This window comes from Macrosteles quadrilineatus, unplaced genomic scaffold, assembly GCF_028750875.1.
Source record: "Macrosteles quadrilineatus isolate MER2022 unplaced genomic scaffold, UCM_ALF_1.0 Scaffold_8__2_contigs__length_117827958, whole genome shotgun sequence".
Lineage (NCBI taxonomy): Eukaryota > Metazoa > Arthropoda > Insecta > Hemiptera > Cicadellidae > Macrosteles > Macrosteles quadrilineatus.
The window spans coordinates 16870459-16972097 of NW_026542601.1; the positions used below are offsets into that span (position 1 = coordinate 16870459).

General features: G+C 35.7%; 4 protein-coding genes across 6 annotated transcripts; 1 reads left to right on the forward strand and 3 right to left on the reverse strand.

The window, feature by feature from the left end:
• The first annotated feature begins 4738 nt into the window (after nucleotides 1-4738).
• Nucleotides 4739-6368, forward strand: LOC128999715 (uncharacterized). The gene is made up of 3 exons (XM_054426359.1): nucleotides 4739-5229; nucleotides 5444-5604; nucleotides 6074-6368. Exons 1-3 carry the CDS (start codon nucleotides 4746-4748, stop codon nucleotides 6275-6277), a joined length of 849 nt encoding a protein of 282 aa, XP_054282334.1. The 5' UTR covers nucleotides 4739-4745; the 3' UTR covers nucleotides 6278-6368.
• A 1952-nt stretch (nucleotides 6369-8320) lies between these two features.
• On the reverse strand, nucleotides 8321-43649 carry LOC128999714 (neither inactivation nor afterpotential protein C). Of its 3 annotated transcripts, none has more exons than XM_054426357.1 (30): nucleotides 43583-43649; nucleotides 33776-33927; nucleotides 33175-33347; nucleotides 32278-32382; nucleotides 31922-32031; nucleotides 30659-30798; nucleotides 29771-29918; nucleotides 29060-29150; nucleotides 28237-28332; nucleotides 27454-27639; nucleotides 26645-26833; nucleotides 25228-25424; nucleotides 24197-24546; nucleotides 23282-23492; nucleotides 23009-23150; nucleotides 21953-22103; nucleotides 21476-21780; nucleotides 20602-20765; nucleotides 19726-19866; nucleotides 19109-19258; nucleotides 18540-18697; nucleotides 14948-15055; nucleotides 14557-14607; nucleotides 14189-14319; nucleotides 12571-12770; nucleotides 11927-12009; nucleotides 11306-11427; nucleotides 10640-10869; nucleotides 9903-10023; nucleotides 8321-8679 (listed from the first exon to the last, which is right to left on the reverse strand). In XM_054426357.1, exons 2-30 carry the CDS (start codon nucleotides 33909-33911, stop codon nucleotides 8329-8331), a joined length of 4740 nt encoding a protein of 1579 aa, XP_054282332.1. In that variant the 5' UTR covers nucleotides 33912-33927; nucleotides 43583-43649; the 3' UTR covers nucleotides 8321-8328. The 3 variants fall into 3 exon arrangements, with proteins under 3 accessions (XP_054282332.1, XP_054282331.1, XP_054282333.1); XM_054426356.1 differs by lacking the exon at nucleotides 43583-43649 and adding an exon at nucleotides 34690-34783; XM_054426358.1 differs by lacking the exons at nucleotides 14948-15055; nucleotides 43583-43649 and adding an exon at nucleotides 34690-34783.
• Nucleotides 43650-46240: 2591 nt separating this feature from the next.
• Nucleotides 46241-67083, reverse strand: LOC128999769 (protein Wnt-10a). Its single transcript, XM_054426436.1, has 5 exons — nucleotides 66851-67083; nucleotides 59398-59675; nucleotides 48998-49215; nucleotides 46839-47006; nucleotides 46241-46427 (listed from the first exon to the last, which is right to left on the reverse strand). The coding sequence occupies exons 1-5, from the start codon at nucleotides 67050-67052 to the stop codon at nucleotides 46313-46315; spliced, it is 981 nt and encodes a 326-aa protein (XP_054282411.1). The 5' UTR covers nucleotides 67053-67083; the 3' UTR covers nucleotides 46241-46312.
• Nucleotides 67084-71246: 4163 nt separating this feature from the next.
• LOC129000225 (uncharacterized) lies at nucleotides 71247-74903 on the reverse strand. Its single transcript, XM_054427179.1, has one exon. It carries the CDS (start codon nucleotides 74901-74903, stop codon nucleotides 71247-71249), a length of 3657 nt encoding a protein of 1218 aa, XP_054283154.1.
• Between the last annotated feature and the right edge of the window lie 26736 nt (nucleotides 74904-101639).

The following is a 101639-nucleotide window of genomic DNA, read 5'->3' on the forward strand; positions in this document are numbered from 1 at the left end:
AAGTAAAATATTTTCCACTATTAGACAATGGACTAAAATTAAAAAGGTTTATTGGACAGATAAACATAAAAATGAATTCAAAAGTGTAATACCCTGCCGCAGCAAACCTGCAGACTAAGAGAATTTACATTTTTCTGGTTGGATTTACATCAAAATGTTTCCTAAAATATGTCAGATTTTGGTCTTTTTAGTGGTTATTTTGTAGAATATTAATCGCTTAGTATGAAATAAATAAATTTGATCAAATGATAAAATATTAAATTTAAAGTTTTTAAATTTGTTCTGTAAGTATTAAGCGTACATCGAGGCCCTTATTACAGTGAATCTGCAATATTTTTATAAGCTGTACAAAACGGCTTAAAAATAAATTGGAAACATATGTTTAGAAAGTCAAAAAAGGAAAAACTCCCGTTTTATTCCCATTTTTATTGTCCAATAATTCTGTTTGGGGAACTAGTTCGAATAAACGTTTGTGCATATTTCATGAAAATCGAATGATTTCTGCTTGAGTTACCATGCTAATGGACACACATCAATGAATACATGTATTCATTGCACATACACGCCAATAATCATTCACAATCATTCAATCACTTGATAAATTACAATTAACATTTGGAGCCGCATGAAGCAAGTTGACCAGCAGCACCCAAACCTTGGAAAGGCCTTTAAAAATAAATCAAAGAACGGGGTGAAGCCCTGAAGGAAATTAACTTTTTAATTACCGTTACCCGTGCGCTAGATTATAACGCCTTAATCGTGAAAAGGGTCGTTACAGAGAAAATCTTTATTGTAGTAAGTGTACAGATTTGAGGTAAGTCTTAAAACCCCTCTCATTTTAACCTTCAACAAATGATTTCAAAAAGGGGAAATGAAAAGGAAACTGGCATCATTTATTTGTTGTTCTGCCATCTTGTACCTCCTTTGCAAAAACTCTATCAAATAAATAATTTTAACTATTCTTCATTTTTTTTTTTTAAGACAGAAACAACAAGAAACTGATGTTAAAATTTAACTTACCTTAAGGTAACTATGAATTAAAATGTATATTTAAGTAGTTGAACTTTTCTGACAACCTGACAACTCTCGAGCGACAGTTGAGAGATTAAAAAACTTTCTTCTTATAGCCAAAGTTTGCGGACAAGACAAAAACTTGGCCTTGTTTATTTTGGTCTTTCTTTTTTAACAAAACATTTTAAACTATTCAGCTTCCTTTCGTTTTCACAAACACTTTCTATTAAAATACGTATGAATTTAAAGTATTTAATAGATAAACATTGGTTTAAAGTATATGTTTTTTGTTTTACCATATTCGCGTGAATTTTAAATATCCTAAACAATACGTTATCGTGAAAGACAATTCAAGGATGAATTTCCATCTGCAAAAATCTTTTTAAAATTCCCTACTAATGGTATACCAAAGTATAGTTAGTCTGATCATGCAAATTTATGTAGGTATTCCTATTAACTGAATGAATTCGCCAACAAAAGAAAAACAATGATTTAATTTTCCAGTGAAATCATACAGGTTCTACTAGTGCAGTGTTCTGTAATTAGTTTACAGGGCCGTGAATTAAATTCAACTACATTTTGTCAGAAGGTGGATTCAAAATTGTATTTGTCCAGTCAAGTCATTCTTCTGATGTAAAACTGTTTGTTTGATTAAATTTTAAAATCCTGGGAATCTTTGATTATTTACAATTTGAGTTTAAGTTTAATCGGTAATTTTTTCAGTAAAATTATAAACAAATAGGTACTTATCTCTGCATCGTTTCTTTATAAAATAATATGTAGCCTAATGCATAAATAATGTTTTCTTACCAAACCCTGTAATTTTAATACTATATTGTAAACTTTCCACACTCAGGTTTTTGAAGCCAAAACATATAGTATAAACAAGCTTATAATTTCAAATAATTTTATCTCCTTCCGTCAAATCTTTTATTTTAAAGTAAATTCCGTAAGGCTCAGTTCATTTACCAAACTAGATACAATAAAGTGATTCCTAAATAAAAAATTCGATTACCTGTACTGCAATATTACAATAAATAATTATACAATAAAACCGATAATTTCAAGCACTATGCAATATTATAGACAAAATGAGGCTCTATTTAATTTAATAATAATGGTTTAATTTAATTTAAATTAAACCATTATTATTGTTGCTGTATGGTCCAGAGGCTACCCATCATAAAAATGTAATTTAAGTATTAATATCCTGTGGCAGAAATGTGTTTAAACTCCATCACATGGCAGATGGAGCCATCCTTTGATAAGGTTTTCATTTTATCACAAGCTAATCTAAATTAAATTTCCTTCTGTTAAGAAACACTCGGAATTTGCTTATGATCCCGCTACCGTATTGATTGTTTTTAACAGTTTTCACAGTTTTAAGTTTTTGTAAAAAATTTTGAATTCACTCAAAATCTGTAAAAATACTGTATAAGGTAATCGTGTAAAACTATTTAACCTTGGAAAAAGTACCAATCCTTTTTCTATTTATCCACATATGGTGATAATCCATTCATGTTGTTTTCCTGGACTTCCATGGGATTTCCTTGTTACTCCACTGGTATATTATGCAGTGTTTACATTGTGTGACTACATTATTACAACTAACAATCCTTTACATCGAAATTTTAGCACTCAAGTTGAAAATTTTGCATTCTTTAAACCGTACTTTCGCAAACTGCTTTCTTCGAGAGTATCGAAATTAACTTTTACAGGTTATACGCGGGGGACCAAAATAGCTATTTGGTGTGCAGGTAATAGGGCCTAAAACTTGATTCCCAGGCAAAATTAATCCAGTGCAATATCCATTTACCCTTCAAAATTGTGTTTGTTTAGAACAGTAATTAGGTGAATAGTTCTACTAACTCGTTTACTATAGTGGTTTAAATTACCTGGTTACTGTCCAAAATGATCCTTTGTACTTTGTAACTACTTACTTTGTTACTACTTACTACTTACTTGTTTGTACTTTGTACTGTGTATTAGGCTATCTCACTAATTTACTATAAATTTATTAATTTCACATCTAAACTATATGCTAACTATTGATTTACCTACCCCAATCAGGCAACAGTTGACAAAAAAGGTAGCCTATCAAAAATACATTTGAATAGGGGGGCAAAGCCCTAAAGGAATAACACTTTTAATTGCCATTCGCAGCCCCACTATATCATAATACAGTCTAACCTTGATATAACGAACCTCGATACAACGAATTCCTTGATATAACGAATTTTTTTAAATCCCCTAGAACTCTTCATAAGACACAATGCATATTTTACCTCTACATAACGAACAAACCATAACAACGACCTTGATTTAACGAATTTTCGTGATTTCGGCTAAAATAACACACCTCAATATAGCGAATTTATCATTGTCAGAACCTCTACATTGCGAATTTAACCTCTGCATAACGAATTGTCTACGTCCTTCCCTCGATATAACAAATCCCCCACCCCTTTATTGTTTTTGAAAAATCTGTTTCTTTATCAAATGGAATGGAAAGGTGACGTCATCGCTTGCGCTAACATTTGTCTGCTCCGTTTTATGTGGTTTTACACATCTCTGTCTGCTTTCGCTGCGCGCGCTATGTTGCAACTGAGAACTGATTTCATTCACTGAGGACTGATGACGACGTAATGTTTAGTAAGCTGTGATTGGGCGATAAGTAACTATGGTGAATTGTACAGTTTTTGGATGAAGAGAAACCTAAGAAAGAATATAAAAACAAAACCAAAGAGAAAGAATAGCAACATCGTTATTTTAACATTCCTTTTTCGAGTGTTTTTATTATCTTTAAGTTGGCTATGATTATACACTTTTATAATGTCTTATCTAATAATTTACTGTATTGTTTTCAATACGATTTGTTTCAACTAGCAACACCAATGCTATAGTTAATGATTATTATTGACATTCCTCTGTTGTGATAAATCAGTACTGTACTGTAAGTAGCCTACCGGCCTATCACGAGCAGTACCTAGCTTACAAAACTTTCTACTACTGTTTTGTTTTGTTCTTTACATGCTTTATGACTACGCAATACAGTGTTTGGCTAGGTTTTAGGAGGGTTAGAACAAGCTGTGATTTTAAACTTAAGAGTTTTTTAACCTGTACCAAGGTCAATGCCATTGTCATGATTGCGCAATATTCAAGATCCCTCCCCTTTATTATGCCGGATAATTTAGGTTCTACTGTACAATGTACTGTACTGTAAAGTATTGTAGCCTATGCTACTTTAATTGTGTTTTAATGACGTCTAATCCCGACCTATATTGACCGACGCTGGTTCTGAACCTCGACTTAGCGAAATTCCTGCAAACCTAACCTCTATATAACGAACCTCATTTTAACGAAACCCTTGATATAACGAATATTCAGTTCGGTCCCTTCAGATTCGTTATACTGAGGTTGGACTGTATTTCAAATGACACTTAATCGGTAAAATAGGTTTAGTAGGACGGTTGGAAAAGGGATGTAACAGAGAAATCCATTTACTAAATTAAGTATATATATTTGTAAAGTTCTGTAAAACTCATATTTGTATTTACCAAATTTGTTTCTTTATATTTACACGAGTATTGTAAACAAATACATTTATGAATTTACTATGCCAATTCGTCTCACATGCTACGCTTTATGACAACCATGACTTTAAGATTGTTACGCTCTTTCTGTTCAAATATCTTTATAAACAAGCTTATCACATGTCACACTCATTTCAAGTCATGGCTTTCACCGTTCTTGTTTCATGTCTCGTCCTCACCACGGTCGCAGGCGCGGCTGTAGAAACACCCAGTTATGGCACAATCGCTGCACAAGACTTCGCCAAGAATCTGGCTTTGGTCCATCAAAACATGTACACCGGTGCTACAGGGTTGGGTAGCCCTTTGATCAAGCTCGGGGTAGACACTGCTCCAAATCTGGCTCACTTGTACGCTATATTCAACGGAGTGAATGTAAATCCTGCTCTAGCAGCTGCGTTGAAGACTCTCTACGGACAGGCGGCCGTGGGTGGTGGGAAGCTGGCTGGGTCCGCTGCAGTCTCTGGGTCATCGGTGCTTGGGTCCCTAATGAATCTGGCAGGTCATGGTGTTCAGGCGGGTGGTCAGGTGGTAGAAGCATCAGCGAACTCTGGAATCCACCTTGCTGGTAAACTGGGGGATTATGCTGCATCAGGAATTTCTGTAGGAGCAGACATCGGTGCTTCAGGTTAGAACAGTCACTTATTACAAACTTTCGTAATTTACTCAAATTTCTGTGCTCAATTTATGTAGCACCGATAAATTAATCTTGTAATTAAAAATTATTAAATTTGCCTCACCTCCTAGTAACGGTTAATATCTGTTAGTAACGAAGTTAAAGCAAAACTTGTTTGGTACAAATTCTCTATAGAAAAAGTATTGCAAAAACACTTTGATTCCAGGGCTAAAGACAGCAGGTGATACTATGCTGGCTGGATCCGTTGGGGTTAATGTAATCTCTCAAGGTATCGCTGGAGTGTTGGATGCTATTACAGGAAGACTAGTGGCTGCCATCACATCAGCTGAACAAACCGCTTCAAAACTCCTAGACTCTGGTGTCAAGGTAAGTAGACTTTAAGAGGCAGTTATCAGGTTGGGACTGTAGGAGTAGGAGCCAAAGTTGTTCATTCAAAAGTCAGCTTTTAAATTTCATTTTAGATCTTGGTATTCATATGCATGTTAACGAATTTGATATACAAATTTAAATTTAGTGTCACATTAACCACTTCACTTGTGAAAAGTCCTTGATTTCAATGAATGATGTCAATTTATCGAATAAAGTATTAGTTTTTTATGCTTTAAACGATCGTTGGGCAATTTAAGAATTTAATTAACATGATAAGCTACTTGTGGCTGTGCAAGACTAAGATTTATGAGGATCCATCCTAAAGATGACACGTTTTACTCTTGAATGATTAAAATTGTTATTTGCAAAGCAAAAATCTTGTAAAATTTCTAAATCATAAGCTATCTTACACAATTTGTTTATAATTATAATATACAATACATTTACTCCTGATTGTATGTTGCAGGTGTTAGAGAATGGTGCTTTACAATTCGCTGACAAAACCAATGAGAACGTGTACAAGGGCCTGGTTGCATACGTCCAGATCTTGAACCATATTCAGAACCTCTTTAATCAGCTGGCAACAGCCATTTCAAGCATCGCTAACCTCAGCGTGTCTTCATCCTCTACATCCTCAGCAAGTTCTGCCTCTACCACTACTTCAAGCTGACCCACCATTTACCACACTTTTGTTCTGTAAAAAGTGTCACTATAATAAATACAATTACCAAAACGATTTTTATAGGCCTGAAAATTTTTGTTTGTAAATGATTTGGTTGTATACGTTATTTTTAAGTAAAATATTTTTTACTTGTAATTAATATAAGATTGAGACATTAATGTATGTTAAGTAATAACATTTATAGATGGATATTTTTAATAAATTAAATGTAAAAGTAAAGTCTACATAACAGTTTGATATGGTACAGTTATTTCCCTATGTAAATTGTTATAGTTTATTTTTTTCTCTGTCAAGTATCATTACTGAATGTTTTATTTTAAAAGTAAATTCAGCCAGTTTTTTTTTTTTTTCAATAATAAACCATAGATATTTTTATATCTTTTTACAAAATTATTTCGGTTCTAAGAATAGGTGGTGAAAAATTAATAGTTATTGCTTAAAGAAGGTTTCCATTTTGATATAACAAAGTAATTAAGTTTTCATTGAATGAATTATTTACTCCAAATAAATTTCCTTTAATTCTTGAAGAGAAAACATTTTTAGTTTGGAATAAAATTCACTTAGCAACGGCTACAACCTTATCAGATTGAAGGGAGTAAAATATTCAATTGAAATGCAAAATTTCAATCATTTCGTAAATCTCCCAAAAACCAACTGATAGGATAGTCAAAGCATTCTGTGGATTTACAATTCAAATTTATGTATACAGCAGTCAGTGGCATTAGCATAGTTATTGTTGGGAATAACTGGTGTACCCAGAGAGTAATTGTTCATATCAGGTCAGGTGAACAGATACAAAAGGCAAAGTTATTGTCATCCATTAGCATTCATCACATACATGGTGAAGTAATTTGTCATGAAACCGAATGTTTGCATTTGATACAGAAATTGCATTTAGAGTTTCATAAAATAAAAATGTATAACAGTTAAAGGTGTGCCTGAATCAGGATTGTTCAAGTTGGTTAGTTAAATTTTCCTAGTTAAAGATAGAATAAAGGTTTTGACGATTTTACTGGGAATTCCTTCTAACTTTTACTTAATAGTTTTTTTTTACAAAAACCAATTAAATTCTTATTATATTAGGATTTATGGATTGATGACAGGAAAATCTATGTTTGATTTATTTGCCTATGAAATTTTATCATTTTATAATATGTAAAATATGATTATTTAGAATGAAATTTTTCTGTACAAGATGAAACCATCTTGCCAAGTGCAAAAACAAAAGACTCATCATGCAGAATTTGTTATTAATGGAAACCCTGATAAAGAATCTCTATGAGAACATTTTTTATTTAAGAGAAATTCTCAATCTGGTTACAGAGAAACAAGTATCACAACTTCTGGAGATTGTATCCACTAGACTTTGCTTATTGGACTTCTTGCTTATAACTTGTGTGTGTTTCTTTTTTGTTAAATTTGTAACAAGATTATTGAAACTATTGAAATATGAAGAAATGGCTAAGTAGGTTATATTGTGGGAAATATTCTTTACAATATTACTGTAAAATATTTTTTGTAGTTTGTGCACTCTCCACTAGCTCATATATTTAGTGGTCCTAATTTTTGGTTAGGAGAAAACTGACGTATTCAAAAAGGGTATAGTCAACAAATGAAGTTCGCAATAAAGTGATTGTAGATGAAAGGAATAAACTAAAATCATCAGTTAAAAATCAAGCTTGCTAAAAAGAACCATCCAAGCATTTTATTTTTATTAGCACTGATCTATGACACAGTAAAAATTACTCCTGGGGAATTCAATATCTCTGATATGGCTATTAAAATCTGGATTGTTGCACTATGTCAAAAAGCAGTAACGATTTGGCAATTGGAGGGGTACAACTACACAAACTGAATTAAATGGTAAAACAAGGATAATAAAAACACAAAACATAGGTTTTGTAATTATTTATTTATATACTTCAACCATCAATAGATATTTCAACCTTTAAAAATCATTACATCAGTGCCTTTCTTGCCAATCTTTCACTCAAAGTTATAAATAAAACTATTTATTTGTTAAATACTTTAAAATGGAATTACAGTTCAGCAACTTGTCCTTGAATGATTATCCCAGGGGCTATTTCGGTAGTAACTTCATCACACCTTGCTTTCTTCACTGACTCCTTGTAGTGATGCGACATGTTTTTGCGACAGTCCCCAGAATCTTGGCGGAGGAATGGTTTCGGTGCTGCGTTCTTATTTCTCATCGCAGAGCTATTATATACCACGTTGTTGTTGTTGTTCATATAACCATTGCTGTTGGACTGACTGACAGACCGCTGCTCTGGAATGACAGGGAATGATCCGTAACCATGGCTGTTAGCCATTTCCATCTCCGGCGAGCGTCGCAGAGACGCCCTGTTGTGGTTGGTCTTCCGCAGCATTGCCTGTGATGGGATAAAGATAATTTTATGCCTGTATACAACATCTTAGGTAGAATTTAAAAAAATCAAAAGATACTTTTATGTTACAATTGTTAAGAAAAAAATTTTAGAACCAAAAATATTGTGTCTCACTATATATGAGGAACTAGGAAGTGTAGTTAAATTGTCTCCAGTTTTTTTCTCAGCTCCTTGTCAAACAATAGTGCATTGTAATGGTGTCAATATGGCAATAAGGCTTTAAACTGAGAAGTTACAGCTGAATAGTAATTTTAAATTTTAATGTCTCAGGAAGAAAATATTTCCAAAAGTCAAAATAAATATACCGTACCTAAGCAAAAAGAGTAAAAAGGGTATAACTGCAACGTACTGCCATGCAATTGCTTTCTAAACATCATCTCTACCTTCTATTTAGGCAGTCAACCCTACATCAATCCAATGCTTCCTAATAAGTAAGTTATTGCTTGATGATTATTTTACAAAAAAAACTCTCCTTCCTCATCTATCAACCAAAAAGTCAGATGCATTTACTTGACACGTCAATGGCATTATGTGAATACAAATTTTCACATTAAGTATCATTATTTTCATACAGTAAAATTTATATTGTGACTGACATATATGTTAATGCATTAAATACTAATACCAGAGCACTAAGAGAAGTTGTTCAGTTGAGTTAGTCATAAGCAAAACATTGCTGACATCCACACAAAATCAATTAGTCATGGTTTAGTCTGAATCTCTTGTAAACAAAGGAATTCAATACTTGTGCACAGTATAAACAACAAATATACAGTATTGGTACAATTTGATGTTAAACATAGTTTTAATTAATTTAGTGAGACATTACACCATTATTCATTTAGAAATTATAAACATGAGTGGTGAGACATTATTTATTTAGTGAGTTATAGTTATGAGTTAGTGACAGTATATAAGTTTTGTTATCTAGTTAGTAATATTTTGCTGTTTCATATTTAAGAAAAGAAAAAAATACAATGTACTTGTCTGTAAATAATTAATGGGAAATAAAATATTATTTCATTTCATTTCATTATTTCATTTCATTTCATTTCATTTCATTTCAGTTATTGATACAGCTTATTTTTAATAAAGTAACTTTTTTTTATTTAGTTTATGGTGTGTTATGGTTTTAACTTAATTTAACCCATTTTGTAATATCTGTTAGATGCAAACTATATATTTGTAAATAAGAAATCTGAAAATACCTGGAAATTAAATGTCGGAGCTTCATCCTCGTTGTCAGACTTGTTGTTGTTTATTTGCTGAAACTTCATCTCCAGTTCCCGGATTGGATTCTGATTTCCGCCAACAGGTTTCAACTTGTCCCTAAAAAGATTTTTCTTCAGTAAATCTAGTTGTGAACTTTTCATTGTAGTTCAAATTAAAATGTTACCCTAATAATTTTTTTGTGGGAGCGGGAGTTTTTTTGACTTTGGTTCATCAAACCACAAGTGGCTATCAGATTAATTCTCCCAGATAACCTCTGTTGTATTTCAAGACCTGCACAAAGGTGTCTCTGGAAAAGAGAACATTATTGGAAATGTCTCTTTACTCAGAGCCAATGAATACAGACCCTCAGAGCATGCCTCCTCTAATACAAGGCCTTGGCGAGACAAAAGTGGAATACCACAGTTCCGGCCCTCTGAAACAGCTGTTGCACTAATAAGATAAATGATAATGGTGCGTCTGCGCAATGTTAATATGTGCTTTCTACTGTCATAACCATAGCAGGCAGGCCGGCCCGACATTGCCACACACCAACCCCTCGGCCTTGTATTAATTAGAGAATATGCTAAGAGCCAAAGAATAATTAAAATGACTATTTGGAAAATTATGGAGAATAATTTTCATTCTTCTTTATTTCAAGTATTTTCCCCCTAAATATTCCACACTAGGGGTATTTTCCATTTTACTCTTGCACTCTATCAAAATTGTAACCTACCTATAGTTGTTGTTGCCACTGTCATTGTTGTACTGTTGATTCACAAAGTTCTTAGATGGACTGGGTGGTTGGTAGCTAGGAGCGGCAGGTCTGTTGAACCCCTTGCTAAAGTCGCTAGATCCCCCAGGCTGGGCGTAGTTGTAGGTTAACTGAGGCGCTGGAGGGGCCACCCGGTCCTTTCTAGAGGCCCTCCTCTGCTTTGGAGTTTTGGTCGTGAAAAAGTGATCACCCTGGAATAAAACACTACTGTTTTGTATGATCAAAATTTCCATAAGACATGTATAACTTCAGGAACTGAGTCTTTATGAAGCTAAACCCATCAAACATTAACTTTATGAAATTATATGAATGAGATCAGCTTATATGGTTAGCAGTATTTTAATGCATTTTAAAATGGGACCGAGAGAAGATCAGAATATTCTTCCCCACTAATATTTTAAAGCAGAAATTCGTTGTTAGAATCATGTACTGTAAATACAAATATAAACTGTGATCTTGTTTAGCAATGCAATGATAGATATAAAAATATTACTTTCAACAAGAAACTGGCACAATATCATGAGGAAGGTCAATATAACTTGATAAGGCTTCCCTTTATTGTACACAATTTACGTTTCCATGAAACACACAAAAGTTCTGTCAGAGATATAAGAGTTTTAGAATTACCTTCCTGTACGGCTGGCCGGAGTACACCACTTCCACGTAGTTAGGGTCCCGAGTGTACGGAGTTTGGATGAAGCCAAACACATCTCCTCCCTCCTCCACCGGTAATCCTCGGTTTTCCAACTCTAAACATGTAAATTTTAAAATACGAGTATGATACTAGTATGATTGGTCCTTATGTTACTTTTCAATTTATCAAGTTATAATATCACTACATTTTGGTCTAGTTAAAAGTTTTTTGTTTATATCACAGAGGAAGTAAGGTACAGAGGAAACACGCTTATGGGACGACCGTTCATTTTCAGCTCTAGTATGTTCATGATGTGTCGGAAGTATACTTGTGACGAGCAGTGAAGAACCAGAATAGCGAAAAAATTCCTATCGCACTGGACACAGGGTCTTCCTCCACCATGAGAGCTTTAGTATATGAGGACAAGGAGAGCGGTGTTGGACCTTTCCCTAGACACCAGCACTAGTGCTGGATACCGCTTAAGTGTACCATTGCTTCCTCTGGAACCTTACTTCTCTGTGTTTAGATATTATATAAATATTTTCATAAGATTCTTAAAGATTTGACAGCCAAGAATGGTAATTTTAAAATTAGATTTTCATTTCTAATATTACCTGAAGTTCTTCCACCGGGAGACAAGAGCCTTGACCTTCTCTTGTATGGGTCGTCCCACGGAGCATCATCTTTGGTTAGAGTTCTATAAACATGGCAGGAATAAAATGTGAATAACAATACCAATATTATAATCATGCAGCAACAAAAGTTTTAATCGGAGCATTACTAATAAAATATATTGGCGTCCCCATCTTAAATAATTGATAATTGATAATTGTTACTGTACAAGAAGTTAACTATGTGTTTGTCCAAGTAAAATCCTTAATTATTACTTCGGTAACCACTAACCAGGTAATTAACCTCTGGTATAGTATAATTATTAGGTAATCCACAAAAGGACTATGAAGTAAAATTAAGATTTCCAGTTTTTACAATGAAAATTATGTTGAATCGTGTGACTATAAAAATGTATTGTTTGTAATGCAAATTTTACAAATGTGTTTTTACTTAGTACAGACAAGAAATTAAAATAATCACAAGACAATAGTTATATTTTTATACTTTTTTCAAGAAAACCCCTCAACTAGACCTTACCGGACCTACTCGTCTATTATTTCATCAAGACAGTGAAGGACCATTAAAATGAAGGTTAAATGTGCAACCCAGTTGTGACTGCAGTAGAAATAATGATCAAAAGTATTACCTTTTTCCCATTGTGTTGCACAAGTATGAAGAATCGACAAATGGCATGTCGTTGAGGCGGAATGGAAGTTTCCACATTCTTGGGGTGAACTTGCCCAGGAACTGAGAAGCTGTTGTGTCAGTCCGAATGTTGTGAAGAGAAACTCTCTCTTTATTGCAGATCTGGAGGGCGCTAACAGCATTCTGGTTGTACAAGTGAACCTGAGACACATTGTTTGTATTTGAGGCTGCTCAAAAGGATAGTACAGATATTTCTTTGACTTACCTACAGAGAAGTATTGAACAGAGGATGCACTCCATGGTACATTTGGTGTCTAGTACAAGTGGTGTCTAGCGCAATGTCCAAGACTGCCCCCCTCGCCCTCATGTACTAGTCTACAATGCTCACAGTGGAGCGGGATGTGTGAAAGGGATTTGTACCCTGAGTGTGACAAGGGATTTGTACCGTGAGTGTGACAAGCTATTTTTACCCTGGGTGTGACAAGGGTTTTTACCCTGAGTGTGACAAGGGATTTGTACCCTGAGTGTGAAAGGGATTTGTACCTTGAGTGTGACAAGCGATGTGTACCCTGAGTGTGACAAGGGATTTGTACCCTAAGTGTGACAAGGCCGGGATTTGTACCCTAAGTGTGACAAGGTATGTGTAGGCCTACCCTGAATGTGACAAGGGATTTGTACCCTGAGTGTGACAAGGGATTTTTACCTTGAGTGGGACAAGCTATTTGAACCCTGAGCCCTGTGAGATAGGAATTTCCTCACAGTGTCCCCATTTTCAGCTGTTCCTCGCTTGTTACAAGTATATTTCCCGCACAACACCAGAGTTGAAAGCGTACAGTTGTTCCATAAGCTTGTTTCCTCTGTCCTAACTGTTCTATTACTTACCAAAGCGGGCAACCCAAATCATGAATGTTTTTGCCATCCATTTAGTTTTGCATTTACTCCTGAATTAAGCTAAAAATTCACTGCATCTCTTTCATCTCTTGGTCATCATATTGCAGCCTGGGATGTGTGGTCTTCTACCTTTGGAACCATTTTATACCGAACTATTTGATTATAAGTGTGGAGTCCAACTCCTTTCTGATTACATGGTCAGTCCAAAGTACTCATTTATTTTAGATTTGGAAAGTTGATAAAGGACCTCTTTATTTTCCAAAAGTTTGTGCTCTGAAAATTCCTTGGTCAAAATTGGGTCAAAAACATCAAACAGTAATTTATTTTGGAATACCTTAGTTAATTTTATAATTTGTATAAATCAAAATGTTCACACAATCGGGTGAAGACATAGTGTCAAACAATATCACAGAATAGTTCAATACACATGTGTATTATAGAATATTTTATCATAGAGAATCTAAAAAATGTTTTGAAGTATGGCAATAAGCAAGCTTCCTACTGCCTCAATACTTATAACTGGACTCTTCAGAAAGTGAATAAAGCGCGGAGCAACTGATAGGCAACAAAATGTGATTGCTAAAGCGCACTAAGGGTTTGTAGTCAGTGTATAAACATTTCCTTCTTGTTCAACTTTAAATTTACTTTTACTGTTATTAATAGCCATACATGTATTGTATAGCAAATAATTGAATACAAAACAGAAAAGTAAAAAAAAACTTGCAAACCTGTTGGGACATGTAGACGATTTCTTGATGCTTTGCTGCCCTGTACATCAGCAAAACTTGAAATATGGACTTGGCTTTCCATTTGCGACAAAACTGTTTGATGAAAGTGGCATCCTCATTGTTCATCTTTTCTACAAACCATGAATAAATATTAACATTCCTCTGGATAAAAAAAAATTTGAATTGTTAAGAATTTTATTTATGTTTATGTTCAATAAATGATAATGTGTTGACGTGCGACATGAAAAAGAAATGATTAATCAAATGATCAAATGATTAAATGATTAATCATCCTCGAGACAAAAGAGTCATAGCATTTGTAAAGAAATTGATTATTTTTACAATGAAAATTCTTTGGTTTTACTTACCTCCAGAAAGAAGAGGTTTAATCTCCTTTCTTGCTTGGTAGCCTCTGAACTCTGAAAAATTAACCAATAAATAGTTATAAAAATTAAGACTGGCTAGTGAACGTTGATATTTACAAAGGAAAATAACATTTAAGAAATCTACAAATTATGTAAACTTAAAGTTGATCTGAAAAATTGTTTTTCACTAACTGAAACGGTGTATCTTCAGGGAAATTATAAACTATTTTAAATGAACATGATGCAGTTCACATGAAAACTTTTTTATTCTTTAAACTTTATAAACTTTGGCTTTCTAAGAAAACTCAAAAGTGTTTACAGTTATAGGGACAGCACAACTATCAAATTTGTATCTTTAATCAAGGAAAAATCTCAGGACGAGGTGAACTCTTACGTTTTTGAATTACGAGTGCAGCCTCATCCTGGCTCATTTCAGAGGCTTTTTTAGGTGGACGCGACGGTTGAGGTTTAGGTTGAGATTTAGGACGAGCTTTCTTTTTAGCTGAAATAAAAACACAAAAATAATAACTTTAATTTAGAGTTTCAAAATTAAGATGAATATTTAAAAAAATTCATAGTAAAAATTGTATGTGTCAGGGAAATGCAAGGTGTTTGTGAATGTGTAATTATCATTTATATTTCCTAATGATTCCTGTTCAATAATTTTATAAGTACTAATTTAACTTTTAAAAAGTTACATTCTAGCGAATTTTTCATAATAGGAAATATGCTATTACCATTTTAGGGTCTCATGGTAGATCTGGGCTCAGACGGATTTACTTTTAGCGAATTTCTCATATGGAAGCCATTGTATCTCATTGTAAATTTAACTTTAACCTGGGACCAATTTAATTTTTTGTTTTGAGGTTGCCAGAGGTCAAAAACACTATTCGTTTAAATTCATATGTTGCAAAAACTGACGCCACCAGGTATGCTGTTATTTCATCACTACAGTCTAGTCTGGCTCTCTAATACTGTTGGGAGAGGCGTACCATGTAGTCAACCTCATTGAGCGCCCAATACCAGATTTTTCTCATTTTTGTCACACTGTAATATCTGCACCTAAATGGATGGCCACAGGTATGGGAGTAAGCTCTATTAGTAGAGTAGTTATGTCTCCAAGGTTCCGGGTTCAAATCCTACTAGTCACCAATTACTTTTAGCAGTGTGATGCCACAAACCTCTAGACCTATAGCTTGGAGTAATGTGTTTAACTGTTCTAGGACTAGTGTCATGGTATTTATTTGAAAGCAAAACATAAAAAGATACAGGTATTCCACCATGCCAATTAACCAACCATATTTGTAGCGAAGTTAAGTCTTGAATAAGTTATATCACAGTGTCTTGTTGTGTTACTGACTCAAAACTGTCAATTAAAAGACCAATGGTTAAAAATAATAGGATTCAGTTTCAAACCGGTCAAATATTACAAAGTGAGCTTTTTATATGCCCAGCTACATTTGTCAGTGTTCTGGCGATTGTTGAAGGTAATCCTGCCATGAATCTAAGCTGATATGTCTTACAAAACACAATCATGAGTCTTACACTCATGTTGAAAGTAGCAAACTACGATCACAAAATCAGGTTATCATTTCCTTTAAATCCTGTAGTGTGTTGGACAATAATTATGTTTAAATACGTGTTAACTGTTTTGTTTCAGTTATTCACTGCACTGTGACTCAAGTGGATAAGGATTTCTCTGTTGAATCAATGACATACAATTGCACTACCATGTTTCAATACTAACTGATACCTTATTTATGTTTGACTTAAACTAAGTTCTGAATATTGATTCAGTGCAGTCAGTGGTATAAATTAGACCACTCCATTGAACATAATCTAAAACCTTTGACTCTTGATACAACAACTCATTCCATCTCTGTGTTAAGGTTGTCACCAGTTTTTAATCAAAACTTTCATAGTTGATGTCAGCCACCATAACAGATTTTCCTGTTGTAAATTACTGATTTTAGTTGGATACAGAAACCTTTTGACCAAGTAAACTGGTGGAATGACTTATTGTGAGCTATAGCAACGTTTATGACCCAACATGTCAGCAACAAAAAATTAGGTAGGAATACACTTTTAGACACTAGCGAATTCTGTGACTGACTCACTCACAGACGACGATTCTCGTCTCAGTATATTAATTTTTATTAAAAATGTTGGGACAGCTAGTTCATATAGATGTCTACTTTAGTATCAAGCTATTAGTCAATGGTAAAACCCATTGTATTGCATGAAAATGATCTCAAGTATATTAAACTGCATGTTACCTCTAAAATAATCATCAGCGAATCTTTAGGTGTTGTCATCACATTAAAAGAATGACTTTAAGGTACTTGTGATATGCAATAGGATTATTCAACAATATTTTTGGTGAAGTGGTGCAGAATTCCATACAGTTTATGGCCATGAAATGTTGTTTGTATATTATATTTCTTATCCAGTGTGTGGATTCATAGGTTAAACCACAGAATAACGAATGTTTCACTCATTCTGGAGTAAAACTAAACTGATTTATCATTGCTATTTTAACCAAAAACATGATCTGAACCACACCTGAATTTAAGTCAAAATATACATTATTGTACCTAACTAGATCTAAACCTAATAGAAAGGGATTAGCACTAAGCAAGTATTGTTTATCATACTGAAAACAAGAATGTTGTGAACAAAAATGTTTATTAAGTACATGCTCCAAAACCGGGAGTGTTCATATTCGTATGTGAATAAATCGATTCTCAATATGATAAAAAATGCTTACTTATGCAATAAAACAGTCAAGCCATTCCAAACAACACATTTATTTTCAACAGAGCAAGAATTTTGACATTTCTACAACAACGAATATCAACATCAACAGATCTTGGATGCATCGATCGTCAAAGGTCCAATATAGGTGAATGAAGTCAAAACTTTCATGTTAAGGTAGTTCATATGCTGACTACAGCACAATCTTTAGGTATGTTCACGCATTGAACAATGTTTTGCCTTCATTCACCTTTATGGTCTTCTGACTTTAACAGACAACAATAATTTCCTACAGGGAAACTCCTTACGAATTAACTGTAGTAATACTTACATTCATATTCAAACCAAACTTTTCAACTAATTAAAAGAGTTTTGACAGAATTACAGATTAACATATCGGAGGAAAATTGAGTGATCCATTTTAATTTAATTTCTTGAACAGTGTACAGTGGGGGAAATAACCTAGTTAGTAATTATCAGTAACATATGGAGATTCATCAAAATATCCATGGTATTATAAAATAGTGCCTTTTATTTATAGAATTCCTGTTTTAAAAAATAAGTTAAACAATACTTTGTTTATCTTGAGGTTTTCCAAGTGAAAAAGATTACCAACTATCAAATCAAGCTTTCAGCCTAAGATATTTTCTTTCTCTAACCATTTACCATTACGGTTGTTCTTGTCAAATTAAATTTTCAACGCTTTACTTTTGAATAGTAAATTTTTGCTCATATTAATTGTATTCAATTTTATACCCGTATTTACAAAAATAACAGGTGCAGAACAAGTAAAAAAATTGTACAGCGTACGAATAAATCGAGCGAAAAAATTGTGCTTGGAAATTTTCTTTGCTCATTTGGACTAGTTTGAAACGTAATTTGCAAAATATTTCAGAAACAATACCAAAAATCAAAATTAGTGCAAATAAAAGCAATTCTCAATACACCCTGAGCTATATCCTCAAGGCGAGGAATAAAAATTTTCCTACAGGAAAAAATGGACTTTTAAGATGTCCCATGTCAAACAAGCTGTTATGTTATGTTTGTACAAGCTGTTATGTTTCTGCTGCCAAACTATTCCTCCGCTTCTTCTCCGGTCTCATCATTATCTCCTACTATTGCTGTTTCGTTATCATTCCCTTCCCCGCCCTCTGCACCCTCCACTCCCCCCTCCACTTCCCCCTCTTCTTCTATCTCGTTGGGATTGTAACATTCGTCGTCGTCGTCATTACCTGCCGGCTCTGCCCGAGGCGCACCTTCCTCATCCTGACTTTGCTGCCTGATAGAGTCTTGTCTTGCTTTCACTTTGCCCTTGAAGTTCCTCTTGGCCAGGAATGCCCTCATCATACACTGCACCTTTATGATCTTCTTCACCTGGGTTTCATACAGTCTGAAATCAAAATAGATCTTTTAATCTTTATTTTTTCTCTCTAGGTTCTAACCCTGAATTTTTCTATATTAATCCAAGCTAAATCTAGGAGGGGGTTGTGACATTATCACTTATATAAAATCTATTTGAATCCAGGACCACTGGGATTAAAATCCCACACTCTACCACTAGACTAACTTGCTCCCCTGCGATTAGTGGAATCATGGTAATCAATTTTCAGTATTTTTACTACATTCACTATGATGGCTTTCACATTTATCACCAGTTTTTAAAGAATCGCTCCATGATCATAGGATAAAGTTACCATTGCATTTTTTTTCCAGCCTGTGTTTTATCTTAATCAATAACACTATCTAGTTGACAAGACATAAAATCCCATGAGTAACACAGATATTTACAGCCGATAAATACCTTGACAGATATTCTTCATTGTAGTATTTGAGGAAAACTTTGGACTTGCCGATGACCCATCCTTCCATCTTCAATCTCACCAGGAGCAGACGGCAGTTGTCCTTTGTGACCTCCACATTCTCGTCAAAGTCAAAGGCCAAGAACTTGTATCTGGAAATATGTATTTACTTATTTTTTTTAAGGTAAACAGTTACAATTCTGAGAACTTGGTGAAAAACAAAGGGTAAAAAACTAAATCTGATTGAAATTTTAGTAAGGTTAGTAACTATTGACTTACTCAAAATCTTAGCTTGGGTAGCTATAATCATTGACTATTGGATACTGAAGCTGTATTAAGAGTAAAGCTATAATCCAGTATAGTATCAGATAATTTAGACTGGGTAGATAGGTAAGCTAAGTGTGTAGGTAGAGGTAGGCTTATTTATTTAAGTTCTGAAATATAGGCTATCTATGCCCTGAATAAATATATGTTCAAAAGCAGACCCCACTATTGGGTATAGCTTTACTCATGTTTTTATGGGTAAAAATAATTTAAATGACAAGGAGAAAATTCTGAAGAAATAGTCTGTACTTCTTACAATTACTTTAATACTAAGGTGTGTATGTCTATATATTACCGTCGAATAAACTCAGCAAATCCAACCCGGTGAGAGTATCCCTTAGCTCGAGCTCGCGCAGTGTCGATGACGGCTAGGGCTCGTAGCTGCTGACGAACAACATCTGGTTGGAACCCGTACGGACTACCCGTCAGGTCGGCCCTACAAAAATTAAAAAGTTTTGAAGGAGAAACAAACTTCACAGTCAGTTGTGGTTTAACTGAGTGAGATGATTTCTGTAACCATCGATGTAATCATAAAATATCCAGTATGAGATCTAGGAAGGCTTTGTGGGTTGACTTTCTGGATAGTAATTTTTATAGTCAAATTAAATGTTCTTATTGTGTGGTTTTTGTAATACTACACCACTGAATGACATCCCAAGAAGAAACTACCATTGGACAGGCATGGGTATGTTGGCAGCCTCTTTTAATCTTGTATTTACATATCCATATATAGGCCTCCGGCCTACGCATGGTACGTATCCAGTGAAGCAAGGGAAAAAGTACTGACAAAAAGTAGTGGCCGATAGGATCCGAACCATAACCTCACTACCTTGGGCCCAAAGTCTGTGGTAATACCAACTCACTACAATATATGGTAGATCAGTTTATTTCAATAAATTAATTATTTCAGAATATTTTCAATGAAATAATTTTTCCTCTATACTTTTGTATGGATTTATAGATAAATCTCTAAAAACAAAAAAGGTCAGGAAAACTGAGGAACAAACAAATCAAGATAGGCAATAAGTACTGGTCTTTGCAGGTGAAATAGGAACAATGGAATAAACCAAGGCGACTTGAACGTGACGACAACCTTATTTAAGAAAACACAGATAAAATCAATAAAGATGAGAAACTTTAAGTCTAGGTCGTGAGATGAAAAGTCACTTACCTGATGCAACGCACAAAGTGTGTTCCTCCCAGAGCAACACAGCCGTCCTGTCCCATGGCTAGGTTACGCAGCAACTCCAGACTCGCAGCTCGGAACGTAGCGGAGCCCGTGCGCATGCGACGCGTCTGCGAGTACTCACCGCGGGACTGGGTGTTGTACGACCTCTGCAATGAGAACACATTATAAGCTTTAGTTGGATGAATTGGAGGCTCAGAGTTAATATGGAACTGAATAAAAGAGTTTATGTGAACATGAATGCATCACCAAATATCAAAACTAGATTGAGTTTGTTTACATTTGATTGTATGTCTGAAATAGTTTGCTATTGTCCATTGACATTGCCAAAAAATTTTGTTTATTCTACTTTTGGATAGAAAATAGTTTTGTAGTTTGAAGTTGTTTGATGATTTTGTGCAGTTTTAGATACCAATACTAATGGAAGAAAACTAATATCAATATCTTGGAATAACATTATTTCTACCCCTAATGAATTCCAGCCAAATTCCATTATCAGAAAAGTTTTACGGGGTTTTAAACAGTTTTATCCCTCACACTATGCAAATTATCTCTCCCACAAATCAAATTATTGTGTTCATTAAATCCCTTTTGGTGATTATCTACATAATTTTGAAGTAGTTTTTTTTAGCATCAAACATTTAAGATGCATTCTCTTTTGATAAATTTACTAATGTAGGTACATAAACCGCTTTCATGGTGAAATATTGAAATTTTATTTCCGTGATAGTGTTTTTTTTTACACAGTAGATATTCCGTATAAAAGATTACGACACCTTACTCTGACTTGTGATCTTATGTAACACATGTTTTAATTGTAGATTTTTATGCTTTAATTCTTTTTCTACTGTAATCTCACCTTCTGCCTCTCAGCCACCAACGCAGCTCCCCAGCGTTTCTTCTTCCCTGTGGTCACCTGCTGCGATTGATCCACATGGACTGTCAGGTTACCACTCTTGGACAGCTGGTTGGTGAACAGCTGTTTGATCACTTCATCGTTGGATAGTCGCATCGTCTCTATCATCTCCGGAGGCAGGAAGTCGCGGTTTTTAATGGGCATGTCCTGTACATCATACGCGATCTTTCCAGTGTAGTGGGCAACTGTGAACTCTTTTGACGTAGACATTTTAACTCTCGGACCCTTAGGAGTGCTTTGAAGTTTTTCTGGAATGGTTATACAATTGGTTAGCAATACTAAAACTTGGACTTTCACCAGGTTAATGCTAACACTTTATAGAGTTATTTTATTTCATTCTGTACAGCTTAGTGTTAAATTGTTTGATGTGTTCAAATTTGAAACTATTCTTTTTTTATTTTTATTCGTGGAACATCCTACCTATGATAAAATCAGCACCCTGGTTGTTCTTGTTGGATTCATCGACGATATACAGAAGGCCGTCAGGTTTGCTCATCAGTTCATCTATGGTTGGTTTATTGTCATAATACTGCAACGGCTGCAGGGGAATGTTCTCCTCGATTTGTTCTTGCTATATAACACAAATTGCAAAAATAGTTATAAACTAATAAATTTTATTGTAAAATGAAATTTATTCCAGCCACCTTTCTATGAATTACCTTATAGATTCCTTTTCCATACAGTAGGTTTCAAATACCAGACAATATAGAATTGTAGATCAGTGCATAGCATTTTACATTACTATACTTTGGCTTTAGATTTGTTTCCAGTCAGTATGAGTACCTAGGGTAATTCAGTGGTGAAGTAACAGAGGTTCATGAACAAGTGGTGACAATATTTCCCCCACTACTGTGTCATTTTAGTGATAAGCTTTCTCTGAGAACGTCGTATCTTGTAGTTAAAAGACAGGACCTTAGACGGAGGCTTGCATTCAATTTTGTTTTCATCAGTGTCATTCAGCTGTGCCATGCTAATGCTAATGACATGTCCCAGTTGTTTGTAGCCCACTTTAAACTGTACATTCACCTATATAGAGAAAAAGGTATGGGTTCCTATACAGGAGAAGAACTTTTAATTTTTTGTATCTATGCTAGGGACATGGCAAATTTTTTGTAAGGAACAGTTCAAAAGCCTGATTGTGTGACCATTTTAACATGGACATTTTGTTAGAAAGAATCACTAATGGATATCCCAAAGACAAATGGCTACAGGATACAGGATACAGATTAGAATTGTTCAGTGTATTCACTTGGGATTAAACCATCAACTATCAGATTTGAAGGGATTCGAAGGCAAGCACAAAAAACTTTCAGCCAATCAGACTTAACTGTTTTATCTGTATTGGAGAACTACTGTTTTGAAACCCATATACATATTAATAAAAAAATGTATATCCCTAAAAGTCAAAACCCAAAAGCTCTCTTTCACACAGGATAATATTATACAACCACAATAGAGTAATTCTGATTCTCTTACCATTTCCCAGACAAATATCCTTTGGTTATAATGGTACTGAAGTTGTTCGTTCACAGTGTTCACAAACAATTGTTCCAGACTGTTCTTTGGATAACATTCAAACCCAAATAGGTCCAACAGGTTGATGTAAAATCTGTCCCCACTGAAACATAAAATGATATCGTTAATAAGCAGTTTATTTAAAGCAATTTCTTTGGAATTCAAAAAACAAAGGATGTTAACCGTTCTGTTCTACGCATGGTCAAAGATAATACTCTAAGAGTTATCACTTACAACATAGCTCTTGTGAATGAAAGCTTGAGATTGATGGTGTTGACTATCCAGTCGACAAGACGGAAGTAAAGTCCTCGTGCCAACACTTCCCTCGCCTCACGCGCCTCTTCTACCGAGTGTTTGCGCCGCTGCGCCGTCCCCTTCACTACCAGACAGTAGTTACACAAGGCCCAGCAGAATTTCTTCTCATCTACGTCTAGCAGGTTGGCCACTGCAACAACAAAATGTTCAAGTTTTACTAAAAGTAAAACAAGTGAATTTTTCTAGATTTTATATTAAACTGTATCTAGTTCTGAATGTTATTATTTGGTCATAGGTAGCTTTAGATTAGAACTTAAAAAAGAATAAAAAGTTCTAAAGAAGCAGTGGAAATAATTTGACTATTACCTATTGCATTCACCATTCAGGTAATTTTTCTTATTTAATTTTGTAGAATGAACACTTATTTTGTTTTGTTTGCTTTAGTGTAGCATGTTTTACTATTGTACTTATGACTGACTTGTGCATTTCAAGCGTCCATGTCAAGATCGATTGCATGTAATTTTGCCTAAAGATCAATAAATGTCTTATGTTTTATTAGGTAGGACCTACACCTAATATGTTTTAATTTAGTTTCAAAAACACCAGCTCAAAATCAGGGCCGCGTTAAGGGTCAGTGGAGCCCTGGGCAAACCCAAAAGCAGTGCCCCCTTTTTTCCTTGTGCAGGCAGGCGGTGATTGAGGGGCACCCGGTGGGCGCCCCCAAACCTCCGGCGCCCCTGGGCATATGCCCAGTCTTCCCGTTTATAAAAGTGGGTCTGCTCAAAATGCATACAAAAAACCTGGCTTAGAGGAATTAAAGAAGACAGTACATAAAAAACCGCTACTTCTTAATTATTTATAAGTCAAATCCCACAGGTTCAAGTTTACATTTACCTTTATTCGCAACCTCTGTGTTGGCGAGACCAGCTTTTCCATCCTCCGCCTTCTCAAACTTGACCTCTCCCAGCAACAAGATGGCTGCCACTGTCTTGTAAATGCGCTCTCTCTGGTATTGATCAAACTCGAGGTCAATCAAGCACTTTTCAAAATCCTTGAACTTTTTAGGATTCCTATGAGGTTCCTCCCGTGGCCCGAAAGGAACTTTAGAATCATTTTCAGAGCCTGCTGTGCCCAGATAGCGGTAGTTTCTACCTCCGTCCAAACTGAACTGGTCCAGTGTACCCTCAGACTCCAAGTAGTCATAGAGGTAGTAGAAGATGTGGAAATTTGCATGGGCTCTCACCCTGAAATAAGGGAATGAGGAATTTAACAATATTCACCGCTTAATGAGGGATTTAGTTCAGATATCTCTCCGTATCAATGGTGTGGCATTAAGATGAAAGAGGTCAGGAAAACTGAGGTACAAATCACGATAGGCACCATCAATATTGGTCTTTGCAGGTGAAATAGGAATAATTGAAAAAAACAAATACGATTTTAAGAACATAACAAAATATTTGTTTAAGGAAATACAGACAAAAAGGACATAAAAACCAATAAAGATGAGAAACTTTAAGAGTCTAGGTCATGAGCTGAAAAGCCACGTACCTGATACAGCGCATTTTTAAATTTTAATCACCTGGGCCTTCTTATTCACTTATTACTAACTCTTTCTTTACATGATACAGTCTATATTGTATCTTACCTACAAGAACTCAGACAACAACAAAGGTATATGCAAGCATTTCAAATTCTTGAATCTGAGATAGAACAAAAATACCACAAACAATATCTTCTAATCATGTTTATCAATATTGAGGCATTTTGAAATCTTAAAACAATATTGTTTGTATAGTTTAAAATATAGTTTCAGAATATTGTGTTGCTACTATCCCCAAATTGGCTGAATGTGGTAACACCCACTGATTCTATAAGCTATTTTCTTGTTTTTACTGTAGGCTACTGTAACCAACAGTGATACTCACGGACAGCCAGTGACTCTCCACTTCTCCAGCTGGTACACCCAGAAGATTCCTCCAGAGGTTTTGCCGGTGCTGGAGAAGGTCACTTGTAACATCATGATGTGCCTAGTAGAGTCTGCATTGACAGGAGTGGCAGCGTTGCCGATGGTATGGATTATACTCAGTGCCTTGATCAGCTTATCACCCACCTTGTTTGGGCTCTGAAAAAGTGTTAACACATAAATAAAATAATAAAAGATTACTAGGCTTTTAATAAATTTGAGTAAAGAATGCACTGATTTCAATGTGGATGTTAGCCTCCAGATGGCCAAATATAATATTAAGGTTTAAATACCTGCTATCAAGCAATACACATAATTGCAGTCGTAACTAGCTTCGACTCCTATGTGGGGCCATCTTCGGATGGTACAAGGATTTCTTCTTATTTCACAAGAAGAGCGTCATATTTAACACATAAAAATAAATAAACATTTACACACGACACATATATACGGACACGAAACATTTATGGCAACTGATCAGTTATGACAGCATAGGCGACGCTAGGGAAAATAACCAGTCCAGTAACTCTGGACTGAACTAAACTGGAGTTTAGACTGGACTTAAACTCCGCCGGGGTTAGCGTCGCCTGTTGTCATATCTGATCAGTTAGGTACCATAAATGTTTCGTGTCTATATGTGTTGTGTGTAAATGTTTATTTATTTTGTGTTAAATATAACGCTCTTCTTGTGAAGAAAGGATATACCACCCGAAGATGGCTCCACATAGGAGTCTAAACCAGTTGCGGGTGAAATTAAATGGATTGCTTAATAGCAGGCTTTTAAACCTCAATGAGTGGACTGATCTTAGTCAGTAATAGACTACAATTTTGATAATTTAACATGCCTCCTTCACTCTTCTTTCCTTTTCATGGTTTGAGATTCACTTTTGGATACTGAGGTAGACAGCCCATCTATATAAATCAGTTATTGTTAATTTTTTGTATTTAAAAAGAACATATTTGAATGGGCCACACTCACGGTGTGATGCTACAAAATAGTATTTTATGTTTTCCTAAAGTTTTGTTACTGTGATGGTTGATATGGCAGTAAAAATGCTTAGTTTACAATGCAAGTCCTTTTAGTTTGGCTTGGTAAACGATTCGGCAAAGTAATTTCACAGAAATCAGTAATTTACATCAGCATCCTCTGTGAGCTGGTTCAATTTAACCAAGTTTGTCTTTCTAAAACTGGCTTCAACTGACATGGAAATAGAATGTGTAGTTCTATTGTCATCCCTAGTCAAAACTCAATCATCCAAATACCGTGTGACCGTCATACAAATCTAACTCTAGAAGTAAAAGGCTTCCAAACCTCCCTAGTAATGCCCATGCCTCCCTCCCCCCTCTTGAATTAACTATCTAATAAAGTCTGTGTTTACCAGCCCGAGGTAGTTGAGGTGATTGAGAAGATGTTTGAGGTTGGTGGTTTTCCCAGAGAGAGTTTCCCCGGACAGTATGATGTGTTGAGGCTCCTCGTGATGAAAGGCGTCCTGGAACGCACTGTCAGCCACGCTGTAGATGTGAGGAGCGTTGTCTGATCGGCTCTTGCAGAAGTACTTGGTCTGATTCTGCAGTCAATTCAGAAAACAATAAATGCTTAGTTTATAGATTAGGGTATATAAATTAGAGTGGCAAGCAGGGTAGAAAGAATCTGTCAGCAACACCATTCATTATTTTTTAGAGTGAAATATTGTCTACTAATAAACATTTGATTAGTCCACTAGGGTCCAGTGATGTGGCTGTCATGCAGTGTTGATGGGAGAATTAATTCCCTCACCTTCCCCTACACCCCACACTAATTGATAGGGTTCTGTATAACCCTAGTAATTTGTTTCAAGATTCTAATTCATTTTATTCAACCACTCTAAAACCATCACATGAAATTTAGTGGGTTGTGTTGGTTGTTTAAATGGAAGTGCAATGGACTGTGAAACTAAAAGAAGTGATGTCTTGGGTAAGAGCCCAGTATCAGTGTAGATCATTCTCATACATTCACAGGTAATTTAAACCCATGTTGCTAAAGCAAGATTTAAAATAACCCCATCCTTATAGTTAAAGTTGGAAAAATATAATTGTCAGATAGTAAACCTCCTTTTCCCTCTATACAAGACTCAAGATAAAAATACTGAAAACACCAAAATTTTGTCACAATATTTCACCAACTCCTTCACATATCCATTGTAGTTACCTCAAAACTGTAGATGTCCTGCTCCGAGTTAGGGTTGAGAAACAGCAGGACATCGCCGATGAAGGAGTAACAGTGTCCTTCCTTAGTCCTCTCTTGTAGCTCACTCAGCACTGTGTCCTCTGTAATGTCCTCCAAAGCTGCCAGGTCCTCTACATGCATCACCTCAGGGGTCTGGTGTGACTTGGTCTGCAATACAAATTGTTTTGGTGAAACATCAGAAAATAACTTGAGTTGTTTACAAGTGTGGGAATGTTATTCAAACTCAATATTGTTTGGATCCCTTTGGTTATGACTTTGGAAAGTTTGGAGTTATGGAAGTTTTTGCATAAGCTCATGAATTCTCAAACTCATAACTTATCGGTTTAAAGCTCACGACACTCCACTTTAAAGCTCTCATTTCTTCATAAGCGTAGCCAGATCCTTATACCATACTTATACCTATATCTATAACTATATGGTATCATCCTATACCATAAAGAGGATGGAGTTAAAGTCAGAGGTTTAAAGTGTGAGCTGATGGCTGTGAATTTTTAAAATTAAAAATAACACATACAACCATTTTGGATATATGAAAGTGTAAATCATAAAGTTGTAGACTGAATCTATTTTTCTAAAATGTATTACCGCTGCCCCAAAAAAAACTTTAGTTTGTAGGCTAAAAATTATTATGTTTTGGAGTTTTGAACTTTCATTTTGAATTTTAATGGGGTATTTCTGGCACTTTGTACTCCAAAAATATATACTATATAAACTGATAAATGTCTTCAAATCTAATGTACATACCTTCATGAATTTCTTGTTGACAACAACCTCTTCTCTTCTAGTAGAGATTATATCATGGTTCACCATATCAAGAAGACTCTTGAGTTCATGAGTCAACTGGAATGTTAATTAAAAATTAATAAATTAATTAAAATTCAAACTGTTTAATAGCTCTTTGACCGAAAAAGGATATCTAGTTGTTACTGAAGTACAATGTGAAACCCAAAATCCCACAGAATCTATTAACACGTACGCTGTGAGAATCCCTTTGGCGGGATTGTCGGAAATGTGATGCAGCCTCGGTGCACCTGTGAATCAGCGAACGCAATAGGCATTAAAATATTTCAGTCTTGACAGTGGTAAAACAGCAGCGGTGATGGTGCTGTGTTTTACCCTGGGAGTGGACTGAAAAACTCACAGATAGCAGCACTACCTGGATCCTTAGCCAGTGTCTTTGTACTGTGCCTCGAATAGAGAAAATCCCTGAAAACAGGTCAAAAAGCGTTGCCAGACAGGATTTTACAGGAAATTTTACCACCACCCTAAACCCAAACTACACCAAATTAAAGTATAGGACCAGCACAACTAGTTGACATAGTTTAGTTGATCCCCGATAAATGCGGAGGTCACAGTAGAAAAACTTGTATAACTTAACACTATACCATGACTCCGACCGGAGTCGTACGCACGCTGTGCCTGTATGGCATGACTCCGATCTGAGTCCTCAGCAGCGAACGTGTTAAAAATCTCAAGAACTGATGAGGCAAAATTATAACTCGACATTTTTTCATTTATGAACTATGTTATTTTGTTAATCGTTAGGACAAAAACTATGACATCTTACATGGAAGTCGTTTTCTGGTAGCTGAGTCAGGAAAGGATGCTCCATTATTTCCACCATGAAGGGTCTGTTCTCAGGATTTTTCTCCAAACACCTGCACAAAACATGATGCTAAAATTGCATACACTATGAATTTCCCAAAAAAATATTCCCACATTAACTTACTTTTTGTGCCATTGTTAAATTACCTAGATTATGCGGAGATGACAGGGCAGTTTATGGAATATATGAGTGAATACATAGCAAACATTTTTCCAACGATTCTGTAACAACTCTTTCAAAATGATAAAGATTATGATGGTGAAAAATACTATGAATTTATTTCAAAGTTCTATTTGTATGGACCTTTTTGGTATCAAAAGCCCTGTCCTAAATAAATCCTTTAAAAGTTCAATATAAAAATTCCATCTCATCTCTTTATTATTTAGTCCTGGAAGAAGTCTAGTCTTTTAATCCCTATGGAATAAGACGGTAATGTTAAATTCCTAAAATTTGAAAGAACAATTTAGTAACAGAACAGATAAAAGCCCTTAACGTAATTCCTTTAACTACCGGTACCATATAATAATTTGAGTTTATTGCAATGTTTGACTAATATGCCAAAACTTAAAACTAATCACGAGGAATCTAAGACCATTCATACTACCAACTGGCAAATCTAATATTGGGAAGGGTTAATGTCTTGTAAAACTTGCAGGTAACCAATATACTTACTCATTAATGAAGTCATTAAAGTTCTGAGTCCAGCTAGCAGGTCTGTAGAGAGTGGGGGGAGGGTTCCTCACTATTTGGAACAGAGCTCGAGTCGGGTGAATTCCTTCAAAAGGTGCTTTGCCGTCTCCAAGTTCAATGGCTGTAATACCTGTAACAAAATTTTACCACACAATTACTGCTACTTCTTTTGCTATATTTGAAATATGTTTTCATTGTGTAACCAAAAGTTACAGTGATTTTGTAATTCTTAATAGTCACCATTACTACTGCCTCATCAGAAGATAGTAAAGTAACATTACAGTATAAGTTTTTAAAGTCAGTAACTGCTGTGATAAGATGTGAAGGAAAGGAAAGATCTAAGGAAGTCTGTCTCCAACCAACTAACTACAGTAAAAGTAAAACCCCAACCGATCAAAATTAAGGAGGCGAGGCCATTTCAGATCAAACATCGTTTTTGTTAGTTGATAGTTGCAATTTGCAAAGGCTATTTTGATTCAAGTAGATCTACAAGAGTATTTTTGTATATTTTAATCACTATGTTAACATGTACGACTGAATACACAAATCCTTAATAAATCCTTAATTGACTAAGTGTTTGCTGGATTTCATCTTTATGACTGTACTTTCCGTTGGTTAAGTCAAGCAAAATAAACTTTCCACAGCGGACAGTTCTTGTTGTCTCGCTAATTTTCCATTTAATTTGTTATTTAGGTTTCAGTTAACCTGGGGTTTGGTATAATGGGGTGCAGACTGGTTTAACTGAATAAGACAAAATACTTTATGAATACATCATTGTTGATGAGTAGAATTGACAAGATCAAAAACTATATGAAACAATGACTTTAAAGTTATGTTTGAATGCTTGTATACCCAAATGCAGATGCTTACCCAGAGCCCAGACGTCCGCTCGATTGTCGTAAGCGTTGGTTTCCGTTCCTTCAAGTCTCTCACTGGTAACCACCTCCGGGGCCATCCAAGAAGGTGAACCTATCACTGTGTTACGCTTGTCCATCGTGCTCTTCAACTCCCTGAAAAGAACATTGTATAGGTACATACCTGTTTTTAAATTATAAACCCTGAACCTGTTAGTATGCATGCACACAATATTTTCTACCACAGCTCTTTCACTTTTCTTGACTCATGGCTCAAGTTTTGGCTTCTATGAAGGAAAAATCATATCTGTATTCAGGGTCCTAATGAATCCAGGGGGTTAATAATCCGTATTAAACATTTTGTCAAGATATTTAGGACAATTATAAAAAAAAATATGTAAAAGAGGTGTAGCTAAGTGGATTTAACCTTTTTTAGGGAGAGGTGAGTATTTCATTTATGCACACAGGTGGCTAGCCTGTAGTGTGGGACTCGAACGGGTTTAAGGCCCAGAGACTACCCACTAAAAACTCCTCTACTCTTCGGACACTAGCCTGGGAACACTTGTCACACTTCATCAACGAGGAGAGTTTGCCTACGCCTGAAGGGCTTACTCCGTGTCTAGCCGTTAATGTCTTACACGATCTAGACTGTCATCCGATTCATCGTTCTTTTTCCGAACAAAGTGGACCAGCAGTCCCAGTTGTCCTCACCCGGTCAGCAAGGTCTCACAAATCGATTTAGCCGTCAGCACTCTAAGATGTTGACCTCCCGGCGGAGTATATCCCATTGTGGACAGCGGAAAATTCCGCGTCGTCGGGAATGCGTGGGCAGTAAATAGAGTCAGGTGAATTTGTTTTGGCCATCAAGTGTAGGTACGACTGAAAATGGCCATGACCTGACAAGAACTGTGTGAGATAGGATTTAACCATTGTTGGTAATGCCTTTGGTAATGTTTCTGGTTCATTTATGAAAGTAAAACATTCCACAAGGCAAATACTAGTACTGTTAAGTTTGAAGATAAACATAAATTAATAGATTTTTTAGGATCTAGTTTTCACCTGATTTTGAATTATGAAGAAACATTTTGGTATTTTTCCCAATGGCTCACAAATTGTGGGAGTGAATGTGTGGGTATTCCACACTTATTAAGTTTATACGTTCGACAATGCTAAGTTATTTCATAACATTATAAGATTCCTTAAGTCCATAACTTTCTTCTGACAAAAAAAGGTGAAAAGTGTTCTCGACCCACAAAATAAGATTCTGTTGATAAATTACCTGGACAGTCCAAAGTCCACTAGTTTCACTTCACCCAGCTTGGTCAGCAGAATGTTACTGCCTCTCACATCTCGATGCATCACGTGGTTCTCGTGAAGATGAACAAGAGCCTGGGAACAATAGGGGATGTACTTCAAACATTGTATAGTAATTGGTTTGACCGTCCATTGGACCAGTTGATCTTGTTTAATGTGTTCGCAATGATGTGATTGGTGTTGTGAGGCTCTTTGATGGTTCAAAACTGATGGGAGTAGAGAGTAGGCACATCACATTACTATGCTACTTTATCATGCCAAATTTTAAGCAACAGATTGAGAGGTAAATATTAAATTTAAAAACGTCAAACAAATTTTTACCTTGACAGTTTCATGCAGAATGAAAGCAATGTGTTCTTCAGACATCTTCTTTCCATGTTTCAATAAACCTCTCACAACATCTACAACTGGTCCACCTTCGCAAAGCTGGAAAATAAATAATTACTTTCAAGTATTGCTTGTTATGTGTTATTTTTCTAGTTTGACCCCAAAAGCCGGTATATTGGCCAAAAAGGGGTACAACTTGGGCAGGGGGCTCAAGGGGTATACCTAAAAGTTGGTTGGGGCATGCCTGGGAGTGGAGCTTAGAACGGCTACTCTTGAAATTTGACTTAATCTGTATTTATTTATTTTTTGTGTAACAGATCATTTTGTTCTGACCAATGGCCAAGCGATAAGGCGTTCTCACAAGCCAGAAGACAACGCCTTATTTCAAGGGTTTGATTTGTTCTTGGTCAGGTGTCATTCACCTGTCAAATCCTGATGTAAAATTCATGACGAATTTGAAATCACCCATTTGTGAAAATGTTTTTTATTTGGTTGGAGAGGAATATCTAAAACAAAGTAAATTTTAAATGGTTGATCATATAAAGGTTAATGAGATGGGTGGATTATTTGTTAGTGTGAGCTCAAATTAGACATTTTACTAGTTTTACTACAGTATGTGGAAGTGTGCATCTCCAAAAATTTGTTTTTGTATGAATTTGGATTTTTTCATAATATGAAGGAAAACTAGTATTGTTACTGTACTTCTATACTCCTAATTTCAATTATTGTAACAGTGATGTTCAAGGACCATAAAATATTAAATTTTCATTCTTACATTATTCTAATGTAAAAATGCTACTGAATCAATAAAGCAATGCATTGCACAAGTTTAACAGTAGGTATGAAGTTTCAGTTTGCTAATCAATGCTAAACAGATATTTTTAGACTCACCTGCATAACAAACCAAAGTTGATCTCCGTCCCTTGTTTTCTCCAAATAAACTCCATAGAAGTCCGGGAGGTTGGGATGACTGGACAGATCCCTCAGGACTCTATACTCCTCCTGGATGTCATCCATGCGATCCGGAGTGATTTTTTGAATCTTAACAGCAACTTTCATCCCACCTGAAAGGTTTGTTTATCAATTAGGCAAAAGAACTCGCTGATAGTTGTATTTTCTGTCTAATAAATAAATAGTCCCAAATTTAATTTCTTTTAAATTTAAATATATTAAAAGCTGAAAAAAATTTAAATTATAAAAATATTTAGGTTTACGCAACTTGTCACTTGTTATCTCAATTTTTTAAAACTAGCACATCCTCTGGTTTTATAACCAAACAGTTAAGCAAAAAACTTTACCATAAAATAGGACAAAAACTATTTCTTCAATACTAGCCTTGGACATCACACATAAATCACATGAATTACACATAAAAACAAGTGTCATAGATTTTGCAATGAAATGAAAGTCTACTTGTATTGGTTGGTCCAATACCAAAGCTGGGCAGTACTTATAATGCTAGGTAATGGTTACCAGGGCTGGATCTACTAACTGTTCTCATTGTCAGTGGCGGAATAGACGTTTCCATGGATACCCGTCCCAAGCAGTTCTCCGAGGGTGTAGCGCTCGCTCGGGTCGCTGAGCTTGTTTAGGTTGAGCTTGGTGGGACTCAGCCCTCCCTTCCCCATCTTGGCTTGGTTGAAACTGAACACATAATGACAAGTTAGTTGACAAAATACAGTTCTAAAAATCTATTGCTACATTAATACACAAAGAATGATTATTTGACATTAATAGTTTATGAACAAAGAAGGGCTTTTGTTTATATGTTCTATGAATAGCTTTTGAATGAAATGGATTTTGGAAATGTCTAGATGAGAAGCACTTATTGTTTCAAAATAACAAGACACATTCTTTATTTTTTTATCATTGTTATTTCTACTATAATGCAGACGTTATTCCTTGAATGTTAAAACCTCAAATGCTGGATAAAGAGTCATTTCTCAGACTGCAGCTAAGAAATTGCTACTGGGATCTCCGACAATGATTTTAATTTCTAGTGAGCTTATTGAGAGAATGAATGCATAACAAGTAAATTTAAGTGAACACTTCCATGAACTTTTAAAGCTAATGGTGATTGCTGAATATTCACTGAAGCTAACGGCGGTTTTTCCTGTGAAAACCAATTATTTGTAACTGATTCTGAAACAAAAATGTAAAAGACCGCTTGCTGAAGTAGAAGCAGCAAGGGGAGAACTGGGCAGTCAAAAATATGTACGATAAACATAAGCTTGAATAACTTCTCCATCACTTTCTCCATCTATACTTGAAAACATGCTTTCTACTTGATTTAAAACATACTCACAGAAGAGCTTTAAACACTCACAGACCAACACTTAACGCACACTTCACTACTTTTCCAAAAGTTGATTTTCTAATTATAAATTGAAAGAGAACCATACTAACATTGGGGTTGGATTTAGTGTGAACACAGGTTGATGTAAATGTAAATGTTGATGTTTTAAGGCCTTATCAACACCCACCACTATCACGGCCATGCCATTTGATCAACGTAGGATTGTAAGAAGCCTTAGTGCCAATCTTGTTAGTGCTGCTGACTACTGCCTAACCTGATTTGCGCGAAGACCCTCACTCATGGTCTCTGATAGCAACAAATTTTGTAAATCTGAAACTGTTGATCATGTACCTGATTGTGTGTCAAAAAGTTTATAACTAATAGGTTTTTAGTTGCCTTGTTTTAAAATTGTTTCCTTGGGTTACACGATTGACATTTTAAGAACAAAGATAACACACGAAAAGGTTTGTATATTAAAATGGAGAATAAATTTTCATTGTTTCAGATGATGTGTGCAAGAGTGTGAGTTATTAAGATTTTATATACATCAAGAATTAAACTGTTTTCCCTAACAAAAAATGCTTAAACAAAATGTTAAAGAAATACAAATGCCCTGAAGATTTCTACTGTGTACCTTCACAGTATTAATTTTTAGTTTTCAGTTTTTTTCTGAGGTTGGCAAGTGGCAACTGAGATTATCAATTTATTTATTTTGTGACATTTTGGTTTATGTAATTGATATAAAAATGTTTCAATTTTCTATGTGACATTATATCACATTTGTAATGCAAGATTAGGAAGGATCTATAACACCTGAAACCGATGGAACTGTTTTGTAAATGTTGAAAGAAATTTGTAACTTGTGTTTAATTTACTTTTTAATCAACCTAACTTGCCATAAACTAACAAGCTATGCTTTTTTATGAGAGACAACATACTTGTTAAGCATTTTGAATATTCTAGTAACGGTAGGTAATTAGGTATAAAACTAAATAGAATGGTCGATCATCGACTTAAGTTTTTGAAAATATTAAAAATTCCTTTTACCATATTGTTGAACAGGCTGATTCATAATCTGATAAGAAGATGTTAAGAGGTTTTTGTAAATTCGCTAAAATACAGCTTTGCCAGATTCTAGTATCAGGTCACCTTTTTACAGAATATTGAATTATTTTTTCCTGGCTTTTTAGCATAGAGAAAACCCCCAGATTCCTGTGAGATAACTGTGGTAATCATTGCTTCCCTGGCATGAAAAACATTTAAAAACTATACTCCTCCACCGCACCACACAGCTGATCTCTGAACCTGATCAAGTTTGAAATATTGACAGCTTTGTTCTTAATTTGAGATCTAGTACCAACATCTTCAGCATCTTCAGTCTGTGATATTTGAGATACTGATAAGTAACTCAACCCTGTTTTGGAGGAAATTTCTGCAAAGGAGTCGAATGCCTTAGGTTCAACATGAGCAAGATCAAGCAAAAACATCTTCAACTATAATTTATTTAGGATTATGCTATTTACCCGAATATATTTTTGAGAGTAAAAGTTTTTCAATATACAGGGTGTCCCGTAACTCTCTGGACACTTGTATATAGCGTTATTCCTTAGGTCAAGACAAACACATTTCACCATAGGAACATGGGTCTGTGGTGTCTAGTTTACCGACTGTCGGTATTTATGTGTTTTTTACAAAAAAACTAATAACTCCTAAACGGTTTGAGATACAGCTTTGATATTTTGCATAAATGTTAATCTTATTAAGACCTATTATCGTTAGAAATTATACTAAAAAATCATTAACCGTTTCAAAATGGCGGCCATTTAAAATATTTGATGCCAAATTTCACGAAAACCGTTAACTTTACAAAAAAATTGCAAGAGACAAAAAAGTTTGTAAATTTTATGTAGTTTTCAATGATACCTGATTTGTTAAGATTGGATAAATAATAACAGAGAAATGTCTTCTTTTCTAAATGTATGACCACTTTTCTCCATTTAAACAATGCTAATACTCCTTTTACGTTGTTTAGCATTGTTTAAATGGAGAAAAGTGGTCATGCGTTTAGAAAAGAAGACATTTCTCTGTTATTATTTATCCAATCTTAACAAATCAGGTATAATTGAAAACTACATAAAATTTACAAACTTTTTTGTCTCTTGCAATTTTTTTGTAAAGTTAACGGTTTTCGTGAAATTTGGCATCAAATATTTTAAATGGCCGCCATTTTGAAACTGTTAATGATTTTTTAGTATAATTTCTAAAGATAATAGGTCTTAATAAGATTAACATTTTTGCAAAATATCAAAGCTGTATCTCAAACCGTTTAGGAGTTATTAGTTTTTTTGTAAAAAACACATAAATACCGACAGTCGGTAAACTAGACACCACAGACCCATGTTCCTATGGTGAAATGTGTTTGTCTTGACCTAAGGAATAACGCTATATACAAGTGTCCAGAGAGTTACGGGACACCCTGTATATTATAAGAGTACATTTTCATTTTCATTTCATTATTTGTCATGAGAGCCGAAGCCCCCTGACTACATACCCGGTACCTGTCGTGAGACTTACCCGGGCCCCATGATGTAGGCCGAAGCTTACGCATCAACCTTTTGCACATCATGGGCGGATGACTTAAGGTCATCAGGCTCACCGGCTGCCGAAGCAGACCCTTCGGAAAGAGGGTTGCCCCTCAATCCTAACCAGGGTTTCCGGCTACTTGTTTAAGCGTCACTCCACCTGGGTTCCACTAGGTCGGGACCTAGAGGACCATGATAGAGCGCCCCGACGCATTTAGTGCAAGTAACACTCGGGACCTATCTAATCCCTGACAGGCAAACCCGCCATCAATAGCCAGAAGGAAGGGGACCGTCAGCGCAACCTCCCATTTACACCACTACCCGATCGAGGCCTTACCCAGTTGCTGGGAAACCAGAGATAACCAGAGCGATAGATCCCCAGATACCCCTGGCGGGCTCGGACCCAGCACCCGATCTACTTCGTTTGCCCGTCAGACCCAACATCACTGCCAGGCCATCAGGGTTTCCCAAAAGGAGGCAGATATAGAAGTGGGACCCACCCGGATGAACCTATCCACCAGAGGTGGCGACACCCTTGACTCAATTGAGGTTCGGGGAAGAACCCCCCACACTCAAGATAACCATACCGTCCGTGCTCAGAGACAGGGATTGGTTTGCATAAGTGCCTACAAACCGTTGCCCTCACACTGCGGAAAGTTACGTTGCTCTTGAGTGTCCCCGTGAGCTACGGGTACTTGCCCGTTTTCACCTCCAGGAAAGGTTACTTCCAAAGTCGAGGATTTGCCACACTGAATGCTGGTCGCACACAACAAGCAGGCCGAAGCTCAAAGAACCACAGACACAGGTAGGTTAGAGAATATGATGCACTTCCATCTCTCCTAGAGCTAAACACCCCTCCATCCTGGATAAAGGAATGTCACTGGGACCCAATGCCCAGTCGTCCATGTCTGTGGCCTACTTGAAAATGCCGATACCAACACCGAGCATTTACCTCCCCTTTGGGGGCTAGGTATTTCACCTCCCAGGACGAGGCTACTTCCAAAGTCGAGGATATGCCTCACAAAATGTCAGTCGAACACAACAGGTAGGACGAGCCCGAAGAACTCAGTCACAACCACAAGCTACAGGCAGGTGAAAGATCTATGAACTTAATCAACACTAGCAGAGCTGAACACCCCACCACCCTGAATGGAGGGAATGTCACTGGGTACTCTCACTTTGGGTACAACCCAAAGAGGCTGGCTTGTCCAGTCGTCCATAGCTTGTGGCCTACCTGAAGTGCCGGTTCCAACACCGGGCAATTACCTCCCCTCTGGGAGAGCTAGGGTCCGCGTGGTCGCCCAGGCCACGTACCCACGCAAGCGTGGGCCCCCTGCGGGTATTATAAGAGTACAACTTCAACAAATGAGTAGAGATCACTGAGTTTTTTGGAGGAAGGGGACTCGTTTCTTTCTGTTCCTATATCTGTGATCATAGTTTTGCCACAAAGCCCTGCTTGTTTAAATGTAGCATTTAAATCATGCCATAGCGGAGAGTATATCCCTCTAACCTCTAAGACACTAGACCTAGCTTAAGTAGTGGTGAAGCTTTGAGGTCAAAATGAATTTGTGCTGTAGCCATATCATAGAATAAAATGCTAAAAGAAAAGAGTTCATATGTGAGAAAATATAATTCAGAAAAATACAAGGTAGGTCTGAAAAGTAAATTCCGTTTCCCCTACTCTCCGTAGTAGTGCTGTAGTAGTAGTAGTAGCTCTAGTAGTTAAGCACACACACACACTAGTTACTCTGTGTCAACCGGAAGAAAGTAACCCCAATTTGAACTCGGTATCATTGTCATACACTTCCTAGCACTTGTTTGTAATGGCTGCATTAATTGAGAATCCCGTTGATTGTGAAATTTGATAGGTGATTTTGTTTTCTTAATGTGAAGACCGTTAAAGCATTGACACTCGCTGACAAATATGTGAGGTTTATGGAGACAATGTAGCGAGTGATTGAATGGTGAGAAGATGGGCTTGACAGTTCAAAGAAGAAAATCCTACAGAATCATACAGTGCATAAAGATTAACGAAGTGGACATTCCGTGGTAAGCGATGAACTGATTAATGCAGTCAATTAGAAGACCAAGTAAAACCGTACGTTTAAGTAGGTACTGTTGCACGTGGATTTCCACAAGTTTCTTGAACATTAATTTACGAGATCGTTTACTGAAAAATAGTTTTTTTGTAAATCTTTACACACATTGGGTTCCTAAAATCCTTTCTGAACGGGAAAAATCCACTGATTGTTATATACCGGTTGTTACCGAATTTATATGGCAGATAGTCAAGGGAGACAAAACTTAACACGTTAGCTGCCAAGGCTATTTTCAGGGGAGATTTTTGTATTGCCTACTATATGCTCACGTAATATTTTAGTTATATGATGTTATTTATACTTATCTAGGTTAGTTATAATGTTATCTGTCCAAATACCTATAAGAAAATGGCGGAAAAAGTGATTTTTTCAGTCAAATTTTTCTGAAAAAATCGCTGTCACCCCGATTGGGGTGTCAATGAAATTCGACCATTTGGGATATATTTCATTTTGTTCGGTTGGCAGTAGCGGCATTTTGGCGTGTGAAGACAACACCACCTGCTTATTACTCGACTGTGTTATGTTTACTTCTTCTTGTGTTGTACTTTTTAGCTATTTATAGCCTAGTTTTCGTGTTGGTTTTCATTGTGTGTTGTGGCTTTTGTCCAATATGAGTGACAATGTTGGTGATGAAGATATCGTACGTTTTTTGGGTTTACCAATGTCAAGTGGACTAGATTTTGGAGATCTGAGTGATGGTTTTTTGGGAGGTAGTGCTAAAGACAGTGATGAGTCAGACAGGGACGACGAAATGGACATCGACCCAGACTTTCAACCTACCCTCCTGTCAATGTCAGAGAGCGTGCACAGCAACAATGGTCGTGTTTTTATTCATTATTATACATATATTTAGTTTTTTAGCAATGTAATATTGCTTACAGTTTGACATAAAAGATTTAAAAAATATGTTTGTTTTCTTTCTTATCTGTTTTTCATCATTATAACCCAAATACTTACTTTTATGTTTAGGTTAGGGAAATAATTTCAGTCATAAGATACAAAAAAACTCGTATAAAATATAAACACCAACTGAATAAGATAAACATTACGTCATTTTATGGTACATATTTCAATAAAGAGTAGATAAAATTGTTGAAAAAAATAGCGTCACCCCGATCGGGGTGACAACATTTCAGTACTTTGTGACGTAAGTTTGGACATGTTATAAACATCAGAATGCAATATAACATTGATATCTAGTTAGCTTGGAGTATGTATTTATTAGCCACAATGTTTGACTGCCGTTGAACATCAAAGACTGTCAAATAGCGGCAAAGAAAAAACCCTTACAAATTACAACTGTCGCCCCGATCGGGGTGACAGTGCTCACATACGAGCCAACTGGTGGTACCCCGATCGGGGTGACGTGGCAGCTAACATGTTAAGTTGCATGGCTGCTTATGATACCCCTGAAACCATTCGCCAATCAATGGAATGGTTCTACGTCCCCGGCAAAAGTCAAACCAAAGCAAAAATTGACAACTCAAAAGTTCATGTGCACAGTTTTCTGGAAGAGAAAGGGTATTTTTCACGTTAATTTTTTGTCACGAGGTCAAACAATCCATACCAAAGATGTTTATTGCGAGACAATCAGGAAACTGCGCTGTTAATGCATAATATATAGGCACCAAGGAATGCTCATGAAACAAGTGGTTTTTATTCACGACAATGCTCGACCACACACCGCAAATGTGACGAAGACACTTCTTCACCGCTTTGGCTGGGACATTTTTGACCAGCCTCCGTACAGCCCTGACCTTTAATTTGATTTGTTTCACAATCCGAAGTCTTTTCTCGGGGGTCAGCATTTAAACTCTGATGAAGAGCTGAAAGAACATGTTATCTCATGGTTAACTACACACAGGGGGCAACATTCTACAAGGAGGGTATACGTTGGGTATACTCAAACTTCTACCACGCTATGAAAAATTGCTGAAATATCACTGGAGTTTTGTCAAAAAATAGTGTAAGAGATGTAGATTATTTTGAAATAAATTATTTATTTCCTGTATCTGTACTCTTTATTCTTTTATTTGAAAATGGAACTTACTTTCCGAACCTACCTCGTAATAACTAGACAAAATTGAGGAAAAGTAAAACAGGAAAAGTATTAAAACCGTATTAGATCATGAAACAGTTTATCAGGAACAATCATTTTAATATATCCTCCTGAAGCAAATTGATCCATGGAGATGTTGATTAACAACTCACTCCAACACCAGATGAGGAGCATGGAAAATCACAAGAAATTTGTCTTGATGACACTGGTACAGAATAAATTGAAATCATACACACATTCTTTATACATATACAGTCTTTTATAATTCAACTACTCTACATACATCATCCAGTGATTCTGGACAGTGATTCTAGTGCTTCTGGAGTTGCAAGGGTAATGAAATGAGTCTTATACAGCAATGATGACGAGGAAAAACGGATCGGGTATGCGTCCAGAACTCTAACAGCTCCAGAGCGAAACGACAGTAAATTCAACCAAAAAGCAATTGTTTTGGTGTCAGTATATAGTTAGTAGGTGTTTAATTATTTTTACTACCATAGCTCTGGTTACAGACAACGCACCACTAACAAAAATATTCAATGTAGACAAATCTCTGTCTCCTATGACATCCAGTCGTCAAGATTCAATTTCAATTATTGAATAAAGTGCAACAAAGGAGATGTGCAAAACCGTTTGTCATGTGTCTCTGTGAATCAAAATTGTTAAACTACGAAGGGGTTTCTGAATAATGTTTCACCTCACAGTCCGAGACAATATTCAAAATATCCCACTGTTGCCCAACGAATTATCCAAAACGTTAAGCAGTGATAAAGGCACTTTAGAATGGCCCTATTCCATACCAAGGTTCAGGAAATTCTCTTATAATATTGTGTCCCTTTCCTTTCCAATGGACAAACCCATGCAGAACAATATTTCAACTATAAGATTCAAACTAAGTTGGATGATCTTATTGTCCTGAAAAAAATCCTTTTTCAAGATTTTGAGTACGAATATTTAATGAGGGAGAGAGAATACCTGTATAAGGAAATTAATTAATAATAAAATAAAATTAAATTTTAATAATAAGAACGTTATAGTCGTTTTTTGGATACCAAAGAAACTTGGAGTACTGCACGTTGTAGTCAAGTTGGATTTTGGCAAGACCTAGTCTTGGATCAAAATTGGAAAACCAAAGAAGAAAAGAAGTACGATTTGATTGGGATGACAAATTGGCCCAAAGTTAAAAAACCCTCACCCAGTACAATAAAGGAACAACCTAAAAAAAGAATCTAGACAACGTTTTGAAAATACAGCAGCAATCTGTCACCTATGAGTCTTGTGTTAAAATCAAATAAGATTACTTAGAAAAAGAAAAAGCTGACAAAAAGTTTGCTCAAAAATTCAAAACCTTAAAAAGTTAAACCAATTACCATTACAGTACAACAACTACATTACTCTGTATTAGGGAATCATAATCTAGAGTTGTTAAAATAGAACTGTGTTTATGCAAGACATGAAGTAAAAATGAAAATTACATACAGTAGAGTCCCGCAAACTCGGCACTCGATAGCCCGGCAGTCTGGATAACTCGGCCATCACCTAGCTCAGAAAATTAGTGATTTTTTAAATCTGAGTTCAACATGGACTCAAGCCAGCTCAAGTCAAATCATCCGCAACTTGTTCCAAGGATTTGTTCTACTATATCTGATGACTTAATACTGACTTGTCATATAGGCTAAATATAAATAAAAAAGACAGGTAAAGGCTTAAAAATTTTATTGTTTTTATTTTTAGCCCTAGTTCCCGATAACCCGGCATTTCACAAACTCGGCACCATTTCAGTCCACATTACGCTGAGTTTGCGGGACTCTACTGTATTTTCATTTTATAATTTCTTAACTGCCATTGGTCAAATAAAAATACGGTGAAAATAGTATTGGGAAGCTACCATGAAAATTGTCTAGTATCAAAATCAATGAACTAATGTTTTGTTAGTGGCTATCTTGTACTAGGTTCCTTCTAAAATTAAAATGAGAGAAATTCAAAGATTCAAAGGATGACCTTATACTTTTTAAAACATTAGAAACTACTCCAATCTTACATTTAATTCATACAACCTTGCTCATAAATCTATTCATGCTGATAAATGAAAATTCATGCCAAGAAACTGTTTATCAGACTTAAATCAGAGCTAGGAAATAATTTTGAAATGCACCATACAGGGAGCAGTTTTTTTAATATTTTAACTCTTTTACCTCTACAAAAGTCTCCACTATTTACTACAGAGTATTTTCTAGTTAAGATAAGTAAATGTAAAACTCACCCTGTTCCTCCCTGTAAGACAGTAGTCAAGTATGGCCTGCAACCCTTACAACACGGTCTCTTGTTGGCTTCCTAATCTCATTTGTCAGCCTATTTAAACTCTTTAAACCTATTACACCATATTCACAAGTAAAGAACTAACTGTCAAAGCCCTTGGTTTTGTCACTTGATTTAATTTTGATCATCTTAAAGTTTCAGTGATGGTATTGGTCCAATTCGGATTGATAGTGCAAAAGTATTGATCAACTGGATTAAAATGGTGTTTACCTAACTCCATGGTGTAAGGAAATATACATTTCAAAAAATAATTATTCGCTTTCACAAATCACACATAAGATTTTTTTGTATAAGTGGATTTGCTGTCTGTCCAAGGTGTTGTTTAGAAACAATTGGTTGAAAACGAGGAATAATCAAATGATTTAACATAGTTTCAGACATTGATGTTTAAAGCAAACAGATCATTTTCAGAGAGTTGAATACTGGATTTGTATCAATGTAGGAGTCCCATTTGTGGTTTCAAGTTAGTGTTCAAATATAACCAAAAATTGTTAATTGTGTTAAAAAAATGACAGGTACTGTACAAATATCTACGATAAAATGTTACAAAGGCAATCAAAAATATTATTATTTTAGGAAGTCACCAATTTATGTTTTATAATATAAATTTATGTTTAACGTAAATTTCTCAGTTCACAACAAAGCTATTTCATGGAAAAGCCAAGTATGGTATATACAACTTTAAGGAACAATAACAAGAATATTTAAAAAGTGAACATTTATTTAAATATAGTACAATTGTTACACTTACAATCTAAAATCAATAAATTACTTAAAACCTAATTGCTTAAACAATAATACTTTTATGGTAAAGCATGTAGGAATCAAAATAAGACAATAGTGTTGTAGAAACAGTAGTGGGAAAGTTCAGGTACTGGATATTAAAGAAATGATTGATGAAAAGTAAAAATAGAATATTACACTTTGTACAAATAAACTAAGAGCCAACATGAGGAATGGCTTCTTGAACAGTTTCAGTTCAATCCAGCAATTCGGTGCATTTAGACTGGTCCTGCAAATACTGCTCAGGGTTGATACAGTAATGAACAACGTAGAGCTAAAGACAGTAAAATCCACAATTAAAATGTGAAGGCATATATTGGTGGACAATCATACTAAAAAAATCAAGACCCAACACTAAATAGTGATGATATTTTATGGAAACTTTAAAGGGTCTAAAAAGACAAGAACATTTGCAAAGTGCTGCTGGGGTGTAAGTTAAGTCAACAAATTTAAATGAATCTGACAATAATAAATATTTGACTAAAAATGTCGTTCAAAGATGTTTTGGCATTTATAAAATATATAAAATTACATTGTTTTGTGCTCAAGATGCTTTGATGCTGATGCATTTTGATTGATTCAAATCAATTTTTATCTAAATTTTCAGACTTTTTAGTTTATTAGATATATAACTAAAAAATAACTTAAAATGAAAATTTTTTCTATTGATTAAACTCTCTATACCCCTTGCATAAACTTGCTGACAGAATTATTGTGTTACATGCTTCTTAAAAATCCTAAACTTTGGCTATGTTATGAACAGTCTTTTGTATATTAGAATTATTTTATTTTACCTATCATGAAGATTAGATGGATTTCTTTTTATAGATTTTTATTAAATTGAACAAATTTACAGTGAAGGTAGCATTAGGAAGCCAGGATGTAAACATTTCTAAAATCAAGGAACTAAAGTTACCTAATTAGTTTTCTTTAGGGATAGTTATAATAATGAGCTTTCTATATGATACAATTTAAAAAAAATTACTTTGACAAATTAGTGATCATATTGTACAAGTAGTGGCGGATCCAGAGTATCCCCTCGGGCATACATATATGTATTTTTTTACTGAATAGTAAATACCGTAGTAAATACACATTGCGTAAAATAATTTGTCACACTAACTTTGGACGAAGAAATTGTATAAAACTGCCATTTTGGAGACTTAGTTTACACTAATTTTTCGGGGGGCCCCCCACCCTTGTGACTGTTCTAGATCCGCCACTGTACAAGTAGTATTTGTCGATAACTGTACTATTAGTTTTGGTATGGTACATTTCCAATTACAGTATTTGTATGGAAAAGATAATATTACATACCGTTAGAGTAGGTAGTTATTAATACAGAGTGTTATAATATGAACTAAACAATTCAAGTTTGACTGTTGTAGCTTTATTTCAATTATTTTTTTCCAAAAAGATCTAACAAAATATTATAACTGTCACATATTATTACTGTAATATCCTAAAATTGCTTCAACAACAAAATGTGACAATCAACATCTATGTCTATTATTTATTCATCAAGAATTTCAAGAAAAACAAATCAGTTTTAGTAATACTGTACTTCTCGATGGTGTAAGTTTGATCAAATACCCATATCAATTCAACTGTAAGAGAAATTTTTTTGACAGTGTCTAAGTAAATAATCACATATTTAACAGACTGTAATAAAGCCTCCGAGTGGCATTTATTCAAGAAAGTAATAAAACAAAAGTTTACAGAAAAACTGTCATCAATGAACGCTTCTCAGTTCTTAAAGGAGCTTGTAGACACCGGTTCTCTAAATTATCGGCTCCACAGTACTCGACCGTTCTGTAAGGAACCGTTTAACAATCGAGGTTATCAACATGATTCTCATTGCTTCTCACACTCACACCTGTCAGTTTACAGTTTATTTACAAACAGTGATCCACTCTTCCACAGTGCAGTTCTGACATTCGACGTAGCAGCACCAATGGAATCGGCAGTTACAGCGATCTGTTCTACGCTGCTTGATCACGTTGTACCTGTAAATGACATTATTGTAGTGACGAAATACCATTCAGAGCCATGCCAACAGATAGCAAGAGGTTTTAGGTTTTTTGGGGGCGCAGGAAGAGAAAAATTCCGCCACAAGGTGTATGAAGAGGGGCGCAACGCTGTACCTCTCGGACCCATAGCGCATCAAATGCAAACCACGGGCCTGATAAAATTGAGTTTTGAAACTGTGAACATTCCATTCTTAAACCAGAGGTGAGACTGATTTCCAAGTGAGAATATGTATATATATATATATATTTGACTTCAGATGATCCTCTTTACTGCAAGGATTAAAAATAACTACTTTAGCCCCAACAAGGCAAGTATTGGAAGCAGTGGATAACTCTTTTTCATTTTTCACTAGTCATCCATGGAAGAAATAATCCAAGACTACTGACCCTCTTCCGCAGCAGAGAGATGCGCAGCCGTCCACTCCTCTACTAGTTCTGTTGCATCTTCGTCCCAACGTGCCTTCCACGCCTAGTGAGTGATCAGGCTCACAGAAGTTGGGGGATCTCTCATAGAACAACAGCTCCGAGGATAGATCACGTCTTCTTTTTTTCTGTCTGGAATTCCATGGAAAGGTTTTAGATGAAATACATTTAAAAAAATACAAGTACAAAGTAATAAGTTGGTACATATTATAACATAAAGTGATCCTCTCAACGACTTGTTCTTCTACAAGCGGAAGAGTCTTCATTGTCATTCACTTAATTGATTGAAAAAACTAATACACTTGTAGGTAGGAGATAAATTGCAGCCTAAACATACGTATATACATTATACTACTGCACACTATGTAAGTGAAAAGACATATCTGAAGGCTGCAGTAATGAAACAAAACCAACTACACAATTTCTGACAAAGAAAAAGTAATCAAAAGCCCATAAACTATTATCACCCAAAGGAGAAAAACATCTAAAGTATAGTGTATGTTTATTGATTCAACTCATTACCTACACTAATTTGATTATACAGGCCAACTCAAAATGAATACCAGATATAAACCCAACTGAAAACGTACTTTTCTGATCTATGAGAATTATAAATCTCTAAGGGAAGTACAATAATAATGTTTAATCTATAACCATAACCAATCAAAAGACAATTTGTGACTTGTTATACAAGTACAAGAGTTTCTTGTTATACAAGAAATGTGGTATGAGCAAGATAGGGCTTCAATGGCTTACCACCTTAAACTTAGCCTTGTGGAAGGGGTATTAGTTTATTATTAATGCACATAATAACAACATTTGATGTATTAATATTATGTAATCATTCCTTAGGAAAGTCTACTGTTGCTACTGTTGGTATTTTGATTTATCAGGCAGCTAATAAAACTAAGAAAATACCTTTTCATTAACACATAGAAGAAAGTGTGTACCCTTAGGAAAATTGTCTAATACCGTGGTACTACACTACTAAGATCTCCAACACTTTAAATTTGTCTGTTATGGTCCATATAATTCTAAACAAAATAGTGCAACCCCCCCGTAAAAATTACAGTTTAAAAGCTAATGAACCGTTTGTGATTTTACCTATTAAATATCATAATTAGTTACCCTCATCGCTTACCCATGCATGATAAAGGCTGTTGACAAACTAATGGGAGAAAGTATGTATCAGATTGCTGATACCGTTTATTTTTCTTCTCACCCCTGAGATTTGTACTAATTTGTGTTTTATTCCAGGATGTTTTGTTTATTATTTTGAAGACCATGCAATTCTCTGTCCATGTATTTATTTTAGACTAGCTGTACCCGCGGGCTTTGCCCCGTTTAACTTCTTAATTTTCAAGATGAGCTCGTTCGCATGGCTCAATTACGTCCTGGTTGAAGTTCGTTCGCTACGCTCACCCACCTTTAGGTTGGAGCTAGTTCGCTGCGCTCACTTGCCTTCAGGTTAGCTCGTTCGCTACGCTAACTCACCTCCAGGTTGAAGTTCGTTCGCTACGCTCACTCACCTTTTGGTTGCAAATTAGCTGTTGTCATAAATAAAATTATAAAAAAATAGTGCTGCACCCTGTTGGTAATCCTTGTAACTTTAATGCTATTGAACATCAGAACAGAACCAACTTGTTTAATTGAAACAGCTGATAAGATTCATTAATTCCTTTTAAATATGAAAAATCATAAGGTTAACATGGGAAACTCCAGAGCCACTGGGGCGGAGCCCGAGGGTCCGATCGAACTAAAAACAACTTTGTTTTCCTATTTAATACCTAAAGAATCGGTGTGCCAAATTTCAGCCTCGTAGGTAAATGGGAAGTGGGAGAATTAGTGATGAGTGAGTGAGTGAGTGAGTGTGTCAGTGAGGGCTTTGCCTTTTATAAGTATAGATTTTCCAGATGTGAATGATTGATAAGTTTGTTTGTACTAATATGATCAGATAATATGATCAAATTATCAGTCGTTCTTTACTAATCGTGATGGAAAATGTGTGCAATGAATCCTCAAATTACTTAAACTTACCATTAAAATACAAATTTAAAAAAGGAGCATTATTTTACATTAAGAAAAATTAATCAAATAAATTTGTAAGCCGTGCAATATTTTACCTCTTCCTTTTTCTGTAGCGTATCCTCCTGCGGTGGATGAGGAGGGGGGAGCCGTTCCCCATGTTGGACTGATCCACCATGACAGCTGTCCGGAAACGATCCTTCAGGAGCCCTCCGACCATCCGGAAGTCCGGAGCTGCCTTCCAGCAGGTCTTGAGTTCACAACTGCCTGACATCCCGTGACACTTGCATTTTGTCTGCATCTTGTTAGCCACTGCCTGCAACATCACCACTTTCATAATTATTGTGGTTATGGCATTGCAATTGTTCGCATTTGTTGTGAAGGAATGGTCTAAGCCATTGCCTTGATAGGTACTACACCCCTATCTAGTTTGACCTTTTTGTATGCTAGCATAAATTAAACGATAGTCCAGTAACCAAAGGCATCTGGATCTAGAATCAAGCTCACTTCTAATCGAACCAGCAACCTTTAGGCTTAAAGGCAAGCAGCTCTTGACTACCACCTGAAATGTGTCTTCATCGGGGCTCAATTTGAGGAGAAACGCTGTGAAATTCTGTGACCTCTCTCTCTCTCTCTCTGGAGAAAAGTGTTTGTATTCTAAAATATTTTTAAGAAAATAAATCCTGTTCCTGTATTTTGTTTCGGAAAATGTTCAACTTCAGGGGAGGACATTAATGGGATCATGGAGAATGACGGGAGAGTTGAGAAGTTTGGTACTTTAACATCATAAAATCAATCTTCATTGTTACAATGCAATCATTTGGGGCCTAAAATTTATTTAAAACCATCTATAGATTGTTTGTAAAAATGTGTTTGTGTACTGAGTGTTGTATGTTTTTTCTTAGCTTTATCAGGACGTATTACAATTAAGGTAAATTTGATAAATATCTTTGAATTAATTAAGTGTGTCATTCTTATTATCTTAGGCGTTTAAGTCTAGAATAAGTCTCAAAATTTATTCGATTTTTATACATTTTACTAAGGTATCATTTTAGATTATAAAATGCAATTTCTCGTCTTTAACTATATTAAATACGGCATATTAAAATCTTTAAATTTTAATTCAATGTTTAATTGATTCTACATTTTCAGAGTGGAAACACATTTCATTCCATGTTACATTTTATTTTTACTTTACAATCTTGATATTTCACTAAACAGAAACTTTTAGTCTTTGTAGAATGTAATTCTTTTTCACCTAACATAGATATTTTAAGTAATGACAAAATATGTTATGAAAAAAATATAAATATGTACAATACCTACATCCTGCCTACCTGCCTACCTGTTATCTTAGTTTTAAAAAGAAAAGAGCGGAATGGCGCGCTGTACGCTTCTAGAGCTACCTGTGAGCGATCGGCTGAACTACGTGTCGCTGTACAGCAGTGCGGCCTGGCGGCCAATACTAGTACTACTACTACTCTGTATTAGTTCTGTTACTCACTCACAGAGCGCTCAGGCTGGCTCACGCGGCAATAATAGCACAACGCGGCCTGTTTGATATCATCTGCATTGTCGTCATTCAGTACAAAATAAATGTTAATGATGAATTCATGAATTCTGACCTTTACAATTACATTACTCTTAGACAAAAGAAGTTAGCGAAACAGGCGAACATTATTAGAATAAAATTAATTTGCACAGTATATTTTCGTAGTACTGTGTATGGGAATTAACGCAACTCGTTAGTAATCATGCGTCAGTATAGCTAAACACAAAATTTATCATACACTTTAAATGTATATGCAATTAAAAATGTTGTTGTAATTAATGTATTGTCAATAAAAGCCCGCAGGTTAAATAAAGCACCAATAATATAGGCTAATTTCGTTTGAGTCAACTAAACATGAGTCTTTTGATGTTTTAAAAATAATTAATTTATTTAATTTAAAATAACATAACGAAATACTCAAAAAGTTATATCAAAGATATAATTATGATTTTCACCGATGCAAAATTATGAGTATGCTCATAGATCTAAATTGATTCTGACATTATTCGTTATAAATGACAGAAATATATAGAGGTAAAAAGGTAAATATTACATTTTATGTATATATTACATTTTATGTATATATTACATTTTATGTATATTTACAATACATTTATGTATATATTTACATTTTAAACTTGGAATCATTAAAAATCATAGCCGTGGGTCTTTTGTAGAAGATACCCTTTGTTTTCAATTTATATAAGCTTAGAAACATTGCTGTGTATTTATTGGGTTTTACCGAAAGTGGCACGGTAAGACCTAGACACGGGACCGAATTACTTTTTCATTTTGATTTCCCCAGAGTGAAAAACTCTATAACAGAACCTGATCTGTTTGGTACTTACGTATTATACGGAGGCCACTTATTTTACAGCGCGCTGCGGCGGTTGGGTTAAGTTGGGTTATCATAAATATGTTTGTAGAACTTTCCTAGTTTCGTTATGAATCGAACTATACGAGATGAGTCTTAAAAACTTATGATAACCCAACCTAACCTAACCGCCGCAGCGCGCTGTAAAATAAGTGGCCTCCGTATAATACGTAAGTACCTAGAGGTTTTATCAGGTTTTTTAACTTTATAAAATAAAAAAAGCACCCCTTAACATCCATATGCAGGTTTTTATTCATTCATTTACTTATATAGATATTTTATTCTTCTGTGGGCAAGACAAATAACTTTCGCGATAAAATCTTGAAAAGTTTTAATTTAAAATTTTGACAGATAAAAATAAAACTCTTGTAGTTTGCTTGTTAATGGTTACATGTTGATCAGATTTGGCAAATATATTTTTTCACCCAATATACTATTAACGTTTGTCAAAAACACGTTCATGTACCTTATTCTTGGCAGCAGACCTGGATACTCGTTAAATCTTATTTTATTTAAGTGGGAAATAAATAGTACTTTTTATGAAAATATTTTAGTACAAAATCCAATCAGACTAATTGAAATTCACTGAAATACAGGCAAGATCAAAATTATACCTCTAACCTGATATTTTTTTAGTTTACCAATAATATTTTCGTTAATTATTAGCATTCTTATATTTAAACATCGGTGACTATAGCTGTATTCAAAATTTCATCCATCCACAATATGTACCATCTTACAAAGATATAATAGAAATCACATGCAATTGCGAAAGTACCCAAGTCGCAGTAAACCTACAAACTAAGCGAATTAACCAAATGCCTGGTTGGGGTTTTTACATAAATGTTTCCTTAAATATGTCAAATGCATTCCGTATTTAAATATAACATTAGGCTAAACGAGTACTTAAAATAGGTTTGCTGCCACAGGGAAGGTGGATTCTGATGAAATAAGTAAATTTGTCAAATTTTATTAGATATATATTTGATTAGAACATCCATAAACAAGCAAACCAGGGTACTTTTTCTCTATGAGAATAACATAGAAATAGTAAATTCACAGTTTTATGGATTTTTTCCGTAACCAACAGGCTTACAACCACGCTTCAAATCACTAAATTATTTGTTTTTTAACCTCTTAAAACTGGTTTTTGCAAGAAGTTTTATTTTTTTTCTTTTGAGGTTAAAATGGAAAAGCTCATATTTTCTACCCCACAAAAGCCTGTTCTGATTCGCGAACCCGTTTAATTGTATGTTTACACGTTAACCAAATTTTATCAAAATCTGTTGTTATCTTGTGTGATAAAATGTGTCGGATGACGTTTGGGACATCAAAACTAAAAAGTAAATCGGTCCCGGGTCCATGTCTTACGAGACCTATGGTAATAGCTGATTCCCTATATGGAAAATCCGCTAAAAACACATAGGCTCGAAGATATCACTGATTAGCAGTAGAAATAATCGCTCATATATATTTCCAACCTTCTCTTAACTTCCCTTTACAACCCTATGCTATTTAATCCACCTTTCACTCAACTGCTGTCCACAGAGCACAGAGCACAGAGCAAGCAGGTTGTCCCACATAATTCTATACTCTACTGTGAGACACAAACAGTGTCCTGGGCTCACACGGTCTATGTTTATGTTGTGTCGAGTGGTGTAGTGTTGGGTATATTGTTGCCAGCCTGTACAGCTTCTACTCTGTAGTCTTTGCCTACCGAGATGTCGAAGAAAAGGGGATTTAACATGTTTCTCAACAGTTTTAGGTATTCTCGAGTTTCGATAGTTTTACTATACTTCTGATACCATTGAGAAAATGGTCGATCTGATTCTCTTCCTTGGACTGAGCTGCCTAAAAGACCGAAATCGATATCTGAAAAAATCAAAGAGATCAAACCCGTATACCCAACCGCTACCAATTAAGGATAGAAAGTTTAGAGATCTCCAAGAACTGAAGGCCTGCTTAGAAGAATATTACCACCCATTTTATGAAAATTTACGCCACACTTAAAAATTACCAATTTACTGGAAAGTTAACAATGGCATTGAAAGACAATATAATGTATTTTTTTATAATGTAAAAGTTGTTTTGTCCATTAAATATGTCTCACTAATAGGCGTTAGTTGTTTCCTTCAAATTAAAAAGTTAATATCTTATGTCGAAACTAAAAATGTCGTATGTAAAAGTGTCTTAAGATTTAGTGGCAAAATATCTTATGTATTTGAAAACTACTCAATTATTAAGTCATTGCTTATATCTTCTACAAATTATTTATATATTTAAAAAGGAATAAAAAAATAATATTGTACATTTGTGGTATAATTTTTGAGGAAAATAATAAGTTTTTTGCTCTCCTGTAAAGTACACCATTTGGACATACAACCTATTGCACTTACAGTGACGATATGAATTTGAACGGAGTTTGTTTTTGGCCTCTGGGGACCTCAAAACGAAAAAATAAATCGGTCCCGGGTCTAGGTCTTACTATGAGACCTATGGTAATAGCTTATTCCCTATAAGGGAAATTCGCTAAAAGGAATAAAAAAGCTACACATTTACATCTTTGGAAAATAACTTTGGTTTTATCTGACTCAATACAAATCATTTTAAAGTTAAACCCCCAAAAAGAAAGTAAAATCTGGCCCGACACTCCTATTTGAAAACCCCCATAACAGCAAAAACACTTTACATTTCATAGTTAGTAAATTAAAACTGAAATCCCAAGCCTTTAAAAGACAATAACCATAAATAAGGAAAACCAGATATAACCACATACATTTTCAAGTGTTAAAACTGTAAATTGTACAACAGACGAACCTATTGTCCAGACGAAATTAACTCCATTAGGATAATGCGCCATAAGAATGTAAACAGATGTGGTTTTGGAACCTCTTTTTTAATAGCGACAAAACCACAGGGTGGCACCTGCTCGGGCGACAAAACCATGAACCGCAGAAAAACCACAACAAACCACAAGGAACCGCGTTCACCACAAGCCTAGGCGTTGAGATAGTGATAGGTGTTGAAGGCAAATAAAATTAGTGACGCACCAATAGTTAGTGATGTCACGACCATAGTTGGTTTTAGTAAACAGTGCATCACTAAACTTTTGGATAATCCACAATTGTAAGTTAATACCACTCGCTATACAGGGTGTCCCTGGACTCTAATCGACCAAAGTATCATTGTACCTGCACCGAAAAAAACTAAAATATAGCGTTAAAAATTTCGGAAACTCAATAATTACAGCTTTAGTTTAGTTTCCACAAAACTACTTTTATGTACAGAACTAAAATTTTGTACATACTGTAGTCCAATAACGCAAACCCCTATAACATAATCACTACATAAATGAGAAGTACAATATTTCTTTCCTGGATTATTATACTCAGATTCTACATGACACTAAAATTAATTATAACAAAAAAAAATTAGCTTTATCCCACTCTAATAACCAGGAAAAAGAATTTATTTCCTTTCGATCAATATTCTTTCTGGTTCCCTACCTACCATTGTATTATCCACAGTATCACGCAGTATGATTGGTGGGGCCGCTGACAGCTAGCGTATATAGTGTGGCGTGTCGCGGCGACATACTATCAATCAAAGCCCATGACAGATGATTGTCGCTGCGACATATGTCATAATATTGGCTCATGTCGCTCCTCTATAAGTAATTACCTTCTTGACACTCAGCTATCAGCTGTTCTCTACGTGGTTTATAGAGTCGTCTTTGTCCAGCTGTCCAAGTGACGACGTGCGTGGCTAAACAGCTGTTCGTTCTATTGCTGTTTGATTTCGATTGTTGTTCGATTTCGATTGCTGTTCGATATCAATTATTACGTTGTTTTTTTTTTAAATTAGCGTTTTAAATGTATCATTAGTAGACATGGATATGAAGACAAGGATTCTGATGGTTATTTTGTACAATAAAGCTTAAATTTCATGATTTCAATGTAGGTAGATTCTTTCATGATTTATTTTGATTGGTACTTTAATCAAATAACACTTGAAATGCGATTGAAATGGAGTTAGGTGTTGTCAATACGTCTATTTCGATTGTTAATTTGTGCAAATATAATATTAGAAAGGGATTGTAATGTATTTAGGTGTTTTCAAGACATGTAGCCATAATATGGAATGAAAAATTATTATAGTAAAGAAGTAATAAACTTATCTTCTAAATAAATAAAAGTAGTTTTGTAAGGATATTTCCGTCATTTACATGATCTTGCCAACTTCGCTCTCCCCGAAAGGGATAATTCTACCCTTGAATGTCTTTGGATCAGTTGGAAATTTCTAAAGTTTCATCAGAATCTGTAAGAAAATGCTCAAAATGTGATATTTCATCTTACGTCGGCCTTATGGCAGTTTAAATACACTTACATGACTATACATGTATATTAAATTGAATTAGTTTCGAAGAAAACAGAAGATCTTTGTTATTTTTGTATACAAATCAGTTAATTTCCCGACGAAATATAGTCAATTCAATTGTTCCCAAGTTGAAGCCAGAATTATTTTAAAATGAAATAAAAGTGAAAATGTGAGGATTGTACATAACAGTTGATTCCCCTACACCTTTGATTAATTTTTACACAAAACTCAACAACATTTAAATTTTTACGTCACAGTGATTAAAACCAAATTTTCCTATGACATGCTGAACTTTTGTCTCGACGGATACATTTGGTACAATCTGGTCATTTTGCCTTTTTTAAAGCAACAGTGAGTATTAACAGATTCAAATGCATATTCCAACATAATATTGAGCTAGATTCAAACAAAAAACACAGGAACCTCCTCACAAGACATTGAACTATTTTAGAACAAGATACCCTCATACCATCTATTTCATCTTGTATCTGTTACATTCCAGTTCAATCATAATGACGAATTCGTGTAATTGGTTCCATTTAACATTTACGCCTAAACTAATATATTTGATCTTTTCCCCTATTCTACGTTATTTGTGTCTCGATACATTCGACACCTGCAGGAATCTCTCAAGATGGCGATCCTGGCGTGTTTTGTCCTGCCCGCGGCTCTTTTCCTGCAGGAACAGGCCCTCCTCTTCATTACGGCAATTCAATTATGCCCGTTCCCTCGCGCGGGTGGTCGAGTCCATAGGGCGGAGCGACCATATCTCTCCTATTGTCATCTCTCTCACTCTCTCACTCTCTCACCTCCGACGCCCTCTTCTCTTGTCTGTTTCTTCCATTTTGATCAGGTGATTTTTTTTTCTTTCCCGAAGTCCGTTTCGAATTGAGGTTAATATTTAGTTGAGTTTCGCGGTGTTCCTTTTCACGTGTGAAGCAATTTTCTTTAATTAGGGTCATTTACAAATTTATTTGTTTCTTAGTTTGGAATTGTGTTTTTTTTTTAAACAAAGACGAAGTAAATTATAACCTAGAATGCAAGTGAGATGGATATCAAATACTAAATACCATAAAATGTTCAACGAATACTATACAGTATGTGGGAAATAGTTATACTGTTTTCCAAATAAGGCATTTCTAATCTTCGATATGTTTAGACTTTATATAAGCGTCCTTGTATGTGCTTCGTTAAATTTGGGGGTTGGTAAAGAAATTGACTTGAAGTTTGTTTACGAGAGTGCTACTTTACCTACTTATATTACTAATTGTTTTACAGAAGGTAGATTATAGGGATCAGAGTGGGTTTTGGGTTATACCCAAAGAGTAGTATTTTTTGTAAAATGCGAACCGTACCATCGGAAAAGAAGTAGAATAAAAACTCTCAAAGTCAGTAGGGAGTAGAGGGTTCTGTTGGATACTAGTTGAAGTGGTTTGTTTGAAACACAGGGCAGAATTAACTTAATTTACACATATAGTACTGTATACTGCATATGTAGGTTACGATAAGGATAATGTGCATAAGTAAGTATAAGAGAGTAGATTTAGATGTAGATACAAGTTCGATGATGAAGTGAGCGTAGTTATAGGCATATGAGGATACACAATGATGTAGATGAGAATGGGGGGCAGAAAAGAGGAACAGCTTATAAGACCACTGGTTTACAACACAATCACGTCATAGGTGGATGTATATGTAGATGAGGAATACAGATGAAGAATGTTAATCTAAATGCAGGGGAGGGAATATATGTAGATAAACATAATGGTGTAGATTAGAAGACAGATTTAGATGTTGATGGAGACGAAGATGGAGATGGAGTGGATGATACACACGGAGGGGTACCCTTCCTTACAATGTATATAGAGGTACAAATGTGGGTTGTAGATTAAGATGCAGATTTATAAGTAAATTCAGATGGGGATACAGATGTAGATGTATATTCAGTTGAGTATACAGAAGGAGATGTAGATATACGTGTAGATATGTTTATGTATACACAGAGGAGGATACAGAAGAAGATGTAGATAAAGGTGTAGATATGTTGATGTAGACACAGATGAGGATATGGAAGATGATGTAGGTAGATATATGTGTAGATGGATGTGTAGATGTAGACACAGATGTAATGTAGATGTAGACACAGATGTAATGTAGATGTAGACGCAGATGTAATGTAGATGTAGATGAGGATGTAAGCAGTAAGCAGCAGGAGGGGGAGACCACCGGTCCATAACATATCGCATTATCCGTGTAAATTCCACGGGGCGTGTCGTGTCTCCTCCCACCACATAAATCTGGCATTTCTGTAATCTTTTTGGACCTCAATAAACTACTTCTTGGTGGGGCTTCTTTTGTGGTCAAACATGACTAATATATTTAACACCCCCCTCCTCACATTTGTTACCTACCTGGCGGTGTGAGGATGATTCTGTAATCTGTCTTTTTATTAGTCCTTCTCGCCCGAGTTGTAAATGTGCCAGTAACGCCACAACACTTTATCACTCAGATTGTGGCTAGTTTTAGGCAATGAGTGTGTCTTTTGGATGGGATTTAGCTATTCTAATGTTGTTTCTAACTTAGAGCAATAAGTGACGTTTTTGTATATAATAATAGGCAAGCATGTTTAACCTTTTTTCTCAGCACGTGTGCATCGCAGAGAATTTTTCTTACTGTTCCGTTGGATTTACCATTTGTTTTTATAAATATATTATATATTGATTACTGAATAATAATAATATTTCATCATAATGATTATAATTTTGACAAAACACCTTTCTCAAAATTAAATGTATACAGTTTTAAAATATGGTAGATGTGTAAACACGTCTGTTTTATTAACCTTGCGTGTTTTCAACAAAATTGTTAACTTGATGTTAAATATTGAAGAATTTATGATTCTCAATACGTCATTGCTTTGGCTTGGGACTCCAGAACCTTCTCGATTGTGGTATCCCAAGATCACGGTTACGTGCTTATATCCTGATATCGCGGCGATTGACCTTGGCGCAATTGTGAATTTGTGATCACGTAAACCTAGTAGATGTCTACTCTGAACGGGATAGCCCCATACTTGGAATACATATATGATACATACAAATTTCCATAGCTTCTCAATCACTGTCGATTAACATTTATTTGTTTACTGATTAGACAGTGGCTCTATCGGTAGTTCTAATGCAGCGATGTCCTAAAGTTAATGTTTGTACAGTAATGGTTTAGCTCTTACATTGTTTTATATGTAACACACAAAGTCCTTTGATGTGGGCCCATGGGTCGTGCATTAATTGCGCCAAAGAGTTCCTTAATTGCGCCCAGCCCTCAAAGAGTCCCAAAACATTTGCCTTAGTTGCGCCAAGCCCAAGACAGGGAGAGACGTGTTGCCGGCATAAGGATTGTCCTTGTTTACGTGTCATCCTATTCATCCTAACCTAACCCAACCTAACCTAACTTAACCTAACCTAAGCTACGTTCTCAATTTTACTGTAAAAGGGGCACCACTTGGCGCAGTTGATGAACCTATCGGATGGCTCCCTGGAGTAGTTGGCGCAATTCAGAAACACCCGACTACCTGGCTCATGTAATTTGGCGCAATTAATGCCCGCCCGAGCCATGGACGGGAGGATACAGGTTTAAAGGTCCGCAAATCTCTTTTTATCCAAATTACAAAATCTATATACACTTTTAAAACTGACCAGTCTACCGGCGTGGTTGTTGTGAAGGTTTATCCTCGATTGGATGTCTACACCTTTCTCTCTAGAGTCTAGGAACATTGTGGAGAACTTGATGCCGAACTCTAGGTTGTGCGAACATCCTCCCCACTTCCACCGGTTGCTGGGCGAGCCTCTGGTGCGGGCGAAGGCCTTGGGTTCGCAGCCACAGGCGAGTAGACTCCCCTGGCCACAAGCCCTCGCCACACTGTGAGCAACCCCTGCTGCTGAGATGGCGTATGAGAACGCAGACTCCCGGTATCCTGAAGGAAGAACGGGGTGGTTAAACTTTTGTGTATATTTTACAGGCAGAAAGGCAGTTAACTATGCTTAACTGCAGCTATGAGACAAGAGGTTGGCTGTACACCAAGTACAACATCCATGATATCTATACACAAAGTAAACATTTTACTTAGACTATTCCAAAGTTAATCTTCCATACATTTTGTCATTGTATTGTCTTTTTGTTGATTTTGATTTCATTTGTTCAAAATGTATTATTGATTATTAATTGTTACATGTGGTTTACTTTAGTTTCAAAGGGTAAAGGAGTGTTCTATGTGCAATTTTGATAAATAAAAAAATAAAAATGATTAGTATTTGTATTTAACAAAAGATGATACTTGCTGCAGAATACTAAAAAGCGTCAATAACTCCAGAATCAAACATAAACTATTTAACAAACACCTGTAATCATGGCAGTTTTCACAACAGTAAAAAGTTTTAGTGAATTTTACAATTTCAATTTGCAATACATCCTGGGTGTTAAAACCCGTACGGTAACCATACAAATATGTAGGCCTATCCAGGGAAAAAATAATTCATGAAAAACAGCCAGCCCTCTGTGCACTACTACTTACAAGGAAGCAAATAAAATAACAAATATTCTCACAACCTCGCTTATCCGACCATGCCCTGTCCAGTCCGGGTTGTCTGTGCTTGACGTTTGACAGGGGAATTTATGGGGTCTATGGGTTATTGCATAGTATAATTAGACCGATTGGTATGCCGGGTACCATAACGTGCCGTCGAATGGTTGACGGCGAAGACGGACGAGGCCATTGTCACCGGCGACATATCGGTATATTTAATACACTCTTTGTCCGCCAATAAGGTTAATCAGCACGATGGTAATCAGCTGTGTCGTGGGAAAGGTGAGTACGTACTACGTAGTGCAATACATACGAGTGTAAAGTACTTTTACATACGACCGTTTTTTAAAGTAGCCGTTTCAGTTCAGTTCTTAGAATTGAAAAAGTTTCACTTAACAGCATTGTTTACTTTTATAACAGCATAGTTTTACTGATAACAACACGGGTAACGGACCAATAAGGTTCAAGGATTGAGAGAGAAGAAGTAAGATTTTAATTATTCGAACTTCAACTAATCAGCTGTTCAGGCCAATTTATTTGTTGAGTGGTGCAATGAGTGTTTGGTACGATGTTTCGTTGTATCACTGTAAGTGGCAATGAGAGGTTATAAACAAAAAATAACCTTTCCTAGTAGTTATGAGCAGTGATTTTTAGTAATTAAAACACTGTCGTAGGTAAAGTAGTATCTACACGTAATCGTTGCATAAACTACTATAATGCGCCCATAGTGGTCTGACCTGTTTTGGTCATTTCGGCAGTATTCAAGTACGCAAAAACAATGTAATTCAAAGCTTGCGTTGTGGAAGACTATTCTTTTGAACAGGTGATACCTTTTTGAGATCTGATCTGATGAGATGTTGACGAGTGCACCAACGAAATATATTGTTTCATATAATCATCGCTGTGTAAAATTTCAAAAGTTTCATTATATTAAACGTTTATACACAGACATCTTTTTAGTACTGACTTTACTTTTTTTCATAACAAAACTGTTTAAATAATGCAAAAGCAAATATTTAGTTTTACCTATGAATACTGTTATATAGTTTTTCGACTAAATGACACTTTGGACGACTCGGTTGGAATGAGTTTTGTGTGTGGTTCTTAAGTTAGTGTTATATACGCATGATTTTATGATAATTGCACCGCCTACTAAGTAATACACTAAAATTATGAGTCAAACTTATATATTTGATATAAGTTTGAACTTGTACATATTTGTACAAGAAATTGTAATTTAATCTCGTTTTAACACGTGTTACTGATAAAGTAATGTCAGCAAATACAGTAAGACGTTTCTAACCCCAAAAGGTAGTTTTTATTATTTTTTTATTTCTATGATGCTAGTCACGAGCCCGGGATTGTTTTTCACATCAGGCTAGACCTAGGGGTTGCGCCATTATCACTTAGATAAAGTCCATTGGTGATTTGGTGGGATTTAGCCCGGGATTCAGGGACCGAAGTTCCGCTCTGTAACCACTAGACCAGCTTGCTCCCCCAAACCCAGTGAGGTACGGTAGTAGAGTTCATCAATATGATAGTACTAATAAAATAAACCATTGTCTCTATAGTCTAGATCCCGGATTGGTCTGGCATTTTTCTTGAGGTAGGTTTCTTTCTACTTTGTGTTCGGAAAACAGCGAGCATGTAACGGAGGCTTGTAGAGGTATGTAACAGAGGCAACGGTGGCATGTTGGATTCTCACCTATGCAGCCTCGCTGTTCTACACGGGTTCGCTTTGTTTATAATTGATTATAGCCACATTTCCTTCGTAACAAATCAACGCTTTTGCTCTCCACATTGTCTCAACACGCCCGCTGGAGAACGCGATTTGTTCCGAGTGATTTGGCTTCTGTGTGAAAATGTCAGCAGGCTGTGCAGTATGTCAAACCCTCGGGAGTTTCGCTACAGGTTCACAGGTTGGTATGTATGAAACCCATTCACCTCTGGCAAGTGTTTGTTCTTTCGTGTGTGTAAATGTATTGGAAGTTTTGATTACAGATCTTTTATGATTTGAGAATCAAAAAATCTTGTACTTGTAACAAACTAATAATGACGTGTTGGTGTTATACAAAATCTGTGTATGTCTCGAAAAATATAACTAACAGTTCTTTTAGAAAACGCCTTCTCTAGAGAAACCACCACCGCTTTCTCATGAAGACCACTTCTCAGTCTTATTATCATGACAAATAAAATAAATTTTGAGAAGTGGTCTTCATGAGAAAGCGGTGGTGGTTCTTGAGAAGTGGAATCATGTATAATATTTAACGAAAGCTTGAGTACTTAGCATCTGTAAATAGGAGAGACAACACGATTAATGTGGCCGTTATTGTGATGCAGTAATAAGTTTCCTTTTCCTCTAGAGAAATAGAATCGCAGAGTTAAAGAGTATCGGTAAAGTAGAGTGGTAGAGTAGCAAACAGTTGCAGTCAGAACGTCAGACTGTATGCTGATGAACGACAGGTTTATGTCGAATGATGAATAACAATGAGAAGGAACACCTCATGGTTGCAGTTGCGGCTGCAACGGTTGCAGGTTTGTCACCGGTGATACATGTCTTTCAACCACCTGCTTTTACAATATTTATAACCGAACGTCCCCGGTGCGGTACAACTTGGACAGACAGGAGGGAGACGAGCGATTATGCAAGCGACGAGACTTATGAGCGGTTTGTGCGGCGGAATCGCTTGGAATAATGTTTTAGCGGTGGGAAAAACTATTCACAGCGATATGTTTACTAACTGAGCTAGCTTTGAGTTGTGTGATCGGTCGTCGATTATTGAATTAGCGTGTTGCTTGGTCATTCAGAGGCTAAATATTAAGCGGCTAGGTGGGAAAATCGATTTTGTATTCGATAAAAACCAGATGATCCTGAATATAGAATCTGGATTTTGAAATGTGTACTTTTTTACTGCCGGTCTTCAGCAGATGACGTCCTCAATCACCATCTTGTATAATGTGAGCATGTTACCAATTGGGTGCACAAAAAGTTGCTTGTTGATTTTTTATGATTGCCATAAGCAGACATTTGCACAATTTTAAATCAGATTAAAGATCAAGTTCTCAGTGCTATTTTTGTTTACCCAGTAATGTAAGAAATAACCATTTCCTAGAGAGCGAGCTGGTCTAGAGGTTGGAGCGCGAGGTTTCGGGGTAAAAAGTCACGGGATCAAATACCGCCACACCAAATGCGTGGGGGGGGGGTATATTCCGCCAGTCACCAATGGATTTCATCTATGTGGTAATGCCGCAACCATCTAGGACTAGCCTGGATTAATGTGTCTATAGCGTCCAAATAAAAAATAATGCCAGGATTTCTACCATTTCTCTAGGAGAAATTGCTTGGACAACAAAATGTCGATTATGGCCCATAACAAAATTAAACATAATTATATATAAAAATAAAGATACATTTTTCTTGAATGATGTGGAAATCGAGCAATAATACCCAAAATGAGATATCCTCGAAAAATCTTTCTAAAACATTCTATTACGTGACATGAATGAAAACTAACAAATTTCAAACGACACAATCTACTATAGTTTCTCTTTCCACACAGTCTCGCTGTCCCGAAACCGTGCGAAAACAAGAGTAAACGCACGGAGATCAACCTCTGTTTATATCAGGGATCAAACGGCATGTAGAGTAGGAGCGCATTAAAGTGAAGTGACCCGGCGTTGGCTACACGTAGACATGAAAGAGCACTATCAAGATACAGATAAGGATGTGGCACGGTCCTTCTGGAATGTGATTCCTGACTGTTCCACTCCATAAAGATGTGGGCGCCGAGTAGCGTGGGAATTGGACAACGTGACTCACCGGGAAAATTTGGTAACAGGTTACTTGGAGGTGAAAAGTGAAGGTTAAGTAACAGGTCACACGTTCCGCTCTCTAACTGGAGACCGATATCGCTCCTTATGAGTGATTATTGGTGAACATTTGGTAACAGGTTACTTGCTTGGGGGTGAAAAGTGAAGGTTAAGTAACAGGTCATAGGTTCCGCGCTCTAAGTAATAGACCGATTTCGCTCCTTAGGAGTGATTATTGGTGAAAATTTGGTAACAGGTTACTTGCTTGTTGAGGTGAAAAGTGAAGGTTAAGTAACAGCACTTTAAGTAATAGACCGATATCGCTCCTTATGAATTGATCCTTATGATTATTGGTGATGAAATATCTATATCGAGAGTACTATGTACAGAGTAGCAGTGTTGTACAATCAATGGTTTATTTATATTTGAGTATACTAACGTCATTGACATTGTTCAACGTTTTGTGTAAAAGAACAGTTTAAACCTTTGCCTTAAACCCAGACATACTGTATTTTTATCAGATAGCATACTTAATTGTATAGTTAAATAACTGAGTGGACATAAAGCTCGCCTAATAATCATAAGAACATCGGTTCGATCCTGTCCTGAGAGAAGTGTCTAGCTTTTTGTTGTTTTGAAACTGGACCTATCTGCCTTTGATCGTTTAGATTTTTAATAAATTAATGGCCCTGGTTTGGCTAGTAAAACAACTAATCTTAGTCAGTAACACATCCACTCTCTCTTCACTCATCTTTGGATTAATATACACGGCTAGGTTAACGTTTCCTTCTTAAATAGTAGTAATACGTAATCAATGATGGCTAATCGATGGCATACGTGTCCAAAATCGATATCGCTCGGACTCGAACCAGTGACCTTCAGGTTTGAAGGTGAGCACTAAAACTACTCGGCTACCCAGACAATGGTTTACATGGGAATCATGGAAGTTTATCTAAATTAATCAAAACATGTCCATAATAAACAAAATGTTTTAAACTGACAAAAACTATGCTGGCAAATCTCTTCTGAACCAATTTAGATTCATTGCAGCCATAAAATACCCTAAAGGTGAAGAGTTCGTCAGTGACATCAGTGTCACAATCAGCTAATGAAATCGCGTGTCCCTTCATGTGCTACGATTCATTGGATCTTGTTGAACTTGACGATGTCTCTTTGATAAAACGTTTGATACCATGATACAACTACAGTATCATTAACCTAACGTAGAGGGGAAATCCGATTGTGTAGGTTGTTTGTAATTTTGTGTATTGGTAACAATGGTATGTTATTTTCGGGATTGATTCGTTTGTTAAATCGATTCTTAGGTTTTTTATTAGTTGTATTACTATGACAGTGGATTTAAAGGTATGTAAAAAATGTATTATTAGAGATTATTGTTTACATTTTTGGTTTTCCTACATTAGGAATCCATTTATAAGGGGGGAATCTATTTATCTCACTCGTTGGTCTGCTTGAGTGCCAAGTGTAATACAAAAACTCAAGTAAAATCTGGATTTTCAATTGTAAAACTTAAAATTTCATTGACTGCGCTACAGGTGACTAAAAAACAATGCAAAATGAGTGTATCTTTTGGGTAGGTTTGTAACTGACAAAGATCAGCATGTGTTGTGTATGTCTAGTGGTGTGTTGTTGGACTTTGATGTGCAATTTTTGCACCCAAAGAATAAAGGGATCGACGTATCCTATCTTGATGATGAACCTTTAATATGCTTTAAAATGTACTTATTTTGTAAATACTAAGGTTAAACTATAGGAACGGATAAGCCTAGTCCTCTAGATTATTCCAAAATGACACTGCATGAGATATCCATAGTAAATAAAACAAACAATTTTTTTTTTAATGGACCAGCCCACTTAACAAGGACAGAACCCACGTTTGAATCATCCAAAAGATCATCATGGACATCTATGATTCGTACATACAAGATTGAAACATCCAGCACTGCAAATCTGCCCGGGTTCTCGGGTGTCACTTAAGTCTACCGGACAGACAAACCGTTCTTAATCTGACACGATCTGCGAGAAGCACCGTGTCTAGACACTAGACTAGTGGAGGATTGGTTAGACACAAGCCGTATAATAGATTGTCTTTATCGAGTAATTGGCTGTTCAACGTAAATCTCGGCTGCATTCAGTTGTCTGCTGCTTGGCTGAGTGATGTGGACATGCAAATAGAGACCCTCTACGAGAGGCGATCCCTGGGACTCCCACTTTCTACCTGGGCCTCTGGAACTGTGTCCGGGAAAAATGCGTTCTCGGAAGGTTTCCTTCGCGGGAAGATTGGATAAGAGGGTTCTTAGGGTAAGCCAAAAAGAACGACTAAGCACTGTAATCGAATTCTTCTTCTGTTTCAACTCACATATTACTTAAAATAATGGTATTTAAATCACATTGAATCGTGTCATCTCCAATCATCATATTCAATTTATCCCTATAATCTATACAAATTAATTTTCCTTTCACTCTTTAAAGTTTCTAAGTTTACTGTTAGGAAATATTCGAAATTCCAATTTTAAGTTCATCCCATTTTTCACCTTGCTGTGTACTGGTACTGAAACATTTTTTCGTACAGCTAAGTTATTTGGTCACACCTTTCCGTAAAAGCACTTCTTTCCTGAAGCTCTCCCAATTCCTTCCGAGCTACTGCTAGGCGTCTAGTTCAAATTAATGGTAACTACGAAACTTGAAATTTACTTGTACTAAATTATTACTACAAAATAGCTAACCATTAGCACCTTTTTGTAGAATCACGCTACTGTGCGGGTTCCTGTTCTTCGTATTGAGTGAGGAACAGTTCCACCGATGCCACCTGAACTGGAACTGACACTCTTCAACAGCCATCTGTAGTCCGTGGAACGCCGCCGCCGTCACGTCAGGGTACTTGTGACACAGTTCCAACTGTGACTTGGTCAACCCCGGGAACGTCTTGCAGACCATAGACGTCAATGGGAGCTCGTCACGCAACCCGGACACTCTGGAACAGGTTCAAACTGTCACCGTTGTAACGTACACAATGTAACAGGTTACATATTGATACTTGTGACGCAGTTCCAACTGTGACTTGGTCAACCCCCGGAACATCTTGCAGACCATACACGTCAATGGGAAATCGTCACGCAACCCGGACACTTTGGAACAGGTCCAAGCTGTCACCGTTGCAACGCACACAATATAACATGTTACATTGATACTTGTGACACAGTTCCAACTGTGACTTGGTCAACCCCGGGAACGTTTTGCAGACCATAGACGTCTGGAACAGGCTAAATGTTGGTTACTTGTGACAAAGCTCCAACTGTGACTTGGTCAACCCTGGAAGCATCTTGCACCATATCAATAGGAGCTCGTCACACAGTCTAGTTACTCTGGAACAGGTTAAAACTGTCACAGTTGAAACGTAGACAATGAAACGTGTTTCAGTCTTCTGTTATAAATAATCTTTTGAACCTTGACATTAATAGTTGAGATGTACGAATATGTTTCGTTGGAAATTATTTGGCTTAAACTTGTCAATACAAAATGCGTACAAACGGTCTATGTTGTCTATCAGTTGAATGGCCACTGATTGCTTATCAAAGGGCAAGTTGTTGTTGTAGCTTAAATAGTTAAGGTTAGGTTAGGTTTATATAGGCTAGTCGCTAGAAGATCCTCCTTAAAAATCTAAAAAGATTTCACTGTGACCAATAATCTTTTTTAAATTAAATAACAGTACGGCTAGGGTTGGCTGTAAATTTAAATGTTATCAAACCACATTTGGGAAACATTTACTGATTTCTATTGATTTTGAATTACCAACCAACTGTATGGTTATTAATTACCACTTTATTTTTTTAACTTACCTCTTTTAAGGTTGGGGTGTTTATTTTCACTAAAACTTCGTTTCACATCAATTTTCATGTATCCAAGACTATAGAAAATGTTCACGAAATGTGTAATAGTATCAGTGACAATATTGATTTCAATGATCATGTTACTTTTGTAGCTTACCTCTAAGGTTAAGTTAGGTTAAGTTAGGTTTACCTAGGTTTGGTTAGATTATGTTAAGTGTTTAACACCGTTATAAGTTATCAAATATCTTTACCCAAAAGTTTCTTTACCTCTAAGTAAATAGAGAATATTCAAAGGTCACGTGTTGAAGATCCTTAAAAAGGTTGTGATTGGACCACTATAACAAATTAACCTCTTAGTTATTTACACCCTACACAATCTAACACACTTCATCCACATTCATTGACCTCGTGTGATCAACTCGGCCAGTCTCGAATGTTGACGTAGTTAGGAGATGTAATGGTATTATTTTGTCAGTTCACATTCCCAGCCGTGGGAACTCTGGATCCCGTGTACCTTTAATAGCAGCCATATCTCTTGCGCGGGCGACACGCTTTTAGCGAGGAACCTGCGCACCTGTCCAGGCCCATTCACCACTTTAAGATCACCTTTCCCCAACTTTACAATCGTCATTAGCAAAGATAACTCTGCGCGGAATATATTTCTTGTGGGATTGGTTTTGGAGCACAGTATGTCCCATCCGCTTTAGGAATTTAGTGGTTTGGGAGCTATATATACAGTCCAAAACACGTTGGACTGTTTGTGTGTAATTAGAGTGATATGAAGTTTAAGGTCTCTTGGAAAACTAAGCTCATTAATTTCCTCTAACTTAACAAAATGTCAGTTGTGTTGTTGGCACAGAGTTGAACCCGATTGGAAACCGGTTACACCTCATTTACGCAGATGGTACAAAATTGTATTTTAATGCTACAAAACAGTACAGTACAAAATTACTTTATACCATGGTTTATTTTATCAAATACTAGCTGGCCCGACAGACGTCGTCCTGTCCTAATGTGGTTTTATGTCAAATGCTTTTCAAGATGAGCTCGTTCGCACGGATCAATCACGTCCTGATTGAAGTTCGTTCGCTACACTCACTCACCTAGTTGTTGTCATAAATTACAAAAAAAATAATATTGTAACTCCATTTAAATATGAGTACTCATAAGGTTTAACATGGGAAATCCCAGAGCCACTGGGGCAGAGCCCTTTTGACGGATCTGCACCAAACTTCACACAAATCATCCTTGAATAATGTTTAATAATGCCTGAAAGTTTGATTACAATCTGTCGAGTGGTTTCGGAGTCCATAAAGGACAAACAAACAAACAAACAAACATGCATATATACATTGGATTTTATATATATAGATACAACTTGTAACTTGTGTTTTGGCGTAGACGTGCATCCCGACTATTACATTGCGTAAATCATTTAAGAGTACACAATAAATTTATGTGTCATGGTAAAAAAATGTACAAAATTCTGATATTGTGTGGTCTAAGGAATATGTCGGCCTTAGTCACTAACAAGACTACAAGATCGTACCACTAATCCTACACTCATCTCCATTTAGACTTGGCTTAAAATATACCTACTTTGTATGGTTGTCATTTCAATTAAAAGTATTAAAGTATTGTTTACAGTTTAATCATGTTATTTGAAACAGGGACCTCGGGTACCGAAGCACTGTACTCTACCACTAGACCAGCTCCATTCCCTACTCTGGCAAATATCTGTACCTAATTTGTGTAAAACGCCATATATAGATTGATCAACGTAATTCTTCAAATCAGAAATATGTTGATATTATTACAGTATTTTCATTTTACACATATCCTACATGTATCCCACCTGTTAAGCAAGTTTACAACTCAATATATCCGTACTAATTTTCTTTGGAGCTAGCGCAAACCGACTCAAATATGCTGCTCTATTAGATACCCACAATTAAAGCAACCCCATAAAATGAATCCGGTCACGGTACTGGCAGGCATTCGCAGTAATTGTGTGACCATATAGGTACGAGACCTAGTAACTTACGCGGCGTCTACTCCAGTAACAGTGATGGGATGCAAATAGCTCTGAACTACGCGACCACCGCGACAATAGTCAACGTAACGGCACCGCTATTGGCTAATTGGCTAGGTACGAGCCTCTGGGATTGGCTCACTTGGTCTGGGTAATTGGATCCTGAATGGTATTTTGAGGGTATTCATCTTGATGTAAGTATCCATTGACTTTTAGATGGAGTAGGCTTCCAGAATGGACTTTGGTCAATTTTCTGTTCAAAGAACATTGTTAAATAAGCCACTCATAGATTTTTAAGAGTCCAGCTGGGTACCTGGAAGTGTCAGATCCAGTCTAGTAATCGCCGCTGACACAAAAGTGCTCATGATAGGCGAAGAAAAACAGTGAAATAGTGCTCATGTCTAAAATGGTCATGAACTAGATTTAGGTTTCAAAAGTCAAAGTAGATTGTCGAATCTGTAGAAGATAAACTGGAGAATATACTGGCTGACGATTCGGATGCCTTTTAGCAATAATTTTTGGATACTGAAGACGATAGCCCATATTTATGAATCAGCTAGCCCATTTTTGTATTTAAAAAAGTTACATGCACTACTCATAGATTAGATTTCAAACAACGTTGATTTACCAGAGTGCATCTACAAGGCGAAGACGAGTGAAGGATTAGTAATGGGTGAATGATATTACATCTTTGTTACTGAATGAATTCAGGTGATTCTTGAGCTAGGACTATTTAATACAGTATTGGATCAATTACATATTATCATGTCGTCACTAGGTATCTAAGCTAAGTGTAGAATTTCGGTAGCGTGTGGAGTGGACTGTATTTATAAGTTAAGCGGAGTTTGATTCTTCAAATTAGAACACTGAGATACAATTAACAAATAGTTTTAATATTAACAAATAAACTTTCAATGATTTTACAGAACTTTAAAGAGAGATTACAAAAGAGAGAGAGAGATCTTCATCTTGATGTGTTTGTTTTCAACTAACAAATTACTAATAAATTATTTCATTGTTAAATCACATATGTTGTTTTAAACATTAAACCAAATTAAAAACCAATGCCACCTGTATTTATTTTTAGTTGATAGAAAGCATTATTATAACAAAGTTAATTATACTGAATATTACTGAACATACCCCCGCCCGTGAACCACTTAGTGGGGTTCACCTAATAATCAAGTATTGAGAAGAAAAAAAAAATGTATTTAGAAATGAACATATTATTTACAATAAACTCTTGGTTAACAGTCTTAACTTCTTTTATTACTCATTGATTGGGAGGGGTGAGACTTTAGTTATAGATCTGGAGAGTGTTCCTGTTGAAGTTTTTAATCTTACAACTCGTACAAGACCATCTTGCCCTGGGGAGGTTGAAATGACACGTCCCATTTTCCATGAAAGGGGAGGTTGGTTTGGTTCATGCAATAGGACAAGATCTCCAATTTTCATGTTAGGTTGAGGACTTCTCCATTTCCCTCGTTGTTGCAACGTGTAGAGGTATTCCTTTTGCCATCTTTTCCAAAAACTTTGGGTTAATGCTTGAACAAACTTCCACCTTGACAATCTGTTTGTTGAGACATCATTCCAGTTAGCTTCGGGAAGAGATAAAAGAGGTCCTCCAATCAGAAAATGACCTGGAGTTAAGCAATTAATTTCGCTGGGGTCAGATGAAAGTGGGGTTAAGGGCCGTGAATTTAGAATTGCTTCGATGCGAGTGGTTAGTGTGATGAACTCTTCAAGAGTAAGAATCTGTTCGCCTATGACTCTCCGAAGATGGTGTTTGACACTGCGGACAGTTCTCTCCCAAAGGCCACCTTGGTGTGGAGCTGCGGGGGGTAAGAAATGAAATGTAATGTTGTTTTCCATTGCAAACTTACTAAGAGCTTCTTGAGTTTCTTTCTGGACGAAGAAATTCTTAACAATCTTTTGAACTTCATTAGCGGCACCTACATAATTTGTTCCGCAGTCCGAGTAGATGTTGCTACACAACCCTCGTCGAGAGACAAATCTCGTCAATGCTGCTAGGTAAGCTTCGGAACTGAGATCTGTAACAACCTCTAAATGTACAGCCTTGACAGAAAAACAAATGAAGATACAAACGTATACTTTGATTGGACAGGACTTCCTTAATTTGCAAGGTTTAACTGAGAATGGGCCTAAAAAGTCCGTCCCGCAGTTGTTGAACACTCTTGAGGGTAGGACTCGTTGTGGAGGAAGATCTCCCATTTTCTGAGTTGTTGTCTTAGGATTGCATTTGAAGCATCGGATGCACTTGTAAACTCTTCTTCGAATAATACTTCGAGCAGATAGGATCCAAAACTTCTGAGATAAAACGGCTTGTAAAAACTGAGGTCCAGCATGCAAGTGTTTCAAATGGTAATGATCAACGATGAGATTGGTGACATGGTTAGTTTTGGGCAATACAATAGGATGCTTTGCAGCGTAGGATACTTGAGAGTGCTTAAGGCGGCCTCCAACACGAATCAATCCATTTTCGTCTAAGAAGGGGGAGAGAGACGCGAGACGAGAGGAACAAGGTTTCCCATCTTTCAATCTAGAAATATCTTCAGAAAAGACAGTTTGCTGAATCATTTTACAGATAGTGATTGTTGCTTTATCAAGCTCTTCAAGCTTTAAAAACCCTGATTCTTTAACCTGGTTTGTAAGGTTATTTTTGAAGCGTAGAACGTAAGCAATGACTCGCTGGAGGGTTGACCAAGATGAAAACCTGTTGAATAAGTCTGGTTTTTTAGTTGTAACCATTATTGGTAAAGGTTCGATCTTACGTTCTGGCAATTGTTCGTCTTGGAGAGGGGTGAAGCGAGGAATAGGCCATGATTCCTGATCCAGAGATAACCAATTGGGACCGTTCCACCATAAACTGTTGTCTTTCATAGAAATGGGAAGGGTTCCTCTACTGGCAATGTCAGCTGGATTACAATGAGTTGAGACATGTTTCCATATGTAAGTAGGAGTAAGTTCTTGAATTTCTGAGACTCGATTTGCAACATAAACTTTTAACCGGTAGGGTACAGTTTTTATCCATGACAAGACTACAGATGAATCACACCAAGCATGTAATTCGTTGACAAGATAATCTTGAGAGAGTAGAGAGTTGCAATAGTTCAGGAGTTTGGACAAAATATGGGCACCACACAATTCTAGTCTAGGGATGGAGATCTTCTTAAGAGGAGCTACTCGAGCCTTGGCAATTAACAGATGTACGTTGATTTCTCCGGAAGAACTTACACATCGCAAGTAGACACAAGCTCCGTAACCTGTTTCAGACCCATCACAAAATCCATGTAAACTGATATGAACAGCATCAGCTACGGAAACATATCGAGGTAAGCTAAGTTCACTTAAGAAAGGAAGTTGTTGGAGGAACTTAGACCATTTTTCAGTTAGATCCGGAGGTACAGGCGCATCCCATGATAAACCTAGTGCCCATAAAACTTGTATCAACGCTTTTACCCAAAGAGTGACTGGAGTCAACCAACCGTTTGGATCAAATATTCTGCTAACTGTTCCAAGTATACCTCGTTTAGTGGGAGGTGTGTCTGGGATATTCAACTGATAAGAGAAAAAGTCTGAGTTAGGTGACCATTTTATACCTAGTACCTTGAAATAAGGTTGATCTGAGGAGTTGAAATATAGAGGAGTTTCTTTGTAAGAGTCGGGAAGAGTTTCCATGATTTGAGGGCAGTTGCTAGTCCATTTCCTCAGTTCGAAACATCCTTTTAAGAGAAGTTGTTCCACCTCATTTCTTAGTACCAAAGCTTGTTCTATGCTGTTGGCACCTAAAATTAAATCATCTACATATACTTGTTTCTTTAAAGCCTCAGCTGCCAGAGGGAAGTTTGCGCCTTCATCAGTGATAAGTTGGTGAAGTGTCCTTAGTGCCAAGTAGGGTGAGCAGTTGAATCCAAACACAACTGTAGTTAAACGGTAAACTGAAAGGGGGTCGTCTTTGTCATCTCTCCAGTACAACATTTGATAGTTTCTATCATCTGGGTGGATCATTATTTGACGAAACATTTGTTTGATGTCACATGAGAAGACAATAGGGGAAAGTCTAAACTTTAACAGAATATCATTAAGATCATTATGTAGTTTTGGCCCGGTATGTAGAATATCGTTAAGGCTGACACCTGAGGAGCTGCGTGCGCTTGCATCGTATACTACACGAAGCTTGGTGGTTGAGGAATCTACTTTGACAATAGCATGGTGAGGTAAGTAAAATTGTTTATTATCACTGTTTGAAGGAGGGTTAACAGGTTCCATGTGACTAGATGACAATAAATCATGTATGGCTTTACTATACTCTTCTTTAACTTCAGGCTGACTTTCTAATTTTCTTTCAAGTGATAGGAATCTATTACGAGCGCAAAATGATGAGTCACCAAGAGGGGGATGATTTTCTTTTATGGGTAGCCTAACAAAGTAGCGTCCATCTGAATCCCTAGAGACCGTGTTTAGAAAGTGATTTTCACAAATTTCTTGTTCAGATGTAATATGATGTTTGATGGGAGGTTCCTCTAGAGTCCAAAATTTCTGCAGAGAATTGTGCAAATCAATATCTTGAGTACTTAATAAAGAAGAAAGATTACCCTTGCATTGAGGGGCTGTTTTGTGATGGACTACAGCAGGAAGAGTTGGGGCAGATCCTATGATAAGATATCCAAATACAGAATTCATGGCAGCAGGAAGATCCTTGTTAAGGATAATGCGTTCACCAGTGATTACTTTAGCGAATAGATCAGCACCTATGAGCACATCTATCTTACTAGGCAAATGAAAAGTTGGATCAGCCAGGACCAAATGTTTGAAGTATTCTTTAACATTAACTGGAACTTCTGAGTGTGGGAGGTTTGAGGTTATTCTGTCTAGAATAAGGACTGGGTTGTTATCAGCAATCATTTCTCCGCTAAGAGACGATATGTTAACTTTTGACACACCTTTAGATTTAACTTCTACTGATGATAGGCCATCTATCTTGGAATTACTGGAAAATGTCCGTTTAAGCATAAGCAGGTTAGCAATATTTTCTGTTACGCAGCTTACCATAGATGCGGAGTCAATAACGGCTCGGGCTACAACTGTGTTACCGTTATTAGCTTTCAAGTGTACCAATGCAGTGGCTAGCAATATAGTGGTATTAGGGTTTGAGGAGACAGCTACAAAGGGAGGTTCAGGGTGATCATAAGTTTTATTCATTTCCTTGGGCGTTGGAGCATTATCTTTAGGCTTTTGGTTAAGCTTATCATTAGGCCTATTATTAGTTTGATGTAAGAGGGAGTGATGTTTCAGTTTACAGTGAAAACATGTTTTATTTGACTTACAGTCTTTGACAGAATGAGCGGTACCTAAGCAGTTCAAACAGAGGTGGTTTTTCCTCACAAAATTGTATCTTTCCTGTACGGACAAATCTTTAAACTCTGAGCATTGGTAAATGTTGTGATCACTTTTACTACAAAATGTGCATGTGGCGTTTGAGTCTCTGAAAGCTAGTAAAGTAGTGCGGTTCGGTGTAGACTTATGTAGGCCTATCTGAGAGGAGTGAGGGCTGGACCTCTTACTATTTTGAGTGAAACCTACATTGCTATTGCTTGAAGTAGTTCTAGGGAACTGAGAGTTAGAGAGGTTAGCAGCTTCTAAGTAAGCACATTCATTTTCTAAAAATGTTATTACTTCACCTACGGTTGGAAGGTCTTGAGAATTTAGACGTAAGCTTTCAAACTTTTTGCGAATGTCTGCGTGTAATTTCCTTAGTAACATGGCTGAGAGCAAGATATTATCCTTGGCTATGTCATGATTGAGTGCAATGAGTGCTTGGGCATTTTCGTTATACTGAGAAATGAACGAGCGAATGTTCTTGAGGGAGGAGTCACTTAGGTTAGGTAAGTCTATTATGTTGTTGAGGTGTATGCTTATGATTTTCCTACTGTTTTGATACCGTTTTTGAAGAAGATCCCATGCTACATCATAGTTTTCAGCTGTGATTGGTAAATTCTTTATAAGATTGAAAGGTTCTCCCTGTAGAGTAGAAAGCAGATATTTAAATCGCTCAACTTTGGATATGTTTTCATTATCATGAACAGATACTTGAAACAGGCTAACATAAGATAACCATTGTTCCGGTGAACCATTGAAAGTTTTGAGAGATAGAGGAGGGAGTTTTAGTGAGTGGCTATCTTGGTTTGAGGAAGAGCTACTAGGCCTATGGGGTAGGCTACTTGATGGAGTATTTGTTATTGAGTCAGTGTTTAGAGCAGGCCTATTACTTATAGGATCTTGAGATAGGTGTTTCTTCGTGAGAGTTTGAATTCCTACACATAAATCAGATATAGTATCTTGTAATTGAAAGAGTGTATCTTCTTCATAATCATCGGGAAGCGTGTCACTATTGAATAGTTTCGCAAGGGAGGTTTCAAATTCTGAATATTTTCTAAGTGTTTCTGAATCTAAAAGTTTCAACTTATTTATTTGTTCTTGGGACAAATCAGGTAATAAATCTAAAGCTTGGATGTTAGTTTGGATTTTGGCTAAACGATTCGCAATTGAGTTTAATTGCCTTGAGAGGGTGACGAATTTCATTGTTTAAGTGTTTGGGAACTAGAATGAGAGAGAGAGATTAGAGATTGTCATTATTTTCTGCAATACGAGACACAGATAACAGATGGCATTGTTACATTAGCACTATTAATGGTGGCTCTGAGCATTACAAATTACCAAATTGTACAGTTTGATACAAATTGAAATGTCAATTAATAAATTACAACAAAAACAATATGCATAAAATAGAGGAATCAAAGTCCTTTAGATATTGACCTTTTAGATCTACAGTAGTCTTGATAGTCTTCTTACTTCTTACTGATGAGAAGGAGTGAGTAGTTCATTTTTAAGGTTGCAAGTTGGAGTTTGAGTAGAACTAATTGTGACTTATAGTTACCAAAAGAGCTGAGTTTCAGATGATCTGCGGCCGAAGGACCATGTAGAATTTCGGTAGCGTGTGGAGTGGACTGTATTTATAAGTTAAGCGGAGTTTGATTCTTCAAATTAGAACACTGAGATACAATTAACAAATAGTTTTAATATTAACAAATAAACTTTCAATGATTTTACAGAACTTTAAAGAGAGATTACAAAAGAGAGAGAGAGATCTTCATCTTGATGTGTTTGTTTTCAACTAACAAATTACTAATAAATTATTTCATTGTTAAATCACATATGTTGTTTTAAACATTAAACCAAATTAAAAACCAATGCCACCTGTATTTATTTTTAGTTGATAGAAAGCATTATTATAACAAAGTTAATTATACTGAATATTACTGAACACTAAGTGAACATGATGCTCGCTTGTTAATCAGAAGTTTGCCTTTTCGAAAGTGAGAAAAGCCAATACCGAAAATAGGCCTAGATTATTTGATCATACGTTTTTAATAATTGTACCTAACTGATGGCCAAGTCTGTAACATTGCAACAAAACTTCTTCCCATCTATTTGACATGCTTTCAGTCATATTTTTAGTCCAGAAGTATGGTAGAAAGAGTGTTAAGTGTTAATTGTCAATGATATACTTGTTTTTTAGAGCCCTAAAACAGTAGGCAATGATTTGGTATGAGTGCCTCACATCGCCTGTCTTCAGTCATTCAGTCTACTCCGGACTGGTTCACCGTCGGAATCCAACTCGGAATACCTTAACGCCGATCTAATATGGTAATATATCAAGATGAGTTTAATGGACTGTTTATTACTGTTGAGATCCGTGTGGCGATCCAAGACTATGGGAATCCCCTACCTGACGATCCAGATGAGATTTGGAACTTTGTATCTTTTAAGAATCGAACAAAACGTGTCGTGTATCTTAGCTAAATGTGAGTAAAAATTAAAAATACGCAAAAAGAATACATCAAACATAATGTATATTTAACCGGAATATTGAGTATCAAGCCTAGGTTTTAAGCTTTTGTAACACCCTGTAAGTTAACAAATAAATCAGTGTTTACTCTACTCCAAATAGTTCTGTGTTTAATTTAGTGTAACCTGCAATGCCAAGGACAACACATACTTTTGAATAAGGCTCAAAAAGTTAAAATTAGACATTGGAAAACTAAGAATGTTTACCTAATAGTTAATGTAATAAATAGCCCAAAAGTATTATGGAAAACGTTTTTATACTGAACAAACTATTAAATGCGTCTTTTTAACAATTACATCAAACCAAACCATAACATACAAAAGGTAAAAAAGACAATTAATATTTGGTCAGGTGATGATGTAAATACAAGATGAGAAATATTACTTCTCTAACACTTGATCCAGTCCGATTAATTGTACTAACTCTTGATGCATTGGGCCAGGAACACCTTTTGTCTTGTTTTCTTGACACAACATAGTTTTCAGGCTGTTGAATAGGGCTTCTTTCCACTGTCTGTTCAAAAAAGCAGTTGACAAATCCAAATGATGAATTGGTGTACGATCTTGAACCACATTGTACACTTGAAATGGTCAAATCGATGGTTATATGCACAAACATTGTATGTCCAATTTTTTTCACTTTTGACATTTTTATATATTTGGAAAGCTGTAGTCTTCATCTTTCAGATCACACATATTGTATGTCCATATTACAATAGGAAAAATTAATATAAATTCTCAAAATAAAAGTGTTCACTTTGGTATGATGTAATTTTATCCTGCACACTTGTAGCATGTCCAATGATTGCAGTACCAGCTGAACAGAGAAAAACTCCTTTAGAGCACAGATATAGTATCTTTGGACTTGCAATGATTGTGCATGAAAATACAAGGCCTACTATCTCTGGTATTTGTTTTTCATCTTGTAGTATGTCCAAAAATCTGATGATCTCAAGTGCACTCTTATAGTATGTCCACATTTTATTTTACAATTATGTTAGGTTTAGGACATACAGCATCTGTGCACAACAGAACATTACACCAAAAAAGAAACCGTGAATTGGCTAAAGGTAAAGTGGTTTGGGTTTTAAAAAGCAAACCCCTATGAAATGCTATACAAGTACGAACTTAACAAGGAAATAGAGTTTTTGACTCTTGATGTACGAATGGATTCCGAGATGCCATTTGTCTTGGAACAACAAATTCTCAGTCCAAAGTACACCGAGCCTATTCCGGTTTCCAGCACCAAGAAAAAGGATTTGATGTACCTACTTAAAGCGGGTGTAATTCCAGAAGCATTCACGCATTTTGTCACTGAAATCCCTAGTTCCGCATCGGCAAGAGATATTGTACTTTACGTCATAGAGGAAGAAGAAGGAAACAAGTCTCTCACTGAAGTTACCAAAAAGAAAGAAGGAAGACGCAGTAGAAGAGATGTTATAGGGCAAGAAACCAGAAAAAGAAGTAATGTAAAGAGAGTTTAAGGAAACCAAGGAGGCTAAAAAAACCAGAGAAAATAAAAGAAATTAAAACTTCATTAGAAAATAAAGTAATGTGTCTAAAGGACAGCCCTGTTGAATAAACCCCATAAAGACTGACTCAACAAAATACAGTTTGTACTGTATAGGTACCATTTTACAAAAGGCACTACCTGATTTATTTCGTGCTTTGTTTAATGTTTCGTTTAGGCCTATTTGTGTTTAAGTTTCTAATAGCTGGTAGGCCAAGTAATTTTTATTTTTAAAATGTTAAAAATAAAAGTAGTCTACAATGTAAGACAATAACAGTCATGGGCGTCCGCAGAATTTGGAACAGGGGGCAACCCCAATATATAGGTCTAACGAACCTCCAGGGGTTCGGGGCCTTCCCCAGGAAAAAATCTCAAAATATAGTGTTTTAAAACATATTTTTACGCTATTTTGTAATACATAAAACCAACCAAAACAAAATAGTACATTGTGCATCAAGGACGGTCACCTGAGGGAGTCGTCGTTTTTTATGCCAACATTAACAATTAACCAAACAATTATAAAGAAGAAAAAAATATAGTTGAATAAAGCCTAGATAACAGCCAAGAAAGTTTATGTTTTGTTTTCTGAATAGTTTTGTTAAAGTATGAAAGTATACAAAGTATAAAAGATTTTTACATCTGTGAGTCAACTACTTATTTGATTTAAACATCAATTTAAAACATTTTTTAGACATGACCATTTTGAACATACTTTTATAAATTCCTTAAAACCCAAGTGATCACAGAACATTATGTGTATTAAATTTATTTCTAATTTTTTTTAGCCAGGGGGCGCCCATGATCACAGTTGTTTAAATTTTTCATTCCTTCCTAAAACCATCTAGGGGCAGTTTTTGTATTGCACACTCGTAGCATGTCCATAAATCTGCGCGTTCAGAAGTGCACACATATAGTATGTCCAACATGGTTTGATTTACAAATTATTTGTAAAAATGTGGCTTGAATAAAGATAAAACTATTTATGTAGATGCATTTTTAATAAATGGGGCCAATAAAATTAATTTATTTCAAACATTTAACAGTTTTAGTTTAAGTTTCCCCCATAATACAAACTTTGTTTTTGCGGTTTCCGAAAGTTTACCAAAATGGACATACAACTATTGTGCTTATAACCATCGAAATGTCCTTTGGTTTCTGTTGTCTCTGGGGATACCTTCTCACCTCTGGTTGTGTTTCATGATCATCTGTTGTATACATCTCTTCTAGACTTAATTCTCCGTTTTCTTTGCAAGGTTCTGATATTGTGTCATCTGTTATATACATGTCCTCTTCTAGATTTTATACACTTTGAGTCATCATTTGATAGAACTAAAATCTTATATGATTTGTCCTCACCTCCTCTTCAACTGGTTTTTACAAGGAAAATATACCTTTGAAACTCCTAAGTTACTTCCCGACATCACTCGACCAATCACAGCCTGTCCGAGCAATCAGCTGTAATGGGCCTGACGACGGAGTGAGCACGGCAAAAACACGAAACGCGATTGAGCACCGATGTCATTGCTCTAAATGAAGTTCACATTAAGTATGATTTAAGTTAATTTAATTTCTAATTTGTTTTTGCCCCGGTTCGCCGAAGTGGCTGAGCCAGTGTGGGAAGAGCCGATGGAATGAAACCCAGGGACATTCTTATCACGCGAGTGGGGAAAAACATCCGCATATTGTTTCCACTCGGTCCCGTAAATCTGTGGCCGTCGAACGGAATTCGTCAGGTTCGCTGCGTTTCTTATATTCGTTTCGTTGACTGATCCGGCCTTGCTCCAAGGTGATTGGACTTTGGAGACGTCATAATGGGAAATTTCATTACGTAATGTAATATCAAGAAATTAACTCAATTATGTCAGTATTTTCTGTGCGAAGGTTGTATTAGTATCTTTTTCGCAAAAAGTGAACTTTAAAGAGTAACAAGATGTTAATTGCAACTGATTCCCTACAAAATTTAACTCGAGCTACACGGGGATGATTAGACATTTAGTTAAATAGCTTTAAGTATTAAACATTGCAAAACCCAATGAAGAAGAATGAAGTAATATGCTAAGTAGGTTGGGGGGTTGTAATACTGGCCTAGTGGATAACGTCTCTTTGATACAAGAGTACAAGAGAAACAACTAAGTTAATTCCACTTCTACAAAAACTTTAGAGGTTTATATAGCTTTCCCACAAATGCGTTATTCCTCCTTTTACTCCTCCACTGGTCAAAAGTATCAAGTATAAATATAATGCATATCATAAAATTCAAGAAGCAAATGAACATTTAATCAAAGTAGCCACGGTTTTTACTTATAAAATTCTATACTTTCCAGTTTGCCATAAAGGGGTTGACACATGCACATCCACATCCCAATTGCCCGGCTTAAGTCGCGGCAGATAGTGATCGCAGGGGAGTATGGAGGGGGGTAGTCATTACTTGATGGTGGGGTAGTTTACAGGCTATTGTATGCGTCCCTTTGATGTAGTCATAAGAGGATCACACGCCTGTTAGCAGAGTGTTCCAATTACACCGTGTTCCAATACTCGAATGGTCCAAATCTCCAGTCCAATCCATTGTCTCCTTGGCTTTGCAAAGTTTTGTATTCAAATTTCCTCAATTGATTTGAAAGGAGGGATTCACCAAACTTTTTACTTAACTGGATTAAGTTATCTCGTTCGACGTTAATTCCTATTTGTGTTTTCATATAAATGGGAGATGGGTAATTTGAAAAATGGTAATACTGTATCTAGTCTATATTTAATAGGCAAGCATCCAAAAATACCAAAGTACCCATGAACTTTTGAGAAAACTACAAGTCACTTCCCCATAAACCATATACTTATAATGTTCATCATGACGAGAAACCTTTCGCAAAACGATCTATTATTTCATAAACTTCCCTTTAAGGTCGTAATTCCTTCATAAAGGGATCTTTCCGTATACCTAATGCTAAAAATAATTCAGCTTATTTGTATGTTATTGTTTCAATTTATTACCTTATTAAAACCATTTGTAATTATTTGTTTGTATTACTGTATTCTGTTTTGATTATTTCAGCTTAACTTAACCAATCAATAGTTTTATTAATGCTTATGAAGTCAAACGGGGTGAAGCCCGTGGGTAACAGCTAGTTTCTTTAAACCCTTTTTTTCTCAGCTCGTGTGCATCGCAGGGAAAATCTACGCAAACTGTTAGAAAGACATTTTCCTGTATATGTGGAAAATCTCTTTATAAATTAAAATAGGCCCAAAAATAAGCACAAAAATTAATTTAAAATTTAAAAATTAACATGGACCTTACATAAAGTTTTTCAATATTCAACATTAGCATAAGTTGCTATGATGGTTATGAGATACCAACATAGATTTAAAAAATCATAGCATATGCATAGTTGTATATTAAAACTAAAATACAATCTAAATACAGAAGAAGGGAAACCCCTCTCAGGTGAAAACCATTGAAAACCATCAAATAATACACAGAAAGTATTTAGACAGATCAACATCGATTTTTGACTAAATTGAAAAATTATTTTGTCTGCAAAATTAGAATTTATCTTATGTAAATGGGAGTTAAATATGCAATTCAAATCAAAAGGTGTAGTAAGCACATTGACAAATCAATGTTCATCTTGATAAATATTAGACACATGGGCTACGGTTTAACCATTGAATTTAACAGTGCAAAAACTACTCGTCCTATCGGAAGCCTTTTGAATGGTGTGCGTGTTGGCGACAACTGAGTATGCTCATGTTGACTAAATTGTTTCTCTCTATTTTTAGTCCACGTACATTATAATTTAAATAAGATTTTTGCATAAATTTTAAATACATCACTAGAAATGGATGAATTAATGTAATACGAATTGCATCATACAACAATATAGCCGATTCCATAACTTTGAACATATTGGGAACTCATACCAGAAATAAGAATCTATATTGTAGTATGACATATAAAATATGCATTGACAATCTTCAACAATATAATTTTACTACTTAAGTATAATTTGGTCAAATTATGATCAAATCACGATATTCAGTAAATGTTCAATTCAAGTAATAATAATATTACCTAATCTCATTAAATTTCAAACCAATATTTCAAGGATACTATTCTACCACATATCTGTAGTCCCTTCTGTTAGAATATGGTTCAATGTAAACTTGAATTGATAACACATAATTCATAAGGCTTTGCACTACTAAAAATAATTCTTGTAATTAGTTTTACTATTTTTAATTTACTATACTATACTATTTTTAAATTACTATACTATACCATTTTTAATTTACCTTCCCTGAAAGAATTTCACTCAAACTACCACATCGTTCACTTGGTGACTCACATTTAAAGAACTGTTTGAGTACCAGGTATCGCATAGTTTACACAACAGCTGTTACTGGTATGGAGGGTGTGCACCCAATCACTTTGAAGGTGCAATACACTGTTTTACGGTTTACGGACTTGTATACAGTTACGACCGGACTCAAGTGGAGCGAGTGTTGATGGATCTTCCTGCTGGAACTCACAATCATTTTGAGCTGTGTTGTATTTCGTACTTCAATTAGGTTAAGGTGTTGCCAACTTTACAAATTGTATTTTTTGTGTTAAAGAAAGTAGACTTCATAATGTTGCCTCTTAGGTAAAGAGGTAAATTTGTATTGGGGTTGTTTAAAGCTTTGGATAAGTACAAAATGTCACACTTTTAAAATGGTTTTAGAGCCAAAGTATGCAGTGTATTTCAAAATAATGAATGACAAATGAGTGTAAAGTAAATTAGCTTTACCACTAAAACGATTTGTTCAACTAGGACCATTTATTGAAATTATTAACATCTAAAGCAATTGGGTTGGTTTCAAACGCTTAAAAAAGTACTGACTTTTCTAATAATTCATCCAGTAATTAATTAGTTACAGGAGAAGCACTATAGCAACCCAACAACAATTGTTATCAAGCATAGTTTTAATAATGTTGGAAATTAATTCTGCAGCTTCCCTAAATTTTGTTAAAGTATTACTTTTATTAACAGTGTATTTATACAACTTTTGCAATTTACTTATTTTTTCTTTTGAAAATGTGTTATTTATTTTGTCAATGAAGGATTTAGATTAAATATTACTAGTATAGTGTTATATTAGTTTTATTGTGTCGGCACAGCAAGTAATATGATGTTGTATTGGACACTTTGGTAAATTTCCAATCAATGCTTACCTAGTGTGTGAAAGGTCTATTTATGTTTATCGGTATACTTTAAAAGCAAAGGTCTAATATTTTAAACATAAATTAATGTGGAAATTGACCAAATAGTGTAGTCTTTTGTAATCTGGATCGTTGGCTCATTAACAGTTTTCATCCGTATCTACGATATAACTCGCAAATGTTAATCAACCTATTGTTTTTTTTTCTGCCATAAACCATACCCAAAAATACACTTCAAATTTTCACAAATGCTACTTTTACAAACTTGAACACACTTAAACATGGTTTCGAACGTTGCATGAGCCGAATTGGTAATTTCCAAAACCTTTCACACTTTCCAAACACAAATTACGAGCTCAACCGAGGGTAAATTATGATTGTGTGTGACAGTACAGGGTGTTCCATTATGAAAATATGTAGCCCGAGGCGACGACACCGCACGGACAATTATTGTCTGAGAGAAGCAACGTGTGTGTTCGATCCCCGGGGCGACAAAGTCCAACACACGCACACAAACACACACGCACACACACACAATACCATGGTTGAAACAAGCCATAGGTATAGTGGAGTATCAGTACAAGGAATTTTTATGTTCTACAACATACAAAAGTGGGACTTGAGTATGGTGACTTTCTGTAATTTTTTTTGTTAGGTTAAATAAAACAATGTTTTTAACTATTCTGGTTTCATGCCTTTGGATTAAAGAAAACACTGTACGAGTTGTATTAATGTTGTCCAAATGTTAAACCATGGTTGAAACAATGTCCATATAGGTTTATTATGGTTCAATACGAGAATTGTAAAAAAATATTTATATGGATTCAGTGAACTGATTTTCTGTTTGGTTTATGTTTTTTTTATAATCTTCAAAAATATAACTTTAAATCAAAAAATATATATGTAAAATTTCCCCCATTGGTATTATGTCCATTTACGTAGACAATATACAATTCACCCTAAAGTAAGATACAGCCTATACCATAGCAAACTCCACATTAGGTTTATCATGATAAAATTCCAATACTAGCAAAATTTAAAGAATCTTTATGTCTAGCTTGAGTACGAAGGAAAAAAGATACCAAAATTCTTTTATTTTTTCAAAACATGATTGGAGAGTATTTCAACATTGGAAATAAAAAGTACGAAGGCGTAGAGACAAAATGAGTATTATTATAAATTTGAAATTTTAATTGAACTAATTTTTATAAGCTGATGAAAATTTCGAAATAATTTCAATGCTAAAACGTTCTTGAATTTAAAAGCGTTAACAGTTCTACCGCGTAGAGTATGTTTAGAGAGCCAAAAGGGATTTTACTCTCAAAAGTAAAAACATAAATAATCTCATCAGTTTTTATCACATTATTTATTGGGTAAAACCAACAACAAGTAAATATACCTGACCTACACGCGTAGTTAAATTAATGTAAGCACGGGTATATTTTATATATATAGCCTACGTCCTTTACAAATTAATTTTAATATATATAACATACTATGAGTTAAAACACGGTTGAAAAACAAACCAGTTAAAGTAGACTTAAGTGTGTTTTTGGATCCACAGTTTATGTATTGCGCAATATATTTGCATGGAGTGAGCCAAGCCAGGTGGGTGACGTAGCAAATGACGTCATATTATGTGATGCAGGTGGGAAATCACCACAGGCTGGTTGTGGTCCAAATATAACTTGGGTCCATTCTATTTGCTTTGAGAGGCTTTGCTTTGATGGATTAATGGGGATCTTTAAAAGTTGTTTATATATTAAACAAATATTATTATTACTAAAGTTAATCCTAAACATTTTTTAGACAATATTGGTAATATACCAAAATTTTTTGTATAATAAATGCAAACGTAAGTGTAATTACTATTCCCACTATTCAACCTAAAATAGAATAAAACATATTTAGATAATAATATTTATAACATTGAACTATGATACTATTATGATACTTTGTATATTTTTAAGGCTGTGACATAGAATAACAAAGTTTTTTGGGTTTAAGTGTAATCAAATTAAAGCAAACCTGGGTGATTTTTCAAATTTAAATTCGTAAAGAAATGTGTGCTAATAAAACTCGATAATATATGTAAGTATACTTCAAATAAATTATTATATTAGATAATATTTATTGAATTGTGACTTTTTTAACATTAAGATTTAAACTAATTCATACAATGTAGGAAACATCCTAATCCAGTCCAAAGCGTAGTATATTAGTGTTAAATCACTATTTGAATACATATTTTTACGTCCTGAATTCAAAAATGATTGTCATTTTCGTCGGAAAAGCACCGTTTTCCCGGAAAAGCGGTAAATGTTAGCTTCATTTAAAAATATGTATTAAAATAGTGATTTAACACTAATATAGGCTACTACGCTTTGGACTGGATTAGGATGTTTCCTACATTGTATGAATTAGTTTAAATCTTAATGTTAAAAAAGTCACAATTCAATAAATATTATCTAATATAATAATTTATTTGAAGTATACTTACATATGTTATCAAGTTTTATTAGCACACGTTTCTTTACGAATTTAAATTGGAAAAATCACCCAGGTTTGTTTTAATTTGATATCACTAAAACCCTAAAAAATGTAACAATATAAGACTGAATATGCTGACCAACTTAAAACTAGACTATTTTGACCTACTTGAATCAGCATATTACTTAATACGAACGACGAACGTCATCGTACAGTATTGAATAATCAAATCAAAATCCACGATAACACTCTAACATCATATTGACAGCGTGCAAGATCACATGTTGGTTGTCCAACCCAGAAACATCTAACAGAAAAGTAGCTTCATAAAAATACGATAAGAGAACATTCGATCGACCAAATTGCCGTAATATCTATATTGGCCCTAATGGAGTCATAAACGAAGTAAATAGTAAGATAATATGGCTTTGATGCTCCATGTTATGGGTGCAGCACTGTACCAAGTGTGTCTTTGAGTCGGGAGTTTTTTAAGATGGTTATTTTAATTAAGAAGTTTAAGTTAGTTAACTCCGGAATAGTTATGGGTTCAATTTATTTAATTTTTGTGACAAAGTCTGAATCCGACAACCTACAACTTTCGTGTTAAGTATGCCCAAGGATGTTTTACAAGTAACTTTTCCAATAACCGCGTATTATGTAAGGTATGTATATTTATGTGTATATGTAATTGATAAGTAGGTTTTATGCAAAAAACGGTGGAATTTAACCTAGAAGTTTTATATCTAATTTATCTGCGTCGAAACCTTGTTTGAAATAGTATTTGTTGTTGACAACAATATCTGTATGAATACACATTAAAATAAACTAATGAAATTGATAAAATATACAAATAACACTCTTGAATAATTTATATAAACATGTTTATGACTTGGTTTTAAACATTGGTTTCATAAATAATTAAGTCCTACTTATGCCTAACGACTTTGACATGAGCAACAGTTCAAGCACCTAACATAAGTAAGAATTAACAACTATATAAAATTTTCGGCACAATAGTTTGAAGTTAAGGTAGTAATTCATGTGTAACTACATTAAGGGTTCCTAAGAATTAAAGATTAAATTAAAATGGAGAAGCAAATGCTAATTTGATTCAAGTGTGTAATTTTTTTGTACATACCGTCACTAGCTAATATCCAAAATAAACTAAATTGAGTTGTATATACTGCAAGAATGTTTGCGTACAGCAAAACAAACTAATTTATCAACCCATGACATCACCTCCTCCTTTATTGGACCAGCAAGATAACAAATAAAGGGAATAATTTTTCTAACAAATTTTACCTGGTAAAAAAATCTACAATTTTACAATTTACACATTTTGCCAACTAAGTACTTAAATTCACATTCGAGAAAAATTACATAAAATCCTTACGTGAACACTATCAAAATCAATTCACAAAAACACTTTTCAACCACATAATCCAATGAAGATAAGAAACAACTTACTTACTGGTAGACGGACCACGCGACCACGAGTATCCACATTGATAACACCATATCACTTACCCGACACACAGGATGAGCAGACAAGCCGACAGTCGCGGACGCGGGTGCATTCTGTGTCCAACACGGTGGAGGGGGCACCACTACACCACTACCACCCTAGCTACACCACCAACCACCACAAACAACCACCTCCACCACGATATACACCACACGATTACATTAACACCTCCGTTGCGGCGCATCCCGTACTATTAGTGAGGATACATTCCACAGACTCTTTTTGGGAGGGGTAAGGCGGTACCCCCCCCCCCCTCCCGGACGCCGCGACGTCGACTGGTGATTGGTGGAGAGAGGAAATTTGGGGTGAATTTTAAGGGTGTGTAGGATATGGGTGAAATTTGTGGATTTTAAGTATAACAGTGGACACATTTTAAAATAATTTTTGTATTTTTTTTGTATGAAATGTAAATATTTTTCAATTCAATAAGTGAAATGTTTGCAAAACAATTAAATTTGTATAATTCAAACACATACTCATCGAGTTTTCTAATAAAAATTAAATTTAACGAAGAAAATTAAAAGAAACCAACACTGTTGATGTTAACTGTATTGAATAATTAGAATTTTTCTCAATACTGTAAATCAATATTGGAAATTAACGTTATGGTGATTTTTTTTAAGTACAGAAGTGTGGGCAATATGGTTTGTATTGATTTATTTATAATTATAAGATCTAAATTCAATTTGTATCTTGAAAAAATAGTTTGGTGAAATGTTTAAAACTTATGGTTGGACTTCAAAGTCATTTTTGTACTGATAGTACATAACTTAGTATTTACAATTTTAAAGAAACAGTTAAATTTATAAATTACTTTGTGCATCCTAAATTGTAAATAATGGTAATATAAAAAAAAAATTTCATAACTTACAACTTAAAATACAAACTTTTGAATTTGACTGAGGAAAATTGAAACATAACAACGCAAATATTGTTTTGTATAGCTAAGAAGAATTTTTTGTCAATACATAAATATATCGAACAGTACATTTTAACAGTTGTGTTAACCAACTCGATAATTTTTATTTTGGTTTACTGAAAAATCTTGTTTGATTATTGAAAACCATATAATTAAAAAATTTTGAGGAAGACACATGCAATTCATAAATAACCTTTTAATTTTCAAGATGGTTAATCATTTTAGTGTTGGTTTCAGTAATTTTAGCAGAGTAATTTCATCATTGGAAATATCTATGAGTACCTCTAAATGATTAATTCTAAGCTAAGTGAGAGAGATGTAGACTAAAATAGCAGTAGGGTTGACGCCAACCTAGTAAATTCCACAAAGAAATAAAATCCATCACAGTTGCACCTGTGTGACTTAATTTTGCAGTTTGTTCGACCTTACCAGCGACGTATCCTTGGATGGTAAATGAAATTATCATCTAGAATTGTGCCAACTTCTAGTGAATTGTACAACACATGTAATGTATACTGTTACCTTTCTAAGGCAATTTTGTTAAACCAAATACCAATTGGCTTTACAATTGCTCATTCTATTGTTTTAAATGTTTCAAAAATGTTTCTATCTATAATATTAGTATTATTATGACATATAATGTAAACGTTGTTATATAATGTTTTAAAAACGTGACCGCATTTGTCCCTGTTATTATAACGATTACCACATAGAAATATTCTAAAATAATCTTAGTGTTTAAAACGAGACACTAAAACACAAATTAAAATTTTAAATCCTTCAAAAGTTGTACGAAATAACCTTTCTTAGAAAATAATGAGGAAAATATTTAGTTCAAATTACAATAGGAACAATCAATTAGTTCGAACCTACTTATTTTACTAAATGATTTACCAACTTAGCTATCCCCATCATTTTTAATTCAATTATGGTGTAATTCAACGTTAAGATACACCAGAATTTGAACTGTACCATTAAAAACACATAAAAAACTTCAAGGGATGGTAAAAAACACACAACACTTACAAACGTATTACTTATCAACTTACCATTATTCGATGACCCTACCCAGTATTTTCATTATACTACGTTTCAATTGGGAATTCTAAAGTTAAACAAGTTTAATAATTTCGAAAAATGACAAAAATGATTAAAAAAACATTATAATTTTATATAAAAAATACAATCACTTCAGATTTTTTTAACTTAACAGCTAACTTAGCTTGTCAACATGGTTGAAAACAGAAATCAATATTGTTTTTAATTCCTGGATGTATTGCTAAGCTAGCTGTTGGCGTTCAGACTTTGATGCTAAGGGACGGGTTCAATTCCTCGCATTTCCAAAATATTGAGACATTTATACCACCAGTTCCCACGTGTGACAGTACTCTGCTAAACCTTCCCTCAGCACAGCTCGGTCCCCAGTACCACCAGTTCCCACGTGTGACAGTACTCTGCTAAACCTTCCCTCAGCACAGCTCGGCCCCCAGTACCACCAGTTCCCACGTGTGACAGTACTCTGCTAAACCTTCCCTCAGCACTGTCATAGACACTAACAAACGGATGAAATCTCTCACATCAATTCTAGGGGTGGTTTTGTACAAGCACCCTCAACATGCATATTGGACCTCTCATATTGTAATTGGTATCATGTCAAAGATGTAAGGATTAATTACCAAATACCTTGTCGGGGTGTTTTGGCAATCCTTTTGCTCCTCAAAGTGCAGCCCCCGCTCTGTCCCTGTCGCATAATTTGAACTCCCGGGGGGTAGTGGGGGGGGGGTCAAAGTGCCGCCGAACACTAATGACTCCGACCCCTCTTCACCCATTATCAACAACTTAATGAAAATCGCAATCACGTGTACAACCCCTTGCACTATTGCGGCTTAGAAGGGTTGTTTAACTAATAAGGGCCGTGACATGGATTTGTCATACCTTTGATGTGGTTTTAGCATTTGCAACGGTCAGTTTTGCTGATGAACATTTTGTAATTTTGGTATGTTTGATTGTTTATCAAACTATCAGGATTTATTTTTAGAATTATCTATGTAGAAAAAGGCAAAAGAGCTCATTTAGAAAATACAAGTAGATATAATTTTTAGGTTTCTTTATCAGTGTAAAATTTTCCAGCACGTGACTAAAAAAAAAGATAGACCTTACTTAATTTATTGCAATTTCAGGATAAAATAGTATTTTTGTAAGGAAAACATTAATTAAGTCAAACCGTAGACTTTCATAGTTACGTTTATGTAGTAATGACAAATTTACGGTAACGATTTCTCTACAGTTTTCTGGGTAGAATTTTTCCCCCTTTATGGTAAAGCAACTTATTTGTATTTCTAAATATAATAACATATTGCTTAATGTCTCCAAATCATGGAGCCAAAACATCATTTGGCTAAGAGGTATTCAAAATTGGTTATATCTGAATTCCCACGACATTAAGTCCCCCCTAGAAAACTGTACCTCCTAAATACTTGATGAAAAAAGTATGCGAACGAACGTAAAACCTCAGAGTAATGTAAAACTAAATGGAGTGTTAGTTAAAACAACCCCATACCTCAACGTAATTTTACGATTCTCTCCAAGAGATGACCTGTACAGCTGTGACCTTGACAGATGAGACACAAGGATTCACTCGTCAGATCTGCATAATCAGGTGACACGAGAGTCCCAAACTACAGCTGTCGTCACTCCGCAACAATGTGACATAATCTCTTATCTCCAGCTGTGAGGCAAGCCACATACGTGACTGTCTGATTGACTAATTGATATCTGTACTAATGTTAATAGTTATCTACCTAAAACTTTTTTTTAAATTAGTTTTTAGGTTGTTTATATAATTTATGTATTTACAATCCTCTCATGCCTAACGATTAGATGAATAGTAAACATTAAAGAAGATAATAAAATTTTAAAGCATTATTTGATCTCCATTTGTACAACAAGGCTTCCGCGAGGGTTCGATGTAATATCTCGTATGTACTTCATTACATTAGTTTACGAATGAGTAACTACTTGTGTTTGAGCATAAGTGTAACCTAGATAAAAGTCTATAGATTGAAATAAACTTTGTAAAGCTTTGTCAATAAAATAAAGCAGTTTCTGTGACCAGAGTTGTATCAAGAAAGCAATGAATTGCATGACAAAAATACTTAACTAACAGTAGCCTTCTGTCTGAAAAAGTCCACCATTAGCCTACATAAGAGTCACAAGCCAATCCCACAGCAACAATGACCCACAGTACCACAAGCCACAGCGCAGCGGGGGCGAGAACGCCCTGAAGAAGGTGTCATCAGCTGTCATGGGGGGACCAAATTGAACAGCTTCAAACAAAATTACCTCGAACGTGTGAAAACGGCAGCGTGCCGAATGACTTGACGTAGAACAATCGAAGGCACTACGGCCGCAGCGTGGCGGATCAATCCCGGAACATACTTCCTGCCCGCACACGGTCACACGTGGGAACTGTTGGTACTGGGGGCCGAGCTGTGCTGAGGGAAGGTTTGGCAGAGTACTGCCCGCACACGGTCACACGTGGGAACTGGTGGTACCGGGGACCGAGCTGTGCTGAGGGAAGGTTTGGCAGACGGTCACACGTAGGAACTGGTGGTACTGGGGACCAAGCTGTGCTGAGGGAAGGTTTGGCAGTGTCCTGCCCGCACACGGTCACACGTGGGAACTGGCGGTACTGGGGACCGAGCTGTGCTGAGGGAAGGTTTGGCAGAGTACTGCTCGCACACGGTCACACGTGGAAACTGGTGGCACTGGGGACCGAGCTGTGCTGAGGGAAGGTTTGGCAGAGTCCTGCCCGCACACGTAGGAACTGGTGGTACTGGGGGGCCGAGCTGTGCTGAGGGAAGGTTTGGCTGAGTCGCCCGCACACGGTCACACGTGGGAACTGGTGGTACTGGGGATCGAGCTGTGCTGAAGAAGGGGTGTAGCTACCCTGGTGTTGTTGAAGTCAATCTACCTTGAAGAATTGGGTTTTCGGTTTTTGGGTTTTGATCGCAGGATGTGTCGCCGAAGACGTCTGATTTTCATGAAACCAAGTTATGTGGAATTGTAGCATTCCTGTTAGCATGATTTTAAATAACTCTTGAGGTTCGTGATACAGAAATGCTATCCCCTCCTCCCATTTGTGATAAGTGCATCAATAACAAGCTACTTTAGTTTACAATAGCGATTTCAAATAATTGATAATTTATTAAAATGTATAATTACTTACTATACTTCCTCCCATTAAAATGTCTCTTTTTAAAATAAGACCCCTGATTACGTAACTTTTGGAAAAGTACAAAAGCACCTTTGTATTTTAACACCTCTTCCACCTACGGTAACCCACAATTTCCCAGGACTCAGGAGAGGGGAAGAGTTGAAGGTTTAAGGACATCTTCTGAGAAGATCGCTGGACGTGGCAGTGCTAAAGTGACATAAATAACCAGAGATGAACGCGCGACTGATAGTGGCCGAGATTTCCATCTTCAGCGCAGTGTCTATATTACCCGGCTAATCTGATCCACTCCTGGAATCCACACTTGTGGTTTACTTTTGTTGTGGTACAGTAGCAGAGATGTTCTACTGGGGTTCTCACGGTACCGTGATTAATTACATAACTACTCGATAACTATTTATTTGGTGGAACAGCTACCTGTTTGAGCTTTTACAAAACTACGAATCTAGGGGTTTTATATCCCATCTTCACATCCCAGGAGGGTCTCTCCCGAAACTGTTTTACAAATTAACTCATAGGGTTCGGCATTATCACTTAGAAAACAGATTGGCACGATTTTAACCCGGGACCTCAGGGACTGAGTCCTGCGCTCTACGAATACACCAGCTCACTACTAGGCGTTTTTGCAAATACTGCAGCTTATAAAAAAGAGTAACGTTAGGACAGTCATATTTGTAGGCACTGGACAAATTGTTCCCGTAGTACATTTTTGTGATGTGAAACTAAAAATTACAGATTTCACATGAATATTTAAGTAGTGATTTATTATTATATTGACACCAAAACATTTTAATGTATTTCATAAAGTAAGGTTTGATAAACTCCTGCGTTGTTACTTTTTAACGTCTCTGTTGTAATCATCAAACTGAGTAATTTTGCTACTAATCAAAATACAGAAAGTGAAAATCGACGTTAAATTATCATCCACTCCATTCTACACTCATCCTTCATACATATTTTGGCACCTCGGAGATGTCCCAACCTCAATGGAGTAAATAATAGTATAATATTTGAATATAGATAGACTACTGTGAACTATACACACTCCGTTTTTTTCAGTTTTAGGATTAAAAAGTACTTGATTTTATTGAGCCATAGAAACATTGTGATGTTTAAAAATTTATGTTTTATTCATGATAATTATAATTATAATAATGATTTATTCATATTTTTATAAGGTCGTATACATGAACTGTATATTGTTGTATATGTATATCATGACCGAATTATTTCAAATATTTAATATTTTCTGTTGCCATAAACAATCACGACAGGATGAAAGAGCTTCAGTAGTACTGTAAAGCACTTTCAACTATGATCTCTTTTGGTAAAAAAAAAAACAAAAACAAAAAAACTGGCTATAGCTAGTAAAATGCAATATTCAAAGTAAACTACTGTATATAAATAAACTAAAAACTATTTCCATCCCACCGATACAAAAACACTTAATTTTTTGTGCGCGTAATTTTTTGACGCGTATTTAATTAGTTTGTTTAATAAAACAACTTTCGGATGGTTCATCAATATCTACAGATTTGAAGAGATTTGTGGTTCAAAATGACTCTATAACACCCTGTTCCAATCGACCATTTAATTTAAATATTAAATAACTATTGTTAGAAATATTTTAATGATCAGCAGAAATATCTGCAGATTTGGATGGAAAATCTTGCATACACCATTAAAATCCAATAAATGCATTTTGAAGATGTATAATAAAAAAATAACAGAGACGATAAAATTAAAACTAATATAAACGAAAGCTCCTGTGCTTTGAGCAAAGGTAGAGGAGCCCAGGAATGCAATATAACATCAAAGCATGAATGCGAGTTTAATTTCCATCTTTGTTATTGGAATAAAACATTCCAAATTTCGCAGAAACGCGTCTATACCTACCTTAATAACCATTTTATGATTCAAATAATATTGTACAACACAATAATTTTTTTTTAAATAAGTTATAGTTGATTGAATTTTGATTGCTACAATCAGTGGGAAAAATTGACATGTCTGTCTGAAATAAAAATTGTTTTACAAAATAATTACATAATTAGAACATAGTTTCAATACAGCACATGATAGAAATCTTATAGTTAATTGTGTACCGAATTACTTGTAAGCGGAAGCTACACATTTTGTCATTGATGTTTAAGAATATTGTTCATTAAATTAACTATTAGTAAATAAAATTAAAATACGAAAATTCAAATTAATATATTTATATGTGCTATGCTAGAATGATAAGAATGATACCATCATCCCCATGCAACCAACGCAACGAGTGCTGCTACCTATCGAGAGTTTGGTAAACTACATCTAGTTCACCCTCAACAATGAAATGCTTGGGTCTTCCAACTCCTCTCTCACATTTTTATTTTTAATTTTTTTTAATGTCCTGCTTGTTTCGTGCATAGTTAATGTTTTTGTTATAATCTAATCACCAAAATAAATGTATGGAATATTAACTAATTACAATAGCAATGGTAATCACTGACAATCATTTATAAAAATAACCCTAAAAAAATAGTGACTTATGATTACTTAGAACGGGAAAAACGTAAAAATTAACCCACATTTCTGTCTATGTATGAAAGTGATAGGATAATTACCATTTTGAAAACATAATTTAATGTTTTAGCTGTTTAATGTTTAATGTTTTAACATGATCACGCTAAAACATTAACTATGTTAATGCTTTAAATTCTAAAACTATGTTTCAAATTCTTTAATAGATTGCCAGAAAGTTTGAAAAGTGAGACCAAGATCAGGAAATTCAATAAACATTTTAAGGCATTCATGATTGAGAACACTTGCAATTCAATTAATGAATTTTTTAAATGGAGTTGTTGGTAAAAATTGGGTATATGCCTACTATAATATTGTAACTAGGCTAATTTTAATGTTATTTTCATTACTTCGAAATAAGATCTGACACCATTCATTGTACATGTACATATTATGAATAAAGAAACTTTTGATTTGATTTAAAAATGTTGTCGCTACAAAAATGTGATCTTTCTATTAGACGCATTGAAAAAGATTGTATAAGGTAGTGGTAGAATACATTTCCCCTCTTTAGCTCCTTAGTAAATCAATTGGCTAACTAAATTCTTTAACGCCAATAGGATGTTTTCCACGCAGTAGTGTACATTCAACGTTTTCGTCTACATTATTATTAAGTTTATTGTCAGTAAAGTAGCTGCGATTCCAAGCCAGATAGAATCTGAACACACCAAATTTGTATTTAGGCTTTCAATTGATGTTGTCAATACAAGTCGACTTATCTCAACAAGAAAGATCAGAATTTGGATTGTCCTCTACAAAAAAAAAATAAAAATAAAATAAAATAAAAAAACTAAAAATTTACAATTACACGAATGAACACAAAAATATTAATTCAATAAGCTCAATTCTGACTCTCACATACATTATAATACATAAAAACAGTAGGTCCTGGGCGAAAAAGTCTACTTCTCACCAGTTTGAAACACAAGGAACCAGTGAGATAAAAAATTATCTAAGGCGTGGGAAAGGTACGAGATTACTAGGTCTGTTGATGGAAAGGTGTCGAGAAGTGAGGTAAAGTGCGAATGGCCGGGTCTCCCATGCTAGGTGACTGGCGCATTCCGATATTGTACCTAGTAATGATACCCTGTCATGTGTGGACTGTCCCTGTTGGCTCCGACTAAGTATTATATTAGATGTATATGATAAGTAGTCGTCACTTTTCATCTTACAAACTACTACTATATATTTTAGAGGTATTCGCACATATAACTTAGACGTGTTGAAAAATTATTTAGTTTCTGTGATATTTTAGTTTTATAAACTATTTGATGAATTAACTTATTGTGTTGCCTTCGTTCTTTAGGTGAAGAAGTATATTCATCTTATGTAGGGCCTGCCAACTTTTGGCACCTTCAGATTTAGCTCGAGAACGAAGACAATAAAATAAGGTTATTAGAGCATTGTTTTGTTTTTCTATCAAACAAGAGTGTCTATTTTCAATTGTTTAGGCCATATCTGACAAAATAAGAATATAAAAGACAACTTGAAGAAATAATTGAATTTGCTGAAACATTTACTTTTGATTTGTTTGGAATCGCACCGGTGACACAGTACCACCACTGCATGTACTGATGATCTGTCGCTAGTGATAGCTTTAAACTGTAATGTTATGAGTTCATGTACCGTCAATCACCGATTAATTTTGCCACGGGGGAAATATAACTATTGATAATCCAACAAATTCATCAACGGTTGGTAGTAATGTAAAACTTAACTTAAATGCAACTAATATTTGTGTAACATAAAAAATTATTGGATGAAACTTATTGTTATTGTATATAGAATTTACTCAGTGGTGGCAGTTGACTAAACTAGGCGGAAGGCATGGATATGTATCACCATTTCATATAATGCAATAGTTCAATAATTCATTTATTTGGCCAAATTTACATGAATTAATTGGCTTAGTCAGAATACTTGAACAATACAGTTTGTCTCATGTAGCCTATAAATTAAGACAAACAAAAACGGTAAATTTTGTAGCCACAATAAAACAATTTAGATACAGATTGGCCGAATACTTCTGTATCGCCAAAATACCAATAAGACCCGAACTGTGTTAACCTCGTTATTAAACATACCGAAACTAAACCTCACCCATCGCCGACGGCGGCCATTTTGCACCGCCATCTTTGCGGCCGGGTGGTCCCGTAACGTTAACGACATCTTACATTTACTGTAGCATTACAAGTGTTTCACCTACCACTTTAGATCCCATTGAGTACGGCGTGTCGAATCCCGGCCCAGAGATCCCGGTAATTTTGTGCCTCGGCCTCCCAAACAGCGCACGACGTTGCGGACCTCCCCGCGGCCCGTGGAGCCCCTCGTTAGCTATTACGACGGTTTATTTGTAGAGAGGATGTTTCATACCTCTATGGAACTAATGTCAATTAGAGTCGTGGACATGAGCTGTGCAGAAGAATCGTGTTCTGACATCCTGGTGAAATGTATCACCACGGTCTGTAGGTATGAAATGGTAGAAATGGTATGAAATGTAAATTATCTGTAGCCAAATTGTTTAGGCCAGTCCTTCAGATTATTTTCTCAAGCACCAGGCAAAACCATCCATCTAGAAAGGGGATGCTGCATAATGGTCAGCATCTCGGTTCGAGGGAGTCAGGTTAGATTCCAGATAATGTAAGTGATTCAGACCGCTTTCCCACAATAGATTTTTTAATATATTCTTTTCTAAATGTCACAGGCCTAGAAGACAAAACGTTTTTAGTACAAACATCAGTAATGCTGTTACAAAGCTTCTTGCTCACTACATGTTGAAAAGTTTAGCTAACTCACTAGTAATTGTTATAAAGAATAACATACCTTCTTGGCAAATGTTTACTCAATTGTTTACTCCTCAGCTACTAAACACGTATCTGAGGCCCTAAACATCTTGGACACCCTGTATTATATCAATGATCGTACACAAAGATTGATTACAAACCCCAGGTGACTAGCGGGGCCAGCGCGAAGGTATCATTACTGTAACGGGGGCTTTTCACACGTCTGCCTTAGAAGAGACCACCGGGCTCTTTATGGCCAAGTCAGGGAAATGTTCCCTTCTACCGTAAATAAACCCGGTGGACAGCTATGCCTTGCCATTTGTAATTTATTAGGGTTTAATAGCTATTTGGCTACAAGCGAGAATGCTGAACACGTATAGACAACAATGCAATTATTAATGTTGTGTAGTATATTTTTGTCTTTAAGAAAACATAAACTATATGGAAAAAACTCTTAAACTCATAATTAATCCCTTTGATATTCAAGCTCTCAAATTTCAGCCATACCTAAATCATCATCAAATTCCTCAAGTTTCTAAACCTCCCTTAATTTTAGGCTGGTACCCAAAAAGTCAATGTCCATTATCCTCCCCTGGTATGAGCATCAAAAGCCCCAAAGTTTCAAACCCTCTCGAGATATTGCGATTCAAGTCATCAGGTCCCTAACCAATTCCTGAAATAATCACTAAAGCCCTCAAGTTCCCAAACTCTTCCAATATATGTCAAATCCATCAATCAAGTTCCAAAACCCCCCTTGATATCGAATCCAGGCCATAAAATTGGAAAACCTCTCATAAAATCCATTTCCAAGCCAAACCTCCCTTTCTATTGATGTCCAATACCTCAAGTTCCCAAGCCTCTTTTGAAAGTTTAAATCAAATACTTGACATTTCTAAACCTCCCTTGATATTGATATCCAAGCAATCAAGTCCCGTCACGGAATCCAAGTTCTCACCTCCTAGCGCAGAAGATCTCGGTTTTTATCAAGACATTATCAGAGACGATGATCAAAATCGCTAATCGCTTCGCAAAGAGGAACTCCTCACACAAAAACGTACCAACCCGAGGTCTACGCCATGTAGGGGTAATGCTTGCCCGTTGTATCTATTATTTTGTGACATTTCTAAATGTGAACACTCTTCAGGAATGTCACTATTCCCACGCTTCCTCGCTGTCTACCGCGCAATCTCGTACGCGAGATGCATCTATGCATGGTTTCACGCCTGCGCGGCTGCCTTTTTGTACTCCATGTTTTACCCACTCTCCCTCTTCCATGATTCAGAACTAAAAATACATGTTTACCAAAATTCTACCAAGACCAAAGGATTTGTATCTCTCTAATCTCCCTTTGTGCCAAAACACCTATTACCTCCCATTCATCCTCAGTGTTTGAAAACGAGCTTATTTGTAACAATACACACACCGTACATTCTTTCTAGGTCCATTCGAGCCACTTAAACGCGAAATCTATCCTCCTAATTCAGCCGGCTTAGCCCATTCATGCTCTATTCCGCTTTTTTCAGTCATTGTAAAGATCCTCAAATCCTCCTCTAGAGAAGAGATGCTTTGTCCCAGAATGGTCTCTTTTATGTAGACTATGAGTGAAGTTAACAGGCGTGTGGATCATCGCTTTCCTGGAACCAAAGACCACCGGGTATAGACGGCGCGTGCGTCAATGTAAAGTATCAGTTACTGGTAGCATTAGCCACTGCACCTGCCCAGTGCCCATTGCCCACCTCATCTATGGGCTGTTTGGCTGTTTGTTTGGGCAGGCTGTAACGTTAACAATACTTGCCTGGCGGAAATGAGTCAGCTGCCAGTTGTCTTTCAACAACATTTCATTGTTTGTACAGTTTTAAACTTCAGCCAAGGGATTTGTTGAGCAATACATTTGGGTTTACAAAACTTATCTAGTGCCAGCGCAAAGAGTATCAATGCTGAGGATTAAAAATCTAAACCTCTCTTATGCAAATTGCACCTAAATAAAACTCATTGCTTTATATTTAAAATACAACTCTGAGCTATGATATTAATTTTTATATATGGTTGATACCACTAAAAAATTTTCTCCAAATCATAAGCAATTTAAACTTGAAACCGTCTCCGTAAATGGCATTTCCGTTCTTCTCAAGAGATGGTATGTGATCTTATTTATATAGCTTACACAGTTTGTCTGTAACCGAAGTCAACATTTTTATTTTGGTTAAATTAATATTCTATCGAAAAGGAATATGAGAAAGAGGAGTTTAGATTGCATGCTATGGACCCTATTCGCACATTATGAACAATAGGTTTTGATTCGCTCTATGAACTTGTGGAACCAAATAAAACGCACATGTTATAACTGAAAAAAGGTATGTCTGTTTTATAATTAAAAGCTCTGCTAATATCTCTTTTATGAAACAAAGTCTAGATAATGTGTTTAATCAAACTTCAATTTTACTAAAAATCTGAAATAACCAAACTAAATTTTTTGTGACTGCAAAGAGCTTATCCACTACTTGTGGGTAGAC

What these genes read in the sequence shown, in the direction of transcription:
- LOC128999715 (XM_054426359.1), top strand. Translation starts at nt 4,746, where the DNA reads ATGGCTTTCACCGTTCTTGTTTCATGTCTCGTCCTCACCACGGTCGCA. An exon ending in AGCAGACATCGGTGCTTCAG is followed by an intron (nt 5,230 to 5,443) that starts GTTAGAACAGTC and finishes CTTTGATTCCAG; the next exon opens with GGCTAAAGACAGCAGGTGAT. An exon ending in TCCTAGACTCTGGTGTCAAG is followed by an intron (nt 5,605 to 6,073) that starts GTAAGTAGACTT and finishes TGTATGTTGCAG; the next exon opens with GTGTTAGAGAATGGTGCTTT.
- LOC128999769 (XM_054426436.1), bottom strand. Translation starts at nt 67,052, where the DNA reads ATGGTCTGCAAGACGTTCCCGGGGTTGACCAAGTCACAGTTGGAACTG. An exon ending in TAGCGTGATTCTACAAAAAG is followed by an intron (nt 59,676 to 66,850) that starts GTGCTAATGGTT and finishes TTCTTCCTTCAG; the next exon opens with GATACCGGGAGTCTGCGTTC. An exon ending in CGCTACAGAAAAAGGAAGAG is followed by an intron (nt 47,007 to 48,997) that starts GTAAAATATTGC and finishes ATGGAATTCCAG; the next exon opens with ACAGAAAAAAAGAAGACGTG.
- LOC129000225 (XM_054427179.1), bottom strand. Translation starts at nt 74,903, where the DNA reads ATGATTGCTGATAACAACCCAGTCCTTATTCTAGACAGAATAACCTCA.
- LOC128999714 (XM_054426356.1), bottom strand. Translation starts at nt 34,781, where the DNA reads ATGGCCGTGATAGTGGTGGGTGTTGATAAGGCCTTAAAACATCAACAT. An exon ending in TGGAGAGTCACTGGCTGTCC is followed by an intron (nt 24,547 to 25,227) that starts GTGAGTATCACT and finishes CCCTTATTTCAG; the next exon opens with GGTGAGAGCCCATGCAAATT. An exon ending in TCGTCTACATGTCCCAACAG is followed by an intron (nt 12,771 to 14,188) that starts GTTTGCAAGTTT and finishes AATGTGTCTCAG; the next exon opens with GTTCACTTGTACAACCAGAA.